At 38.7% G+C, this 144,179-nt stretch overlaps 3 long non-coding RNA genes across 4 annotated transcripts; 2 read left to right on the top strand and 1 right to left on the bottom strand.

The window, feature by feature from the left end:
- The first annotated feature begins 25,308 nt into the window (after nt 1–25,308).
- Nucleotides 25,309–66,344, top strand: LOC119699707. 2 transcript variants are annotated; one of them, XR_005256506.1, is made up of 4 exons: nt 25,327–25,420; nt 25,735–25,913; nt 29,355–29,534; nt 63,900–66,344. It is a non-coding gene; the product is annotated as an uncharacterized LOC119699707 (long non-coding RNA). The 2 variants fall into 2 exon arrangements; XR_005256505.1 differs by lacking the exon at nt 25,735–25,913 and having other exon boundaries at nt 25,309–25,420.
- Nucleotides 44,928–51,943, bottom strand: LOC119699706. Its single transcript, XR_005256504.1, has 3 exons — nt 50,675–51,943; nt 49,284–49,346; nt 44,928–48,011 (listed from the first exon to the last, which is right to left on the bottom strand). It is a non-coding gene; the product is annotated as an uncharacterized LOC119699706 (long non-coding RNA).
- A 15,286-nt stretch (nt 66,345–81,630) lies between the features above and the next one.
- LOC119699708 lies at nt 81,631–87,255 on the top strand. Its single transcript, XR_005256507.1, has 2 exons — nt 81,631–82,613; nt 83,102–87,255. It is a non-coding gene; the product is annotated as an uncharacterized LOC119699708 (long non-coding RNA).
- Nucleotides 87,256–144,179: the final 56,924 nt, after the last annotated feature.

Here is a 144,179-nt window from a genome sequence, read left to right as displayed (position 1 = left end):
CTAGGAATAGCATATTTGGTATGAATAGTTCTTTTTCTTGTTACATTTTGACTATGCTTAAATAAATAAACTATATCATACAGGGATACGGCCTTTAAAAATGTCAGATATTAAAAGTTACTGCAATTTTGTTCACTTAAATTCATAGAAGTGGCATTCAGATGACAGATACCCAAGGTTTTGCTGACCTTGTGAACATTACTGAGTAATCAGTCATTAAGTAATCATGAAGTGTTCATGAACACTTCAGTGTTCAGCACTTAACATACTTTCCCTTGAAAGCAGGAACCTTCTTGCTCCATCTTCTATTCTGGGATCCAAATTTGTCCTAATTTAAAGGGAACACTGTTCTTCATTTTCCTTGTTTGCTTTTTCCTGTCACATCTCTTCTCAATGGGAGTAACAGCCTTCTCTTCAACTTTTGACTTTGTGTGTGTCTCTTAAAAGACCATAATAAAACTTGAGGTTTATGTCTTGACTGTAGAAGGGCTGAGTTCTGCCTTCAGGTAGAAAAGCATAATTCCTCTTGAAATAAATGGAACTCAAAGATATTTTTTGCAAAATTCTGCGAGGAAGGTGAGCAAAGCATTATGATACCGATTTTTGCGGATAATCTGCGACAAAGAGGATTAATGAATTGTTTGGATCCATTTAAAAAATCATTACTTAAAGCCACTACTAGCACTCAGGAGTTTCTGGGCTCCCAGCAATCCATGTGGCTGTAATTCTGAAAGCAAGGCACCTCAGGGTGGTGGATAAATTACTCTTCCAAGAGGTTCCATGGCAGGTTTTTCAGATTCTCCAGCTTAGTGTGCAGACAACCAAACTGGCGCATAGACCCACACACTGCTTTGCAGTTTATGGAAGCAAATCAACAGTGAAGGAAAGGCTCTGGATGCCGTGGCTGAAGGATGAGCTGTAATGTCTGGTGTACAGGGTAGTACTGTTGATGCTCAAGACACAGGAGGCAGGGCAGGGAGAACAGAGGGGACATGGAAGAGGGAACATCATGATGAGAGAGTATAGGTTGTGAGGAGTAGACAGAAAAGAAAATGTGAGGAGTATGAGAGAAAAAGCAGAATGTGAAGGAAAGGAATAATAGAGCTAAATTAGAGAAAAGCATATTAATTGATGTAATTTCTTCTCATTTGAAGAATAACCATTACAGATATCTATATATCTACATCATGACAGTGCTACTATGGAAGGTGTTCCAGGAATTATTGATTGCTTCTGCAACACAAAGAAATAATTGTTAATTTGATTTTTTTCTGGGTTTAACAAAGTTAGTGTTGTAGTTTGTGATGGATTGGAGTCACATTTGCCAAAGCACAATGTATTAAACTGGTTCCTGAAAAAAAAAAAACAGTTTGCACTTGCTCCCCTGATATTAATATTGGATTTCAAAATTACTTATAATAAAGTAGGATTGTGCTTTTACAGGAAAGCCCTGATTTCTTGAGCATTAAATTTTCCATTAGATGCAATGGGCATCCATTTAATGGCTAGGAATGGAAAATATATGCCCATATTTTGTCTCTAAAACTCTAGTGTAAAATCTACCTACAGCCACCTGCCTTTTTATTCTGAACTACTATAAGGGACCCTCCTAAAAATTTCTTGGTTATAAATAACATGTTCTGTTAAAATTCACTTTACTAATATACTCTGTATTATTAAAAATATTATGAAAGGTTTTAATTCACTGGTAAGATGCAGGAGAGCATTGAGGAAGGGAGAAATGAGAGTTTGAACATGGAAAACATGCTTAGGATGGGCACATAATCAAATGTCAGAGATAAAGATATATATTTCTTTGTTGTTTCTTTCAGTTTCAGTAGCCTTAAGTGTTATTTTCACTGTTGTGGATACCACATTTGATAGGCGTAACAAAAATGTGGTTTTCAAGCTGACCCTTTTAAGGCAGAATAGCCTGAAGGAAATGCACCCATTCTGCTTCAAAGAAGATCTGTCTGTAGGAAGGAGGAATAATATGCATGCATAAGTAATTAATAATGATCTGAAGCTTTGATATTTTGTAAGGCCCAGAAAATTACATTTTTTCAGGATGTAATATATTGTTGGGTTAAAAACACATGGCTTAATTCCATATCCTGTGACAAAATTTCTGTTGAGATAAATAGGAACCAAGCTTGAATAAGGACAGAAGTACCAAAAGCACTGTTTTGAGTGCTGTGTGTGTGCTTTTATTACACCAGTGAATACAGTTGTGGTATCACTGCAATCCTTAATAGGATAATATGGATGAGAAAGATCTTCAATACACAGTATAATGAGGTGCTCAGATAGCCTGACTTTTCACTTAATTTAAAGAATTCATTCCCCTGAAAAGCTCAATTTCTACATACCTAATAGTACAACATGAAATTCAGAGGCCAAATCTCATTGACTAGATTTTGTTTGAATATGTTTTAAAACAGCTGCTTTGACTTCATTAGATGTCTTTAATGTATCCATTTGTAAAGTCCTTTTCTTGTATAATAGATTAACTTGCAGAGAGGAACCGGCTGATGCAGCGATGCCTTCTGACAGTCCTATTTTTAGAATCAGAGGGAGGTACAGTCAAATAAAACATGCTGCAATTAATAAGCCAGCTATGAAGCATGGATCATTTTGAGGAAACTCCCTCTGTATTTTAACAGCCTTCTGGGCCTTCCTGCCCATCTTATAACCACAGAGAATACCACAGGCTATTTTTACCCAGTGAGAAAGTACCGGTGCGCTTATCCATCTGTAACAGGTATATACATATATTTAGTTTTTACTTTTTTTTGTTCAGTGACAAAAGATGAGAACCTGATGATCAACTTCCATTCATTTATCTCTCCTCTCACACATTGTTTCAGCAGCACATAAGGACACTGAACTAACAGGTAACCACCCTATTATATGCCATGGCTATGGCAATGCCACTTGGGTACATTACACAGATTGAGGATTGGAAACCTGGGGGAACATGTTGTTTGATGTGTTCTGTGGTGGTTAAACTGCTCAGCACCCAAACTGGTCAGTTAAATAGAAACATAGAAAGATTCAGGAGATTTAACAGTAACCCTCAAAAGTTGTAAAAGAAAAATAACAATTCTGAGATCAAAGGAAATGGACTGAGCGTGGTTTGGCTTTTGGTGAACTATTACCACAGGGAAAAGATCTTTCTGATGGCAGTCTGATAGCAGGTTAGTTCAATTCTGTGCCTGAGATATAAGTGGCAGAGTTTAGGTGTTGCCTTAATTGAAACATTACACATTTAGAAATTTAAGCAGCAAGGTGATGGTGTTTGCAGTTGAAAACATCTGTGTCTTTTGTATGAATAAACTTTCTTTTATGTATAAATTGGTCACTGGTTGATTTGATATTGCCAGATTATGGTTATTGCCCCAGAAAAGCCTTTCACTGAACATCTCTGCCCTATAAAGCTATTAGGAAAGTAAACATTCAAACCTAGGCTTCCCTGACTGGAAGCTTGGATCGGCAAGATGAGGTTAGTTAGCCTAATTTAGGAATTCATTCCCTTTGGTGCATTGACAAGATGTCTGGTGAGAAAGGCTGGGGAAAGGCTGAATCTATAAATGCAACTTTCCTGCAGGTCATCTACACCAGTGTCTCTGTCCTCCCAGTGTAATGTAAAATCCCCTTACCTTTTCCACAGATGCTTGGGCAAATTGCCTGTGCTTTCTCACCGAGCACTGGACAAGAATGTGCAAAGCAGCTAACAGTGAAGGGGATGATCTCCCACAAGTCCTTCTGATGCATTTATTGGTGGCATTACCTCTGTCAATGCAGATGCTTCAATGATCTGTCACATTTGCTAAGTAAATGAGGCATTCCTGTAATTTACAGTTACCACATACTTTTAGCCACATTCATTTCATGGTTATTAATAAGCAACAGAGAGCTAAAAGGCATTCCCAAGGAGCCAAACTTGTTACTTCTGTCTTCTTCAATCCACTGTCAGCACATTGACTTTTTGTTTGCTGCTATTGGAACTGTTTGTTATCTAATTCTGTATACTTACACCCCATAAACAAGTTATCTATTCTAATGCTCTGTCTAGACAAAGACTTAGAGGTGTGATGTTAACATGTGCAACCAACTTTAACCCATGCTAACCTGTTAGAACCTAAGCTCTCCATGATTCTTTAAGACAGTCTATTCAGTAAGTTTCAAAGGTAATGTGTCCTGTCTAAAGCTTAAGAAAAATATAGTTTGACAAAAGCTTTAAGAAGACAGCCATGTGCATCACTAGTCTCTTTGTGTAGCTGCTGTAGTTTCCATCCACCTCCCCCACCTTCAAGTTGGCATAGTATTTTTTTGTAAAACAATGTGTCTTTATTTTATTTATAAACCTGCCTATCACTTTTGCCTTTGTGGAAGACTCCACAGTTTTATCTAGGCTCTCTTCACAATGCATTTTTAACTGATGCATTTGCAGTCGCATGTAATCTTTACTGTGGACTTCCAGTTCTGCACTGAGCCAGGCAGTTAACCCTCGGAGTAAAATGTACCACTGTGCCACCTTTTCCACTAAGGTAGCACAGCTGCTTGGTAGTGTTGCAAGAGTTGTCCTATATAATACAAGTTGTCCTGAATTATATGAGTGGAGTCAAGTGTCTTATGAAATATATGTTGAATTCAATTTTTTCCCAGGGCAGCCGTCACAGTAAAGGAGATTTTCTGAATGTAGAAATTACTTGTCTATAATTTGTCTGATCTCACATTTATTAGAACAGTTGATTGATGTGCAGAGTACTTCATTCTGAATCAAATAAAACATGTGCATAACTTGTTTCTCTAGGACTAGCTGGAATTTTCATATTTAAAATTTGACAGCTGAAACACGAGGGACTTTTATCAGTGTGTAACCACTGCACAACCACGGTAATGCAAAAAAAAAAAAAAAAAAAAAAAGAGAGAGAGAGGAAAAAAAAGATTTTAATGTCTGTTGATAACAGCCAAAGATTCATCTCCCTGTACTGCCTTGAGTTTTTTGGGTTTTTTTTACAGGTAAGGCAAAAATAGGAGTCATACTTTGATAAACACCTTATGTGATAGCATGTGTTTCTTATTTGTGCTAACTTGTTTACTTGGTCACTGAATATTTTCAGGTATCAACCCTTTAAGACCAATAGTACTCCAAGCTCTTATTGATTTAGATGCATTTTTGTCTTTTTTTTGTTGACCATGATGATGGCAGATGTTATACTACCATCTTTCTCTCTTATTCTCCAGTACACTGAAACTATATTTTAGGACAGATTCATTATCTACTTATTTTAATGTTGGCCTTTGTAAAAATCTATTTCAGATCCTCAGACATTCTTATGTCCTCTGTCAAGGTCTCTGCTAGTTCAGTTTTCAGTATTCCTACATCATATTATTTTGCACTGCCATGCCCTTTACACATTTTTTTCTCGGTGATTCTTCTTATACATGCCCTACATAACTCACTGAAATCAGTCTCCATTTCATTCTCTCGCCTCGCTTTCAGTACTCTCCCACTTTTTATAGTGATTTTCTTTTTATAATATAATTTTAACCTCTCTGATAAGCTGATTTGTGTTCCTTCTTGTGTTCTTAACAACCAGGACAAACCTGCTCTGAGTGATACATAGAACCACATTCAGTATGTCCTCTCATAACTTAATTTTCCTACCACTGAAATACTGCACTGCATTTCCAGTTTTGAGCATTTTTAGTATGTAGAATAAGACCTTTGCTTTTAGTTCACATCTGAAGAGTCCTGTCTGGTCTGTTCAGCAGCCAGAGAGCCATTGTATGAGCAGTGCTGAAGCTGCCAGTAGGTCCTCAAACTTCAGCATCCACAGCAGCTCGGCATGATCAGTTATACAGCCCCAGTTCACCTGCTGACCTGCAAGGTAGTTATTTTCTCACAACTCAGTCAACTGGAAACACTGTCTTTTGTAATCCATACTCTGATAAATAGTATTCTTAATTAGCATTGGATTTATTCATGTAGTTGATTTCATTAGGCAGGAGGATGATGAACAATCATTCTGCTTCATAAATGTAAGTTGCACTAGCCTAGTGCCACAATCTGGTGTGAGTTACTTGTTCAGTATTCTTGAAAATGTTCTTGAGAGAGGAAGCTGCATTTCAAACACAGACAAAAGAAATTTGACACCATATTGACTTGATGAGAGAAGCATACAAGTGTCCTGTCATGGACTGGATACTCTACTTTATCTTTTAGCAAAGAGATACCATTTCATCCATAATGCACACAAGCTGTTTCAAATGATAAGGCAGAACAAGAGGCTTGTTAATGGATGCTTTTGCCAAGGTGGGCATGAAGCTCTTGCCTCTGTACTGCCTGTCATCTCCCTGCCAACATAACAGCAACAAGGTTGGAAAAGCATTCCAGAACTTCATGTTATAAGATGGAGAGTTTCAAGTGGCAATTCCTTGGACATTCACTTTCTTTTGTGGCTAAAGTTTTCTCTTTAGGTGGGAAGTAAGTGTGAGCCCATGTACTGGTTTTGTAGGTCTTTGTCCCTTGTCCATAGTATTCTTATAGAACAGGGGGAATGCAGAATGATCTGTGGCACAGAGCTTTATTTTCCCTCATGCTGCAGCCTGAGTAATGGAACATCAAGGAACCATTTTCTTTTAGGAAAACAGATCCATTAAAAAAATTCCTCTTTCTGCACAAAATGTGATGGTGTGATCAGTCCAAGGTTATAGGTGCCGATACCATCTAATTACTCTTGCTGTCTGTAAAGTTCTAAGAACAGCTTTACACTCTTTCATTATTTTGAGACAGGTGGAAACACTGTTCATTAAAAATTTAGCACTCTTCTCATTTATTCAGAATAGATTAACATAGTGGTGCCCTATGATAGGTTGTTGCATATGAAACTGGTGGGGCTGTTACCCTTGAGCCAGACATGTGGCTCTTTCTTAAAAGGATGCTGTAAATGCACACAGTTCTCTATCAATCACAGTAAAGGCACAGGATTTTTCAGAAGTGTCTATTAGTTTCAGGTGCGTCACTTCTGTGGTGCTTATCTTTATACAGCTTAAGAGGAGTCTGATTTTCAAAGAGCAGGTGTCCATCATTTTGTAAAAACCCAGTTATATTAAAGTGTCAGACAACTGGAGGTATCCAGATGCACTAAGCCATTTTTTGAAGTCTTGTTCAAACCAATGTCTTCTGCAAGACTTTGTAGTCTAATTCACCAAATACAATGTATAGAATGAAAACAAGATGAGGCTTGAGAAGAGAGAGACATCAAAGGGAACAGAATGAAAACGCAGAATTTGTCATATTGGAGCAAACCGTTGATCTGAGGAGAGCTGTGTTCTGCTTCCAGCTGTGGCCAGTACCCTGTGATTATAAAAGAAGGGCCAAAAAATATGATTCATAGCTTGCCATACAAAAAACTCCCCCAAGCTTTTTGCTCGTTCACTGCAAATACACTGGTTAAGTAAGAATGAGGTGGAACAAGAAGCCATGCATGCCACTTGATAGTTGATGTGAAGGAAGTGTATCTATGTGTAACATACAGACAAAATGCCACCATTCCTGTAATGATGCCACATTCAGTGCCTATGTGGGTTATGTCTACCTTGAGCAGAAACTGCCAAGTTTGCATGGGGAATTTCTTTGGAATTATTTATCTTGACTTTTTTTCTGATTACTCAGAAAACTTTGTGATGTGTCGTTCATTTCTCCTTTGTGCAGGAACTGTTGCATAAGTTGGAAAACAGCTCATCAGCTAAAGCATTGCTTCCTCAAAATGAGGATGTAAAGTTGGGCACTAAAGGTCATCCTGTGTGTCATATCCTTCTTATTTTTGTATCACTTCAAATTTGCATCTTCCTAAAGGATCATATTATAAGAAAGTCTGTGCAGAGTCATGGAATGGGCTAGGACAGAGGGGATCTTTGGACGATCTGGTCAACCCTCCCCTGCTCAAAGCACTGCTAACGTTTGGTAAAATTGCTTAGGATCGTGTCCAAGAAAACTTTGAATATTACCAAGAATGGAAGTCTCATGACCTCTTTGTGAGCCTGTTCCTTTTTCTACCTATTCTTCTTATGTTTTGGTTTTCTTTTTCCTTTTGCATGTCATTGCAGTCTCCCGTGATGTAAGTTTTGAGGATTGCTTCTTGGCCTTTTGCTGTGCACTGCTGAGAAGAAGCTGTCTCTGACTTCTCTCTGTCTCTTTTACCCTGTTTAGGAAGCTGAAAATAGAAACTAGACTCTCCTTATGCCTTTTATCTAGGTTGAACAAATCCAGTTTCCTCAGCTTCTTGTCCTATGTCATGTGCTTCACCAGAGAGATGGAAGTTTTCTGTTTGTAAGTATCCATTTTGTCCTAGGGAACCCCAAACAACACACAGTGCTCCAGATGGGGTCCCTCAAGCGCTAAATTGTCAGGAATAATTCCTTAATTGTAAAATAGGTCATGATTGCTTCCCCTCTCATCCCTCTACATTAATACTAACGTAAAGACAAAGAAGAAAAACAAGATTTTGGGACTACTAGAAGGGAGAAAAGAGATGCTGTGATGCTATGCTTAATTTTTCCTTCTGGTTCTTTCAGTTTTGCTTTTTTGTTTTTCTGCATAGTGATACAACTTCAAAAGCAGGGGCAGATGGTGCTGCTACTGATCCCAGCTATCAAAGAAACACCCTCCTGGGAGGGAGGCAAGAGATAGGGGTTTCAGATAGTTCCAGCTTGGTCCTATCACTAGTTTGGGAGGAATATGCTATCCATTCAGAGGTGGCTTAGTATCAACTTGAATATTCCCACAGAGATCTTTTTGCATGCAAAAATGTTGTTGTTTTGAATTTTGAGGATTTTCTGCATTTGCAGACATTCTTCTTGCCCCTACAACAAGTAGAATGTGTATGAAACACCTCAGGCTGGATTTTTGTACCTTTAGATGTACCGCATGTATTACTTCGTTGGAGAAATGCAATGCTTTGGTGATTTAGACATAGGAATTGTCTTCCTAGTTTCTAAGTTTCATTGCTGTTTAGACCAGGGGAAAGCTCCATGCTTGAGGAGCGAGGTACTTTCAAGACAAAATGAAAGCTGAGTCTAGCTACTGTCAAGTGGGTTGTCCAGGCACATAAAGTCCCACTTAATTGTCAAAGTCCTCTTGTGGGGGTCTAACCTCAAGTGTAAGTTTTCAGCAGTATTTAGGCAAATAAGTGAACAGATAAGAACATAATGTTGTTTAAGGAAATTTCAGCCCCTGTTTTCTGTTTTTGACATGGACATATTCTCTTCTTGCAAGAGTGTTGTGGAAATGAAATTACATATTCAAGTCTACAGAGTTCTCAGGCACTATATCGTGTGCAGGACATAAAGCTATTTCAATAGGTACTATGATAGAGGGATTTAAAGCTCCTCCTATCTCAGTCCAGTCAATCCTCTGCTTTCCTTCTGCTTGTTTGCCTTTTCCCTCCTGTTTTATTGTGATATACTTCTGTTCCTTGAGAAGCATATGTTGACGAATACTGATGGGTGAGTGAGTGTTGTGGAAGAGGTACTTGTCGATTTCTTTTTATTTCATGGCAGTTCTACAAAAAAAAAAAACAAAAACAAAACAAAAAAAAAAAAAAAACCAAAAAAACCTGCAAAGCCATTCATGAAAAAAACCCGGGCATTCGGTATCACTGTGCAGAGTATAAATCACCAAAGAGGCAGCCTTATGTTTGACTTTATAATATGCAACAGAAGTGCCTTCACATCATCATATGTTGATGCTATGGCTGCCATTCCTAAGTTGTTCCCCCCACACCCCAAGCTGCTGCTAATAAATTACAAACACATTTGCTCTCATTAATCATTCTTTGGAATGGCAGAATAGTCTTTGCTGATTGAAAATAATTATTAGCTTCTCAAAAGGATTAAACAGCCTGTTTGGATTTTAATTTATATCACCATTTTGATGGAGTGATGTGGGAGTATGTACACAGCCTTTGTCTTAAAAGAAGTAATAATAATAATTAATGCCGTGTAACAAAGAGTTTCAGAAGGACTTCAGACAAAGAGAGAAAGAAAAGGCAGGCAAGGTGAGCTGTGGAATAAATGTAGGACACAGAGCTGAACATAAGCTTGTGTTGGGCAAGAAGCCTCCTACTGTAGCAGAGCAGTGATAAACACAAAGGAAACTGCAGCATTCTCTACATAGCAGTGGAGAGACTTGAAATTTCTGGCTAACATTAAATCTGAGCAGTGTAATTAATCTGGAATTGAAAGAATACCACAGATGTTTAAAATTATTTTTCTCTACTGAGTCAGTATCCTGCACATTTACAAATTGTAGGTTGTGGATTAATAGCCTCTGAGGTTCATTACCCGATGGGCCTTGCTCCAAGCTTTGAATTTACACTCAGCAAAGTGTATTTGGATTGAGACAATTTCCTGAAGTCAGGTCCCAAGGCTTTAAAATAATGTGTGTTTGCTCTTAAAGTGTTCCGTGGCCAATGAGATGGGAGTGCTTGCTGGAGTGTCAGGGATATTAAATTTTTTTTTTTTTAAAGTACACCAGGTAAGATTTAGCACATGTACACTTCAGAATGGGATGCAATGTGGAGATTGCCAAATTGTATAACCCTGTTAATGTCTTATACTTACACTGTAACACTGCTAATATGATATTATATTTGTCTGCTGAAGGGCAAGACTTATTAACCAGATCCATGTTCTACATTAATTTGATTGCACTGTCTTGGGACCTGAGTTGCCACATCTGTGCAATACACCTCTCAGGAGGTACTAGCTACTGAGGGTTCTTCATGTGATACAGGCAGGCTTTCTAAGAATCTGAGTGGTACAGAAACACTATGGGTCATTTTTGGATAGGGTGAATTCCATCAAAGTCCCCATGCTTGATATTTCCTGCTGGTTCTCTGTAGCCTTCTCTCTGCCTTGACCTGCATTTTAGTTCTTTTAGTCATTCCTTAGAGTCTGTCATGGAACTTGGATGTAAATGGAGCTGTTAAAATAAATCCCTCTGTGACTGTCATGTTTCATTCATCCTCAGTGTCATGCTTGCAGTGAGAGCCCAAACACTGGGAGGCCAATAATGGATTTTCTTCACCTGGGGGATGGGACATGTGGCATTCCAGTTTCTACTCAGAAATATTTACACAGATTTCACAAAATGAAAAAATCCCATCAAGAGGGGTGGAGATGTGATCTCCTTTTTGGAAATAATGATGGTCATGTAACAGCTGAATTGAACTTGTCAAGCAGAAAGGACTGCCACAGCTATTGAGGAGAGGAGAATCCAGAATGGTTCTTTCATGTGCTGCTGTTTACTGATGTGGATTCCTGAGAGAGAGATGTAAGTACAGTGCCTTTTTCAATTCTTTTATGACCAAGTAATTCATGGTTGGTCACTATTTAGATGGTTGTACATCTACTCCACAGCACCTTACTAACTTTAGCAGTGGAAGAAGGGGTTATTTTAAGCACCGAATGTTCAAATGCTGCTTTAAATGTTTGGTTAAAGAGTCAAGCAGGTATTTTGTGAATCTAATTCTGGTCAGCCCCAGAATTAATTTCCTGATGGTAATCTTTGAATATGACTTTGAAATAAAAGAGATATTGTACACAGATGCACTGAAGTAGTGTATCTTCTGTTCCTTGTCACAATATGTACCAAGAATCACAATACAAAGGCTTATCTGGATTTATGGTTGGATAAATGATTTTGTGACATGGGTCAAGGAATCCTTGACCTAATTATTTAACTAGCCTCTGGAGCATTATTTCTCTGACTGTACAATGGGAATCTGAATTTCTCCTGGACTTTCCTATGCTTAATTAAGTGTACAAGGTCTTCTGGCAGGTGTAATATCTTAAAATGTATGTAAAGACCTGTGCACTGAGATCCCCATTTTCACTGAGTGCTACATTTGAAACAGGTAATGAGAGGGGCTGTGTGACAGAGTGCACAGCACAGGGTGCTCTCAACCATAAAGTTAAAGACAGTGTGTACTCTAGACAGCTTGCAACCTAAATACTGGTGATTTATTTTAGCAGCTGTTTACATAATTCTTATATCAGTGTGAAAAATGTCTGTGAAAATATTTAAAAGTGAATGCAATTTATTCTTCCAAAGTTCAGTATCCAGTTCTTAAATGTGGAGCTCCAGATGGAGGTTTATTTACTAGAACTGTGTCTGTAACATTATGTGTGGCAGTTTATTCTGTCCTTCCCTCTTTACAGGTTAATATTCCTATGTGAAAGTTCCGTTTTGAACCTACTCCATACCAAACATTTTCGTTTTCAGTGACCTAGGAAGACATTTCTGAAAGCTGTTTATACTGGAATGGGTTAACAACTGTCTTGTTTTTCTCACAGATCACCTTAATAAATATTGTATTGATTCTTTACTATATTTGTTGCTACTGTTGTGTCCCTAATTCAGACATTTCCATGTGCAGCTGTTGTTTAAATGCACAGAGATCAAGATGGATAGAATAGGTAAGACCTGTCTGTATTTTGCTTTAATAGATAATTTGATTTTATGAGGGGAAGGAACTCATCTAACCTTATAACTAACAGTTGCTGGTTGATTTGCATAATGAGTTGATGGCAAAGCTTTCCTTGTCAACAATTAAAAGCAATATTGGATTCAAATTTACAAAGTTGCAGAGAATGATAGATGAAAATATACTAGACCTGGGAATTAAAGCAGCAAAATATCTGTCTTCCACATGTTAGCCTAATTTCTACTTTCTCTGGATTCAGATCTCCTTTGCAAGTGACTTCATGCAACCAGATGGGAAAGCATTTTCCTCACCTCCCATGTATGCAGGGAAGATCCTCTCTCCAGTGAAAACCATGATCCCTCGATGGCACAGCCATCTGATGAGTAGGTGGGAGGACGCTTGACTGTGTCTCTTCTGACACAATCAGCATCATGTAGAATGGGAAGGAAGGTGTAGGAGATACAGACTTACAGTGCTACATTCTTCCACTATGGGTCAAGAGCTGTTTGAACTTTAAACTGCAAAACTTTTTGTAAGTTGAATTTGGTTGCATGTCAGCTTGTCTTGGTGTGCTTCTGTATGTTAGCACCCAGTTACACATTTCTACACACTGGTCTTAAAATTAGATAGGGCATATTATATTTTTTAATGACTGAGATCTTTGGTTTTGAAAAATTCTATTACAAAGCAGAAACACACACAAAAAAATAAGGGAATGAAAAACATTAACTGAGAAGAGTAATTTTTTATATAAACATTGGCATGATCTATTAAAATATGGGATCTTATAGAACAAAATACATTTACATCTCCTAGAGACATTGAAAAAGTGGGAATAGTCAAGGTAGCATTAAACATTCATTCTTTTTTTATGTACTTTGTTAAATTGGGTTATCATATCTTATTTTATTATCAGCTGTTTTTTGTTTTTATACAGTTTGGGCCTGATCCAGTGTCTTCTTACCAGTAAGGAGTATTCTTTGCATAGGGAAAATAGGATTTTATTAATTTGTTTGTTGTTTTTGACTGCTCATTAGAGTTCTAGAGTTCTCAAACTTCTGTTTGAGCTGTTAACAATATGTCACTGTATCTTGAGAGTCTCTTTGGAGTATTGCTTGATAATTGGGAGACTGTGTAATATAAAAAAATATTTTCAAAAGGGTATAGGGCATAACAGAAGGCTGCTCCATAATTTGTCGTAATCATTAGTTTGACTCACTTGTCTATCCTAAACAAATTTTACTGTGGTATTGCAATTTCTGTATGTCAAAGAATAGTAAAAGAAAAAATCCCATTGGCTTCTATTTCAAGAGAATTATTAACAGGAGAACCTGAACTTAACTGCAGCATTAAGATATAATATCTGGTTCTGCCTTTTTAAATCCAACAAAAGTCAAATAAATTGTGTGGATGAAACTGAAGTGTATTTAAATTGTTTTGTTTTGCTCGGTGCAAGGATAGAATGTGAAACTGAATATGTTCATCCAAAGATAACTGAAGTTCCTGCTCCTGTTTAGATTTCATCATCTGTTAGAAATCTCCTAGGTGATTAAACTAATGCACTGTAAAAGAATGAATCAGTCCTGCAGTGCTCTTCTCTGTACTGAGAATAACTTGCTCGGTTAAGTACTGTTGGGGTTTTACTAAATTAAAATCTCGGGAATTTTTGGTACATAATATATTTCATCTGCAAAAGCTGAGTAAAATTTTATATCTGACTCTCAAACTAAATTCCTATGGTAATTAATAAAGGAGATTTGAATACATTTCTGGTAGAGTCATCTTATACCAATTTAATAACTTGATTTTCTTAACAGAGGAAAATCCTTATCTCTCAAGGCTTGTGGTAGCATTGGGATACACCATGAAATTGTTAAGAGAATCAGAGAGTCTTTTCTTTGTTGTAAGAAGATGAATTCAGATTGGAAAGTTATCATTTACTGGCTCAGGTGGAATACATTCTTAGTAATTATTTAATATTTATACTTCAGTTCCTCTGTAGATACCAGTAGATTCCTGAAACACTTATCAGGAGCATCATGTAGGCTGCTCGCAAAGCTGACTCATTTCAACTACTCACTTGTTTACAGATAAATACGAATATTGTTTTTTCGCATGTCAGCACAGATAGGTAAAAAATTAGTCAGATGTATATTCTTAAAGCATATACATACATATATATATATATATATATATATATATATACACATACATATACACACACACACACAGACACACACACACACACAGACACACACACATTTTCCTTTTTTTAGTAGATTTATTAAGTGTTACTTATCCCCACCCCCTCTTGGCCTATTTTTTGTGACTCGTATGGCAAGGAGGAATGACAAGAGCTAAAAAAGAGATAAGGAAATGATCTTATCAGTCAGCTCAGAGATGGCATTTCCTGAGTGGCATTTTGCAATTGTTGCATGTAATAAAAGTGCAGATATAGAATAAATTTATGCTTTTCAGTGGGTTTGTCTTTTAACACCTGATCTACAGCTGCAACTTACTCTTGTCCACTTCAATCATTGTAATTGTGGATAAAGACTGCAAGAAATTAATTTAAATGAAACAAAATGTCATATGACGTAGAATTTTTTATGTATTCACTATCTAATTCAAAAACAGTTTGATTTTTGACTGTAGTGAACAGAAATAATTATCTCAGTTTTTAAAAAAAATATGGTATGTCCTTTTCCAGTTTTTAAACTTTTCTTTTAAAATTCCATGTAAAGATCTTACTGTGCTGTACCCAGCAAGTACCTGCATGTGTGCATTTTTCTGTAGATTGCTAAATCAATGATAAATCTGACTAAAGTTGACTGAATTGTGAAAAAAAACCCAAACCCACAACCAAATATATGCAAAAATTTGAATTCCATAGGAAATTTTAATTCAATCATGTTTGCTGCTCTTTTATGCTTTCTCTTTGTGAACACTTAAGAACTTGATTCTTGATGCTGAGAACATTTAAGACTGAAGATTTTATGAAATAAATGTGTATTATGGTAGTAACAGGGTGAGATTCCCTTGGTCCTTTTGTAGTAAAGCTTGTGATGGCATTGTGGAGTAATGCTTGTCTTTATAAAGAGCTGGCTGATGAAGGACTTGGTCTAGAAGAGGGCTTTTCATGGTAAAATTCAGTAGTCTTACACCAGCTAGGGAAGACTCCCATACTTAGGAAGTAAAGCTGTTAGATTTTCATAGGAATGTTACAAAGTCTATTTGATTCACTTGAAATGACCAGTATTTTCAGAAAAGGGTTTCTTGTGCAATAGCACTTGGCAGAAGGCAAGAGGATTGCACAGTCTGGAGAAAGGAGTTGATAGCAGCTCAGCATACAGTGCTTTCCCTTAATTATTTTGGAACAGTACGTTTAGTTGGCTTTTGACCTGGTGTCCTCCTAAATCAACATTAAAGGTTAGTCAGATAAATAAGAGAAATTTGATTCCCTGGTAATTAAGAAGGTGTTCTGATTCAGGGCAGTAACTTAGAGGAAATGAATGCAACCAGGCAGATGCAAACAGAAGGGAGAGCCTTTCCAAAGCTACTCCAACAACCTTTGAGCCCTGCTTCTGCAGAGTACAGTACTTTGCCCGCTGTGGAGGGAAGGCTGGTTTAGTGCTCCCTCCTGTTTTGTTTTCAAAGTAGACTCACTGCATTAATCTCTGTTCCAAAGATGTTGGGGACATGACAGAACTTGCTGCAAGTGAGGAGGATTGGCCACACTATTTTTATGTGGGAGTTCCATTTCCATGTCTGTGTTCTCTTTTCATGACAAACATTGACCCAAACTGGACAGCACTGGTAGCTAATAGATTAAGACAGGGCAGATCCTGAAGGAAAGAGTTCCTTTCAAGAGATGGGGTTGTGACAACTGCCAAATCAGGGAATTTAATCTTCAGTGTAATGGAGACTTGGAAGTTCTTCCTACCCAGCTGGGAAGGTGAAAGTCTTCTGAAATGTCCAAATACAGCAAAACAATGGGTTAAGGACAGCATCAAGCTGAATGGAGCATAAATAGACATGTTAATGAATTTAGGAGTAAAATAGCTGCTAACTGAAGTACACATTCTCTTACTTAAGTCAGCACTTACATTGGAAGATAGCAAATATTATATTTATAAAAAGCCTGCATAATAACCTGGAGAATTACAGAGCAGTAAGACTTACTTCAGTTCCTGGCAACTTAGCTGATAGGATGATTAAAAATACAGAAGCTATAAAAAAAATCTCAGAAACAGAGTTTGATGATATGGTAGGGAAAAAAATGACACAAATTTTGTAAAGGATTATTGCACCTCCTGAGTTCCTTAAATGTATAAATGATACAGTGGATGAATAAAATCAAATTGATAAAGTATATTTCTATACATAATCACTGACACTTTTTGAAGTAACAGCTAAGGAAACAAAAGGATGGAATTTCCCTAGAAAGGTGGTGAGAGGAGATAGAAGTCTGAGATTCAAGTATTCTGAATCAGTGAAGAAGATAGATTTGATCTTACATTCTCTGTATTCAAAATAACTGTTAAAATTAGTGGATTTCTGAGATCCCGAGGAGTGAATTTTTTGTTCCCTTTGTTCTGATAGGATTTACAGTGCCTGGCAGAATGCCTGCTTCAGCTGAATTGATGCCCAAACCCCACCCATTTCCTCTGTTTCACTGCTTAGCGGTGTCACATTCAGCCAGCTTTGGGAATCTCTCTAGCTGCATATTAATTGCATGCAAGTATGCCATTAGGCATCAGGGCATGTCTGAGTGAGGCATGGTAACACTTTAGTATCTTTGATATTCTGAGCAGAGTAATACTCTGAGAAAGTAGCATCCTCTGTGGATAAATGAGCACAAAGCAGAAGAAAAGAAAAAAAATGAGCTAATTTTCCTCAGGGGAAAAAAATAACCTTTGGAGTATGTCAGAATCCAGTCTATGGGTGAAAGTTGGTCTATTTATTAATTTATTGGAAAATGGAAGACCAATGATGTATTAAATTATAGATATGCTCCAAATTCATTTAATTAAGGTTGAAGAAATGTGGACAAACTTCAGGTGGAACTAGCCAAGCTGGCAGCAATATTGCCACAATGGCAGGATAAAATCAGCGTTGGTTTAAAAGTGGTGATCCCTAAATCATTTTATACCAAAGGAACTGTTGTCACACCTTCAATTTTGTCATAGATGGCTTTTGAAAATGTGAGTCCAATGAAGACAGCATCTCAAATGAGTAATGAGGTACAGATGAAAGAATCAGAAAAATTCAGAAGAAATTCAAGAATTAAAAGAATACTAGTAAAGGCACACAATTTTTCTCATCAGATTTTAAATGGAGGAATTACAGTACTGTTTCATATACTTCTATGGACAGTCTACAACCTAGTTTCATGGCTTAGCATGAACTCCATGGAAACCACAAGAATTTGGTTTGGGATCTCTTGGCCTAAGAAAACACTAAATATTGAAAGGTACAATTGTAAATATTTTTACAACTTAATGGTTTTAAAAGGCAGTACCTTGGGAAATTTCTTGTAGAGGTGAAGGCTTTTGTGTAATAAGTGCAAGTGTTCTGATATGAGGCCTGCTTTTTAAATAATTTTTTAATGACCTCTTACAGATCCCATATATATCCAGGAATACACACATGATAGGAACAAAAACAGACACCCACCAGTTCAATAAGGGTTTCTAAAGGATCCTTTAGTTGAAAACACTGATAATTAGGAGTAGAGCAATTGTACCTAAGCTTGTGATAAAGTGTCTTTTGCATTTCATGCCATAGTTATTTTTAGCATCACTACTTAATGTTTTTCAGTTAGAACAGAAGCCTTTTGTTTTCACTGAAGTTGGAAAGGAAGACATTCTGGAGTAATTAGAACACTACTGCTCTTTTCAGCTTTGGTGTTCCCCTTATTCTTACAGTTTAAAAAAAAAGTCAGACTAGTGGACTTCAGAGCCTTGGTGGGTGCTTGGGCTGGGAGAAGCAGCAGGGAAGCAATATACTTAATGTGATAAAAGGTGAGATAGCAAACTTTTATGCACCCTGGGTACCGTGTATTAATCTCCTGATAACTGCTTTCACATTTGAACCTTCTGTCTCTTATGTGAGATCCAGCAATCTTTGCTTTTTTCTGTTCTGGGAGCAATTTTCTGAATCATTAATTTTCAGTGGCCAGGCTTCAATTAGCTTAATCAGGCATTGATTAGATTTCTCAAGTCCCTGGCATTTATTTTCCACCTTGCCTATATGGTTCCTTGACTCCATTACCTGATTGTTCACTTATTGCATATAAGGTTGATTCCTCTCCATTAACATTCCCTGATGAGAGGTCTCCTTAGCCATCCAGCTAGCCACTTTCATTAGTGATGGTGGCAATTCATGGTGAAGGCCAGTTTCTACTGCCCTTGCAAAACAGGATATTTTCTTCTAAGTTACATCACTATATCAGCAATTTACTCTTAGATGAAGGTGCTGCTTATGAAGAGTCCTGACCCAAAGGAAAAATAATGTATTTGGAATACATCTCATATTTTGTTTAGAAAGTTCTGAAATTGTAGAAAATGAGGGAAGTAAACCAGTAATTTTTTCAAAGCATACTTAATGCAAACCTAGGGAGTTTTTTATTCCTGCTTTTCTTAGTGTCTAGCCTGACATATTAAAATACATTTCCATAGCCAGTGCTCCTGATTTCTGAGGGAGCTTGACAAAGTTCTATAATCAAGGCTGGTGTGAGTTGTATGCAGGCTCCAAGTCCCCACAGAGAGACCCATGCCCTGTTCCTAATACCAGTTGCTCAGCAGTGACAGCTTGTGTGCAGACTCATTCCTCAGGATACATATTCAGGGGAAGTGTGAGCATGCAGCAAGATGGGTGAAGAATGGGGCTGGAGATGAGGGATCAGACAGAGCTGGAAAATGGGACTTCAGACTTGGGTGAATTTTTCTAGGTTGAAAAGCATTTTCTTTTCTCTAAATTCTACTGAGGTTCTCACATTGTCTGTGGTCAGCTCTGTTCATTACATTCTGTTTTTGCAAACTATGTCTTCTAAAGGCACAGACCTCTTTTTGAAAGTCTCTTTTTTAGTCATGTATCTACATTATATTGAACTACACAGACCTGAATGTAAATGAGCTTGTGCCAAAATCAATAGCAGGAAAGTTTTAATAGCACAGTTTTAAGAATGTCATGTAATATATGCTAATTAAAAACTCTAATAAAAAGTTTAAAAAACTCTAATAAAAAGTTTTATAACAATAAAACAAAACACATGATCTTGGATCTTCAAGGTTTGTTTTTTTTTTTTATTTGCTATAGGTTCTTTGAGTTGGGAGAGTTCCCAAAATTTCTTTTTCTATGTAACCAAACTGAAGTTGTTTAACTTCAGTTTTGATAAGTCAACATTTCTTTGAAAATGACATTATGCCAGGTAGCCTCTAACCCACTCTAATCTTCACACATTATATAATTAAATATTTGCCTTATCACAGTCCTAGAACATATAGGTGCTTTCTAATTTAAATGATAAAGCATAAAGAGGGATCCTTTCAAGGTTTAACATTTGATTTTTTAGAGATTGTTCTCAGAAATATTTTGAGCATCAGCTTCAGCTTTTGGTCAAAAATGTTGGAAGAAAAAATTTTAAAAAGCAATTAATGATCCCTTTCTTCTTAACAACTAGTTGCAACAGTGATTAGATTCAGTGTGAGACTGTTCTGAAGTTAATTTCCTCTTTTTGTACTCTGTTTTAAAGAGTCATTGTGATTTGCTGGATTTTTAGACAAGGAGAGCAATCTCTGGTTTTTCTTATTCAATTTGTTGTTTATGCTCCATGTCCTTATTATGGCCCCAAAACTGTAGCCATTTATTTAAGAAATATAAAGTGTGGGGGTTTAACATGTTTGCTGTTTTGAAATTATTCTACAATAATATTTTAGGGGATTAAGATCTCATACATATAAGAAATATTCTTTGGCTTTCTTAAAACATCGCCCCTCCCCATTTTGAATTTTCCCCTCCCTTTTTCATCAGAGGTCCCCTTCAGCAAAAAAAAAAAAAAAAAAAAAAAAAAAAAAAAAAAAAAAAAAAAGAAAAAAGAAATTAATGTGTCTAAGGCCGTCTTTCTATAGAAACTATGGTCTTCTGTGATGAAAAAACCCTTTGAAAATATCTGACAGTTCATCTCTGCAATTAGTAATTTTCAATTACTACATTCAGAATGGCAAAGGGAATTAACATATAACTATCTCAGAAATCACATCCAGTATCACCACTCCTTCAGTTTTGGTCATTTGCTATCTCTGAAGTTTCTGGGCTTATTGGGACCATTTTGACCATTTGGTGGGGGCACCATCAGTTTGGACCTTTATCTTTTCTAACTGGTGAAAGCCTCTGCTGATTCACTGCATTACCGGGGCAGTTAATAATGCTCCATGAAAGATTGCTAGGAGGAAGTATTTTGTCAACAGCAGAGGCAATGGTGTGGGGCTCAGGTTGCTGCCGAATCGATGGCACATCTCTGACAGTCTTGCCAGCTGTCCAAGCATGTCTCATTGTCAGTCTGGAGGTTCTTGATGGAGTATGGGTACATGGCGTGTTCAACAGAGATCCTTTCAGGGATCCTTTACATGCTTCCCCCTGCTGAACCACCCTAGCACAATCAAAGCAAGTGTCAAAATGGTCGCCCTGAGGTGCTTTTTCTTCCTTCTTGGATGGCCTTGGAGGACACTGTTGGGTGCTGTAGTTCAGTGCACTTTCCACAGGAGCGTTATAAGCATCAGTTTAGAAATCCCTCAACTTCAACATATGCATAAAATTATGTGCTTGGTGAAGGGAGAAGTGATGGTCCTTGGTGGACAGTGCTTGTTAGACTCCTTGCTTTCTGGCTGGTCAGAAAACTGCTGTGGCACACGTCCCCTCATTTGTGTTTTTCCTGCTGATAAGGCAAATGGGCCTATTTATTTCAGATCTTTACCTTGCAACACCTTTTTACCTTCTGAGTGGTGCACAGAAATGTTCCTCCAACAAGCAATACCTTGAGTTCTCAAAACAGAGCTTATCATGGCTGCTTGATTTATTGAAGTGGGTTCTTAAGGAAGTCCTATGACATCCTGTTGCTGAAAGCACAGAGCTTCTCACTAAAGATGAAGTTATTTGTTTTAATTAGAGCTGATATAGATAAAAGGACCAAAATTATAATAACATTCTCATAAAAGTTAATTTCCATTTTTCATCAAAGGTTTCTTTCCAATGAAATTTTCCTAGAGGCAGAGATTAGATCTATGTAAATTTAGGTGCTCAACTAAGTTGCCAAAGACTGAAGCTTAGTTTTTTTTGGATTCTCTCTGCAGTCAAGGGAGAGAGAGATGGGCAAATCTAGAAGGACTTTAGGTCTGGTTTATGTGGGCTGGGCTGCACATTGAAGCAATTTGTCTTTCTGCATTGACTACAGACAACAGATACAAGAGCTGAGTGATTTGGGAACTTGTGAAAATAAACTTAGATGAAGTGCAGAAATGCAGAGGGAAGAATCTGGACCTAAGCATCTTTACTGCAATGTGAACGGGTTGGCTAGACCTCCAATTGTCCCATATGGTCTGCCTCAGGGAATGGACCTGACTTAGGTTGGGAGGTAATGATGGAACAAGCAAAGTCATATGTTGCAGAAATGACTCAGGAAATATCTATAACTATTAAGCAAATCTGTTCCTGCTAGAGTGACAGCTGTAGCTGAAAGGCTTCATCTGTCTCAAAGGGTTAGGTGTTGAGAATTTTATTCCTTAATACTTTTTTCTTTCAAGAGAAAAAGAACAAAAGCCAAGAGCTGGTCAAAATCCTAATACCTCCTTATCCCTAAGCATTTTGAAGTAGCTTGAACACAAAATTTATTGCTGAAATTCAGTGCTGTGTAAAACGAGAGGTTTATAATGTAAGTGCTTCATATACATTAATTCTTATTTTCTCTTTAAGAAAATAACACACCAATAATGTCTTGTGATAAAAATACATGTGAGTATTGTAACTATGGGCATTAATGCTCTGAAATAGAAATTAATGCATACCTCATTAACTGCTTAAGCCTATGTTATAATTAGAAAAAGAAGCCATATATTCTTGCTAGAAATTAAAATAAGTGTGGTGTCTAAATGGAAAAATTAGACAGTAAAGAGACCAGTTGTAGATTTGTTGTATATGTATGTAAAGAGAATATATTATATCATGATAGGTGTTTTTTCAGTGTGAATTTGGGACAGCCACATTCTTAATGATTAAAATACAGTGAGTCATCTCTTGCTGGTATGAACAGTACCCTATACCTTTCACTTTGTACATGAACTATGATGTGTGTATTGTGCCAACAGAAAAAAATATTTTCAAAGCAGTTAAATGAAAAAATTGGAAAAAAAATTTACTCTTTGCTTGTAAACTCTGGTACTTTCCACCTGTATATCTATCCAAAGCCTTTGAGGCAGCCATAAAAAATAACTTTAAAATATTGTGAGTTTGAAATTTGATATTCAAGAAGTTTTAAGAGCTAAATGCAATCACAAGGATCTCTTGGGAAAGAAAGGGTTTCTCCTTTCAGTTACCTTTACTACTTTACAAGGCTGGAAAAATTTAGGGCTCCAAGGTATGATTTGTATTACTATACAATTTCTCTGGTATATATATATATATATATATATGTGTGTGTGTGTGTGTGTGTGTGTATGTATGTATGTATATATAGTCTACCTTTGTCCTTATAAGTAATTTGTGGATGTAGAAAAATCAAAGATTTTTGGAACTTCTTTTTACCCTAAAATATTAAAATAAGTCCCAGAGAGCAGGATTAATATTCAGAGGTCAAAGATCCTTGATAAAGTTATTTTTTTACACAGTTAATTTCTCATGTGGCTTTTACTGAATGTGCTATTTTGCCATGTCACTCTACAAAGACAGCTGGGTAAATTTATTGGATGGTGAGTGTAGGAATTTCTGCAGATGGAGAAACATTTCTTCTGCCCGATTGATTTAAAAAGAAAATGGTTTGTCAGTGTGCAAATGCATCTGGAGGAAGAAGGGTAAAGGAATGAATTAGAGGTCAGTCAGGATAATCATAAGTGAATCACAGAAATGTGGATGTGTGCACAGGCTGCGTAGAGCTGGCTGAGTATTCATTGTTCTCATGAATATTGTGCTGGACTGGGATTTTACTGAAGAATATTTGGAAAATATTGATTCAGTGAAACCAAATCTTTTTGTAGACACATACATAGTTTCACCTGGATTTGGCTGGGAATATTTTTAGGTATTCTGAGAGAATTAGGGTGGCAGGGGTACACCAGCATTTTCACTGGAATACTGCACTGGCTGAGGCACTGGCACAAATGTGAGCAAAAGAGTGCAGTTTACCCCCTGGGCCCACCTGGCTGGAGAAGGTGAACCTCTCACCTTTGCCTGGGGTAATACCTTTCCCCACCCTGCTGGCTTTAAAAATGGGACCATTTAACATATTCATATTCTGGGGTTTTTTGTTTGTTTGGGGCTTTTGTTTTGTTTTGTTCCTTTTTTTTTTTTTTTTGTTTTTGTCACCTGCAGAGATATTCTTGACTGAAATTTCAGAGAGAGAAAATTTAATTTATTTTTGCAACCTATCCTTGAGTCCCCATATTTGCTTTTAGTCCCACTGCATATTTAAGCTCCTTCACCTAAGAGAGTACTATTTGATAAGTAAATCTCTACCTATATTCCTCTCAGTGTGCTGCTGTTTCCTTCTGATTCCTCCTTTTGTGTTCTCATACTTCTGTATTCTGCCATAGATCCTCTGGACCTGAGGTAGCCTCCTTTTCCAATTCCCCTGTTTTCCCTAAAACTCCTGATCCAAACACTCCTTAACTGTCTTTCTTTCTTTTTTCTTTACCTCAGTTGCAGTTATTCCCTCACACGGCTCTTCTGTGTTATACAGATGAGTTCCAGTTTTGTAGCTGGGTTTTTCCTTTCAGAGGTGTTCTTTTAAGACATCCATAAAGTTTTAAAGGTTTAAAGGCCAAACTTGAGAGGAAGATCTGGTAAGGGTGCAAGGGACTTTGCTTTTCTTTCTTTTACCCCAATTTTTTCTTCTTAAAATGTTTTTTCCATTTGCAGCTTTGCTCCATGAATAGCAGTCAGAAGCCCCTGGGGCCTGATTATCCAGTCACCCCCATTCTTAAATATTTGGGGGTGCAATAAGATGGGCTCCAAATACCATCAGCTCCTGCTGTTGGGTAAAAGTCTGACTAATGTTATTTTGATAAAAACCAAAGACCCCTACCCCTTCCCCCCAAGGGATTCTGCATTTATTTTATGTTTTTAAATTGAACAGAAAGCAGCCATAATTTCATTTAGCATCTCCTCCTTCTAGCTCGTGTTTGGAAGGCTGGGAAAGGTGGGGTGTAGTGTTGGGGCACCCCTTTTTTCACATTAACAATTCCCTGTGCCTCTGTTCCTCCCCAGGCACAGAGAGGCACACGGGCAGACAACAGTCTATCTGCAACCCGCTTACCACTGCAAGCAGCTACAGCTTTTTGTTTAACTGTATAATTGCTCTCTTGGTGGGTTGTGGGTTTTCTTCTCCACATCTCTATTTGTTTTCTTAATAACTAAGACCAGTACATTTAAATAGTCCTTTTCCTTTTTTTTTCTTTTTTTTTTTTCTTTTTGACAAGCATACCGGATGTAACAAGATATGCAGCTAAAAACATTAATCATATTAAAACTAATTAAAAACTGAAAAGTTTCTGTGCATTCCAAGCACTGGGGGTGGGAGGGGGCGGGGAGGCCTTTGGTCTGAGCACTGGCGTTTCCTGAGGCAAGCAAATGCCTGACACATGGACTTCGCCGAATTCCAAAATGTAGCAAAACAGTGCCTGCATATTTGGCAGGAATCACCACCAGTTCAGGTCAGTGTCTGTTTCAGCAAAAGACGAAGCCCTGCATGTTAACAGAGGAAAATAATTCAGAGGAAAAGGGGAGGAACAGCATGTGACATTTTGTAAGAGCAGCACTTGCGTTACCCAAGGCGCACCACTCTCTGTAAACACTTCCCCCGGTGCCAGTGCCTTAGGACGCATTTTTTCGGATTGGGGTGGGGGGGAGGCAGCGGGAGGGGTGAGGGGGAGGTCAGGGCTTTCAAGCTGCTGGGATATGAATGAGCCAGGGTTTCCCCCCTTCCCTTTTTTTTCTGACTTCTTCTTTTTGCCATAAATGTTTTAAGGAGACATCCGTGAATCTGTGGCCGAAAAGATGGGCAAGAAGTGCTACAGGACACCAAACCCTAAAGCAGTGGGAACGTGGGGGAGAGAAGAGACAAGGCTGCAGGGAAGGGGGTGCAAATGATGGGGCTCTGCAGTGCAATCTCACAACACCAGGTGCAGGGAAGGCCGGCTGGCAAGGGTGGGTGATTCTCTGAAGCCCCGGCACCTCACCTTGCTTCCACCTTGGTGCTCCATAAGCCTGTGCTATGGTTCTCGGTCACTGGTTCCCCGATGTGGGGATGGGACAACTCCTGTCTGCTTAGGGACATAGTCTGACTCCCCCAGTCTGCCTCCCCCGATTCATTTAGAAGTAAACCCATTTTTAAGCACTCTCCTAGTAAAAGCAAGAGTAGGTAATTAAGATTGAAAATACTGTTTTGGTCATTGTCTTCTTACTTTCTTGAATTTCGGCACCTTAAGCTGCCTTTGTTGTTGAGGAACTCGCTGTTTCTTGAGAGATAGGGCTGGATCACTTGTTATTGTAACACTTCTTGGTGATAAAGTTCAGTCTAAAAATTAAGCAGCTGCAATGTTGCAGCACAAATTAGTTTAATGTAAGCAGTCAGGAGCAGCTGTTTGGCTCGGGACTCCGCTCTGGCGGTGGGGGAAGGGCGCTGTGATGCTGACAGTGTTTTTTTCTCTACATAAACATTTTCGGCTGTTGCAGCTTTTGTGCCGATCATGTGACAGTGTCCCTAGGCAGATAATTTATTTCTGTAGCTTTCATGAGCAATCATTAACCTTCAGACACTGAGCTTGCTTTCTGCTTTGTGGCATTTGTTGTTTTTTTTTTGTATCCTAACTAGTTTAATTCACAGAGTGTCAAGAGAAAATTACAACCAATTTATAATAGACTGTAATGCATAATACTTATGTTTCTATTAAAACAGACCTTGCTTACAAGACCATTCTTACGGCTTAGCTTGTGTTCATGGATCAGAATAATTATTTTCAGTGATGTAAGTGCAGCTGTCATCATGATACTCCCACAGTGTCTTATTCTGAATGCAAAGCCCTTCAGAGTCCTGATTTGGGACCACCCTTTTGAATTCCCCCTTTGCTGGAGACACTGCGAAGTTTATTGAGATGCAACAGGCTTGGGAGAAAGGGCACAGCATTTATTCTGGTGATTGCTATTCTCCCACCATGACCGGCTGCGGTACAGGTATTGACCACCATAGAAAGTGTGTCTAGGGGAGAGGCGAGGCAGCACTGATAACAATTACAGCTCCAGCCTGTGCTAACTTACTCTCGGGTTTCAGAGCAGGCTCAGACGCAGGGTTGGATCACAAAGCAGTTGTGACAGTCAGAAAAAGACTTCGTTTTCATTCCTGTCCATTTTGTTACAGTAAGGGAAACAATAAATTAGGTGACTTTGTCAAGGTCACTGAAGAAATAAATGTCAGGATAGGAATTTCCCTTTCCCTGATCCTTTTCCCTAAGTCCTGTGCTTTTGTCTAGGGAAGATGACAAAAAAGTGAAAAATACAGAGTCTTGGGCAAAATAAGTAAAAATTAAGCAATGAAAAAAGCGGGAGGTGAGTGGGGGCAGGGAAGAGAAATCATAAAAAGAGCTGAAAGCCAGGGTGACTGCTGACTTACTGTGAATACAATTTTCCTTCAGATCTGAATGTGATTTTTGCTTTTGTTCACTGCCTCTCTGCCTTATCTTAATTCTTTTTTCTAACTGGTCATTCACTAGCCCTGGCAAGTTCATCTTTTTGGTGCCAGAGAGCAAGGTATTATGTTTGTATACGCCTCTGAATAGGTGTAATCTAGACATGTGCATTCCTTCATTTATTTTTTACAGCTTGTGCCATAGTGGAATCAAACATTAGTGATAGAAGTGCTCCCACCATAATGTTGCAGATACAATGGACAAGACACACACAGGGGTAGAAGGGGACAGAGATGGAGAAATAAAAAGATATTTCCAATGCCCCAAGGATAAAAAGGGACTTTACCATAATCTGTCAATGAAAGAGCAGTACCATCCAGATAGTTCAACAATTGCTTTATTTCCTTAGGAGTCAAATGAAACTTTGTGCATCCTATGATTGCCCATGAACTTATGAAAAAGGCGTGTAACTGGAAGAAGACCAAAATACATGATTAGTCTAAGATGTGGCAGTAGGACGTGCTGTATCATCTTGTAAAACATACAAATGGGTGGATGGATTTTTGCTGCCAATGTCAGGAAAAAATATTGCTTCCCCATTAGTTAAAAATAATGTCTGAAATTGGAGTTTTACTTATGCTAGGTTTCTGTGTGGAAAGATGAATGAATGAGTAGCTCACTGTTTGAAACCTCCATCTTTCAAAATGTTTAATGAAAATGAAGGCACAACATATGGTAAATGTGGACTGAAATCAGGGATGAAAAAGCAGAAGCCTCGGATGCCCACTGAAGGGCAAACGGGACTGTGGAGGTGCCTGGTGTTGTGTTACATAGAGAAGTGAGTAACATTTCTGGATGTATTAGAGTGATTTAGGAGTTATCATCCCATTGACTTTTGACTAGAGTCAGGATGTAACTGCCTAAGTCAATTCTGAAAATGGGAATTAGATTTCTAAGTCATTTTAAGGTGCTTTTGAAATTTTTAGCTCTAATCCCAGGTTGATTAATTTGTAACAAGGTGATTCATTCGTATCTTTCTTGTCTTCAGAAGCCTGAATGACACATTTGAGATGCACTCTAAAAGCACAGGTAATAGTCAGAGTGCTACCTCAGCGACTTTAAAAGACAATTGATTAATTTGAATTCATGCTTTTATTCACACTTTTAGAGGATTCTGAAATTAGTACTAGCACTTTGGAGCTGCTTAGTTTGAACTGTCACTTCCATGCCCTTGCCTTCATAAAGGTTTTTATATTTTTTTCTTTTTTTACTTTTTTCCTACAAATTGTCCCTATCCCTCCCCACTGCTAAAAGCAATGCAGCCCCTCTGGTCACAGCAAAAGCAGGAGTTCTAAGACAGTAGCTGCTTTGCTGCATGGAATGGCTGAGTAGCTTTAGACAAAACAGTGTCCAGGAACCTGCTGTGAACTTGTCTCTACTAGTTTGCACTGGGAACTACAGGTACTTTTGCTGGAGCTGCCCTACAGTGAGTGATGCTGGGAGGAAGGCCTGGTTAGAGAATTAGGGAGACAAGACTTTCTTATAGTGAATTCAAGCCACCTAACCTGCTACTTTGTCCAAAGCTAAAAAAAATGTTCTCTTTGGTATTTCCCCAGATTTTGTTAAAATCTTGCTAAGAACATAAAGTAGTATTTCATGAACTTAATTATTTTTGTTATTACTGTTTTAATCTACAGTTGAAAAGCTGACACTATAGTTGTACTGTATAGATTTGGTCAAGACATTGTATAAATCTATATATACTGCTGCCTTACATCAGCAACATTATTGCAAAGGTCAGTTTGCATTGCTCCTATGAGCCTCTGTATTTTAGGGTGTAACTGATGACACAAAATCCTTTCTGGAGTGAAAGGAAGACTGCCAAGCTTATCTGTGGGACTTCTCGAAAACATTAGTGCTTACCAGAAGCAAATCTAAATATTTGACTTGACTGTACTTTCAGAATCGAAGGATCTGATGATCACAACAACTTCACTTTCATCCCTTCGTACGACTGCAACCAAACAGACATCTCAAATTAATTTAGAAGTCAATGGCTGGTATTTGCTGTTTGCAGTAAGGAAACCTGGGTTTGCTTACGTGTCTTCAAGGAGAAAAGTGCAGTGGACGGATTGAATGCAATGTAAGTTTGATTTATGGACTAATATCACCAACTTTTGACTGTGAAAATTATTTTGTGGAATGATTTGTTTCATGCAGTTTCAAAGTAATCTCCCTGAGATCTAGGAAGTCACCTAAGTTTTCTGCGCTGCAGGCTGGAGATAATCAAGGTCCCAGGGAGCCCTCCCACATTTTCCAGTGTCATCAGTCTCAACCACTACACATCTTTTGATGTAAGGATTCCTAAAAGGTCCAAAGGAATACTGAGGACATCCAAATAGCAGGGAAAACATGCCTCTAAAGCTCCCTACTCTCAGTCACACAAGAGAAGGAGAAAGGTAAAACTTCATCACAGTCTGAGCTGCAGCATCTGGGCTCTTTTTTTTTTTTTTTTCCCTGAGTCTCCTGTCTGGAAAAAGTGCTGCACATCATTTGGTCCTTGAGGAATGGAATGCTTTACATTGAGAGCAACCCTTGCAGGCACTTCTGCCTCCTATTGTCATTTAGGACATCAAGCACTAAGTTAATGAGTGACAGAGCTTTCCTTCTCTGTAGCCCAGAACTGTAGAAGGTGGATCTAGGAGATCTAAAGACTACTATAAATTTTACCACTATCAATTCCCTGAACTTGCTTTTTTAAAAATAAACTGACAAAACATGAATGTGTATATAATACTTAAACATATTCTAAAACATATTCCAGGCTGTGCACCATGCTCTCAGGAGAGCATGATAAAGCAGATTGATTTGTGCAGCAATAGACAGAGCTAGGAAATGGTGACAAACACAGGGTGAGAATGTGTATGTGAATGTGTATGTGTATGCTCTTTGAGGGCTGGAACTGGTAAATTTCTTTCCCTTGCATTTTTCATTGCTTAAAGAGGGAAAAAAACAACAAACACCCTCAAAAGGCAAAACCACAAGACAAAACCCTGACCCAAAACCCTGCAGAGGAAATGAAACCACAAGAACATTTTTCACACCAGCTAATTTCAAGGGTCTGCCATGTACACAGCAAGCCTAGGAAATTCACAGGTGCACTGTATCATTCTCCAGAATGCATTGAGCTTTTTCTCTCTTGATATACACACATGTGCTTTAATGTAGTTTTAACCATTTCTTTATTGTCACTTTGATTTTTTACCACCTGTAATCCACACACTCTTTTCACTGCCATGCAGCTGACTAGACCCAGAGGCTTCACAGTGCAGTAATCTGTCATCTCAGAATGTGTATAATGTAGGGAAAGCTGAGCAGAATGAATTTATTTTCACAAGAACAAGGGACAGTCCTTATTTCCACAAGGACTTGTAGTTTACAAATCATCAGGGTTTCATTTTATATGAACTGCAAAACATGAAAGAAGGGAGGAGTTGGCCAGAAACAGAAAGCCAGGATCTAGAAATGTATTTTGACAGTTATCCCCCACCAAAAGTTAGCAACACAGAAAAAAACAATGACTTACTAACCAGAAGCATTGCAGAACTCTCCGGGGAGACCTCACTGCAGCCTTCCAGTACTTAAAGGAGGCTTGTAACATAGAGAATGACTTTTTACACAGGCAGATAATGATAGGACAAGGGGAACAGTTTTCAACTAAAAGAGAAGAAATTTAGATTAGATGTTAAAAAGAAATTCTTCACTTAGAGTGTAGTGAGGCACTGGCACAAGTTGCCCAGAGAAGCTGTGGATGCCCCATCCCTGCAAGTGCTCAAGGCCAGGCTGGATGGGGCTGTGAACAGCCTGATCTGGTGGAAGGTGTCCATGTCCATGGCAGGGAGTTGGAATTAGATGGTCCTTAAGGTTCCTTCCTACCCAAACTATGGATACCTGGTCTTAGGAGTCTGGCTACAGGCATGAATATTTTGTCCTATTTTTTATTTTCCCCTCTTGAGAGTAGTTGTCAGCTTGAAAGACGGTGTCACAGTGAGACTGATATCCTTTTATGGAGAATGTGTTTCAAAGAAAAGGATAAATCTCTCAGAGAAACGGCAGGAAACATCTTATAATTTCATTAGCTCAATTTAAAGTTAATATTAAGCTTCTTAAATGTGTTTATTCATTTGTTTGCTGGCAGTCTGTTAGCACATTCTTCCTGCTTAACACTGGTTTGAAAACTTGTATTTTTATTCATGTATTCTCCTCACTGTTTCCTGAGGTAAAAGAAAAACAATTTTCAATCAAGCTTTAATTTTCTTTACAGGTGACTGAATGTTAAAGGTGTTAGAATGGTGAAAATGGGTGAAAATAAAGAGGGGCAACATGCATATAATTAGTTAATATTATTTAAGTGCCTACACAGTTTTCTCTTGCTCTACACAGTTTTCTCTTGCTACACTGTCTACTTCACATCATCATCAATAATATTTAATTGACTCTTCTACAAATGCCTTCTCCCAGAGACAATGAAATATCCAAAATCTATCTAAATGGAGAAAAATTCCCTGAATCTCCCAATTAGGGAAAATTTCAGAGGGAGGTATAAATAGAGCATAATTGAGAGTTAAGTGGTACATATCCTGTTGTGACCTTTTGCAGAGAACACATTCACCTTTAGCTAACTATTTGAGCAAAGATATGCCTGGTATTGGTCCTGTAGTAAATAAAAGACATTCCTTCCCTTTAAATGTGAACTACTATGTGATTTGCAGCTCCAGCATGTCAGTTCAGTTTTCTTGGAGGGGAAGAATCTGGTGTCTGTAAGCTGCTTTTTAAGTGCTTAAGTGGATTTGAGAAGCAGGCAGCCATATACTTGGGGGGAAAAAAAATGATTCCCTGAAGAAAAAAAATTGATTTTCAGATTTCCCATTCAGAATTTAAAGGCAATTCTCTTTGTGTGCTCAATATGTAGTAAAAATAGGACCTATTATAGCCAATTGCTACTCTGAGTTTACATCCAGTTTCTTCACTAGAGCTCAAATTTAGCCCAGTATCTGCCTTGGGAAAGAAATATGTATGTGAAAAGAAATGATGGAATTTGATGTAATACAGAAATAGTCCAACCAAGTATAACTAGAAATAAGGGGATGAAAGTGAACAAAGAAAGATCCATGCTGATAATGAGGAAAAATTTCATAGCAGTGAGGTCTGTTAGTCTGCTGAATGGTCTCCCAAGGGAATGAGTTGAACCCTCGTTGCTTTAGTTATTTTTAAAATGAACAAAACAGTCAAAATCCTTGCAAGGAGACACTCTTAATTAACAAGAAGACAGGAGAAATGACCGAATGGGTATTTTTTTCCATCTCCACTGTTCATGACTATTATTGTAGGCAAAACCAGGTTTGGCAATAAAATTATGGATTTCCAATTTTCACTGCAATTTTGCAGCGCTCTTATTCCATAATAATAGCAGTACTTGCCCACTTTTTCTTTTCCCTCTATAAACTTTTGTGTCTTACTCTTCCTTCAAAGAGGGCTGTTTTGTAGCCCTCTGACTCAAAATGGCTGTCAGGTAGCCTAGTTTACTTTAAATAATACTGTTTGTAAATATAAGAGAAATAGTTGGACCTTGTGCCTCCTAATTTTCCTCAAGAACTCTTCAGTCAGACCTCAAGTCCAGGGCAACAGTACTGGGCAAAATGTCACTGCCTGTATCTATGGGTCAACCTGTGAAATAAGGAGCTGCCTGTACAGTCAAGTGTTGGGCTTCTGTTGATTTCCACAAACATAAATTAGGAAGGCATGACATGCAACACATCTTTGTGATCAGCATTTAGGGCTCCTTAGGCTCCTTATATAATTTCAAGTATTTTCATCTTTCTCTTGAAGCCAGTCTTTGACCTGGAGTGTTTTCACACTAGCAAGAGGCTCAGGCAAAGGTGATTCCTGCTCCTCTGTCCAGGCATCTCTAGTACCCATCAATGTCCTGCATCCTTTCCCTTGTTCTCAGAAACCCCACATAGACTTGTAGGGTGAACTGGCTCAAAGAAATGGTAACTCAGCAAAAAAAAGCAGCTAAAAAATAGTGCAAGGAGAGCAGAAATTGCACATGGTTCCTTATGGGCTTGCTTCTCAGCAGCTGTTTTTTTAGTCAGTTGATAGTGACATGAATTTTAATGGTTAATACTGATGTCAAAACTGAAGTAACGCTGCAATGAATCAGGCCCTGCTTCTTTGAAATGCTCTGCAAATATTTGCCAGTTACTCTTCCCAGCAGCCAGCAAGCTATGCAACCTTGTTGCTGCTTTATCAGAAGACAGATTGATGAAGGTGAAATCCAGGAAGATCCGATTGTTATGTTACAGTCACAGAGCAAGGATGGGCAAAGGGCATCGAAGCCCATACTTCATTATCAGCCCCAGATAAACCTGGAGTAGCATGACCAAAATGACTAGAGTATAAAATAGAGAGAGACATGGTGCTATTGTGTATTTATTAGTGATTTACTGAGATGAACGTTCATCCCAAGAGTTAATCCAGGAATATCCAAACCACTGTAATTATCCCTGCACAAAGGCTCTCTATTATTTGCCTGTTAAGTAACAAAGCCTTTTCATTACCTGGCACTGACATAACTTTAGCTGCAGTGGTAGGTAGGCAGTGAACTCGCTTCCTCTGTTTGTGGGGGATGGGATGTCATGGGATGAAGCCCTCCCCCCGTCCCTGCAAGCTCTAGCAGAATACAAACGGGATGGCCAAACTTTTCTTTGAATAAAAATGACTACCATTGCTAATATGCCAAATGTTGTGTACCACAAACAGTTGAAATCTTATGAACTGTACAAAAAGAACAAAGGAGCAAATTCCTGTCACACACAAAAATGAAAACGTAGAAGCACTGGCCACAGGAAGGTAACTGTATTAAAATTGGGAAAGGGTCCAAAATCTGTAGTAGCTCTCTAATCTGCAACACAAGAGCAAGGATTTTCATTATGTTTTGCATTCCACATGCGCCTTTGCTTTGGAGCTCTTATGCAATTGTTGATGCAGTAAAACCATTGTATTCATAGAGATTTCAAAGATGTGGATGCTTCCAGGGTTTGACCTATTTTACCACTCATACATTATACACGGGGTAAAGCTATTCTCATAAGGCAGAGTCATTAGTACTTACAATGTATCTGTCTACTGCTGTCCCTTTTCTCTGCAAGGCTGCTGATTTTTTACAATTCTAAATCAATTATTCTTTATTAAATAATTTATGTTTACATGCATCAGTGGAAACTGCCCATGCACATTTAAGGCAGAGCTCAGTGTATTTTTTTAGATAAATTAAGGCAGGGATCAGTGTATAGAGATAACTGTTGTTACCCCATAGCAAATATTTCTGTAAAGTCTAAACAGTCCTTTTCAATTAGGGATATTTTTTACTTTGGAGATATAAAAACATACCTGTGGTCATTACTTTCAGACCAATAATACAACTCTGGTTTTTGGAGGCTCAGATTCAACAAAACTCCTAATCCCATGCCTTGCTTTCAGTGGGATGAAGTCTTCCCTAGTTAAGCATGTTTGAGACCCATTAATATCTACAGATCTCAAACTTTGCTCTGCACAGTCAGGTGCGAACAACTTTTTGAACATGAGTTTAATGCTTCAGGATTTTTCCACGAGCCAGACTGCAAATTTTGTATGCTGTAGTCATCATTGCAAGGACAAACCTTCCTGCTTCTTTTTGAAAAAACAATTAATACCTGATCCCCAAACAGTGTAGTTCAGGGCTTATTTTCTTTAGATCCCCTGAGCCACCCTGTCTGGTACTGCTAGCAAGCTTGAATGATGAAGACAACACTGATTTCTCCAGGCTCTACCATGGATTTCCACAGTAAGAACAGGCCCAGGACAAATGTATTCTCCCACTGCTGATGTGTAAGGCATACAGCATGCATGGGAGATGATCTCCAGAGGTCACTTCCAACCCTAACACTTCTATGATTCTGTGAGATGATGAGTAGGCTCAGACCAAGAGTTTGTTTGCAGCGGCGGGGGAAGCTAGTGAATACCACCCTTCCCCCCTCCTTCCTCCACAGGGATCTTGTTTTCTGTGGGTCAGTCTTCCCCTTTCTCCACAAAAACTGGATTAATCTCTCTGAAGCAGCTGCACAACAATAGCTTAGATGTCTGCCCAGAAAATCCTTCCTCTGTACCAGCTGCACCAGTGGTGTTAGGGCAGAGATCTTCCCTTTACCTGCTGGGCAGAGAGAGACTTCTTCAACATTGTGTCGCTCCTTTTGACTTGTCTGACTTTTTGAAGCCATAGTAAGGGAGATGCCACTGCACTGCTGAAGAGGACCCATCTGCTGGTCACCTCAGCACTAGGCCACAGACCAGAGCTGCTCCCAGGGGTGAATCCAGGGCAGGACCAAGGGTTTTCCCACTTCCCTGTTGTAGTCTTACACCTCGACTCTGGGCTGAGGTGGATGGTGTTTCTCTGCCTTACTCTGGGCTCTTGAGTGCTTTGAGGCTGAAGTGTGGTCTCTACCAAGAAGTTAAATGAAACCTTTGCTGTTTCTGTGACCTCCAAAAATAGGAGCAAAGCGAAAACAGAGGCAAGAGTCAATCACCCAGTGATTACATTAAAGAAAATGGTTCTCTGCAGAAAGCATGAAAGAGAAAACAGACTGAGTGCTGGGATTGAAGTAAGGAAAACAAGACTTGCGGAGTTTTGAGGTCTTTTACTTTACTTTTAATCCTTTCATAGTGTATTTTAAATTCATAAATAATGGAATAAAAAAGACACCAACAAAACTCAGCTAAATGATCTTGAGCCCTTAAGCCTCAATCAAAAAATAAACACTATAATGCTTTTAAAAGGAATTAGTAATCCACAATTATAGTATTCCATGTTTAAAAATAAAGCTGTTGAATAAATGAACAATACCATGGCTGAAAAGTATTTCAGCTGAAGAGTGAAATCCCTGCAGAGAGTGATCTGTGAGATTCTGCAGGAAATCTGCATTACAATACACCATTTCCATTTCCAGGGAGGGACTCACAGAAGGACACACGGAGGAGAAAAAAGAAATGAAAAAGCCCCAGTCCTTTATGCCTAGGTTGTAGGGGGCCTTGGCCCATCATTCTCATGCTAAACAGTTACTTCTTCTACAGGTACCCAACTTAAATGGGAATATTTTTTGAAGAATAGTGAGTGTGAAAAAGGCTAACTGAATTGGTTCTTAGGTTAAAGAAAACTGTCTCCATATCACTTAGACAGCAGACATGAGTTTACTTCTCTGCCTTCCTGAAAATGAAGGAAGGAGTGTGTCTGAAGCACTGGGCTACTCTGCTGCTCTTTGTCTTCTGCCCCTCCGTTCCAAATACTCCACCTCTTGTTACTAATTAAATACCTTTGCAGTGGAGGAAAGGTTTCAAGCTAGATCATCAGCCCTCTGGCCAACCAGCTTATGAGGATGCAGGTCCTTAGGGTCCTAAGGCTGTTCCAGTGACAATCAGAGTCTGGTGTTGCTGTTCTCCAGTACAGGAGACTACCAATAGTGCCCTTTAGGCTCGAGTCTTGTGGCTGTAATCTAGCAGCTGGGGAAATGGCCATCCAGGGACTTGGACACACAAAGTATTCTGTCCTGGCTGACTGCCCCATCTGAAGGCTAGGGCGCAATGGGCCAGCCTCTCTTGAGTGTGGAAAAATTGACACAAGGCTGGTTTCCTTTTGCTGCAGAGTGGGAAAATTTGTGAAATCTTTGTCAAATTTGTGGGATAGGAAAAATGGAAAGGCAGAAAGTGGAAGAAAAAAGGAATAAAGTTCCTGGCTTCTAGTCCCCAGGCTACTAAGCATAGCAGAGTCAGTGACTGGGTCACTGGCATTAGCATGTTCACATGGTTACTTTGGTGGAGAGCAGCAGTAAACACACAGTGCTGACTGCACCATGTGTAGCAGGCAGAGAAAGTGTTTTGGCAGATGGAAAGAATGGGCCCATCAGCTGCATAAATCTGTTTGTTGCAGCCTGTACTATAACTAATACAATGGGCTGCTACTCTGTGGAAGATGACAACCTTGAAGACAAGTAGATGCCATGTTTCTGTCTCCTTAGCATTTCATTACACACAGAGTATCTTCTGCTTGGGTGTGTATTGAAAGGAAGAGAAACTACAAAGCAATCAGCATCTGGTTATTTCTGCCAATCAGAAGTTTGTCGTGCTTCCAAAAAAGACCCAAAATTTGCCCCTGACCTCTACTCCTGGAAAGCACTGACTGTTATCTTTTGCTTATAATTTATTGTGGCTCTACATTACACCAAAATATGATCTAATTACAGATTGAATAATTGGAAATTTCTGAATTTGTCCAAACATGAATACCTGCCTTCATATCTGGATGTAGACATATTTTATCTATGTGCATTATACCCATGGATTTGTGTGTTTATGTTTGTGTGAGTGTGCAAATGAAGGAGTGTTGTACATTTCAAATAGGTGTGTATGTGAGGAGGCAGTTTCAAAAGCATACCTTACATGGTATAAAATATACTGCTACATAAATCACAGGAAGAATTCCATCTCTAAATTAAAGTACACTCCAGAAAGAGCAATTATTGCCTCTAAAATGTTTCAGTTAAATTCATGAGACACCATACAATTTTATTCATGTTATCATCTACGGTTGCCTGAAAGTGTAAAAAAAATAATCTTAGCCACTAGCAGAGAAATGTTCAAAATACTGTCAAAGGAGTGGCAAAGGTCATTCTATTGCCTGCCTTTTTATGTGTTCCATTTTTGTCTCTTTTTTTTTTTTTTTTTCTCATTGCAGTTTGTTTGTGTACATTGCAAAACTTTAATGGAAGAAAATATGAGGGCGGCAAAATAAATATAAAGAAACAGACTGCTGTTCAACAGTGCTGAGCTGGTATTTCCATCAATGATGTTAGACTCGTGTTTAGAATAGAAATTCGAAGGTCCACAAACAGAAGGTTGCAGAAATGCTTTTTCTCCTTTTCTCTCTCTTTTACAGTTGATACATTTTAAAATTAACACATATTTCTGTGTAGTTTGATAAATCAAACTACATTATCATTAAGCACAGCAGTAGTGATTCTGTGAGGCACAGAAAGGAGAAGCCTTGGAACAGCTGGACCATACATTTTCTTTGTTGCTGTAGATGGCCCATTGCTCTGTGCATGGGATTTTGTTTGTGCAGGTTCAAATTCCAAACTCGATTGCTTAACCCCTACAGTAATAGCAACTGATTAGAGTTTAACACAGCAACAACAACATTTCCATATGCAGGTGCCTGACATCAGGCATGAGAGCTCCATTTGAGATCCCTAGGAAAAGGTTCCATTTTCCAGAGATGGCAGCAAGCATTTGCAGTTTTTGTTGAATTCAGTTGTATCAGCATGTCCTTCATTTCTCTGAGAAGGAGAAGCCCTTAACTCTGGTTAATCAGTTGAAATATTATCTTCTCAGTAAAGTGTCTTCAATTCAGATGAGATTTTCTTGTTCAGAATCAGGCTTAGCAAAATGCATAAATAAATGTGGAGGTAAAAGGCCAGAGTGAATATAATCAGATACTTAAGTACTTTGCTGTATAAGGGCACCACAACTTATACATCTATTTCGTTGACTCAGTCTCTAATTGTCTGTTATGCCTGCCTTAAAATAAGATTTACAACTGTTCTGGAAATGTTTAAAGGCAGTGTAGTTTAATTTCTATAGCTACTTCTTTACTTTTTTTTTGCTAGAAGTTTGCTTTCTCCCTTCTTACTGCAAGACTCCTTCTAGCAGTAAAGAAAATTCCATGTGAAGTATGAGCACAGTCCTAGAATGAATACTTTATTCCTTGAGATAAGGAAAAACATTGTAAATAAAATGTGATGGATAAGCTGACCTCTGTAAAAAATCCAAAGAGTTCCTGTTCCCACCTAAAATATTGCTCAGTAGGTGATGGTGCACTTTTTTGCCCCTCACAAGAGTCTGCATAGTTGCAAACCTACAAAAGTGAAAAATGGTGTAGAAAAGCTGACATTGCAGTTAGAGGTTGCATCTCCTGTGCAGATGCAGAAATGGTACCAAGCAGAGTTTGTGCAAAAACCGTGCAAGCCTTTCCCCAGAGGTCGCTGCAGCAGTGGGGTGAAATGGTAGCTGAAACAAGGGTGTTACTGGGCAGTGCTTGAGTGCCAGGCAGTGCCAGCTGTACTGCCAGGACCACAGCCAAGAGAGGTGACAAGGTGTTGTACACAAAACATTTCCATCGAGAAGGCAGAAAGTCCTGAAATCTCCATATGTTGAATAGTCTTAGGAGAGTTCCAGCATAATCTGTGAGATCAGAAGCTTTAAACTTCCAGAGTTTTTAGAGGTTTAGACTAACTGGACACTAGAACCCCTAGGCTCCTTTTATAGGCCAGAACAAAACACTCCAATCCATATATTATTCAACTAATATAAACTGCTTGCTTAGTAGCAACAGTGTATTTCAAGGCATTTTCGTATTTTTTTCACCAATAGAGAAGCTTAGATCTGGGCAGGGAACCTATTCCCAGCCCATTGAAACTGTTTATAGTTGAAATTGTTTTTCCTGTTGGAACAAACCAAACATGCTTTTAGATTTTTTCATGGAGAGAAAGCACATCACTGAACTGTTAAAAACCTGCTCATAGTGAGTTAAATCAGGTACCCTACAGAAATCAGTATGGATTATTTGGGCTGGAATTTGTTTATTTGAGTTCTGGACAATCCATGTATGAACTTGTGGAACTGATGCATTCTTTCTCCAGCATTTTTATGATTAAAAAGACAGTGAGAAAATCATACCACAGAAAAATCACTGTTTACAACTGATGTCCCAAAATGAGTTGAATCCCTGTAGTGGAGACTACCACAAACCACTCAAACTGTTTTGTCTACTGAAATTTCTGGCTTTCCTGCCCACCTACCCAGCCAGCAAATATGACTGGCACATTTCAGCACTGATGTAGAATTAAGGTATCAGAAGCTCCACATTTGCTTTGACCTGGTCCTGGCAGCTCTGATTTCTGACATGAAAAAAGCTCCAGATTCCTTAAATTAGCATTGGCTTCTGACTCAGACACTCCTACCTTTTCCTTGACCTGCAAACACTAGCCTAGGCCAGCCAACTCCCCTTCCTGCCAACACACCTATAAGCATACCTCCAAAAAAATAAATAATAATTTCTCTCTTTGCCCCCCAGTAAAATAGTTTTTTCAGTCTGCATTTCTCAGGCCTTTATGAAAGGGACTTTCTTTTAACTGTGACTTGTGCAAGCAACTACATGCATAATTTCTGTTTGATAAACAGTAAAAACAATGCTAAAATTAAAACATTCTTTTTGTCAGCATATGTAGCTGGAATGCTGAAGGCTGTTCTTCTAGTAGGGAGAGATCTTGCACACATTTATTTATCTGGTTAAACTTTGCGGCTCATTTTTAAAGCCAGCAACTTCTCAACCCCAAGCAGCAGAGCACAAGTAAAGGCAGATGGTCGAATGAAGCAGAAAGACTGACTATAAAAAGCTCAGCCTTTCAATAATGTTGCTGCCTCCCAGTTTTTTTCATACAAATCTCTCCATTTTGCCTTCCAGAGCCTCACAATTAAAATTCTATTCTGCCTGTCTAATCAAGACAGCAAATCTATTGAGTTGCATAATGCTGGGGATAATCAAGGAAGGATGTGACATGAATCCATTTTTCTTTACAGGTAGAAAATGAAATATTTTCTCTCTTCCCCTGAAAACAGATGAGTGGCTGAGGAATTTTTATTTGGCCTGTCTTCTCCCTCTTGTTCCCTTCTACCTTTGGCAGCAGCCATTTACTGCTGAGTAGATCTGCTTATTAGGGACCACTGGCATGGGGGCAAACAGGTTTCAGTGGTGACAGTACCTTACAGGTGTGGGACACAGGCACTGCACGTGGCTCTAGATGCTAGTGGATTTAAGTGGTGGTGCTCATCACCTCACTGCCCACCCCTTTACTTTAATGTTATTTTTCCAGTAGCCTGGAGAACTGAATAAAATGTGTATTTGTTCCCTAGTTGTTGCAGATAAACCCTGCTTATTAATGTACTCTGAAATCCCTTCCGTACCTCCTCTAATTCATGTTTACATCCTTTAGGGCTGGTCTGGACTCTTGAGAAGAAAACAGGGGCTTGCAGGATTTGACCCTGCAGTCTGTGGGCTCTCACAGTTAAGTGACCAAATGTAACTCAGGAGCGAGGGCACGTCACTCCCTCTCAGCTGTTTGAAGAGGAGCTGTGTGAGCTTGTGCAATGACTGAAATTGGCATGTAGCTTCCTATCCACCAGTAAATCCCTGAGCATCGAGGTGAACAGGCAGACTACTTTTTGTTTGAAGTCAGAGAGGGAATCAACCCAACTGAGCTGAATTGGTTTGTAACCCAATCACGCTTAATTTGGTTACAGGAAAAACAAGGCCCATGGAGTTTCAACCTTGCTCCTGTGCAACATCAGGAATCTGATTTGTGCCGATCTCATAATCGGGTGCAGACAACAAGGAAAACAAGTCCTTGCAGTGGTTTCTTTACTGAGCCTAACAAACCACATCTGATAAGCTATATAATTTGCTACAGCAATTTGTGCCAAAAATAAAAGGCACAGCCCTACAGTGCAGCACGTTTCTGAGAAAAACAGAACCCCACCTCTTGCCTTTGCAGCATCTTTCTCTTTCTTTTGCTCTCTCAGTGAGCCTGAGCAGATGCCTTCCATCCTGAATGACTGCCTCTGTGTTGCTGTGCCTGCCCTGCTCCCCAAACTGATTTTGGCTCCCTTCTTCCCGGCAGCATGATCCAAGGTGATGGCACTAGCAGGGTTAGGAAATGATGACAGTGTCTTGATGACTTGAACAGAGAAGGTTGTTTCTTGGCTGAGTGGCCCTGACTAGAGGGGAGGAAGCTGAAGATCTGAATCATTGATTAATAAGCTATACAACGTTTTATAAAAGAAACCAGGCTTTTTTGTTGTTGTTGTTGTTGTTGTTGATTTGACACTAATATTGCAAGAAATGTGCCTCTTTTTAGTTCAGTGACCAGAAGAAGAACTGGCTCTTCATGTGTATTTTATGAATCTGGCTGCTAATGAAGAAAAAAAAGTTCCTGTGCTTTTTTTTTTTTTTTGGGGGGGGGGGGGGGGGGTGTGTTTTTTTCTTTGTCCTGTTGCTTACAGAGAGAGAGAGGGAAAGAAAAAAAGCAAACAATACAAAGTTCTGAAGAATGCAACCTGTCAGCTATGCTGTGGAATAACTTGGAGGTTAAATGGGAATCCCTGCAGTATATTTTCTAATTTGGATTTTGCCAAGGTTACCTTAAAAACCTTAATGCTTTTTGCAGTGTTTACAGCAAAAACTGCAGATGTGCTTCTTGGTTATTAAAGGGAAAGCATATGAGAGGGAGGTGGACTAAGAGGAAAGGAGAATGAAAGGTCAATGATTTTAATTCTACCTCGCTGAATTCCAAAGTTTGAAGGGATATATTTGCTAGAAAGGTCATGCTATGGAAGGTAAGCACCCTGAAAGCAGCGTGTTCGGGGTTGCACAGTGGAAATAAACAACAAGGTAACTTGCCGGGATGTTTGCGTGTCAAAGGTGACAAAAAAACCTGCTTTTTTTCAAAGCCTCTCAGCCCTCTGCAAACTCACTGGGATCAGGACTGGAGTTTAAAGGCAACACACTGGTGTTTGCTTTAACTCCTTACACAAAAGCCCTATCCAGAAGCCAGCAAGATTTCACTCCTTACTGAAAACAACTGAAAGAGAGAGCAGCAGGCTTCGTATCAGGGCAGCCCTTGAAACTTTCAGTGTTTGTGAGTTCAGTGAGTTCACACTGTGTTCCCTTAAATATGAAAATTCTAGAAAAACAAATGCTGGGCACATAGATCTGCAATGCTGACTTCGATTATGAAAATCCCTCTGAAGGCAGTTTTTGAGGCCAAATATATCATACTTTGGTCCTTTGCTTGCACATAACCCAGCACAACAGATTTCAAATTTATGACCATTGCCTCTGAGCATTACTACAACACAACAGTGGATACTGATAATGTTATTTATTCTTCAGTTAAAGTTACCTGGAAGGAGTGAGATCCTTCAAGTCAAGTACCAAGAAAGTTTTCCTTTAACAGCCACCCCTCCTCTCTGCCCCCCTGGCCAATTCTTGCACGGTTCATTAATGGATTTTAACTATATAAGAGTACTGGAAGGAAGGAAAGTTCTTACAGGCAAGGACGATGGAGGCGCACGACAGAATAAGTGACTTATACAAGGTCATGCAGGAAACCTGATGCTGTGCCAAGAACAGAGTGTAAGTTCCTTGAGTTCTAGTTAAGCTCTTTGTCCATTTACCCATCCTCCTGCCTGCTTGCCTGAGCCAAATAAACAACGACAGACACACACACACACAAAAGCGCACGTGCACCTACGTACATGTGCACACATTACAAGACAGTATTCCTGCAAACAAACTCAAATGTTTGGAAGCAGCAGGCAAAGTGTGCTTGTGCACCTTTAGTTCAAGCAGCCCTGTCTGTCTGCACTGTAATGCATGGTGCTTAAACAAACTCAACAGTTTAAAACTGTAGCCCGTTGAGCATATGGCCAGAGCAGTCTTTGAAAGGATTTTCATCTGGCAACATCTTGGTGGAATATGGCTCATCCCAGGAGTAAAGCACACTGGGTTTTAAGTTCTTTCCCCCCAAGTGCATGGGGAACAAGGGTTTTTGAAGGAATTATCACTAGAGTATTTTAACACAAGAAACAGCTGATTTAGCCCTTGCCTCACCGTCAGAAATCTTTACTTGAGGCTGAAAAGTAGCACAAGCATTGTTAGACTGAACCATTATAGTCTGGCAGACACAAGCAATGGTAAACAGGATTGCATAATGGTGTCAGCAGCTTTAGGAGTTAGCTGGTGCTACTCAGTCTATATTTAATTGTTCAGTGAGTTTGACTGTCTGATTAGGCCCTACTCTTGTATCCCAGCAAACAGCTGAAATATTGTCTCCTGCCTTAAATGAGAGGAGGATCAGGCTTTAAAGAAAGGGGCTCTTATTTTTTGCAAAGCTGTACTCAATGAGCATGTTTTGGAAATACATCAGCATGACCTTTCAGCAATGTGCCAAAAAATGGGAAAAAAAAGGGAAAGACTTTGGGAACTGCCAACCAGGAAACATTGTTTTGTTTGTTTAAAAAAGAAAACCAGAAACCCGTCCAAGAATTTTTGTGTAAGTTAGAGGCTAAGTCAGTCTCCTTTATAATCACTCATCTTTTTCTGGATACTGTATTTTCAGTGAGGGTAGATAAAATCTGGCAGCATGCTCATTGGCTCCGTGTTTGGATTCAGTCCCCTTGACACTCATCTGCCTCCATAAACTTTCATCTCTTAAACTCAAAGCAAGTTCACCCAGGAAAGGAAAAAGAGGGAAGGGGGCTGGGGCGAAGGCTGGCGAACTGCACAATAAAAATCCAAACTGCAGCTTTTGCCATTTCTCAATGAAGAAAACATTAGCAATGGCCAAGAAGTGCAATAAAATGCCATAAATCACCCAGCTTTTATTTCCTGTATGTGAGCACTACATAAAGATGAATTTCTGGCAATTTCTAGATACGCACAGGTTTTGCAAGTGGGATTATTTCTTCAGGTTGAGTAATTTCAAAACATGCACAGAGAGTGAATTGAAGAGAGACCAAAAGGTGAAAAGCTATATGTACTACTCCTTCCCCCTGCTCCCTTCCCCCTGTGCTGGCTGTTTTGCAGCGTCAGCCTTCCATGCATCATCAGCTCTCTACAAGCGGTGGAAACCCCCTCCCTAGAAGTCAGAGGCCTTGTGCAAAGCCATAGGGTTTGGCTATCCCAAATGCATTCTGGTGCATTTCTTATTCTCCTCCTCCCCCCTGTTTACATTCCAGCTCATTTCTCATTTTCCATGGGAAAGAAAGAGATAGTAGCAGGTATAACAAGGGGCCCTTTAAATATTTCCTGATTCCTGCTTGTTAATGGGACCCTGAAGCTGTGTTTTACAGAGGTTCTCACACAATGCACTTTTAATAGCAGCAAAACTTTTATTGAAGTTTTGTTAAAGTGGGAAAAAAAGTTTAAAATAAAATATAAATTCTTTTAATACTAATTGCTAATATAAAGTGGAATAACTGCCATTTTATTAAACACAAGCAAGTCTGACAAACCCAGACTTCCAATTTTACTTGGAGCTTGGCAATTTTTCCTAGGTGACTGTTCAAAGGGTTTAGATCCCAATTTAATTCACTTTAAGGCTTATTTTAATTTCATAGGTAATTAGAGGTACTTTTCTTCATGTTAAACATACCTGATGTCACAGAATGACAACAAAATCCCTAACAGCCAGTTGGGACATATTAAATGGGACATATTGAAACACCCCCCAACATTTTGTGCCTCCTCTAGCTTAACCAGTTGGCTAGTAAGCACCGAGCCAAATTCTGCCTCAGCGACACATATGCAGGCCAGCCTCCCCCGACCTTAATGACAGTTCTGTGCCTGCGTCTGAGGGCAGAATTTGACCCATTTTTTTCCCAGGGTGGTAATGGGCTCAGATGCATCTTCCTTCTCCTATTTTGCTCTGCTGATGGATGAGCGCAGCGCACCAGCACAAACAATCGTGGTATAGATCCTAAACATAAATGCGATGTTAATTTCAAGGTCTATTAGCAACACCAAGAAAAAAAAATAAATGTTTGACAGGACAAAATCTGCAGGGGAAAAGAAAACATTATTCTCAAGCTTCAGGGAGGTTATTATTACAAACAATGGAGAATCAATAAATTATATTTAACGCTATTAAAGGCAGTTGACAGTGTTCCTTTGAGCGAGCACACCGAGGTCCCGAACACCGTGTGACTGCTGCCCGAGTGCCCAGAGCTTTCTAACTCACCATCGGGTCACGTTGGGAACACTCTGCACGGCATTTGTGGAAGAGCTGCTGGGAAGTGCCCTGTGCTGAGCACACACACACACACACACACATCAATAAACTGAAACACAGTCTGCCCCCCCGCCCCCCCAGCTTGTTATGCTTAATTTCTGAGTTGGGGAAGTGGGCTGCTGCCCACTCCCAGGGCTGTTTTTTGTTTCGTTTGAAAGCAAGTGGAAAGGCAAAAGCAAACAGGGTTTTGGCTACGAAAGGATGACCTTCCTTGTAAAGAATTTAAGTCTTTTTAACTTCAGAGGGGAATGAGGCAGGAATGCTGTTTGTATCTGAACACTAACATGGTGAAGGGGAGTGGGGGGAGGGAAGCGGCATCTTCCTCCTATCACTTCGGCGCTTTCAAAGATCCCCGTTTCCCAGAAGTACTTCTGTAGCAGGATAATATAATTATTAGCAGCTGTTAAAACAAACAACAAACAAAAACAAAAAGCGCCGGCCAGGACTGGCATGTCTGCACATGCCTGAATGCTCGGAGCGTTGCACGGAGAGCTCCAAAGAGGCCCCTTTCCCCGCGCACCGCTCGGATTCAGGCCTGGTGCAGCCGGAGCAGCAGGGCGAGAGCGGCGGCCAGAGGCATTTATTGTCATCCATTCACGTTATGAATGCCCAACACTCCTCCGTTTGATGAGTGGAGCATTGATCCTTTCGCTTCTCGAGCACGCTCTGCCATAAACAAAGGGCAGAAGAGATGACTTATTTCAGATTTAGAGAAACACTGGGGGGAACAAACGAAACAGCAGAAGGTGCAAACGCAAAAACTTCCACGCTTTTAAAGAGGAGTATGGGGAGAGGGGGAGAGGGCGAGAAAGAGGTCAAATGATGGTTTGCTCCGGTGGCTTTAAAAATCTGACAAGTGGTAGGATTTCTGATCACATCTTTTGTTGTCATGTGGCTCATGTTCCTGGGATTGGGGGGTGGGTGGGGTGTGTGTGGTTTGGGGGGATGCAGATCTTTCTCTTTCCCTTTTTAACAAGAGCCTTCAGGGCCTTAAATTCTAGCTAAAAGTTTATAAACATGATCCTGGGAATCTGTAAAATCCAAAAGCAAATAAAAGCATTCCCATGAGAATTGTTTATTAAAATCACATGATTTTTAAGTAGCTCTCATGATTCTGTGGGCCAGTTTCACGATTCTGAATGCTCAAGGTTGGTAGTATATATTCTACCTGCTCCCCGGGACTACTTTTTCTGATTTGCTGGCTCTAGGCAGCTACTTGGTCTGCAAATTCCTGTTCGGAACCCTCCATTCATTTATTAACAAGGCAGAGGGGCACAGGTAGAGTGTCAGCCCCATGAATATGAATGCCCTGCTTGACTGATCCGAGTGGCAGGCACCAAAGCAGCGACTCACGGCAATTTAAAACGTGACTGGCTCCAGGAGTGCGCACCCTCCCTCCCTCCCTGCTTCGAGCATCCCATGCCCGAACAGCGATGCGGTGTGCTGGTGCAGAGCCGCCCTTTCTTTAAGCTGGGGCCGCAGTGGCTGAGGCACAGGCACAGGTTTGGGTTGTGCTGCCGGAGCTCCAGGGGAAGGCAGGCGACATCTGGCCCAGGGGCAGGGCGGGCAGGAGGGTTTGGAATCGCGGTAGCAGAATGCACCGGCTCTCATCCGCGAGTCGGCAGCTAAAATGAAATGCAAAATGGCACACATCGCATGCATGTCCCCTTTGTCTGGGAGGCAGAGACTTCTCTCTTTAAAGGGGCAGTACGCAAAAGCAGCGAGGTTTCTGACGCTGCTAAGCTTCCTGGTATCTTTCCAGGCTGGATAATAATTGGCAAATGTCAAAGTCTTAAACAATATTTAGCGGTAGTTAAAAATGTGACTAAACCCCGAAGGCTGGTATTAAATCCAGACAAATCCCTTTAATATACTGGGCCAGACCTGCTGTAAGTATTTATGAAACTTTGCAGCTTGGACCCCTCTCCACTGATAATGACGGTCAGTCTTGTTATCATGGACCTCTTCCTTTGTCCTTCCCTTGCCTGCCAGGCAAAGAAGCTCTGCCGCTTACATTTTCTTCTTGACCCTCCTTGTCCTTTTCTCAAGTGCCTCTTATGCTGGTTAGATAAAAGGTAGCAGTGTTCTAAAACGCTGCCTCTGTAGTTTTGCTATGTAAAATGACATTCATTCTGAAGAGTGGTAAGAAAATAATGATCTCATTAGAAGAGAGTTTAGCTGTGTAGTGGTTCCTCTCTGTAGTGGAGATTAAATAGCAGCTAACTACAAACAATAGTCATTTAAACAAAGAGCCAGCATCAAAGTTATTATCTCTCTTTCTGCCCTTCAAGAACATCATCAGAAATTGATCCTCTCACCACTGCACATTTTCATCAAAGGTCCTGAATTTTAAGCTTGAAACACTAATTGTTTTGTGCACGTGTGAGTGTGTCTATGTGTGTTCTAAACTGGCTTCTCAGGTTGGTGATCTTAACTAATTATTGGTGACATTTCACTTTTTTTTGGTCATGAACTTTCTCCATTGTTGCTTTTTTTTTTTCTTCCTCAGAAAGAAAGAATACAAATCCTGTCTCAGAAAAGAGAGGTGAAGTGGCAGAAATAAAAGAAATAATAGTGCAAACATTTTTTTTTCTCTTCTGTGTACGAGGAATGCTAGGAGTGCATGGTCACTGCACATTTGGGAAATGGAATAAAAGAGGTGGCTCAGAATTGCAGATGCTGCCTGGACTGTAATCAGAATAGGAGAAGGATGGGAATGATGAACCTGGGATTTCCAGTTTTGTGCCATATCTAGGAGTATGTTAATGTGGAATTGCAAGACAGGAAGCAAGGAAGCCTTGAAAATAAACAACCTCCCCTCTCTCCTCTGACCCAATACCCTCCACCTCCTCAGGTGATGGTACATCATTTGTTTCCTTTCTGAAACGAGAGCCTACCTTGCTTGGTTGATGCCTGCTCGCAGCAGAACGTCCTCTCTTTACACTCATGCAGCTTTCGAGCTGTGGAAGGGGAGAGGCATGAAAAGCAAACCATTCAGGAACATGCTGCTTAAAACTGGAGTTCTCTGGTTGCTGCTCATGCTGCTGCAATTGCTGCCATGCAACACCACGGAGGGGCCTGTGTTTCAGGAATGGTGAAGGAGTGGTGTGTAATGATGATTATGATGCTGGTTCATATATGCATACATGCAGCAAACCCCAAGTTGTTTGATTTGTGGTTGACTCAAATTTGAGCATGCATTCTACGTCAGTTAGGAAAGAACAGCTTGTGAGAAAATTACTCTCACTGTAGCGCACGAAAATGCTTCATTTTTCTAAACATCTTTGTTCAGTGTGAAGAACCAGATTCATGAAGACCCAAAATACAGAGCTGTCACTGTTTTTTTAAGGGCAGATGTATGCAGTCACCTACGTTTATCGTGACCTCCAAATGCCAATTATATCTCTAGGAAATCTGAAAGAAAAATGTCAGGCTTTTTGTTTGAGATTTCCTGTGAAAAGGGAAAACTGAAGTAATAGCTTGGTTAAAGCCTCAGTCTAGTTGGGGTTGATCTGATCTGAATGGATTTCTTTCTGGAACAATTCTCTTTGCTATGGAAAACATTGTAAAGTATGCATTTTTCTTTCCTTGAAAGTACATTTTTATTCAAAGAGACTTTTTTGTCTTTTAAATGAAAAACGTTTTGACCAAGTCAGCTAGGGGTATAAAAGTGCCCAAATACTAGCGAGTCTAAATTCCTGACCTCTGATCTGGAGCAGTTACTGAATGCATAATGTTGAAGGATAGCAAAAAGGGAAGAAGCGTAATAAAAGATAATAGCAGTGACTTCTACTACCCACATCCAATCGAGAAAGAAGTTATCTAAGGACATTGTAGCACTCACAGAAACAGCTAAAAAGAAAGCAGGAAGAAAGAGAAAACAAATTAAGATTAAATGGCGAAGTTCAAAATGCTGTTTGAGGTAAGCAAGATCCTCTGGAAAATGGAGAGAGAGCAGGAATGAAGCCAAAAGTAAAGAGTGCAAGCTATGATAAGAAAAAAGAAGATGAAAATTCTGAAGAATGGCAATTACTTGATAATAAGGGTTATTTAAATATGTAAGATACCGTAAGCCCATCTGTCCACAGGATTTCAAGGATGCAAGGAAAGCAATTAAGGGGAACAGGGTTCTTCCAGCGAGTTTTGACAACTCCTTTGATTGCCAGCGGGGTAGATGGTACAGAGGAATGCAGTGAATTTGTGGAAGAGTCAAATTAGTTTCACATTGGTGCTGTGCAAAATGCACAAAAGCATTGCCTTGCAATGCCAGGCCATGTGTGTGACCTACCTGGGATTGTGGCTGGAAACACTTCTTCCAGAGCTGGTGACAACCCACAGGATGGGGACTTGCGTGGATGGGCTGAATCCGTGGGAGCTGCCTCTGCTATTTCCGAAGGCTTTTTTCATGCTGTTACAAGGCTCTGGTTGTTCAGCTCTGCTGCTCGCCCTGCCTCTCTGGGGAGCAAAGCAGTCAGGACAGCACTGGCTAATGAACGGAGCACAGCAGCAGGAGGTCTTCCACCCTGGTTTATTCATTGTGGCCCCAGGTTTTACTTAGCAAAACTCCTTCACTCACAAAACAAGTTTAATGCTGTCTCTGATACAGTGTATGGCTACTGTACCTTGACTTTCAATTACATTAAATCCTATTATAATCACTTTCTTTATAACAAATCCTCTTTAACACCTGAAAAGCTCAGTTCCCATGGGTGCAGTGCTGTGTTCTTGAAATAAAAAACAGTGGAATTCTAATGGAAATGCATTAACTGGGAGAATACTTTGAAAATGTGCCTGGCATGAAAGGCCTTCAGCACGCAGCTTACATTCAAATAGCAGAGGAGAAAAAAAATTTCCAGAGCCAAGCACTTGTACATCAGCTGCCTTAAGATAGAGTGTCTGAATCACTGTGTTATCACAGTAAAACATCTTGTATGGAAAATCATCACTATCCAAAGACAGGTCAAGTACAGGTTATCTAAGTACTGTTATTATAGAACTGAATGTTTTCCATCAAAACAGGAGCAAGAATTTGAAGAGATTTACGGTGATGGCCAAGAGGCTCAGTGGTATAGTTGATAAACCACGGAGGTTCTTTGTGATTCTTGTATTTGTTGTTGCTGCTTTTTTTTTTTTTTTTTTTTTTTCTGGCTGGCAGAAGAGCACCAAAAGTAGTGTGCCACTATTTGTTAACAATTCTTTTCAGGGTTCTACCCTTCCTGGAAAAATAAAAAGATTTTGTGCATGATTCACATGATGTTTGGTTTTTCTTATATAAAAATTACCCTGCTGTTTTCTATTAAACTGAGAAATAATGACTCAGTTCCCTTCATTGGGGGAGATAGAGAGAGGGGGGAAGAATATTTCTGACACAGATGCAAATCTGGGACCTCCATCCACACAACTGGGTCTTTCTCAATGCATTTTACATACGGCTTGAAAAGGAAATGTTCACTCAGGGGTTCTAGGAGGTAGCAGGTAAAATGAATGACATGAATAATTCATGCCTTTAGGGTACCGTACACATCATGGTCTGTTTTCCATGCTAGTTGGGTTTTCTGAGGGAACCTGAAAGCCTGAGCTACACCTTTATGCTTACAAACTACCTGTGGGGTTCTCTCACACACTGGCCAAACATTGAAGAATAGATTTTTTTGCATACAGTTTTTAGCAGTAGAAAAATCCTCAACTCTGTTCTTATCCTGAGTACTGGTTCATGCCTTTGCATTCTTGGCACTACCCCTAAGTGGGGAATATGCTGCAGACACAGTTTGTAGTAAATGCTTGTGAAATAATTTAACTTAGGCTTTAACTTACATGACCTCTCTTGGTACATACATACCTTCTTTAAATGTCACCAGATTTGGTCGCATTTCAACCAAATTTGTGGCAGTGGTGCTGGTAAATGCTGTGCCAAGCTGGCAGGACTACTCACATGTCCTTCTGGACCTCATCAGCAATGAAAAATTGAAATAATGGAAATAATTTTCCAGCGTAGGCAACTACCTTCTGACCTAGAGCTCTGTTTTGGTGATGGTGGGGCCCCACATCAGCTGATGGTGACTGGGAACCTGCACCCTGAGGGGCTGGAGTCTGTCATGAAGCATATGCGCACATTTCTCCTTGGTTTTCAAGCTAGGGACACAATAGTGTATGCAGACATGTTCTGCTGCTAGAATATGGCAAAATGTGATGGCTTTGTTGAATGGTGAATGTGCACTGACATAAGGCAATACTCTCTTCCAAAGGGAAAAAAAAAACCCATTATTTTTTTCTGTATAGAAACCTTTTTATAGATTATTGTGTGTATAATTCTGCGGAAGTAGCATACTTCTTCTTGCAAAGTGGAGCTAAAAAATTGTCTGAATTTTGTGGAAAGGTTATGTAACTGTACTCTTTCTTTAAATAGTACTTTTTATTCATACTGCTTACTTTCTCATCAGTAGGAAAAAAAATATTTTCCTAGCACAAAAGGTAATTTCCAAAGGACTGTAATTAGTTTGTGAAAACTCTGCCTTTTGTCATATCTCCTCAGTTGAAATGGAAAAAAGGATGGACCTTTTTCTTTGTTAAAACAAAAACATAGCATATGAGGTAAGGGAGCCTGAAGGAATCATATGACAATTTGTGTCTTAGGTCTACAGAAAATGATATTGCAGCAGTACTGTACATTCATGACTTCTCACTTTGATTGCCAACTTTTGGAAAACCTAGAAGTGGTAACTGTCATCTATTTCTTTGCTCATCTCTCCTGAGAGAGAGCCTGGAGTCTTATGAAAAAGAGGTATAGTTCAAGTACTAATGAGGAGATAAGAAGGAAGCTATAAAAACCCTAATACTGCTAGGTGACTCTACCACAGTCACACACACTTTTGATCTCTGAGGATCACCTGAGTTCACCACTGTTTTTTGGTCCCAAACAGGAGGGAAGGGGTACAAACAGAAAGAAAAAGACTGCTAGAGATTTGGGTAAAGCGAAAGGAAAGAGATGAGGAAAGAAGAAAAAAGGAAAGGCAAACATTGGTGGCAGTGGATAATAAAGAATGGCACCTAAAAGGATATTCTGTCAGAAAGAATATTTTTTAAAAATGTAATAATTTCATTTTGGGTGATGTTTTTAAAACTGTGTAAAAAGATAATACATTTTATCAATAGTCAAAAAGAAGAAGACAAGAAAGAAATTATGGGAACAAGAGGAACTAAAATCTTCTCACTCTCTCATGTTCATCTTTCTTCTATGTTCTTATTGCGAAGCACTGCCAATAAGTGATTTATTTTTTAATAATAAACACATGATGCAACCATTTCTGCTGTATCCCCTAGATTATGGTCATGGATGAAGAAGGGAGAAATATCTTCTGAACAAAGGTTCTTATTTACATAAAGATATAGCTAATCCTAAAATCATAAAAAATGATACTGTAAATAAATTTGGGGGCCTATAAATAGAACTCAATTTTAAAGGGCTTACTTAAATAGGCTCAAACCACAAAATAGAAGTTTATTGAAATATGGTTTTAAATAGAAGTTTGTTTGAGTAGGCACAAGCCATAAATTTCAAATCCAGGTTTAGAAACCCCCAAATTTTAGGAGTGTTTGGAGCTATGGTTTTTGTTTCATCCCATTATAGTGGAGGTTACTTTTCATTTAGATTAGGGTTCATATTTCATATGCATTTGAAATGTGCTCTGCTTAAAAACTATAACTAAAGAATGAACCAAAACATCTTTATTTTTGCCAGTTGTATTCCAATCAATGATTTTCTTTTGTAGTTCTGTTGTTCTGTAACAACCATTTTTAACCTGAGGTTTTTCAGTAAGCATTAAGACATTGACCATTAAGTTAATGAAATTAGTGAAGGTAGGAAAACTATAAAAACATTATAAGGTATTACTAAACATGCATCTAAGGAGATTGGGAATACTATATGGTTTATTACTTGAGGAGCAACGTGGGATACTGTAACTAAAATCTGTTTCATAATTCATATACACAAGAGGATAGACTTAGGGTTTCAAATGGTGTAACTCAGCATAAATTTAATGGAACTATGCCAGTTTATAACAGGAGGCTCTCTGCATCTCAGAGGGGTTGACTTTTGCTTCTGAAAAAAATTATCAGTGCAGTGGCAGCATCTTGCACTGCAGCTGGCATGGAGGGGCTAGGTGGCAAAAAACTGGTGTTGCCCTTAATGGGAGCTGGCTGTGACAGCAAGCAATGGCCATGCTTTGACTAAAGGGTTGTTCCTGCAGGGCTAGAGAAGAAGAGATGGGGTTTGATGTTCTCTGAAGTAGAAAGGCAAGAAAGACGCTGCTGGATAAGAGCGCTGCCAAAGCTGCAGCACCCCAGCATTGGTCTGCCAGGGTTTCTCTGCTGGGAAGATGGGCACAGGAAAAACATTCCTGTAAGGAGGGCAAGGTAAATACATCAGTAAATGGCAAAGCGATATGTGACTGACTGAAGCTTTTTGATAGGGCTCCTGGCTAAATCTGATGAATCATTATGCTTTGGGGAAGCAGAACAACCCGTGTGAAATACAGGATCACGTCACAGGGAACTGCATCTTTCCTGCTGTGAAACAGGCTGCTATTGCGGCAGGTAAAGAGATGCCTCTTAAGAAATGACACCACATTGCTTGACATATCTGCTCTTTGGACTCAGTTCTGGTTTGCAGCAGCAAAGCAAGATACAGGGTCCTTAAGTGAAAGCCTGACTGTGGTGAAGCCCATGAGTTTTTTGTTATGACCTGTAGTGTTGCAGGGATTTTAGCCTTAGGTCAAATCTGCTCTGAAAAAGTAATGTAAAAAAAAAAAAAGTCCAGGTCCTCTGAGACGGGAAGTGCTTAAAATTCCCTTACTAAGATTACACTATTCTGCCCTTTGAATACTTTGCTTACACCTTTGTAGGTGGCCTGACTACACATAAGAGTTGGAAATTAGAGTGGAGGGCAGTCAGTGTTAGCAGGTATTTGTTGATTATAACAAAATAAACTCAGGGAAATACAGAAAAATGTCTTAATTGGTCTCAAATTACATGGCCATCCTTACTGGACTTCTCATAGACTCCTTGAAATTTTACTTGTGTGATTCAGTATTTAGCCATGTCTGCCTTCCAGTCAAAAGGAGTAAAGACATATTTTGCTTACCATTCCATTAATTCTTTAACACCTGCTCAAATGCATGATTCTCTAGGCTCTAGCATCCTCAGAGATGAGAGCCTGCAGGATAAATACTAGCTAATACACTAGAAATAATGCAGTATCCCTGTGGAAGCAAAATTAAGTACTTGATTTTGGCTGGGTGTGTGGTGAGGCTGTTAGGAAGAAAAAAAAAAGAAGAAAAAAAAAAGAGATTGCAGAACTGTGATGCAGTGTTTTTGAAATTTTATATACCTTCTTGTGTAGCTCCTGTAGGGCTGCTGGAGACCTAAAGGAGGCTCAGTTCGATTAATGCAAGGCAGCCAAACCTTTTCAAACAGCAGATAGCCTTTGAGTTTCAGAAATGTATCTTATGCTTTTGGCAAAGGTTGATGAGTCATATATATTCCTTGTATGTTCAACATGAGGATCAGGCTAAAATTAACCCCATTCTGAGGCAGAAGGTAGGCAACTTGACACTGTGATCCATTATGCTAAAGAGAAATGTTTCTGTCTAAACCCAGAGGTAAACTGCACAGACAAGGAGTCATTGAAATGAATTATGTGGCCAATCTTGTTAGGCCTAGGTCAGAAGCAGAGATATCTCTCTATTTCTGTTCCTCCACCTCCTAAGTACATTTAGCCTTTACACTATTAGACTTCCCTGGGCCCTTTTTTAAAATGTCACCTGCTCCACAGATTCCAGCATTTTGTATTTTTAGATGCTGGGGTCAGGATGAGTGCAAAAATAATGACATTTCTGCCCTTACAAGTAATTCCTTCATTTTATTGCTTGTAGGAATGAGCCATAATACAGAGTGAAGGAAAACTGCTTAACCATTTTAACCTCTCACAGTCTGAGAGAGAAATTACAAAGGAAAGGAGCCTCTTCCTAACCCAGTAACCTTCCTTGTACCTACCACCATCATGAAGAAGTCCCTTCCTGGTGTGCTTTTGAAGCTACTTGCGTGGTGGACAATGGGGGAGTGTATTGTAAGGCATTTTGTCCCTCTAACCATTCTGGAAAGCAGCTTTGCCAGAGACCCAGCTCATCTGATACTCTCATTTCTCCAATCACAATTTTTTTTTAAAATTTCATTTAGCACTTACTGTTTTTTTCTCTTCAGAGCAAGGTCAAATGGTTGTTCTAGGCTCTCTTTCTGTCTTTGAATTAAGATCCTTCTCTCCCCCTCTGCCCCCCTTAATGTGCAAGGCTATGTCACTGCTCCTGAACAAGAAGTGAAGCTGTTTTATGTGGAATCAATTATTACTGGCAGACCCCAACATGCCATTTTCAAATGGGAAGATCCGGCTTAATTTTTTTTTCTTCCAAGACAAGTCTGGCTGCTGAGTCCACAGTAATTCCCATTTTATGTGGGGGGGATATTTTCCTCACATGAACATCAACTTTCAAATCATAAAGAAACCCTTACCAAACCATTTTTCACTTTTTAACTAGAAGGTCCATTATATTTGAGAACTGGCCATAAATGTGATAAGAGCTTCTTCTCAGTGTCACCCTATTTTAAGGTTCGGACCAGTAATTCTGGTCTTCAGTGTTTAATTGTCTCAAAATGGGGTTTTCTGTTCCTGCCTTTAACCAGCTGAGATTGCTTCGAAATACGAAGAGCAAGACTATCAAAGGGAAAAGACAATCTTGCAGAGGTATTCTCAGAAACAGTGTATTAAACTGAGTCTTCTGGGAATACATTTTAAAAAAGGATCCGATTTACCATAAGGCTGCCTTGCAGTGGTTAGCCTGGTGTAGTTTTCCCCAGGGGAATACATTCAAGTGTGGTGGTGGAGTAAAGAAAAGCATGTGTTTTTTATTAAGAACTTTTAGCCCTTTACCATTTCTGTAAGGAAACACCACCACAGATGATAACTGAGCAAAGGAAAGATCGTATTTTAAGTGAATTCCTATGCAATCAGTGATGATTTTTCATGCCTTTTCATCACTTTTATTAGTATTTTAAAGGAGCAATAAAGAATACATAGCTATTAAACCCATGAAACCCTCCACAAACCCTCTGATGCAAAAAAGAAAGAAAAACAATCTAAACCATTCATTAAAATTTCAACATTTGTCGAAAACTTGATTTAAAAATAGAAAGGAAGGAGAAATTACGTGTTGATCTATATTTAGTGTAATCAGGCTTTTGAATGAAGTTTTGAGGCCCATATTTTCATAATTGTGTGTGTGCAACTGATTGGAATTTTATGGCAGGCGAGCTTTCCTTGAGGGAGGGAGATAGATTACTGAGTCAATATTTGAGGGCTCTTTTGTTTTGCTTTGTTTTAATGTTATTGGAAAGTCTGGGTGGCAGCCATGATAAGTGCTTTACAGCTCACAGATTATTAAAAAAAAAAAAAGAACTAATTATTAAAAAAAAAGCAATCAATTGGTTGCACATGGCCAGTACAGGAGAGCAGTGGTTTAAAATATTTGTTGTGTGTGCTTTACATCCATGGAAATACCATATGAAGCTGTATTAATGATCAGGATAATTTATTTGAGAAGACACTTCTGGATCAAGTTAGTTTGTATTAGAAATTCAGACCTCATTTGAATGCTACCTGTGAGGCCTTTAGTGAAATGAAGAGGCAGGGGAAGAAGGGTGTTGTGCTGTATGCTAAATATTAATAAACAACCAAGTAGAAAGTTTTGCTCAACACCAAAGCTTTTAAAGTATACTTCTCCTGTGATAAAAACATCCTTGGTATCTCAACAGCTTTGAGTAAGTCTTAAGAATCTATTGAAAAAAAAATAGTATATCTTTATATATCATTACCCACTTCTATCCATGGATAGGTAAGTTTATTCCAGCAGGATGCAGGTGACCCTTAGACCACTACTGCCTACATACAATATTTTCAGAATTCTGGGAAACACATTAAGAAGGTACACTTCTGGAAACAATACTCCTCTGTCAAATCTCATAAAGCAATACAAACCAGAGAGATTCCATAAACTTTGCAAGTCTTGTACAGCCATGTTTCTTGAAAAAAGCAACTCCCCTGTTGCCCTTGGCTCCAAGTAAGCTTTTTGACTTGTCTTTTGCCATGAACTTGGAATAAAATGAATCCTTCATCTTAATGAGATATTGTCAATTAAAGAAGTGGAGAGACCAGATTTTGTTCTTTTTTATTGCTTCTAAAATGCTTTACAGAACCAAACATTAATTAAAGTATATAGGTGCACATGTGTGCCCACATATGTGCCCATATATACACACAGATGTAGTCCTAAATGGAGCAGCATTTTATCTCCTAAAATTTTAACTAAATATTTTTAAATAGACATAAAATGGAATCACCTGCTATTTGAAAAACTTGACTTCAAATGTTGTGTTTCATTCTTTTGGAGTTTCCCGGAGTGGAGTTGTGTAATCTCACTGGAGAAAACATGAAAGACATACAAACTGGACTTCATAAATATGAAGGAACCTAAATCAATTGCTGCTTTAAGAAAAGTAGCCATGGTAATCCTTGTTGTTTCTCTGTCCTCTTATACAAAACAATTTTGTGCCAGACTGAACGCTGTATAATTTGTGTGAAAAAAAGTTGTAGAGTCATAATTTCAGATTTATTCTCATGTTAGTTTAGGCTATTCATAATAATAATAATATCAACACTATCTAGCTCTTTTCTGAATCCTTAATTGAGGGGTCTGAGAGATCATAGAAAAGAAGGAAATAAAGAAAAAAAAAGAGAAAAAATGCTAAGTTTATATTTTCCTGATTTTAAAGTTGGGAAGCAGAGACAAAGTAGAGAAAAGTGATTTTCTCAGTGTCACCAATGAGGCCAGTGGCAGGAAGGGGGACAAAATCCAGTTTCGCTGAGAACCATTCTGACATGGTATCCACTTTCTGCCCTATCATGGGTGATATCACACACACTCTTCCTCAGGCTACTTGTCTGCCAAGCAAGCACAAGAATGATTTTTCTCTTGTTTATTATCACTCAATCTATTTTTTCCCCTGAAACTATGCACAAGAGACCCATGCTAAATTTCACATCTCAGAATCAGACATTTTTGCAGGAGCTATGTTACCACCTTTTTTTTATTTTTACTATGAGACCATATCCTTCGTTCTTCCATTCCTCATAAAACTGACAAAATCATTTCCATCAGAATTTCTTTTTAGGAATCACCTCAGGCACAAAATAATAATGTAAAATTGAAAATAGCCGTAAGACTGAATGTTTGGAGAAATCATATCCATGACACTGGTGTCTTAAATGCAACATATTTGGTTTTGGGGTCCACTTAGGAAGGCAGTCATATTCATGGTCATGAGCAGTGTTTGGGACACCCCGCAATACTCCCGACAGCCTCTGTGCGAGGTGTGGCTGCCTGAGTTTTGCCCTCCAAGAACAGAATGTTTCTTCTGGACTTATTTCTTGATAGCTGCCCAGCATGTCATGGTTTAAGGACTCACATGTATTAAAAAATGAAAATATATTGGTGGATACCACTTTAATTTCAGTGAGGCTGGTGGCAGATCACTTGAGAATTAGGCTGAGATGGCAACTGCTACCATTAAACCAGACTTTTGGAGGTAATAATGAACCAGCAATAAAGTGCTGACAGTAATAAAAAAAAAAACAAAACAACAAGAACAACAACAACAAAACCAAAAAACCCCAAACCAAAAAAGACCAAAACCCAAACAAGTAAAAAACTCAGTGTCTCTTACATCTTTCAAAGGTCATGTGATTTTCTTTGTCAGATGTCTGTGAAACAGAGCAGATATGGCATGACATCTTTGCAGCAAGTTTTGGTTTATTCCAGGGAAAGATAGAACTGGAATTTTGGCATCAAAGATGTTTTGCCTGTATAGTGGAAGAGCTTGCTTTCTCCTTTTCAGCTGTTCAAGATGACTAGAAGAGTGAGAAGGTTACAAACACTTGACCTGGGTTTCTCTTGCTGTGGAGCAACAGCAGGGGGATCTGGACTTGGTGTCTTGTATCTTCGTGTTTTTCTTATTTTTTTTCAGAGGAAATTCAGCTCCAGTGGTGTCATCACCTGGCTTAGTGATGACTTTGCAGTCCTCTGACTTGTTACTTTAGGGTAAAATTCACTGCCTTTACAGCCATATCCTGCCATGGAGCTGCATGCTCCTGACTTCAATGGGAATTCTGTGTATGAAACAATGACTGGAAATGCCTGTAGAATTGCATACAGTGACACTATATCCCATGAAAGCAGCAAAGAACAATAGCCAAAGTTCTTCCTAGGCAATAAAATTATGTCTGGTTTCTTTATTTTTTTCTTCTCCCCCCCATCCTGGGAAGCTTCCATAGCATGAGATGTAAATTTTGGGGCTGTTAATTTCTAACATCCCTTTCCATTGAATTAGATCTTAAAAATATGCCACAACTTAACAATTCTATTGACAAAGTATCCAGTGAAGAAGCTTTCCATAAAAAATAGGCACAACTGACATTTGGTCTTGCAATTTTTTTTTATTCTAAAAAAGGAAATTAAAGAGTTTTCTTTTGCTAAAATTAAACAATGAGCCCTAACAACAGGAATGATACTAGCCTTGATCCAAAACCCTCTGAAGTTAATGCGGAAGCTTGCATCAATTCTAGTGGGCTTTGGATCAGACCAATTTTGAATTAAAGACAAAATATATTACCTTTGTTACAGAAATGTATGTGTCCTCATTTGCTTGGTGTCCCACACCTGCTGTTCACATAGTGCACATATTTTAACCTGTTTAATCTTCTTCAGGTGTGACACAATTTGATTTAAAAGAAACAGCTGAACCTCCACACATAGCACATGTGAATACTATGCTGGAGAACAAAGAATCAACAAAATTAATGCTTCCTTAGAGGTTTCTTATCTATATGAAGATACTATTTTTCTTGTTCTGCGTAGCGAATTTTTTCCCTTCTGCAAGTACCTGGGCAGGAATTTCTCCTTAAAAGATCTTCTGGGATTAAGAGTGTCTCCCTCTAATTGCCCCCTTTTTCTCCCACATAGTCTCAAGCCCAAGCCCTTATTTGGGGAACCAGAGTTTTCTTTGCCATTTTCTTCCGAAGCTGTCCACGACAAACAGGATTCCTAAGAGTGGTATATTGCTCACAAATGTGTCACCAAACTGCTCATTTACACAGACCAGAATTTTTTCATTAATATGCCCACTTATTTGAGAAGAGTTTTCAAAATATTTGTTCCCTTTACCATGAGTGTGGCATTGTGAAATGACATTTTCCTCCACATAGGTTGAGATTAAATTACCCCACCCAGATAAACCGATAGCAAATATGACTCCAACAGCCAAAACAGGTTTTCCTCTCTCATAGGGGAAAGCATCCATATTTTAAGTTTGCATTGCATCCTATCAGATAATGTTAGACCTTATAATCTAATGCAGTATTTACAATACCCATAAATCACTCAATCTGACATAAATGCAGAGAATATTAATTCTTTTCTTTGAGCAGAATGCAATCATGCCTTCATACTGCCTTAAAACCAGTGAGGAGTCATATCCAATAACTATCCCAATTATCTCTCAGCACAATGTTTTCCACCTGCAAGGAATGATTATGTGTCAGTAATGATGATAAAGTCCTTAAAGAGATGTTGATGCCTCATGGAAAAATTTGAAAGACATATTGTTTAGAGAGAGTTCTGCTTACAGACTGCATCACATATATCTGATGTATTTCTTTTCCCTATTTTTTATTACTAAGGACATATGCATAAAGAGATACTGTGTGTCAGGGAAATAATCATTATACAGCTAAAGTAGAAACTGGCAATCATGTGTGTTCTATTCTTGTTTTGACAGAGACTTCACAATGACCTTGGGGAAGTTTTGTAACTGTTCTGTGTCCTACTCCCATGTGAGGTGGAGGCAATGTCTGTATGAGGCTGAGTGTCAATCCATGGCAAGGTGTTCCATACTGTAGGATGGAATGTGCCAAGAAAGGGTTAGAGCATGTTCTTGCCATTTATACCACAAGTTGTAGCTCTCTTCCTAATGAGCCTAAATGCAGAGATGAACATCTGTCTGTTACTGTTTTGGTACCATAATAGAAGATGCACTGAAAAAAATTGCAATTTAAGTAGTAAAAATCAAGGAAAAAAGGGGCAGAGAAGACAGTGATGTTGAGAGGGGACAGTCTTTTATCAAAGTTACAGTAGTTTTATATGTCAAAATATGGAAAAGAATCTCTATTTCATGTCTTGGTTGTTACTTCTACATGGGGAGATAGAAATAGGGCTGTCCTAGTCCCACTGAAGCTCCACCCTGCCAGAGATGTTAGATAATTTTATTAGTTGGAGCCTGGTGTTACATGAGCGTGGCTGGATGGCTTTTAGACAGGAGCTGTCAGAGGAGCTTTGGTCTCTCTGTGTGAGCATCTCTGGGTCTCACAGCAAAAAAATGTTTGCTAAACCACAGCCCCTCTGACTGCAGGAGGTAGTGAATGTGCTTACGTTACAGAATTCAACTGATTTGCAGACCTCACCAACATTCACTCAAAATCTGCTTTCCTAGCAGCACCATTCTGAGTGTGTTTTAATGAGCTGCACCTCCTGCAAAACAAGCTGAGTACCGAAAACATATTGCTTCCACTTCCCTCCCTCTTTTCTTCCCTTTGTTTTTTCCTCTCACTCTTTTTCCTAGAAATCTTTGAAGAGACTCTTATCTTGTTATTTCCAAAGCATAGGCTCCAAATTTCAGGGTTCTCTTCACCTGTTTCTATCTTTAAAGCAACATCTTTATACTAAGTATCGGTTTTCATGATGACCAAATGCTAATATCGACAAAATTTTCAGAGGTCAGACTCTTACATACAAAAGTTTTAATCACTTGCAGCTCCCAGTAACTTTTGCAGGATTAGCACTGACTCCATTTCTACACAGAAAGTCACCTCTCTGCACAGTTCTGTGTTTGAGTTTGCAGGACCTGCTGTGGCAGCAAGGAGGAAAGTTATGGTTCTTTGCAGGGTCCCTTCAGCTTGTTACCATGTGACTGACAGTCCAACAAGAGAACCACAAAGGTTTACATGATCACCTGGACTTTTAATTGCATCCCTGTACTGAATTATTTCCCCTAATTTCTGAATTTATCTATCTCTCTCTCTTTTTTTTTTTTTTTTTTTTTTTTTTTTTTTTTTAATTGACAGCGCTTCTTGATCTGGCTGTCCTCATGCAAACTGTATTGTTAAATAGTTTTAATAACTTCCTGCATGTGCAGCAAGTAGTATCTAGCATATGCTAAGGGACATATGTCAGTCATAATTGACTTACACTTAGATTTCATTTCTTTTGTGGGTTTAAATCAGATCCTTAATGCTACTTGAATTTTTTTTTTTGTGGTTACATTTTAATACTTTTTTTTGTTAAACCTTCCAGAACAATGTCCATTCCTGGCGGGTGATACATCAAAACCACAAGTGCCAGAGGGAAAAGACCTGCCATTGAAAAGCATGAAGATATGAATGACAGATTGTTCACTTGACTTGCACGTTCAAAACTATCTATTTTGTCCTTACCAGAGTGAAATGGCTGCTTTGACATAATTTTGGTCTCTTGTACAATGTTATTTCATAGTGTTGAAGCCATTATAATTCTAGTTCAGATGTGTGTATGTTTTAAAAATAATTATTAAAGAAGGTAATTTAAAATACTCAGGCACTAACATTTTTATGTTAATAATATTGGTTTTAATTTCTAAAAAAAAAAAAATAAAAGTATGTCACTATAGGGAAGTTTTGGATTTAGTAAATCTGCTAGCTACAAAGTTCCTTTTTAAAGAATTAAATTTCTTTGTAATCCAACTCTAGCAAATGTTATTTTCCAGAGGATGTTAGCATTCATGAGATGTATTGGATTTACAATTCTAGAACATCTGTTTGCTCAAAGAAAGCATTAGTGTAAACAGTAAAGGGATATTCATATTGCTTTGCTAATATTTTGGCCTCAGTTTGAAGCAACTGTCTAGTTTCAATTTGCTCATGTCCACTGACTGCTTAAACTCTCAGATGCAATTACTTGTTCATTTTATTATTTGGGATCTTTATACCTGTTCTTTAGGAGTTGTAGGGAGTTACAATCAAATTTATTTTGTTCAGTCGTTCTTTTAGAGCAACAAAGAGCAGCAACCCAGTTTCATCCACTGCCAAAGCATTTCCTGTCTGTTAACCCTATTTTATTATCAATCCCTTTTTGCACAGCATCATGTGTCTATTCTCAAGGCCTTCTTAGCACTAGGATGAAATATAAATATCTAATACCAATTTTCAACTAATGTGAAGATGTTAGAATGGCTATTAAAAATGTTGGGTATAATATTTGAAGAAATTGATCCTCTGTTTTTTCCAGTGTCCAACTTCTTGATATCATACTGCCTAATTTTTTCCTCTCCTGTTAGAAACTATTGAAAAGATATAGCTCACTGTAAATGTTATCACCAAGAAAATCAGAATTTTTAACACTTTACAGGGGAAGCAGAGATCAGCAGTTTAAATGTGAATGTGTTATCATGGTAATGATAAAACTCCATAGGTTTGAACTGAGAAAACTTTTAGGATTGTTCCAGCTTCAATGAGCAGAGAAACTGAAAACATCTTTCCAAAACATGTTGAACAAATGCCAGAGGAAGGAGGTTCCACACCATGCTGGGAAAGCACTCAAATGTTTATCTTCAGGACATCAAAACTCTTGGCCTAAGTGTTTTCTGTTAGAAATTGAGATGAAGTTTGCATTGCTCAATAATATTGGAGGAAATCAGAAAAACTTTTAAACCTTAAAAATGGGCAAACTGTGAGGGAAGGGTGCTTTAATTTTACATTATCTTGGTCAGAATCTGAAAGATGCAATACATTAACATCTGATTGTGGAAATAGTCAAAAGTGAAGAGAAATATTACTTGTCCTACATTTGATTTAGTCTCAGAAATGGGGTGGAAAAGTTGCCAACATTATTTTATGTTATACAACTTGATGTATACCAGAGAAGCTGCCTGTCAGGCAGTGCACAATCTAAATAAAAACAAGGACAACAGGTATATTCAGAAAGATGAAGTAAAGGAAGACAAGAAAGGAATGAAATACCTTCTATTGCAAAAACAGAGAAGATGCTACTGAAAAGATATAAAAAAGAAATTAGTATTTGGCAGAATCAGTTGATTAGGGTGGTTCATGTGTACACACAAAGGATCATGTGTGTAGAGAAGAGATCTACATAGGAAATGTTACTTTGGAGCTGTGGATTGGGATATCCAGAGAAAGGTTCATGACATGGATGTTCCTTAGCATAAACTGGAATGAAAAATTGTGGTATTTGAGATTGGAAAGAAGGATACATATCAAAGGTGATATAAAGCTAAGTAAGGAGCACATTAAAATGTAGAAAAGGGAGGCTGTTCTGACTTGAGTCAAGCAGACTGTTATGGTGGAAGGCTCCGCTCTTTGCTTTCAGCCTCAGGAGTGATAGACTCCTCTCTTCTTGCACATTAGATAGGAGCCTGGCTACACTTTAGAACAGTGTTTTCTTTTAGGTCAGTTCCTAGCTTGCTTTCTTGGTAAATACTTTGCTAGCAACAGTCCAAGTTGGATCTGAGAATTGGATCCTGCACATATAGTATGTAAGGTTAATACCTGTTTTGAGATTTCTACTGTAGCAAAAAATATTAATAATAACAATAATAATAATAATAAAACCCAAATGCCACCAAACTAAGCACTATGATAACCTTTACTCTAAAATAGCTTCATATTGTGGCCTTAGGCAAAATGCTGAAATTTAGATTCTGCTACTTTTATATGTCAAACATGAATTCAGATAAAATACACTTCATACATATTTAAGGTATTAGAATAATAAACTCACCATGAAACGAACAAGTTTCAGTACCTTAGAAATATCCTGACTGACAGGATATAATCAAAATATAAATTTAACTCTGTGTGCTTTAATTGTTACTGTAAACTTATGTCATTAATGTATGAAGACACTGTGTACTGCATTTCCCATGCTACATATGCAACTATGTAACTTAGGTATGGGATTCTCATGTGTCTTCTGAAATCATGGAAAAAATTATAAATGAATCATATATTTTCTCTTAAACTGAACCAGTACCATTCCAAATTTTGGGAAAATGGTGTGGTGACTTGTAAATGACTCCCATTCTTATTTTTTTTGAAATAAAGCAATAACACTAATTCCTCAAGGAAGCTAGCAATCAAGTATGTTGCAGAAAGAATGCCCTAAAGTCTGAGATGTTTCTGTCTGCTCAGAATTTGCACCACAGAATTTATGCTACTGCAGAAAAGTTTGTGTTTATGGTAGCTTGAAAACAAATTTCTGATGTGTGAAACTGCAGCTGTGACCTGGGATCTTGACTTAAGTAAAGCCCATTACAAGTCTCAGCTTCAAACATGGAACATATCTTAGAGTAGATTCTGGAGGGATTTCTGGAAATTCAGAACTTAGCCTATAGAACTAGAAAATGGAACAGATGGATCTGTGCTCTAAGTCAGTCTTCAGGAAAATACAGCAGCAGGAGGTAGGACAGAGGACACTATAGGATCACTGGTCACCTCAAGTTTATAAGTGCTATATCCATAAAGAATATAGATTTATTTTTTTTCTCAATGATTCCTTTACCTGCAACATACCTGCAAAAAAAGGTAGAGTGAGGTTTTTTTAGGTGAGAAAATAATTCAGTGGGTGCATTTGTATGAGCAGCATGATTTTCAATCAATTAATTAGCAGTTAATTAGAGGTAGGAAAAGATACAAAGGAAAGGAATGATCAAAAGGAGGAGGGACGTCAGTATAGCCAAAGGGAGCCAGTATGGAAGAATTTTGAGCATCACTAAACTAGCATCACTAGGACCACTGGCCCCTGGTTGTTTTATTTACCCACTGACAACTTATTTTATTAAAGTTTCGAGTGTCTTCTTCAGATTGAAGAAAAATTGATCATAGTTGTGCCTGTCATGCCTATCTCAGAACTAGCTCACATCCGTTTATGCAGACTGAGTTAAATTACTTTTTTAATTGTATTTCAATGAGAACCTTTTCTTTCAAGTCAGTGCTCAACAGTGATTGATGGAAGGATGTAGGGAAACATTGGCTTTTCTCAGGATATACTGTAGGTGACCTTATGTCCTATGTCCTTGTTTCATTTGAAAAGAATAATTACTAATCAATAGTGAAGGGTTAGGTGACACAGTAGGTTAATTTACTAGCCTTTTGCCTCTGGAGAGCTGGATTCTGGCTTAGGTCACTTGTAAAATGGGTTTGGTGGTTTCAGCCTTGTCCCTGGTGGATGTCTGGCCACATCACAGAAAACAGGCTTGAATGTGATATGTGTTAGATGCCTGGCAGCTTCTGCTTAGGGAAATCTCAGGGTTCAAGCTGTGGGGAGCCAGGCATGGGCAGGACGGGCACACGCTGACATCTGCAAGAAGAAACGCGGCCCCACGCCGCAGCCTGCCTTACGCAGGGCACCCGACCAAAACTGCAGAGCTTGGGACGTGGCTTCCACTGCAGCCAGGTGCATGCACACTTTTAAAGGCATGAACTTCTCATTCTCCCTGTAGCTGCTGAAATCTTACAGGGAGATGTCCTTTCAGGACATGCCTTCATGAAAGCAGGGTCACAGTTACTGTTTTCTAAGAATTATGCATGCAGGAGGCTGCTTTCAGTTTGTGCTTCAGTTCATTATGAGAGTTTTATGAGTAAAAATATCTTATCTGTTTATAAATTGGGAAAATAATACAGTTCAGCCATTTTGTAAAAATTATTGCTTGTCTTTGCTCAGCAGCTCCAGATGTTTTATGCTTTGAATGAGCATACTGACATTATGCAGGAGGTAACCCTGGTTGCTTATGTGATATAAACCTACATAGAAGGACACCAAATATGAGGTTTAGTATCGGGACTGCTTTAACTTTGATAGTCTGTTGTAACTTTCATAGTCTGTTGTAACTTTCATTTGTTTTTAAAGTGCAACTTTGATTGCAGTTGTTAGTATAATTTTGGTTTTTAATGTTCATTGTTGGTCTGTCACTGAAGTGTCTGACTTCACTGAGGGTGCAGAAGAGGATTTGAGAAATTCAAATTTGATTTATGCTTTTTTGCTGTACTCAGAGTAGTCCCCTTTTTTTAGTAATCTGTCTCATTGAACTGCAGAAGGTGGGAAAGGAAGAGTGAACAAGGTTAGGAACTGCAGGCAGAGAAGAGGCCTCTTTTTCAGTACTCACAGCTGCATTTCAAGTTGAGTAGAACTATAATTTGAGTATATAAAGAACTGTAAAATACATGATGTATTGATGTTTCATTTTGGGCACAGAAAACTAATGGATAATTTTGACAATTTTGGACCTACTCTCCTTTCTTTTCTGCTGTAAGATGGACTCTTAATGCTCATTCTTCCCTTCGGGACATTGTGAAGATTGGTGCTTGAGAAGGATTTAGACATGACTGTGAGTAACCTAATGAGGAATTGGAAGGGATGAATAATTTTATAATCACTGCAGGTTTTGATAGGCATTAAATAAGTTCAAATAACCAATAAGGAAGATGAAATGAAAATTTGAATAATCACCCATTTAGAGTCTGTGCCAGTGGAAGTCTCATGGGGAGGAAAGTGTGTGAACATGAGTGAAGACAGTCATACTAAAGAGGATACATATACAAAAGACGATAATAAAGGCTGGATAGACAATCTTAATTCTGGCACTTCCTAATCCTTGTATGAGTAAATTTGGTGTCCTTCTATGTAGCTTTTTTTTTGTTTAATAATTAAGGCATGTTGCATGGTAGTTCACACATGGCTGCTGCTGTGTGTCTCGGCTGAATTGCCAATTGTCAACTGAATTTTCTTCTTATCTCCCCACAGAAACAGGCTGACTGTAGCACACAGTAGTGTTATCACTGCTTAGATCTGCCCTGGTGGGAGCTGCTTGTGTAGGCACAATGCCCTGTACACTGAATTAGTCTTTCCATGAGAATGAGGAGGCAACTTGTAAAATAATTTTTAAAGGGCTAAATGCCTCTGGCTTCATGGAGATGTTCCAAAGGGACTTCCCCATTGACACCATTTTGATTTGACCCTATGGTTCATTTTCTCAGTTATGAAGGCATTTTAAAAAGCAAATTTCTAACACATATTTCTAATTTGTAATATACACTTATTAGGTTTACCATGTCATGCATTATAATTGTGAGTTCTAACTGACTGGTTTAACGATACTTCGTAAAGTAAACTCAACATGTAGGTCATAAGTTCAGAATGAATGAATCCCTGGATGTTTACCAAACACCAAAATGAAATTACATTCTTAATTGTTTTGCAAATACTTTGGCCTAACTAATTAAACAGGAATGACTTTCTGGATTGCTATAGTGCAAGGAATATTAAAGTCTTTAGGACTCGTTTCAAATTAGCAAACTCAACTACTTTCATTGTACACTATGTGGTCAACTAGCAGTTCAAAAATAGCAACTCCCATATCCTCCCAAAACAGACAAACTAAAAAACTAATAATACCTTACAACTTCAGTTGTAAGAAATACCTCTTGAGGGCAATAATTAGACTGAGCATATTGAAATTTCCACCTGCCTTCCCTGAGGCTCTTAGGGAGTCTTCCAGAGTATCCTAATGAGTTCCTAGACTGGAAAGAATATGTGTTAAGAAGTATTTTCTCTATGTCTTATTCCCTGATTCTTTACCAAAGCAGTGAGACATAGACTTCAGAGTACACAGGTGGGAAGGTAATTCAAAGCTTAAGTTTAGCTGTTTGCACTGGAACAGCTGAGATTGAATTGTGTCTTTGATCTCTTGTAGACATGAACTTCAGCTTCATGTACTAGTTCCCTGTGTTCAAGAAATGTGTTTCTCTCCCAAAGCTAACAGCTTCTTTGCTCTGGAGTAATAAGGACAGGGCTGTGGATGCCATGGGACAGAGAGAGAGAGAAACGGCAAGCGTTTCTCAGTGGCTTGTGAGAATTTTGAGGGAGCTGCAAGGACATGATAATTTGTTAAATATAAATAATTAGCAGGTGGTGTTTCTCTACTTATTTTTCTCCTTCTCAAGGACAGCGCATGAGGAAGATGTTTTTGTTAGTTAGCCAATCAAATAGAATCTATCATAACATTCTATAAAAACCGCACGGTTCCTTTGAATAAAAGCTTCTTGTTCTTTTGTACAAGATTACCTCTGTCTGTTTCTATGTTCTTCATTTTGCGAGAGTGACACAGGGCTGTGAACAGGGACACTCATGTAGGTGAGTATCTACAAAGGTTTCTGAAACCTTGGATTAGACTGTGCTCATCGGAGAGCAAGAACAACATGAGCTGTGTATTGTCTGTGATATGTGATGCTGAGCAAGTGGACTGTTCCTCTCAACTGTGCATAGCCTTTTGGTTGAAGACTCTTTCATATAGTGTCATGCTGCAAAGGATTGCAATAAGCCAAGGAATTAGGAAAATTTGGGTTACACAGCAGCTGTGGATAGAAAGGACAGATCAAGATTTGGATGTCTTAACCTTATGTATATCCTTGTATTTGCCATAAATCCAATGTATGTAACCCAATACATATCCAATGTATTCTTGCAAGAGGGTGATATAGAGACATCAAGGATTTTAAGAGTCTCTGGCTCTTCAATAGAATAATTTTCCACTCCAGGAGCCATCTTTATCCATTTGCTGTTTTCTTCCAAGCCCTTGCAGTTAGTGCTGTTGGTATCTAACAAGACTGTCTGACAAATGTAACCTCTTTTCTGGAACTGGAGGAGAAAACTCTAACTGAGATTGTTTGCATATACTTTGCTACTGGGATAAACATGGCCTCTGTAGGTCAGGATAATACCCTTGAGTCCTGCCTGGGTCATTTACTGACTTATTCTGCAAAGCAAATTAAAAATGCAGAAGATAAGGAAAAAATATATAGTGTTTTGCATTGTTCTCAGAGATAACCATTATTAAAATGTTAGTCCTGAACAGCCGTTAAGCTGTGCTGGGAAAAAGAAAACTTGTGACCCTTTTGACCTATCCGCTAGTATTCAGAAGAAGTGGTTGTGTGTAAAGCATCTGATGACATCAACCATTAAAGTAGAAAATGGTTCTTCTGCAGATGTCTGAACCAGAAAAACACCCCAGTGTGCTAAAACTTCTCACAAGTTTTAAGGGATTCTGCACTAGTTGGTTAGCTGATGTTCCAGAGAGTGGCTGGAATGTTGATACAGGAAGCTGGACCCATATGTAATGGTTTCTAGTTTTTTAATATTTTTTTTTTCTGTTTATAGGACCTGGTTGAACACTTACAGGAAACTACATTAAATTCTTACATTATGACAAAGGCCTAGCTAGTTCAGCAAGCAAGCAAGCAGCTAGGACATATATTCCAAGTATGAATGTCTGAATAAAAGGATTTTAAGGAACATGTTCAGCATCTGAAATTCCACCACAAGTGTAGATTTAGGAGGTTTTCTCTAGTAGTGTGATTTTACCTTTACCTTACAATAGAACTGAACAATCTTCAAAATAACGTTGTCTTTCCAGAAGGGCAAAAATTCCCCCCAGATCAAATGAGGACAACTAGTGTCTTTCAAAGTAAATTTTTAAAACTCTGTAAGAACAACAGTTTTTCTAAGGAATGAAGTATTTGTGCAGTCATACATGCTTCAGAGGTAATTGTGCTTGAAAGAATGTTTGTGCATGCTGCAACACTCTGGCAAGTGCATCTTCAATATCCTAAATTGGGATGGGCTGCAGAAAATTTAAGCTCAAAGCTACCATTTTTGAAATTGTGTGTAAAATAATGGATTTTGCTGTTATTAAATTCTTTGAAGATCAGTGAAACGAATCTCTCAGGAGAGAAACATAGCAATGAAAACAAACAAAAATGTACACAAGATAATAGAGTTTTGAAATGGAAGTAGAGCTTAAGCAACTTTGTATTTCGAAGGAAGGAAAACAGGGCCCTTTTCAGAGAAATTATGCCTCTCAACTGATTTTCCTTATAAAATGAAGAAGTGTTTATTTGTTGGGTAGATTTCTTCTCATTGAAGAGAATGTATTTTCAGTTTGTGTTGATGATTTTGAAGAATCATTTCCTGTTTCTACTAGCAGCTCTCAAACAAAGAGATTCCTTGAGTGATAGCTAGAGAAATGCCATATTCAGCCTTGCTGAGAATGTTCACAGTAAACAAAACTTTGAGGTTTATTGGTGTCAGTTGGGAAAGGGGCTCTTTGCTCCTTGTGTTGATCACTGTATTTCTATTGCTTACCACAGCTCTTGGTTTTATTGTGTTAATTGTTCAGTGAGAGGCTACATTCTGTATATGGGAAACAACAGTTTCAATGCTTGATATAATTTTTATTTTTGGTGGCAGAGCCCCACCTTGTTTTTCACTCACCATAGTATGGCATGAACTTTTCTGTCCAAAGGTTCTTTGTAGAGAGGCTGGGATCAAACACCTTGAAAAATATAATATGCTTTAAGTAAATGCACTATTATAAGAAAAGTTTATCTATTTTTATATCAGATATCTTTTGGAAAAGTTTTTTGCCTGTATTGTCTCTACTTCTGTCCAGAATTAAACCTGATACAACCTTGAAGAGAGTTCATATTTCAAAGCTTGTAATAAAAAGATTTATTTTTGTTAATAAAGGCCACAAAAATGATAGAGTTCATTAAAAAGATACAAGAGTAAATATGATTTCAAAGTTCAGTCATATTATAGGTGAAAATAAATGAAACAGAGTCCTAATTTGCATATGACTGCCCTGTAATCTACAACACCTTTAAAGACTGTCAACACTGAGAATTCAGATCACATTTGCAAATTACAACCTTTTTTCCTCTAGGGGCTGTTTATCTCTAAATTTCCCTTTATTGACAAAGTAAACATATATAGTACTTAGAAGTGAGCAATATACAGTACTTAGAAATAAATTTCTGGTTTCTTTATTTGAATAACCTCAGAGTTTCAAGGCTTACAGAAGAAGAAACTCAGAGGAATAATATTTTTAATGATTTTTTTCTTCCAAGGACAGAGTATTCCGTGAGGCATACAATGACAGGAATTACTATGCAGAGCTTTTTGAGAAGGGTAGTGATTTAAAATACTAAAATGGCTAACCATTTTTAATAGTGTATTCTAATTGCAGTAGCCTCTTTCTCTGAGCAGGCTCTACTAAGAGATAATTGACCTCTGCGTCTGTTAAGCACTCTTACATTTGGCTTGGGAAGCATAATTCACATCACAGCCAATTACCCTGTGATATAGCCTACAAAAAACTCCTCAACTATTGGCATAGCCCTGCCATTTCTTTCCCCTTCTGTCTTCCTTTCGTCTTTCCTTCCTGGCCATAATATTTGGGTTGTCATATTTGTCAGATGCCCTCTTTGTTCTCTTCCATCTATTCTTTACTGTAGGAATCCAAACAGAAGAAAATAACAGACTCAGAACAGCTCCACAGTTTCAGTGCATAAAATTGAGCAATGATTTACAGGGACATAGAAAATAACTCTCTGTTAAATATTGCTTTTGGTTAGTTTTGTATGTAAAGCCTTTCAAACTAGATGCTGAACTGTGTGTGATAAGGAAATCTGATAAAAGAGATTCTGTGTTGCTTGCTGCTATAAAATTGTCTGTTATTGTGCCAGGTATTTTTTTAAAAAGATTTAAGCAAGGCCATTCAATTACTCATAGCACCTTAATTGTTTCTTTCAGATCTGCTATACTGACCATCCTGTTGGCACCTGGACAACTTACATAAATTAAAACAGTGTATAAGAAAATATGACTCCTTTGGGAATAAAAGTCTTGCTAACTAGACCTATGCCTGTTACTAAAAATGGCCCAGAGGTCAACTGAAAATCAGAGTGATTAATAGATCTAGCAGAGTCTTGCAGACTGCCAGAGTCTGGTTCTCTACTGGAAATCCTTAACTATTGGACCAGGCTGACCATAAGCCAAGAAATTACAGCAAAAGATGATCTGACTGGTAAATGGGTCTCAGTCCTACCTCAATCACTCATAATCAAAACCTTAAGCTGCTTTGCCATAAGTGGCTGTACTTGCTCAAGCAGGCAGAAAAGTTCTACTTTCACAGCCACTACAAACATGTTTGGAAAGCACCAGCTGGATTTCTGCTGACATTATCTTATCTAGGCTGATTCTAGTTGCTGCTGTCCCTGTCCCTGCAGCTTTTAGAAACTGGTAAACCACAGAAATACCAATGCTGCATAATTCTGGATTCTCAATTTTCTGGATGCTGAAAGCGTTGTGACTCATGACCCTATGAAAATACAGATTGCCAAAAGCATTGAAATTTAGATAATAAGATTTTCAAAGATTCATCTGACACTGAAGAATCAGTACTGCATATCAGGGACCTGTCAGAACCTCAGTCAAAATCTCCAAAAGTAAAATACCTGTCATATTTCTGGAAAATAGTAACTTTCTATGAGCCAGATTTTTCTGTGCCTTAACACCTCCTTGAAAATAGGAACTTAATGAATAACTTGGACTGGATGATAGGTTTATGAAGCAATCTTCTATACTCTGGTGTGTCAGGTTAAAAGCATAAGATGCAGTCGTATTTTGTAGAGCAGAATTTCTGAAGTTCTTTCCAGGAATGCATTGATAATATTCTGTGACTGAATACACTTGCTAAGTCTTTAATTTGCTTAATATCTGTGGCAAGATAGTTAATAGAGGCTTGAATTTAAAAGGTGGTGTAATATATATTGTATATACTGTATTTATATTATACTAATCCCATGCTTCAGGGGTTCCAGTGATTACTTTTAGGGCTAGAAAGAATTTTCCTTCTTTGATCCATAATGGGAGTTCTTATTTTCACCTGCCTCTGGGCCATGGAGGTAGAGATGTATAAAGTATTTTTAGCAGCATTAAATTCATACATGTCTGATTGGTATATATTGCTCACACACTCAGGATTAAACCAGTGACCAGATTTGGGGTCAGGAAGTGTTTTTCCTGTGGCTGAGATTGACTACCTAAGTGGTATTTTTTAAACCTTTTCTCATACCATGAAACATCATGTGCTTCCCAGCATTTTGTTGAAATTCTATTTTAAAAGTTCCTTTCTGCCAGATCCTGGGTAAAAACCTCTTTACTTTGTGGCACAGTATATTTATGTTCCTTGCCTTTTTATGAAATAACTGAGGTTTGTTGCAGAGTACAGCACAGTTTTGGTAGCTGCCATAGGTGTGGCAAAAAACAGAAATATTTTATGGAGTAGTCTAGATGATAGGCAAAAAAGACATTTCTAATAGAGTAGCCCATGACTGCAGTTCTGGACACACTGTTGCATGTATATTTTCTTGTGTTCCAATAGTCACAGCAAAGATGGACTGGAAGTGGTTTTGATGTCTGGCACCAGGTTGTCAGCTCCAATCTTTCCTTTAGTTTTGTAGAGAGAAAATCAGACAAAGAATGATAAGATGTGGATTATGGGGCTGGAAATCCAGTGTTTGACTGCCTGTGTGCAGAAGTGTTTGGAAAAGACACTGAGTACAGCTTGTTGTATGGAGAGCAAATTGGCTGGAGAGGTATAGAAGGTTTTGTTTGTTTCCGTTTCTGTTTTGTTTTGAAGAAAATGGCCTCAGTTGCTTCTAGGTTACACACAGGGCTTGCAGTCTCAAGCCTGATGCCTCATCTGTTTTTTCCTTTCTTCTACTAAAGCTAATAGTAGTGTAAATGTGGGAAATTGTAGATATGTTTCTGATTTAAATAGAGAATACAATGTGAACCTATTAGATTAATAGTTATAATGAAACCTGCATGCATTTTTCTTGGCAGTCATTTCAATCACTTCATTGTAAGCAATCCAACTTTCCTGTGTTTCCTCAGTGAAGCATATTTCTAGAGAATTCAGTCTTTCCAAGTGCATTGTCAAGTGCTGATAAATTTTTATGAGCTTCAGCTAGTGGGTGACAGCCACCATGGATATCAGAAATTATAGGAGAGCACTTAATGTGTTCTGGTCCTCCTCTGGAGTACATCTGCTTCAAGTGTCAAATCATGACTGGTATAATCTTTACTTTTTTCCCCTTGGTTGTTGGAATAATAACTAAAACTCTCCCTAGAAAACCCAAACAAGGTTTCATTAGGATAGTAGATATTTCATGCTAATATAATAAAATCCAGCAAAAGCTGGGATGGTCTGGGGTGACAGACCACTGCATCTTTGCTTACCTGTTCCTTCGTCAGGGCATAAAGTGAAACAAGCCAGGACCTAAACAATTCTTAAGTGACTGTCTCTTGTACTGAGCTGGGACATGTTACAAAGATTACACCTGTCACTATAGAATTGGCTATCCACAGAGACCAAAATTAATTTTATCTCCCTTTAGACAACTGAGGTTCATAACCGGGAAACAGAGAGGCCTTGCTATACATGAAGTGAAGGAGAAAAGGGATTTCAACCCCTAAGAGATCAATATTTACTCTAATATGCTTTTAAATGAGAAAAAAATCTACGCATTTCTAATGTAGATATTGAAAGGCTAATGTAGGTTTTGAAAGCAAGGGACATGAGAAAAGCAGAATATAATGACAGACTCTGGCTTGATTATTTTTTGCATACTAAGCATGAACTGGTAAGCACCACAAAGGAAATTAGCTATCTTATAATGTTTACCATCCCGAGAACTCCAAGTATTTCGTCAAAATGATGAATTTAAAGTGGAGATAAAATGGCCTGCCTAAATGTCATACAATAGAGACAGAAGTGTCCTGGTCTATAGTCTAGTAAACCAGAAGAAGTGCCCCAGATATGCTAGTTATAACTTCTGGAGCTATTGCTCCAAAGTTTTGATATTGACATGCTTCAACACTCAGTAGGGTAGTCCAGCAGTAATGAGTTAATACAGGTAATGGGAGGGGAGGAGAGGGACAGGAATGCCAGTAGAGAGCTTTAACAGAGGGTGCTGTGGTATTCAGTCAATGCACACCCCTGTGTTCACAGAACAGAAAGGAAGCTCCTTCAATTAAATATAGAAAAGGTCTACTGAGTTGGCAAGGAGGAAGAGATTCTAGTGGAGCATGGCAAGAGGACATAGAGAAGGGGTGATAAACAGAGATGGTGAACTGGAATATATAATCAAGAATTATGGATGGAGTGGGGGAAAATGTGGTAATTAATTAATAGTGGCAGAAGGAGTTTCTCTATATAAACATTTGACTTATTTCTGTCGCAGAATAATAATTCACAGTAGAGTTGAAATATCCACTGACACTTAAGTATTTTGACTTCCATGAAGTGAATTCTGTACCATCTAAGGGTTTTGTAACATCATTTGATATAATCCTTGCAGATTTGAGCACTGTTCACTTAATTTTTGACATATTTTGTTAGAGTATAATGTGCATGTAAAGAAAATAAAACATCATTGTATGTAACACAGATGTACCAGATTTTATTTTTTACATTTTTCTGAGTTATAACACTTACATTGCAGTACCATCTGTAATCCCTGGCAGAGCTGAGGCATTCTACAGATACATAAGAAATGACAGGTACCCTATGACAAACAGCTTACTGCCTAGCACACTGAGCAAGCTGATGAAAGAAAGAAGGTACAGAATATGAGTGAACAGGCTGAGCGAGCTAGCGAGGGAGGCAACAAAAAATAGAAAATTAAATTTACATAGGCATGGAAGTCATCTAGGAACCTAACTCAGAAGTCAGTGGGTTTCAAAACTGGATTGTGCATCATTGTTTTTCAGCAGATGTTAGTTTATGGAACACCATGCTATCTTCAAAATGACATGTTAGTTCTCATACCAATCACCCTTTTGTGGTCTATGGGGCACACCAAAGAAGGTGCAAGAGATGCTGGGAAAGCATGGGAAGACATGAGAAATAACAAGTCCAACTTTATGTCCATACATTACTTACATCACTGAGTTTTAAAACCCACTACCTGCAAAGTCATTTGGTAGACTTATACTTTCAGTGTCTCAAAGTATATTTTAATAAAGCATTAATTAAGTAAAATATTAGGCTGCTTAAGTAACATGGGCTGCTAATTTGAATTAATTTAAAGGGACATTCTCAGGTTCTTATGGCTATTTATGTGCTCTGCACTTTGATTTACATTGCAAGAAAAGTCCAGGTCATGGCTCATTGTGCTTATTCGTAAGAGAGATATTAGAGTCCACAGTATTTTTGGACTAATTAAATTTAATTAATTAAAACAATTAATTGAATGCATAACACTACAGTGAAGGCATTGCAAGATCACTTGCTTCTGTGGGAGTACCAACAATACAAGAGGTGACCAAATATTTCCAGGACACTGCACTCAATAGCTTTTGTTCAGTTTAAGAGGACTTCCACTTTGCTTTGATTATGGTATTTCATTACTGTCCATTTACTGAAAGAAGTTTATTGATGATATAAGCTTGATGCATGATATATGCAATCAAAAACCATCAATGAATCACCATGAAATAAAGGCCATGAACATAGAAAAGGCACCAGTCAAATGATACTTCTGTGCTATTAAGTAATGTGTTTGCATCAGCATCCAGCCCTCCCTGAGGGGATTACTGAGTCTACCTTAATTTTTTTCTTCAAGATGTCTAAAACCAAAGAATTACTTGGTCATATTTATATACATTTAAATAGAACCACCAGCTCTAGAAATGTAGGCATTTACTGCTGGTAGAAAACCTAGAGGATTTATGTGCTTTTTGGCATTCTTCCTACAGAGACAAATTGTCCTTTATTCAGGGATTCATCATTCCAGGTGATGAACTCCTGCCAAAATTTTCTAGCTTAAGTAACTAAAACTAGATACCCAGAGAAAAGGTTCCTAAATTGTTCACATAGAGTTCCAATTCCTGACAACAAATGAGATAAATTAAGGAGTGTTGCACATGTGAAGCAATTTTGAAAATAATTTTGTTAAGTCATTTAGATGACAGAATGTGGTTGCTTAAGTGTGGAAATGCCTGCAGATTTTACCTGAAAAAGCAAAATCCATAAAAGATACACACAGGGAGGACAGGTGAATAAATTAAATGTTTTAATAAGCTGGAGAGTGATACAGCAAGGGAAAATAAGTAAGTAAGTAAGTGGTAAATGATTTATCATTTTCTAGGTAGCACATTTTTTTATGGTTCATTTCCTCTACAATGTGAAATCTATAAAAAGAATCTTCAAGGAAGTTGTGCAGAGTGTGGGGTTTCATTAACATATTACAATTACCCTGTGGCCATTCCTTGCTGTTAATCACAAGACCACAACAACTTCTAAAAATACAAACCCACAAAAGGGTAGCTGTTATGAACAGATTTCTCCTCTCACAAAAAAAAAAAACCTGGAGCTTAAGAAAAGAACCCAGACTCTTTATCATAAGTAGGCTTTAATTTCTGTCTACACTGTGTGCTTCTCACTCCTATAGCCTCAGAATTACTGACTGTGCAGCACTGTTTGGGCAGCCTGTTGCCTCCTTGAAGATGTCAGGAGCAATTGCTTTCACAGATTTAAGATTTTATCATACAACCGTGGACAACAAAAGTGAGGCCATTTGTTAAGCATTTAATCATATTTTATCACTTGTCCAGTTTACATCTCACCATAGATTATATCTCACTTTGAATGTAAAGAACAAATGGAGGAGAACCTTAACTAAATGAAGTTTTCTCTGGTATTTGAATGGCTTTCTTGAAAACTGACTGCTTGCCTGAGGCAGGGAAGGCAGAGAGATGAGGGTGGGACCTGCGACGTTGAGCAGTGATTAAAACATTAATAGCACACACAGCTCCTTCAGTGGGAAAGACTTCAAACGAGCCACAGAAAAACGGAGCTGGTGAAGTGTCTGGAGCACAAGTCTTGTGAGGAGCAGCTGAGGGAACTGGGGTGTTTAGCCTGGAGAAAAGGAGGCTTCTCTTCAACTCCCTGAAAGGAGGTTGTAGCCAGGTGGAGGTTGGCCTCTTCTCCCAGGTAGCAAGTGATAAGACAAGGAAATGGCCTCCACTTGCACAAGGGGAGGCTTAGATTGGATATTAGGAAAAACTTTCTCCTTGACAGGGTTGTCAGGGGACAGGCTGCCCAAGGGAATGGTTGAGTCACCATCCTTGGAGGTATTTAAAAGGCAAGTACATATGGTGCTGGGGGACATGGTTTAGTGGTGGACTTGGCAATGCTGGGTTAGTGGTTGGACTTGGGTGCCCAATGCACTTGGTCTGATCTTACAGGACTTTTCCAGCTAAAATAGTTCTGATTCTAAGTACCTGAGATGAATTATGGCCAGCTTTTCATACAAAGAACTGCAGTGGGATTTGTTTCGTATGCAAATGTTGGGTAGCACTGTTTGTAGGTTTTTAGGTAGTGGATTCAGAAGAGCTGACAAAGGAGAACTGGTCTCAACAATATCTTCAACAGAAACTGATGTTGTTAAGATTTTAATTTAGATGAGAAGATTGCTAAAAGGATTACTAAAAAATTGGTGGAAGTTTACTCATGCCATCTCATTCTACGTCACTTTTAATTCCCTCTATCTCTCTAGGAAAGTGTTTGTGATTGTTGCAGTTATACTGGTGGCACTGGTACTAGTCCAGGAGCTGCTTCTCTTCCATCTTTACTTCTCTGTGTTAATTTCAAAGCAAACACCGAATAATCTCTATCAGGGCCAGCAAGCTCATTATGTGTGAGCTAATTTGTTAAAGTCAATGTTTTCCTTAAAGACTGAAGACATGTTTTTAAAACTAATTTGTGTTAATAATTCTTAACAGTGCATCATGATATTATTGTAGAAGCAATATTTTTTTGCCATGAAATTATTTTGTATTATTATTTTTTAATATCTTTGAACAGTAGGATGGACATTGTGGCTTATTAAGATTTCCTCCTATTTCTTCATAAAAATTTCTGTTTCTATAAATAATTATATTGCATTTCTTATTTACCTTTAGGTCTGGATAATTATAATTCATTAAATATTAAAGTACTTGGTTAGCAACCCATTTTAGCATATTTATTTCCTCCAATTATAATACAATTTTTCAATTTTGGTCTGTTAGTAATATCACACATTTACATGTATTCAGAAGGCATCTTGTTCACATATTGTCCATGAACAGAGGTATTTTATAATATATTTTTCTTTTCTAAGGTGTTCTATAAGAACAAGTTTCAGCCTTAGACTGAAAGAATGGGTTTATAGTAACAGTAGATGTACATTTTTGATTTTTCTTGCTCTTGCTATTCTATTTTTTGTCTGAGGGCCTAATTCCTGACTTAAACTGCAATAAGTTTTGTTTAAGTACGGCTAACAAATGGGTGGTTAATTATTAATTAGGAATCCCATTGCCTGAAAGCCTTGTACTTGGCACCCCAAGTATTGGTTTTGTTAATTTTATTCTTATCTGATAAATCCGACCTGATGTCTTCATACTTAAGAAAACACTGAAAGACCCGAAGCTAAAAGCAAGCCTCTGCTTGGACAAAAACATACTTATGCTAAAGCCATTTGTTTAAAAAACATTTAAACTTATGAGTTCAAACATAATAAACTGAAGTCCTTCAGAAAGTCATTGAAGTTCTCCATGGTTATACAAACAGAGTAGACTCTGATTCTCCAATCAGATATACATCTGCTTAAAGGAACATTGACTTTAAGCAGTGTTTATGGGGCTTTCTCAAATACTTGCCAGTGGTTTTACTGACCTTCTCCTCCAGATGTAAATTATGATATCACATCAGATAATACAGGTAATTTCACCATTTGATAGCACCCCCCTGGAATTTATTCTATCCCTCCTCAACACCTCTTTGTCCACCTCACTTTAAAAGTGGAAACATCAATCTCATCACCTCAAACCTTGCTACTTTTTTGCTACAGAAATTCTATTTTTCTGCGTGGATCTGTATATATATATATACACATATATCTATATCTTTCTATCTATCTATATATATATATATTTTTTTAGGTCTGATGAATCCAGTCTGGGTGTGTGGAGATGGCCTCTACCCAGACTAAAGGCAGAGCAACATGTACAGCCCTGACTCAGCAACATGTACAGCCCAACCAAAGGCAATTTCTCCTAAATATGTTGTGGGTAATCAGATAATCTCTCTGTTTTGTTTTTGGTTGTTTGGTTTGGTTTTTTTTTTAAGCTGCTGAAAGTATTAGGAGTAAGTGTTAACATGGAAGGGGAGGAAGGGAAAAAGAAAGACTTGGCTCTTGCAATGGAGAGCAGGTGAGGCTGCTACTCAGGATAGCAGGGCAGACACCTGGGAGCATAACCCTGCCTCTGCACATATTGGAGAGTGTTCCAAGGCTATGGCCAGGGAGGAAATGCTAGTGCTTAGCTTACAGATCATGTCCTTGTAAATCTTTTCTCTAAAAGTTCCTACACAGACAACATTGGTTCAGTTTGCCTGATATGTATTAGGTTTGGTGGATTTCTTTATTCCTTTTAGTTTATGGTGTCATGTGAAGCAACACGTTAGGTGTAAATGGGTAGAAGGAAAGGTAATCACTACTGTTCTTAAAAAGGATAATTATGAGTAAAACAGGTCCTTTTGGGGCATTCCAACCACCCAGGTATCTGTTGGAGGGACAACACTGCAGAGCAAAAGCAATCCTGGAAATTCTTGGAATGTGTCAATGACAATTTCCTTGCATAAGTGATTGAGAAGCAAACAAGAAGAGGTGCCATACTGGACCTTGCGCTCACCAACAGGGAGGAGATGGTAAGGAATGCAGTGACCAAGGCAGCCTTGGCTGCAGTGACCACGAGATGGTGGAGTTTGAGATCCTCAGGGCCGTGAGGAGGGCAAGCAGCAAGCTCTCTGCTCTGGACTTCAGGAGAGCAGAATTTGACCGCTTCAAATACCTACTTGGTAGAGGATGATGGGATAGAGCCCCATAGGGCAGAGAGACCCAAGGATGATGGCTGATATTCAAGGATGACCTTCTCAAAAATTACCAATAATCCATCCCAACAGGTTGCCCAGGAAAGCTGCGGATGCCCCCAACTCTGGCAGTGTTCAAAGCCAGGCTGGATAAGGCCCTAAGCAACCTGTTCCAATGAGAGGTATTCCTGCCCATAGCAGGCAGATTGAGACTAGGTTGTCTTTAAAGTCCATTCCAACCCCTTAACTGTTTATGATACCATGGCTCTCTGTATGTACAAATTTATTTGCTAGCCAAAAGCACAAACAGAATTCTTGCCCTAAATTGTCATGCTAAATTCAGCTTTTTGATTTTTCTGTTTTCTCTCATACCTAACATTTACCAGAAAGAACCACCAATGGGTAGTTCACTGTTGCATCTTTAAAGACAAGAATTACTCATCATCATCCACCCTAAAGAATTGAAGTAATTCTTTTCTATTCTCCCTATTAGATTTGCATATGCTGCAGAGCTAACCAACTTTAAGAGCAGGGAATAATAATAAATAATTCCCTTTCCTTCAGCAAAACAACTTAATTTAATTTGACCAGCCACAGGGAAAAAGAAAACCAACCCAAAGAAATAATCCCTTCAAGAAAAACATCATTCTTCTGCCAACTGTGTTTCCCAAAGTGTCACAGACTGAAAGCCAAAGTTAACACTGCCTTCTCAGTCATATAATGGCAAAGCAGGGAGTCCAGGTTGCATACAGGTCATCCAGTGTAAGAAACAGCTTCTCATCTCACTTGCCCACACTGCTGCATGAAAAACATGCAATATTTAAATGGCAAATGCAATATTTAAATGGCAAGCCAGATAAGGCATCCCTCTTGTTATGATTACATTTTGACCTTTTCTGAGTTGCATAATATTAGACTAATTGTATAATCGGTCTCATTTCTTCTGTGCTCTCCCTTGAAAGTACCCAACCAGCAGTGATTCTCACCCTCCTGTAGGCAAAAGCTATTTCAAACCACCCACCTATCAGTTTTATCGCCTTCTCTCACTCTCAACTGGTTCATGCCCTTATTGGATATAATATACCTTCCTCCTCTATGGTAAACTAATGTTACTTAAATTGATTTTTTTCTGAATGCTACTAATATAGCATGCAGTAGCTGTGAAATAGTTGAAAGATTTGGATCACTAAATTTTAAAAAATTATTCCAGATTAGCAGGTAACATGCTTCAGACTAACTGTCTTTCTATAGCTGCTCCACTTCCTTCAATAGTTGCATTTTTTGGCAAGTTATGATGTAATGACTATCCATATCATGATTTGAACTAGTGGTTAATCAAATTCTCTGTAATGAAACAGCAGGGCTTTTTGTTTGCTTCCTGTAATGCTGTTTGCTTTGAATTCTGTGCTTTTAACATTTGTGCTGTAGCTTGGCTATTACTCTGTTATAATTATTTCAGATGTTGAGTTAGCCATTTGAGAGATAGGCTGTTACCAACAGGAATATTGTCAAGGACACGTCTAAAGCAAATAACTAAACAGGACTTCTTAGGTGCTTTGATGTCCTTTGTTTTTCAAACATTTGCTCTGACATATTTTCCTATATAATTATCACAATCACAAACGAGATCTGATCAAAGCATTCTGCTGCTTATGAAGGTTGCAACTTTTACCTTTTCATTTTTGGTTTTAGAGATCTGCTTATGGTTTTAAAAGCATCTGGGGAAGCCCTAGTTGGCAGGCTTATATAGATTTGGGTCTCTGATACAGTTTTTTTTTTGTGATTTTATGTGCAGAGCAGGTACTGGATCTACCTTCCAAGTCAATGGTACTGCACTGCAGTGTAAATGCTACAAAACCAAAGCATTGTATTACATGAAATCACTAAGAAGGAAAGTTGTATGACGGCTGAGTGCAGTGATAATTTCTTCTGCCTTACTCTACACTAAAAGTAAATATCATACATGGTTGACATAGATCTACTGGCATGCAGAAGTAAGAAAACACAGGACATGAAAGTGGTTTCCATCCCCACGGTCAGGTAGCCCATGTACTTTGTTCCTGTAGTGGGGAAGGTAGGCTGTCACACCACCTCAGTAGGCTTCAGATACCTCACAGACCATGAGCTGAACACATCCCCATGGGACTTCAGGAAGCAGTCTTCCTGCCAGCCTGCCCACAGCTTTCCCTCATCAGCTGGTTGACTGTGTTACCTGCATCGAGAGCTATTGCAATCTGTGAAACAGTCCTGCAACTGCATGAGTTGCGAGCACTTGGGCTGTGCTGCAGCAGGGGGAACAGGATGGTGCTCTCATCATGTGGCCTGTCCTTGTCAAACCAGTTGTGTTATTGGCATTGCTACCACTCTTCCTGTATTCATGACTGTTTTGTAACTTTCTCCACTCTTCAAATTGTAACCCTTTGTTGATCTTCATTGAATCTTCCCATCTTTCTTCTGCTTCCAGCTTTGCTTTTAATGTCTTTTATAACAAACACAGAAGGAGAAACAAACCTGTCATTTGTTTTTGTGCCCATGTACGTTGTTGCCTATCCTCTTAAGCGCATTCTTTCAATGAAATTTAATTTAGCTGCTGCAGCTGAACTCATTGCTTAAAATAAATATTAAGAGGTGTAGAAAATGGTCAGGTATTCAAGGAAAGTGCTTGCACTTATGCTTGTTGCTGACATTTGTAGGGCTCTTTAAGAGGCCTGAGCTGTTGCAATATGTTTCTGCAGGATAAAATGAAATAAGATTCTATTTCAGTCTCTAATTTCTATCATTGAATGAATATCTCTGCTAACACTGAGATGGAACTTCAAGTTTCCAATGCATTTTCCAAAAGGAATAGGAGATAACTCAACTGTCTTAAGCAATGTTAGAGTCACAACATCCGGATTGGCAATGAGCCAACAGTAAGGTCTGTGTGGCAGCTGTCTCTACCTAAGCAAGTTGACTAAATGCTCAGTGGGCTGAAGTTTAAGAAAACAGATTTAAAAGGACATCTTTCCATGTGACTTTCATGGAACTATTGAGATGTTTTAAGAAAGGCACATGGGTAGAAGTTTGCAAGCTTTTTTTTTTTTATTTTAATTTGTACCTTTTGAGTTGTGCTGGACATTTGGCTCCACATTGTATTTTCTTGCTTTCTAGATGCAGCACCCTGCATACTTCCAGGGTTAAAATAAATGGCTGTTTTTCAGTGGTGGATAAAAAGCAGATTAAAAAAATGTGGGGAAAGAAGTGATTTGCTCTGGATAGACATCCAAATGATACACATGGAGAATTATTATGTTTGAAGCTTAGGATGACAAAGTAGAGAAAGATATTTCATGCTGCCCGATTGTATGTGGGGAAGTGTAATCCATCAACTACTTTGATAAGCTTTACCATTTTTTGGAGATTGGTGTGAAATGATCTCATGAGCTGAATCAATTTAGACATTCCAAACAAATGTCTTTTAAAATGCCCAAATGATGTATATGAAGAAAGGATTGCCGTGTTTGTGTCTAGAGATCGATGCGTTTTTCTTCATTTGCATTATGCTCTGACACTGCTGTAGCTTCTGGAGTTGCATTTCAGTAGGGCTTGCTGTTGATTTATTTTTAATTTGATCTTAATCAGCTCTATGTTTTTATCCCCTTTCTTTTTGTCATTTTATTTACTTAAGTATCAGCACAGTTCCTCAATAAGAGGCTTGGAAAGAGAAAGCTCACATTGTCTGGCTTCAGTAACCATCAGCTGTATTACCACATACACATCTATCAAGATTAGTTACTTTTCCAGTACATAAAATCCATTTATGTAACAAGAAAATCAAATAAACACTGCTGTGTTTTCTTAAAATCTCTAGTGTCCTTGTCTTTCTTTGGCCACATAAAAATGATTTCTGGGAATTTAACAGCATAAGGTTTAGTTGTTATGTTAAAGTCTCAAGTGAACAGAACAGAAAACTGGACCTGTCAATATCCTATCTGAAAAGGGAAAATAGGTGAGGTTGTGTTTTGTTTGAACAATGTGAATTTAAGTAAATGCTTTGTTATTTCAATATCATTTTACATCTGATACATAGACACTTGCCCGGCTCTCTCACCAACGAAAACACATTAGTCTCCAATTGTTCTGGGGCAGACACATGGAGCAGTCTCCCATTTATACATGCCTCCAAAAATACTGGTCATCCAAGAGATCCTCAGGAGGCGAGTCAGTGATCTATCACAGTCCAAAAGCATGAACTTAGGAGACAATATAGCTAAATTCAGAGTGAGGGGCAAACCTGGCTGCAGGGAGTCTGGGAGATATGTCAGACCTGTGGCTGGATTCCCACCTGACTTGTGGTGGACACCTCATCTTGGGGAGGGCTGTGGAGCTGAATGGAGGTGAGCACAGAGGGGCCAATGTTGTGGCTGAGATCACAGCACAGGTAAGATAATGTAATGGGGGTCTCTCTTTCAAGGATGAGTTTTGGCAGGAGTGTCCTGCCTGCCTCCTTCTCTGAGACCTTGCACTGGGTAGGGGGAGTGCAGGGCAAGGCACTGCAGATACCACAAAGCAGAGCAGCCTATTTCTTCCTTGGACCATGGCAAATATGGACAGAAATGCATTAAGTTAAAGATCTCACTAGGCAGCTCTACAGAGGGACGCCTTCCTTTCCCTGCCCCAAATCTTCTTCCTCCTCCTTTCCGTTAACCTTTCCTGTGCCCAGGATCCTGACACTTTGTGCTTCAAGTGGAGCAGCTGACTAGGCTCCTGGAGTCCCTCACACCATACAAGTGTCTATGCCAGTGGGAACTTTTCTGTTCCCCTCAGTTTTCAGAGAAGGACAGTTGCAGGGAAGGTTGCAGCAGCTCCCTGAAAAATAAAGATTATTACCTCTTTTGTTTTCTTTATTTCAGGAATGTTCATACCCACATGAGAAAAGTTCCTAGTAAAGTATGAAGAGGGACATTTCACAGAGTCAAACTGGTGCCAAGACAGGCTTTTAAGGATAAAGAATACTGTGCAGGATTTATTTTAGGTAGGTTTCTGATTAGCTGGTCATCACTATTATGTCTGGATCACAGCATTGGCAGTTTTATATAGTCAGCTGTTTGGATAGCATGCTCATTATCCAAAGGTAGAGAAAATATGGGAAGAAATTGCTCTAAGAATTTCTTTTTTTGGACCTTTTTTCTCTGTCTATGTTCCTTTATTGCATATACCTTCTTTCTAAAATTAAGAAGGGTTTCTAAATGGATTCCCTGTCAGCAGCAGTAGAAATAGACCAAATTTTAAAATTTTTCCTTATATTTATGGGTATCTGGAACTCAAGGAAACATAGCATGAATACATGGAATTTTTTTAATGCCGGTCTTTTCATATTTGATCCATAAATAAATAGCATTTGATTCTCTAGTCCTCATTTCCCTATCCACCAGTATCCATCTTCATTTCCCAGTGGAAGCCAATGCCATTCACTTCGGCGTGTTCTTTTTTGGGGTGGTATTTCTACATGGGAACCAGGATATGTGAGTCTGAGTGGGGAGGGGAATGATGGTGACCAAAACTGAGAAATGCTCCTGGAGTCCACAGAGCAGACATAGGTTATGTCAATATCACACTATGGGGCACAGTTTAAGGCATTTCCCAGAAAATAGTCTGAAATTATTCTACTCAGGTCAGCTCCAGTTCTGGGGAAGCATGAGAGGGGATTGTTTGGTATTTTTAGGGCAAGCCCTTTACATGTTCCCTAACATTAATTTCATTTTTGGAATCTCTTCCTTGAGAAAGCAAATGAACAAATATACGTGTCTGTGTGAAAGGTGATCTATGGGGCACACCTTAATTCAGAAGATATGTTTAAAAAGAAAGGTAGTTCCTTGTTCACTGAGCAGTCACCAAATATAAGCAAAGCATGACTGTGTTGTGAGCACTATTTTCATTATTTTCAAGCCAATAATGCTAATTGGAGGAAGGATCAGGCTTTTAGGGTGTTTCAAGTTGGAGCTGAAGAGCTTGTGCTGACTTCTGTGCATGTAAATTTCTCCAGTGTACTGTGTTTGGCTCTGGTTAGGCTTATAAATCTTTCATTTTCACAAGCACTTAATTCACTGACAAATTTTTAAAAGTACCTTTCATTTTTTTCTAAATGTTGTGTCACAGAAGAAAGTTGAAGACATGAGAAATGCTTGGGCTAAATGCCTCCTTTGGAGGAGCTGATTTGGGTGAAATATCTAAGGAATGTTAATCCTTTTAGTTTTAGGCTGTTTACAACCAGCCATTTTAAAGTGATGCGATGTGAAAATTCAGCTATCACTAAGCATGTTAGTTATATCTGCAGAGGATGGAGAATGATTTGTCAAATCATTAGCCAGTATCCTCTTAAGCTCTCATCATTGTGTGATGTTGCCAGGCTTGCAATAATTCACAAATGCAGTGGGTTCTTTCAGAGAGCCTTGCAAACCACCACTCACAGGTAGTGTAATCTGACACGATCCTTGTAGGCTTTTGTTTACTCTCCACATGCTCTAATAAATCCTCAGCAAGCTCTTGTTTACAGTTTGAGGAAAGGTGGTTTTTGAAGATAGCAGGGTCACACAATCCATGGTACTGCTGCCCCTTTTAACTTCAGGCTGGAGCGATCCATGTCAAGCCTCCCTGAAGGATACTGCACTACAAAATGCAGCAGTAAAAAGACAATACTTGGACATTTAAGAAGTCAAGGATTTAAAGAAGCAACCGAAATCAATTGGACCTTGATCTAATGAGTCTGAAAACAGACACAGAGAAGCTTCGGGCACTTTGACTTGAAAAGTACATTGTGCAGTGTAGCTGGTGTCTTTTATGTTTGGCAGGTGGAAAGCTCTTTAATGTGTCTAGAAAGCAATGTTCATATGTACACTCAGCTTCATGGCCTCCCCTTGTACTGCTGCCTGGAAGGACATACATAGTCCTTGAAAAAGAATGATGAATTACCTCTTTCCTCATTTCTGGGCCTGCACTGATATGGAAACCCTGATGGCTCGAGTGAATTACTTTACTTCAAGTAATTACTCTGATTTCACCAGTTATTAGGCCACTTGTGGGGGGTGCCTGGCATCCAGACACCCTTCAAACGTGCTCTATCACTCCCCTCCACAAGTGGACATGGGAGAGAAAATATAATAAGGGGTTCATGAGTTCAAATAAGGTCCAAGAGATATCACTTACTGGATACCATCACAGGAAAAAAAGACTCAGCTTAGGGATATTATTTGAATTTATTACTGACAAAATCAGAGCAGGATAATGAGAAGTAAAATTAATCTTAAAAACACCTTCCTCTTGACCCTTCCCTGCTTCCCAGCTCTACCTCCTTCCCCTCAGCAGTGCAGGGTGACAGGGAATGGGGTTACAGTCAGCACATCACATGTTGCTCCTGCCTCTGCCCAGGGAGAAGAGTCCTTCCTGTGGGAAAGGCTTTGCTAAGGTTGTGTTCAATTTGAAATACTTTCTTTGTACTTTGCTGAAGTTCAAATGCAGGTATGAACCAAATGTGTGATGCTGCCTGGTTCAGAAACTGTGGTCTCCTGAAGAAGCCACATTATTGGACATTTTAAAATATTCATGACACTGTGATTCTTTCTGTCTATTTTTTTGCATTATTTCTCACCATGTCTTAGATTGTCCATCTTGATTTCCTGTTTAGGTTAAACTGCTAGACAGAAGCTCAAAATATGTGGATACACATTTTTCTTGAAGATTTTTGGTTTTTTGTTGGTTTTTTTTTTAATTAAAAATGAAATCCAGTCAGTAGTATTCATTACAGACTTTTGCAATGCAGACACCCTGACTCTCTTGAAGTTTGTGGAGAAAAACAGATATTCCCAGAAGGCAATTCACTTGGCTCGTGTGGATGCTTACTCTGGGAGGTGATTGGTGCTTTAAAAGTACCTTTTTTTCAATGGATTGTAAAAGGCTCTATATGATTAACTTAGACTGGTACTTCATACTTCTAAGTCATAGATGTCTAAAGTCTTATCAATCTTAACCTAAAGCCACCCTATATGCAAGGAAAATAGTACATGATTGGAGTAAAGTATTGGAATTAAAGTGGGGTTTTTTTGTTGTTGTTGTTGTTTTGTTTTGGTTTTTTTTTTTTAGGTTTTGGGGGTTTTTTTCATTTTTTTTTTTTTAGTTCCAGCATTATTTTTCTGAATTTGATTAAGTTTTGGCATGTCTGTCTTAAGGACAATATAATAACAATGAAATAGGTGCATTGTGTGTTAGGTCCTCTGTACCTACGAGGTGTAGTTCCTAGTAATAGAAATTTTCTTTTGCAAAATTGTAGACAAAACTTAAATGTAATTATGTATGAAATATCTAAAAAAATAAAACATAGGGAAAAACTACAGGTGTAGCCTAGATTAACCTGCAGAAATAGCAGTTTGAAAATTGAAAAGTCATTAATGGAATCAAAAATTTCCTCAATGGTGATATGTTTGTAATGATTTTTGCACTCAGTTCAGTGTAAAGGGGAGCTGGACTCTAGTCTGAGGTCCCTCCTCTAGGTGGTCTCTGAAATAATCAGTGATTTTTTTTTTCCCCAGAAGTTCAGTCCACTGTTTCTTGTGCATGCCAACTCTCCAGTAACTCCCTGCAAAATTCAGAGTTCACTCTGAGGTGAAGTAACTTTATAAATTGCAACCTGGCACTTTGTATTTCCAGACTGATTTTACTGGCATAACACTACAAAATCATAGAAATTTGCTCTTGCTTACCTGTAAAACATCAGCCAGAAAGGGTGACTGATATTTTGCCAGCATAAATACTCCCTTAGTTTTTAATCTATTAATAAGAATTAGGAAGCAGGATACCCATATGATTATTGGGAACCCTTCTTCAAGGCTGTTCTTCAAGAGGCTAAATGCATGCAGCCTGCCTTTCAACCACTCTACAATTGCATTGATTATGTCTCAAGGAGGAGATGCTTGGCACTTAATTTGTGAAAAGCTTTTTGTCTGAGTTATGTTTATTATAACAGTATTATAGCATTCTTTAGTCCTGCAGATTTACAGTGTAATTTGATGGAGGAACTTCTGGCAGCAACCCACACCCATTGTTCCTCCTCTTTTCTGGGTGTTCCTCACGTTGCCGGGATAAAAGAAAGGTTGTGAAAGTTGCTGTGTGGAGCTGCCCTGCTTTTAGCAGGGAAAGGATATTCCTTCACCGCATGTTCCATAATTTCCTAAGTATGCACAAAACATGAGTATGTACTGGGCTTAGTGGCATGTTAGAGGGCTGTTCATATGTAATATTAATTGATGTGTGAGACTGGACTGTATTAATTGAACTGATTACATAATTAACTGCAACAAAAGTAAATTGTTTGCATTACCTGTATTTGGAATTTGTAAATTTGCTGTGGGTATTTTGGATGGATAGTTTTGAAGCTATGTGCTGTTTGTAGACTGTCAATTTTAACTACTCATTTTTTAGGGCTTACATTAATCATGAGATTCAGTTTCTGTTCTTTAATTGGATGACTGAAGCCTTTTAACAAATGAATTTTTTTTTCTGGAGGATGCACTTCAGGTATGCAGTTTTTAACATTCAGAAACTTTTAAAGTGGAATTGTCATTTCAATATTAGTGCATAATGCATATTATAAGCACAAATCTAGTGTATTGAATTCAAGCTGTGAGCTAGATAAAGCACTTTGGGGATCTTTTCCCATCATTCAGCTTTAATTAATATACCTACATCTTGATAATGATTGTGTATGTCAAAGATCTATTAGAGATAAAGATCATCCACTGTGCAAGAAATATGTTTGTGAAGCTCTTCTTTTCATGTTAGAGAGTATCTGGAAAATGGATTCTAAACCCTTAAACACTGACATCCAATAACCATCTCAATATGGCTCTGGAAAATGTGTCAGATGGAACAAGTAATTAGTAAGTGGCATGAACAAAGAGAAATCACTCCTAGTTAAGTAGAATATTGTAAATAATGGATTTTATTCAAACAAACAAGGTTCTGAATTACTATAAAGTAAATATCAATTATTCATTTAGTTTAATATTTTATTGCATCCCTCATAAACATTTACATTAGAACAGCAGTGAGCGTACCCTAGAGATTCAGGCTGAGCAAACAAGCTCCCTTCCTGCTTCCCAGGCTTACAGCTTGACTGTCCATCACCATGCAAACCCTGGATGAAACAAGTTGAAAATGGTACCACTTGCTAAAATTCCAAGTAGTGCCAAGCTGCTCCATCATGCAGGGAGCCAAAGGAGTATCTGGAACTCTAGCACCTTGCTTAGCATGAGATGCCTGGTATAATAATCTCATTTAGATAGTGTGTTTTTCTAGAAGTGAAGCAGCATTAACAGAAGTCTTATAAGCACCTCTATATGATATTTTTGAAGAATCAGACCGAGAGATTACTGACTTACAAGAGTCTTTCTGTAAGAGAAAAGAGTGACTGAGAATGAAGGACACTGATATATTCTTGTTTAGGGCAAAAGGGTCTAGAGTTAGATGAAACCCTTGCACAGGGTCTCTGTGTCTGGGTGAAATGTCCCTGGAAAGCTGCCAAGGGAAAGCTCCAGGAACTTTATACTTACTTTCCTACCATTGTTTGAGCCCTGCTTGGAGAGGATTGACTCTGAGAAAATGCAAGTGGTTCAGGTTTTGTGGCTTCATTTTGCCAGCATTTTCATTGCTATTCCTGTATTTCAGGTTGCAGCTTAATATAACCTCACTTAGTGCTGGAAACATCTAGCCATTACTGAATTGACTTCCACAAAGCCTGCTTTATTTTGCTGCTTTATTTTGCTTCTTAATTAAGGCTAGTTAGAGTATGTCCGAGCAATAATTCAGTCAGCTGACTGTGTAGATGTGCCACAACCAGGGTATTAAGTCGTGGCTATTGTCTTAGCCACGTTTTGCAACACCTACAAATATGCTGTAAGAAATTGACTTAGGCAATATATTCACTTCTCATGGGTCATTACACAGGCATGGCATAGCAAGCTTCCATCAGTATCAAGTAGGACCAGCAGTTAGGTAATGCTGAATACCATGTTCAACTTTACTTAAACTATCACTTGATTCATTTGGAACACTTTGTGGGGATGCAATTCCTTAGTACAGTAAATTTTAATTTTAAATTTTAATATCACCTTATTTAGCAGCCTTTCCCCCCAAGTTTTCAGGCTTCTAATCTCAGTTTTAATACATGTGATATAGTGCAGAATAAAAATAAATGAGATTGAAGGAGCAGCTGGTTTGAGTGGACAAAACATCCTGAGAATAAGAGAAAGCATCCTTCTGGCAATCTTGCAGAGTGACGTTATCATAAAGTATGTATTCCAGAAGAAGTAGCTAAGTAATCTGGACTAGATACTTGGTGCTTCACTGCTTGACTTCTGTGACTGAGGGCCAGAGTTGCACAGGGTGTGTGACCCTAAAGTTGAAGGAAGGTATTTCGGAGGTTCTGCCAGGGTTTGCAAATAAATATTTTATGCAACTAACTTTCATGGAAAACCACAATCTGAAGATTCTTGGAAAAAAAAAGAGTGTCTTCTTAAGATCTTCGTGCCCTTTGGATTGCTCTCCCAGCAACATAGTCAGAGGGAGGTTTAATTTTCTGTCAGAATTATAGGTTGATATGGTAGCATAGTAATCTTTCTTTAAAAAGCCCTTTACCCCGAGTGCAAGCTGCACTGTTTGATGGAACTCTAGACTGACACCAACCAGACAGCCAAGAGATCTGGGCTCTGAACCTAACCCACTCCCTGCTTCTCTGGGTAAACATGAAGGAGCCAACTCGACCGACACTATGGTAAAAAGCCAAATTATTTTGACTGTCTTATTTTCCAGTCTTTTGGATTTATCCAATTAACTTATTCCATCTAGTTCTGAAGCTTTTATGAGTGAATTTTTCAGATCTTAACCTCCATGGCACGTGTAATGATCATGACAACATGTTTAGCTATCATTACTTGGCAATGATTTAACATGACACAGAAAGTTCTCCACCATAACTGTAGGAAAAGTGAATCTATTCTGAGGAATCGGCTTTCACTCAATTCACTAAAGACTGGGTGTCAACTGGACAAATAAAATTAAATTCACTGTAAAAGCTCTTGTCTGAGATGTATTTTCCCCCTGGGATTAATTTTGTTATTATTCCATTTGAATGAGACAAAATGCCCTTTGGGTAGCACTTTATAATTCAGTTGTTTTAAAACACTCTTGTGGAACATTGCAGTGCCAGTATTTTATTGAAACAATGATATTTGGACAGCTGAAAATGGTGAAGATTTCACGGAAATAAAAACGGCATGAAAATTCTGAATTTTTGAAAACTGGAGCAAGTGGGCACTGACAGTTTTCCGTGGGTGCCTGAGGATGCAGAGATACACTTTCTGGGCTATTTTCTGTATTAAATCCTAAGAAGTGGTGAATAAAGAATAAAGGGCTGTTTCTCTTTTCAAGACAACACCAGGGTCATGAGGATGCCATACAAAAATTTGCATCAGCCATCAGGTCTAAAGAAGTCTTTAATACTGGAATTCTCACCTGCAGTTATTTTATTATCTTTTGTAAGCTCCCTCCAAAGCTAAAATCTATACAGGAGGCAAGTGTCCCTCCTGTCTGGAGGTGCACTGGCAGGCATGGTTTTATCCCTGCAGCACAATGAAGTGTGTTTTACACCCTTGAAGAAATATTGCCTGTCCATAGCACTATGTTATGCTTGAAGAGGGTGAATGAAAGAGCCAGACAATTTGACTGTGATAGGGAGAAAGAAAAAGGAAGGAAAGGCACCTCACTTCAAAATGGGAGGTGGCAGGAAGATGGATGAACTGAGGAAGATGCATTTGGGAAGGGAAATGAGTTCTTTCAAGATGAGTGACCATGCTCTCCCTTTCATCTTGCTCACTGATTTCCTTAGGCTCACACTTCCTGAGCTCAGGTGACAGATGAAGTAGCCCATCCATGCACTTCCAGCTGGAGGAGCAAGGAAGAGGATTCACAAGGGCAAAAGCCTGGGGAGATGCACCTTTGTGTGCCTCGCAGTGGCCAGCAAGGGGTGAAGTCTCGCTTTCACCAAAGGTGGGGTACATCAGCCCTTGATCACCAAAAGTTGTGCTGTAGGTGCTACTGGAAGGTGTGAGTGTGCTGGTCAAAGGTGTTCTACAGCCTCCACTAGACCTTTGTGTGGGGAGAGTTCTGCCATGGCTGTGTCGAGCTGAGAGGGCAGAAAAGACAGCATGGATGTGGCAGTCAGGATATGATTTCTGCAGGGCACTGAGATATTTATCTGAACTCAGGCATTTAACAATGTGCAAAGAGTGGACCCATTACTGAAGTGCCCCTGAGAGTTGGGTCTGCCTTTCCAATTCTGTTTCTTCTTGGGTGAAAGTGGGAGAGCAACCTTCCTTTTTTTTTTTTTTTTAATGTTCACTTAGTAAATACTTCAGAGAGGGATCATTCCTATTTTGTTTGTGGGGTTGTTCAGTAAGTTTAGTTGTTTGCTAGGCAAGCTGAAATTCTTCCATGGTGAAAGACCTTCTGCCAAGTATTAATATTTTGAAAATATAAGCTCTATTTTGTATAATACAAGACTTTTGTGCATAATTGTATTAATTTTGGCACTGCAAGTTCAAGGACAAGCTTGCCAACTCAGTATTCCTGGAATAATAAAAATAAAATATGTGATTTCTTAAGATTCTGTTTTCAATATATATTTTGAGGACCTCATCTTAAACTAACAAGATGATGTAACCTGTTTTTGTCTCTTCCTCAGCAGATGTGCCTCAGGGCAAAGGTTGGTGTTCAAAGAAAGATTTCATTTTTTAAGAACAAATTTGATTGCAACATGAACTGCCTAATCTTAAGAAGCCTTAACAGGATGTTTGGTGAATGTAAAAAATGTTGATTTACAACCAATGCCTGTGATATCCCAAAGAGTCTCAGTCAAGAGCATATTCTTACTAGCTTTACAACTCCTATATTTGCTTAAATTAATATTAAGATCAACTGAAGTTTGAAATTCCTGAAGCTGGCTAATGCTATTCTTTCTAAAGACTGTGTGCTACTGGCATTATGCTTTTAATGTTAAAGCTCTTTTACCTGGAATGTAAGCACATGAGAATGAGAAAAGGGCCTTCTGAGTAAAAGAAGTGAAAGATTACTGGTCTTTCACTCACAAAAAAAAAAAAAATCCCATTAAATCTGTGAAGGAGTGACTTAATGCTGGTCTCAGAAAACAACTAGGAGCTGCCATGCTGCAATGAACAATAGCATTTGGTATAATGGTGGATGTGTCACCAGTTTGGTGTGTTCCACCCTCAATGCAGCTAGTCTGGCTGAAAGGTTTCATCAGCACTGTCAGGCATCTTGGTCCATTTCTGATGTTTGTCACACTGTTCTACTGGCCACAGTTGCTTTCCCTCTTTCTCTGTAGTTTTTACAGAAATATTATTAAACTTTTATTTTTCAGAGAAAAAACAGGTAACTGAAAGAAACTGAATTGGTCTGGAGATTCTTCAAAAATTTTTTTTAAACCAGAGGGGTGCATATATATATAAATGTAGATATATATTTGTATATATATGTATATATGTGTATATATATATATATATGTATGTATGTATGTAGTACAGTCCAAGATGGCATGGTAGTCAGGTTTTGTGAGGCATTTTTAAAATGACTCATGCAACTCATTCAGCACATGCAGATAACTCCTTGATATCCCATTACAAACATTGTGTAATCTCTGGTAGGCCCCTCCAAGTCCCCCACTTACCATGTGTGCACACACACCCCACCTCCACTGAAGCAGGTGCGCCACAAATAATTCAGCCAACAGCTCCTCTTCCCCCATTCTGCCACTTATACCTGTCGACCTGGTAATTTGCTAAATCCTATGTGAGCAGCTCAGAAGCTTTAGCATTTCTTTTCCCCTTCATGGTAGCAGAGTGCTACAAGTGATCATATGTCCATAACATCAGGATAAAATATTCTATCTCTGTTCCAACATCTTAACAGCTCTGCTTTCCCTAAGATTAGGGGGTGAAAGTGGCAACAATGATGAAACTGACATTTATGATAATGCCACATGCTGTCACTTAGAATCAGACATACTACGGGATTGGTAGTAAATGTTGTAAAAATGCCAGCACTTTCCTATGTAGTGGGCCTGATTCCTTATTTTCTTCTGCCAGTGTTAATTTGTTGACTTTCTTTATATGCCCAGCATTCAGGGATTTGTCATAGTCTGAAGGAAGTTTAGGCAACTATAGCTCGTGTCACTTCCCACTAATTCTTGTCTGATGTGTTATTTTGGTTACAAGTTCTGGTATCTCTTTAGAATGATTTTTTGGGTCTGTTTTACTTTGTTGTCTGAAAATTGATTAAATCAGTTCGGGGTACCAGCAGGCTTTCTGCCATCCATGTGTCTACCAGAAAATAAAGCTTGCAGATGTTCAGTCTCTTCAGCTGGAACTTCATATAGAAAGGCATTTGTAAGTTCTCATGTTGAAGTCTAAGCCTGAAAAAAATTCTCAGTGATGTGAAGGGAGTTATTTGAAGGTTATCAGAATTTTCTTCTCTTTGTATTCTCTGTAAGGGTTCTGAAAGGCACTGTATTATGCTTTGGCACTGTAGAAACCTTCTATCACTCTGAAGCACTTAGACTGAATCTGGAGGAATTAGATTTAGCAATGACCAGCTCAATCTCTATTCTCTGTCTGATTTGGCTAAGTAAAGGCAACTTTTTCCAGGACCCCTTAGGACTTTCCAGATGAAGTAGGATGCAGTAGGGAAAACAGCACTATTTTTTTGCTTTCAATAAGGCCAGCAAAATCATAAGTCACATCAGGTAGCTCTTTAAATTACATGCAGAGTGTGAAAATTGGTCTGGAAAGTAACAGCTTTTTTCATTCAACAAACCTTGTCCTTTAGTGTGATGTGAGGGAGAAAGAGGAAATTAATCTATTTCTTCATGTGCATTGTGCATTGTCAACAGTCTAATACATTCCAATCAACTTCACCAATAATAAGGCACTGGAATTTGCGTTATATGTGGGTATCAGAAAGAATAATTTGAAGCCAACAGGGCTGCACAGGTATAAATGAGGAGTTACCTTGGTCTGCAACTCCCTTTGTTGAGGATGTTCAGTGAAATGAAGGAAGTTCAGCTCCATTCTCAGAATCCAGCATGGTCTTTACAAATTGATGGAAAAGGCGCAATTAGAGTGAATGCATTTGATATGGAATTGGAAAGATGATAAAAAATATTGCAATTTTTGGAGAGCGGCACTACAGTTTAATAATTGTGAGCAAGCTGTAAAAGACTGGGAATTTTGGTTCGAGTAAGGGAAGTAATTGATTGCAGATGGAGAGATCTGGGCAAAATACATATGTTGGCAGTAGCAGTTTTTAGATTCAGGGGTGCACTGTTTGGGACTGTGCAGTGTGGTTATTCAAGTTTATAAGCACACTTTTATTAGAATGTAAATTTGAATGCCAAAGGCGTAAGCCACACTGCTTTTAACCAAACAAAACTTCATTTGCCAAGAAGATTTGAAAGAAGGCTTTAAAAACATTCCCCACTATAGTATGTGCTTTTCTTACTTTCTTGAAATATTTTTTCTCAAAAAATAAAGTTTCCTTCTCTTTTATTTTTCAGGCTTCGGTCTGTGCCCTGGAGTGGCACAGTTCAAGTCCTTTGGTTTCAACTGGTGCTATTTCTTGCAACTCCTGACATGTAAATACATTGTCAAAATACTTCTATCCCTCTTCTACTCCTCTGTTCCTTTATTTCTCCCTCATGTTCAGAATGGTATCTCATCAATTAGACTTCACTCCAGATTATTAAATCCTCACTGAAAATGCGGGTTTACTTCTTTTTTTTTTTAAATTTGGAAAGAATACAAGCTTGATCTCTTTTACTGCTAATGACTATGACAAAAGCATGAGAAATTAAGACAGGAATGAGAAAATGTCATCTTTGCAAAAAGGAATGGAGGACAACTGGGTGTAATTACTCTTGGTGCCTTGCTGGCAATATTTAATAAATAGTTTCATCAGTTATTCTCACATAAACTGGCTATCATTTCTTCCTGCATGTTTCAGCTGAAAACATTTTACATATTTCTCTGTACTAATGAAAAAGATTGCACAAGGAGAAAGGCAGATTTTGGCAATGCCTAGTGTTGAGTGAATAGAACGTTAAAAATAAAAATATTGCGTTCAACATCTGGATTGGCCTCAGCAGAGTTGAAAGGAGTCCAAAATGTTTCCAGTTTTGTGTGCTGAGTACAAATGACATAGAAGTCATACTGGAAGGGAATATTTTAAGGAGAAAGCATTTTTTTGGCATTCATATATCTTTATTTCTTCAGCAGAGTGTTACTTTGAGGTTCTGGGAGATAAGAATTTTTTAGAATTTGCCCTCATCTTATTCTGAATGATTAATATGTCTAAACACCACTATAGGAGGCAAATAAAATGCTAAAGAATATTAAAGAGCTCTTAAAATAAATTATTCAGAAGACGTACCATGAATTATCCATTGATAGAAATAGAAATAAATAGCTTCATATCAGTTGTGTAAGTCGTCTGAAACAGCTTGACCAGCTACACAGCATGAGATTTGCCATCAGGTACCTAATCTGCCATGAAGTATATTGCCTTCCCTAAATCCAGCTTTGTGCTTACCTTATTGTGCTGTCCTCTTTCTCAGGTGTTGTGTCAGTATTTGTTATGCCATGACAGTGCAAAATAGGATGTCAGATAAGCAATGTAAGTTTCTCAAGGTGTGTGTTTTAGAACAAAAGACTTCTTTCAATCTGCACCCTTTTTCATCAGTAAGCAGTAATTTGCAAAATTAAAATGCTCTCATCTGGAATATGAGATCCATAAAGCTTGGCAGGACTCTTGGAAGAGCAGATTGTTAGGAAGGAGCTGCTCCTACCTGTGTGTTGGAGTCTGGTTCTGACTGACTGGCAACACAAAAAAACCAATAGTTTTCCTTAATTGAGGCTTTCTTGGGGTCAGGAAGTATGGACACCTGATAACTTACTAAACTGTGTGTCTGGACACCACCACCAATGCCAACAAATTAAGCACAGCCCACAGCCAGCAGTAAATCTCAATTTGTTCCCCTTGCCTAGGTGACCATGAATTAAAATTGTGTGAAACTGGTGTGCCTGAGGATGAAGTATGTGGAGCATGTCAGCATGAATGTTTTCCCACATTTTCCCAACAGAAGAATTTTCAAGCTTCAGTGCTATTTGGGATTTCTGTGTGGAACAAACTTTGAATTCATATAAAACTTCACAAGTCCTAGGTTTCAGGACTGTTGCAGCGAAATCTGTGTTTTCTCTAACTTGGAGATACTTGAGAGTCTCAAGGAATATCATAATCTCTTTTCTGGGATTAGGAGAAAGAGAGAAATGAGGTTAACTGAGGTCAAACAAGAGGATTAGACAATATACGAAGCCCCAAATTCAGGTATTTGGCGATTTGTGGAGAGTCTGATAATAACAATAATCAACACACACCCAGCCTCACAAAATAAAGTTGGATTTGGCACAGAAACCTAGCAATGATCAGAATTTGACTGCCCTCCTCCTGGTCTGCTGCAATTGCTGAAATCTCAGGTGTTGCTTGTGTTTTCTATGGCCAGGAGAGATTGTCCTCTGCCCTTGGTGCCTCTGTAGGAATGTAGGTGTTGGTTTCAAATACGATCCATGCAGGCCATTTCTGGGTGGTGCACACAGATGAAGCCAAGTTTATTCTGTCCATGACTTCTATAGAAGTTGGAGATTTCTAGAGCTGTGACATCACTTTTTGGTGAGAAGGGACATGCGTGGGGGATTTTCTTCATGTTGATTTCTGATGTGTCCCCTGCTGCTGCAGCTTAGCCAGTGATAGCCCTGCAAAGCCTCACTATTGATTTCCCTCTCTCTGATGGTTCTCACAAACAGTCATTAGATTAATAGTCTGCAGAGGGTTAAATAGAGGGTTAAACTTAAATATCATATCTATTTCACTGTTTGATTGTTATGTTTTGAGGAGACTTGCCCATTTTATTTTTCTGGCCAAATAAGTCCATTACAATATTTTTTTTAAATTTGGGTCCAGATACTTAAAAGAACAGGCAAAAACAGAGACAGTGTGATTGTCAGGAGGGACATGGTAATAAAAATAAACGGTATTTACTTTTTCAGATTTTTGTTCTTTAAAACCAGATTTTTTTTTCAGATTTTTGTTCTTTTTGTGTGTGTGTGTGTAAATGGTGAAAAAGGGGAATGAATATGTATTTCCATATTTACAGTAGCACAGTTAACTATCCAAAATTTTTTATGTGCATATGTATGCATGTGTATAAATATATTTATATACCCATATTTACTGCATACTGACTTGTGAACTTTTAATAGTATTGGTTCAGGCTATGTTGAAGTGTGTGAGGGTATGTGTATGTGTGCCCATACTGGGACATATTGAGGAACTAGGAATGTGTTAGTTGTTTTACTTGCCTGAAGCATGACTGACAGCACTGTTGTTTTTCTCACTGGTAGCAAGGTCAGCGGGCTGCATGACCAAATTAAATATACTTTGTGGGAACTGCAGCAGTTCACTTTGCAGTGAGCTGTGAGCAGAACAGGCTTTGCCCAGAATATCCAGGGCCAGAATATTACCCTTTGTCATCAAGTGCTACTAGCTGTGTCTTCCTCTCCTCCGGCCCTGAAAATGAGAAATAGCAAATACACAGTTTGTCTGTTCTGCCTTTCACTTTCCTTCTGTGTATTAAGTAATAAATTGGTGACACAAAGCTGCAGAGCCTGGCTCCCACTGGGATTGCCTATCAGAACATGCTATCACACCAGAAGCTTGCTAGAACTTTTGTGGAGAACACCTTCAGTAATGGTAAAGCTGCTGCACTATCTGCAGGTACGCCTGGAGCAGTATCTGGTGTTACCAGGTGTCTTGCTCTGTCCATTCACAAACCTTCAGGGATCTTGACTAATCAATACACTGAAATATCCACAGATTTTTATATGGTGCACTCAATGATTTTCAGTAGAGGTCAGGTTTTAAGTACAGGCATCGAGGACAGGGAAAGGAGCTTTTGGAGCTACGTTTGAAACTTGCAAACTTTGTCTTGGGAAAAGAGCTAATTCAATAAGGGCCCAATGCAAACTCTCTGAAATTCAGTTGAAAGGATCCCACACAATTCAGTATGCTTTGGATCTCTGCCTAGTTGCAATGTTTCTTAAATAGCTCCAAACTTACTACAGGGACTATTTACAATTTATAAATACTGTGATTAAGTTAGTTATCTAAGGCAGCTGGCAAAATTTTAAAGGGTGACTGTACATATGGTTCTATTTATAAATAAGAAGCAATTTATTGAATTATATTACTTTTTTTTTCTTTTAAGAATATCTACTTTATAAAACTCTTTAAAGGAAAAAATGTCAAGACATTTGTCTTTTTAACTAAATGAACAACAGAGAATTTACTTACATCAGATTTTTAGAATTCTAAAGCACTCTAAATGCAATTATTTGGAATTGCCAAAGAAGGTGGACCTGAGTAGCAAGCAATAACACTTAATTCCATCTGTTGCACATACATGTTGGACATTCGTTTTCTAGAATGCCTTTTTGTAAAGAAGCTCTGATTGTAATTACTTCAAAAATAGGTTTTAACTTGAAGCTTTAAATGAATGTTTAAATAACCAATAAAGTGAAAGCATGATGAGTATTTTGTTTTCTAATACGGAAACAGATCTTCTACAAAGACTTCTTCAGTAATAGGCTTAGGGCTGGCTACTACCAGTGGCTGTACAGTATAGCAACAAATTTTGGGCAAACATGGGGAGAAAGCTTGCTGAAATCTCTTCTTTGCATGGATTTCTTTTCCAGTGTAATGGCTGCTGTCCCTCTTGCAGTTCTTTTTTGTGTTGAAATCTTGGATGCACACTTTTGACAAGAACTCAGTCATTTCCTTTCCAGAAACAACTTCTCTGAATTTCCTTGTTATGGGAGCACTGAGCTAACAGCATCAGTAATTGCCATCAATCATTTCAGACACAGACCATCACCAGAAAGAATTGTCCATCAGTGTTGCTTGCATGAATTGATTTTCTTCTTCCTTTGAGATTCTTCTTTTTAGGAGAGTTGTGAAGTTTAGCATGTACTTGTGAAATGCCTTACAATTAATAGGTTAAAAGGGTTCTTTGAAATTGCACAGACATAAAGTGTTTTTTCTACTAAACATTCTGTCATTATGCTCCAGAAGTCCTGAGACTGCTATATGTGTATTAACTGAATGAAGTGAATATAACAGGCAGATGCCTTGGGACAACCAGTTTTGCTTTTACACAGATAAATATTTTCAAACAATTTATTTAAAACTTGGAAGCCTTAACCAATCAAATTTATAAATATTCCTGAGCTAATTGCAAATATTTTATTTCTTCATATTTTGGGATGATGGGTGTAATATTCACATCTTAGTTTAGGTTACAGTTGACTGCATTTTGAAACCAGTCAATAACAGGTAGTACTGAGCAATCTCTGTAGAACACAGGGCTTGCTGAGAAAGCTATCACGTATTTGCCATGGTGCTCAGAGCCCTAGCATAACCAAATGAAAAGGAAATGTAGGCAGGCCCATAAAACTAAATAGGGACTCAGTGCATTGCCACTTAAAAGCCTGGTAGCCACTGACTTCAATAAAAGGTTAATTTTAAATTTTTTTTTTTTGCCAAATTAGGTTTGTGAATGAATGAATGTGAAACTCCATGGAAGTTGTGTATTCATCCCTTAGCTGCACATGCAAACTGTCTCTTGGACATGCCTCTATTTGGTTAGATCACCAACATGGTTGAGCTTACCAATGAGCTTGGAGATGAGACAAATTGGCATGGAGTGTCAGGAAAGTTTCCACAGCTGCAGTACCACCCCTTTAAACAGGGAACATTGTTTTTTTGCACTTCTGCTTTGGCACCTTTTACTAAGTTTGCTTGCATACAGAAATGATTCATAAAAATACGGTTTTGGGTGGAATTTATAAAGCTTCGTCTCCACTGCTTTTGAGTGGCAATTTCTAACTCATTATGAATAGTGCAGTTTTCCAATAATCTGTTTGCCAGTCTGGTTAGATGTATCACTGCATATGGAGGGTTCCCCCCACAAAATACACGTAAAAGCCTTGTTAAAAAAATAAAAGTGATTTCATGAATATGTGGTTACCATAGTTATGAAAACAAATTGGGTTTTTGCAGGTGCAACCAGTCTATTAGTGACCTAACTGATCACTTCTTCATGCAGTTGTTTCCACACGAATTTGTGGCAATTGCCTGGAAAAAATTATGTTCAGTGGTGCCCACATCTTGGTGATTCCAAACTTGAGGCATCAGGAGAAGCCAAAAGTTCAGTGGGTTTCAGAAAAGCCTTAGACATTGTTATGTTTAATGAGCTTATTCCCAGTGACATAAAGAAATATGAAAACAACTTGTTACAATGTCTGTGAAAGTCCTTTCCCCCAGTGGGAGCAATATAACTGTGTCACTGTGATGGTGAAGAAGAAAATTTTTTGTGAGCAAGCTACCCCATGACTGACCAGTAGAGGTTTAGCCAGATCATCCTGGGTCCATTCTTAGAGAATAAAATACAAAATAAATGGGTTTGTGGCTCAAAACTCTTAGCTCTTGCACTTCCTGAGAGAAATTATCATAGTTTGTGTCTAATTAAACTGATGCTGATATTGTTTGACCTTTTAAAAGTAACACACAGTTTTCTTCCTTTTTTTTTTAATTTGTGGTATGGATACGTTTGAAATGTTATTTGTAAACCATGGTTATGAAACATCTTTCAGTAAATGTTTCCTGTTTAATAGGTATATTTTAACTTTTCTATGGCAAATCATTAGTATATAAAGTTCATATAAAGGAACGACTTTGCCATTTCCTGTTGTGTAAGTCTTGACTTCAAGCTGTGCATGGGATCCCCAATAAGAGTGAATTAACCAAGATAAGTATGTTTTTTAGAAATGATCCATAAATAGTCTCTGGTTAACTCTTGAAATGTGGAAAGACTAGATTTCTTAATTTTTGGTGAACAAGTCTGCATTTTAATTTAGACTTTTAGGCCAAATCCTACCCCTTTATGTGCCTGCCTAATCCCTGATACATATCTGTGGTAGTTTATGGCTTATCATTTTTGATGATATTGGCAGTAGATCCCAAGGAGAAGTTCACAAAGAACAGTGAAAACCTTATACTTGATTCCACCTGATTTTGCTCTGCTTTCTGTGCCCATTCCTTGTGGACAACTGATGGCAAACAGACAGACTTTGGCACTGATGCTCTCTCCAGAAATAAATGGATTCCCTTTTCCCCAGAAGGGAAAAGTCTTGGTTAGGAATAATAAGCTGCTCAAATATAAAGTGGGAATAACTGGTTGGGTGGAAGTTTCCTGTGAAAGGCTATGAGGAGTTTTGTATCTGAATATGAGCCTACATGCCCTACTGTTACCAACCAAGGCAATCCTTGCATTGCTCTCATTAAACAGATCTATGGAGTGAAATGATCCTCCTTGGTGTTGGTGACGATTCAAATAGAGCATGGTTTCCTCACATGAACTTAAAAAAAGGCATGGATTAGCCAGAGAGTCTGGAAGAGGGCAAATACCATGATCAGAGAGCTACAGAACATGACTGTGAAGAGGTTTTAGTAAATTGGCTTTTTTCAGTCTATTAAGAAATTTTTGAGGATTCAGGAGCACATAGCATAGTAATTTGCAAATAAATGACAGATGTGGAGAAAAATATATGGAAAGCAGCCATGAAAACCTTGTGATAGTAAGGACAGCAAAGAGCTCAAATGGGTAACTCACAGAGGTTTATGGCATTGCAGTTGGTGTATCTATTACATAGACCTTTTAAAGAAATGACACAGATATAGCTGGTTGTCTTTGAGGTGCAGCAAAATGAGCTTCAATGCTCATTTCCACTCCTGTAATTTTTTATTTACCAATAGGTTGGTATTTATTGTTGTATCAACTTAAGACAGTAGTGTTTTCGGGATGGATTGAATCATACTTTCAGTAAGAATGTTAATTAGACACGTCTGGTAGTTTTACCATATGAAAATGCACCTCAACTACCTTGATAAATGTAACAAAGATGGCAATAGGAAAGCTGATTTGTTTGTTTGTTTCTTTTTCTCATTTTTTTATATAATGCTGATGAATTTATTGGCTGATTACGACTGGAAACATCTTGTTTGCATTTTAACCTTTCATGAGAGCATTGAAACAGCATGGTTATGCCCCTGCCGGTGTGCAAGTCAGATTGACCATCAACATCTTGGAAAATTGAATGACTACTTCGAACGAATTTTAAAGCCACAGATGATGTTTTTAGCTGCATTTTATTCCTCTGCCTATTCCCAGTGTAAAGCCAGCATCACAGGACTTGATCAGTCTCAGTGATTTCTCCTTCAGTCTGAGCCCCTCATCTTCAGCTGTCAAGATCCAGCCCATTCACCACTTAAGCTGTCAGAGCTATTGTCTGTATCTGGAGGAGGAAGGATGGTGCATATGGGAGACTCTGGTTGTCTCCAAGTCTACCTTTAATAGTGTCAGTTTGTTTTATACTTGTAGCATTTGGGCTTCCTCAGTAGTGTTTCCAGCAGTGAGAAAAGTCTGAATAAAACCCACAGAGCTGAAGGAAGAAGGCTTGGCTCTTTGTGCTACTGCTACAGACAGACTCCCTTTAGTGTTTCTTTATAGCAAGATGTGAAGATGCCTTCTACTCTACATGCATTCTTTTGTCTTGTTAACAGGCCAAGGAGCTATGGGAATAACTGGACTTTTGGGCTATTTTTTTATACTCTGTGGTGATGACAATGATTTCAATCAACTGCTTAGAAAGTAGTGTTCTCTTCACATAAATAATTCTCTGCAAATGAAGAGCACTGATTCACACCTTTCCTTGACATGTATAAGTGAACATTCCAGAGAGAGTAGCATCACATAATTTCCTCTTACTGTTGAAGGATGATCAAGTGGAGGGGTGAGTGATCGTTCCTAAACAGCAAAAAACCCCAGGACCTATAATAATTAACACAGCCTTTGTGTTTATATCATTTCACTCTACTAGCTTCTGCAAGAGGCAGACAGGATTCAATGCTAGTGCCTTCCTGCTTCATATGCTGCAAGTCTTCTGTGTGACAAGTAAAGTCCTTCTGGGGCAAATGAGTCAGATGGTCAGTTTTTTCCAAAGAGACAGACTTGGCAGGTTTTTACTTGGTGCCTCAAGGCAGGAAGCTAGAGGAAGATACTCAGCATTGTGAGTGCACACAGTGGGATCAGTTTTTTTAAGCACAAGCTACTCTCTGATGCCTCACAATTTTACAATAAGGGTCTTTATTTCAGATTTCTTAATTTTAGTGTACTTGGGTTGTCAAAAGAGCATTTTAAAAACACGAGTAACTGGACTAATTCCAGAATGAGTTCTTATTCTGCTGGGTGTCTGGAGCTTTCTCTAATTGGTCTTAGCACTCTGACAGGGGGAGCACACAGGTCTGCCTTTGATTTGAATTGGAACTGAACACTTGTATCAGTGAAAATATTTGACAAGTACAGCTGTCCTATTTGGGATTAGAAAACTGTGATGTGACAACAATAAAAATATCATTCAGAGAGTTTTGGTGTTTGTTTTTTTCTGACAGTGTATGATTAGACTTCATAGAAGAATAAAAACAATATCTTGAACCTTAAAGTTAGCCTATTCACTTCAGTGAAGAGCTTATTTTTTTTACATGTCTGCTGTCTGCCAATTAAAAACTCAAGCAAACCATACAGGACTTGTATATTATTTTCTTGATCACACAGTTTTCTTGCTGACAGGTACGAATTTATGGCAGCAAACCTTAAGCAAAAACATGAAGGAATTGGAGGCAATGTGAGTTCAAAAACTGTTCTGATATCTCTGCAACATTTTGACAGTTTAGAAATGGTGTGTTTTCAGATATTAATAGTTGAAGTTTGGGAATTTAAGTACTGAATTAGTAAAGTAGCAAGACATGATGTCTGACTGTCTAGGGATTAATGGTCATATCAAAACCAAATTACTTCTGTACAGTAAAATAAATGGTATCATTACCATTTCTTTCACTTGTGTCTTGTTGCCATGATCTGGCTGTCCCCCTATGTTTAATTTTGCTGATTTACAAAGAAAGAAATCATTTGGGTATATTTAATGGTGTAGCTGGAAAAACTTCTGAGTTAACCTCTGATTCACACCTGGGAATTGATTGGGAGAGTTTTGGGTTATCTGAGCAAAAAGCATGCCAGGGACTGTTTTCACCACTTGGAACAAGGAATGAGCTCAGGGAATCTGAGCTCTGAAAAGTACTTCCTGCTATAGAGACAGCTTGAGACTTGGATTGGTCTAAACTAAGTTTGGTGGGGAAACAGTGGGGAAAAGAGGTTCCAGCCACCTGAATGAACAGGTAGTTATTCACTCCAGTCTACTTCAAGGCTTTCATATTCTGGTTATTCTCACTGCAGCAGCTACTTGACTGTGGTCCTTCTGGGCTTCACTTTTCCTAGCAGACTCAGTATTTGATGTGGTTACTTGCTAGAGTGGTATGGTAGAGTGCAGTGGGTGTGCTAAGGTAGAGGAGAGGTAATATCAAGGTTTTGTCAAAGGTAAGGTATTGTCAGAATGTTTCAGAGATGTCAAAATAGTTTTTGAACTTATGTTTTCTCCATGTCTTCCCTATTACAGCACAACACTAGTGCTGTGAAGAGCTCTCACTGAGACTTGGTTGCATAGACAATGAGAAGCAATGTCCTGTCTCATCTCATCTTGTCTGAAGTCACAAAAATTACCCTATCTTTGGGCATATAAAGTGGTACCCACAAAATTTTCCTTTTGGGGATCTTTTTAATTTTGAAAGTGTGGCCAGTCCCTAATGAATGACATGACATGAGTTGGTCTCAGGATGACCTCAAAGACAGGCTGACTCAGCAAACGCAACAAACTAAGGACCCCAATAAAAGCTTAAATACTGGAGAATGACCAGGTGCCCATGGTGTCCTGTACCCCACTAACACAATGCACTCCCTCTCTGTTTTCCTGGGGAAACATCATGAAACAGGTTAGTTTCCTCCTAGCACATTCCCAGCTCATGCATAACTGTGTCTGCCACAAGTTTTCTGTGTGACACTGAGTTTGTCACATGTGGCACACCTGCACTCATCCTGACCTGGGTGCTCTGTCACAATGATGAAGTAGTATAATTTCTGAGGTCAGTTGCTATCTCTTCAGGGAGCTGTGCTTTGTGGGCTTTCTGGGCAAACCAGATCATCTGGAACGAGTCTGGAATTTTTATTGTACATTGTAATGTACAGTATTAGCATATCCTTGATTGCTGTGTCTCGTTTATCTATTTTAAAATATGACTAATAATACTTAATTTCTTTCATTCATTGATTGTATTATCTATTTGGATATTAAGCTTTTCAGGAGAACGTGGCCTTATTTTTTGTATCTGTATAGAAACACAGTTTCTAGCACTATGTAAGCCAATAATAGAAAACAATTATTAATACCATTACGATGACTGACTGGCTTTAAGGGATGGTGGGTCATTATTAGGAAGCTGTGAATTGTCTCAGATAGGTAAATGATTTTGCAGCAAAATTTCACTTCCTGCAAATATTAGGTTATTCTATTTTTCTTTCAGGCAAAATTTAAAGTGCTTACTGTCCCTCAACTTTCCTTCCCTAATCCCTTCCTTCCTCCCTCCCCTCTTGCCTCCCTTTCTTATCCTTCCCTCTTTCCCTCCAGGGTGGGATTAGATTAGCTTTTTTTGACTTGTGGATTTCCAAAATCTCCAGGGAGGTGAGGACTAAAGAGGAAGCTTCTTGTACATATGCAAAAATACACTTCTTGGGCACACTTATGGACCCCTTTGGAGTATGATGTTGAATCCCTAGGAGCCCATGGATCAAAAGTTGAAAAGTGTTCACTTAGACAATTATCACAAACACTGATGATTGGAATGTCTATTTTTTGGTGAAAACACCTCTCAAACTTTGTGAAGGTTTATCTGTGTGCATGGATCTGTAAGTGTATTTCTGGGACTCGTAAACTCATAATTTTCCTTCACAAAAATTGCAGGATCTTTATTTTATTGTTGGCTCCCTCACCAGCTGTGTCAGGAAGTTATCTTCCACACTCCAGGAACCTCCTAGACTGTATCCTCTCCACTGTGTTGTGTTTGCAGTAGACATGCAGTAAGTTGATGTCCTCCACAGGATCAAGAGCTAGCTTGATCTCCCACCTACTCATAGAATATTTCATCTGCCTCTTCATCTGGGCTGGGTGGTCTGTAACAGACTCCCACCAGGATATCTGCCTTTTTGGGCTTCCTCTTGATTCTTTACCTGTAGATACATACCCTATTGTCACCGTCGCTAAGTCTAGAAAGTCAAAACTCTCCCTAATATACAGGGCTATTCCAAGAGCTCCCCTTCCTTGCCTACACTTCTGAAGAGTTTAAACATCCACTGCAGCACTCCAGTCATGCAAGTGAATCCACCATGTTTCCACGATGGCAGCTATGTCATTCCTGTCCTGGTGTGCAATGACTTCCAGCTCCTGTTTGTTGCCCATGCTGTGTACTCTTGTAGATGCCTTTCAGTTGGGCTGTTCCTTCCAGTGCATTTTTAGAGGGAGAAACCCTAATTCCTACATGGCCATTCCCAGGGACTTCTCTGGTTCTTAACACATCAATAACTCTTGTGTCTTTGCAGTGCTTGTGCCTCCATCCCTTACCTCCACTGAGGTCAGACTGTAGGGCCATGCTACCACACTGTCCCTCAAACACTGGTGTGCTGACCCCAGGCTTATCTCTATTGAGCCTGGTTTTATCTTTCTCCCCCTTCAAATCTAGTTTCAAGCCCTTTCAATGAGTCTTGCTAACTCCTGAATGAGAAGCATTGTTTAATATATTTAATTTCTCTCTCTTTTGTTAGGACAGGAGAGTCAGGGGGATGGCTGCTTTGTCTGACCTCCTCTCCATGGGAATAGTAACTATAATGGGTTTAATTAACTATGTGGTATTGACGTAATTAGTTATCCCAATGATTATACTTCTTTCATAAAAGCACTTCATTTGGGATGCATTTCTCTTCTGCATGTGAAGAGCCCTACACCTATATTTCATAACTGTCTAGACATCAGAACTCTGTGCATATTTTAGCATCTGCCCTTGAAAGAGAAGTTATCTTGCATGGCTTAAGATAATTGGGAAGAAATTATTTTGCCCCCTGGTTTCAGACTCACTTACCTACTGAGAGTAATAGAGATGGGCAGAGGGACAGCAGGTCAGTGTGGGGAAACCAGAATTGGGAGAAGGGAAGGGCTGGGTTTGAAAACTGCATGCCAGGCACTGGCTTTTTCTAACTTTTCAAGTCCAGAGTCTGTAACACTAAAGGGAATGTAGAAAGTTTAACTTGTAGGCAAAGTAAATGCTGTATATCTGGTTTATTTATATGTATTTCTGTACATAGAACTATTACTGTAGGTGTTTATGTCATAAGCCTACATCCATTGTGCTAAATTTACATAGACCAAGCCTCAGTAACTCTGTTATTGCTATCACACAGCCAAACTGACAATAAGGAATGAATTTTAGTTTTCAGTTTGGTTTTGGCTTTTTTTGTTTGTTTGTTTTCCTGGGAAGTCACTGTTCTTTGTGTTTCATCCCTCTAGCAATGCTACAAGAGAAGAGATTACCATATGAAAATGTCATTTTGTATCACATGAATACCAAAAGAAAAAAACCCCACAACTCAAAGGTAAAAGGTCTAAGGGAGGAGATTAATTCACTGTTCTTGAATCAATCTACCACAAAACACTATAAGAGAACTCCTTTAGCTTACATCTCAGTTCATAGCTGGGGGGAGGGATTCCTATCTGATAAAATATACTCGAAGATTAATGCATTCTGCACACAGCCTACTTCATAGGTAGGAGGTGTTATTCCTGTTGCTGTTGCTGTGTTTTAGCTAACATTTTAAAAGTTTTTTTTCCTCTCTCTCGCTATCTGCTCTTCATCTCTTTAGTTTACAGAACCATACTGCAGTCCCTTCAGTCTTTCTTCCTTTCCCTGTTGAGAGAGACAGACTGAAATCTCTGCAGGCATTTGAAGACTCATGCAGCAAAGGAGTGAACTCTGTGGGTCATTTTAACATCCAAATACACAAACAAGTTTTCAAGAAATGGGGAAAGCCAAGCAAATGGGGAAGAACTGGTTGTGAGACCTGCAAACATGGCTTGTTCGCTAATCATAAGGAATGCTCCACTGAAGCCTCCATCCCTCATTAAATCAATAAAATCATGTGTCCTTTATTTTAATCCTGTATTCAAGAACCAAGGATAGAGACTGAGGCTTTTCATTTCATTGTTTCTAAAAAATCACTGAGATGATATTGACAAAAGTTGATTCTTTTACCTTGGTGTTTCAGAAAAATGTCAGTATGGAGGCAGGTGCTGGGCATTCAGCCACTTCTTTCAAAAGCAGAAAAGGGGTTCTGTGACAGGCTCATTGCAAATACTGTAGCTTTCTGAGACATTTTGTTTGGTTTGATGTTGTGCTGCACTGACGAGAGAGGAAGGATCTGTTATGTACAGCTGCATGAATCTCTGGATTGAAGTTTTTACAACCTCAGATCCTCTTTTATACAGTAAAGGGGAGATGAAAGCAAATAATTCACATGCCATGAAACAGGTACTATGGGATTCTGAAAGGCTTAGCATTCCTGGTAAGTATTTGATCAAAATTCAGACAAGGAAACTTTGCACTGTCATTTGGTGGAGTGACAAAAACGGTAAAAATACCTCCAAAATCTTCATTATTTTGTCAGCTCCATCTTGATTGAATTAGCAAAGAATGAGTCACAGTTAAAAAAAGAGCCATTCTCTCCTGAAATGTATTAAAGTTTGGGTGGTAAAGAAACACATGTTTATTTCCTAAATGAAATGCAGGCAGAATATGTATCAATCCATGGAAACAGTAGTGCTAGTTTCCTATGCAAGGCATAGGAAAATTATCTTTTTCTGAGATCATAAAATGGCTCCAAATCTCACTGTAAATGGGGTTTCTGTTCCCCACAGTTATTTATCCAATGTCATATCTTGTATATCTTACATGAAAAAATGCTTGGGTGAAAATGGTGAATAATGTAAATACAGGCTGGTTGTTTACCAAAGATTGTTCATCTTCAGGGAGAGTTGGTTTTTATGTTTTGTTTTGTTATGTTTTTTTCCTCTCTGAAAACTGTTCTGTATGTATTTACTCTTTGAAAGATGCCACCAACACTATTTCCCTGGTCAGATTAGGCAGAGCTTAACCAATGTATATGTTAGTCACAAATCCGATATGACATGTGCTGTTACTTGTGGTAACTTCAGACACTATGGTTATTGACCTGATCTGCTGTTTACTTAATTTTTAAGAATGTTACATGGTAATAGGCTAACCAAGAAAAAAACCCAACAAAACAGGTTCAGGGAATGGACCTACTGATTTTCAGATAATGCTGGGTAATAATAATGAAAGCAAAACAAATAAACACACAAAAAGCACAAAAGAAGAGCCCCTTGGAATAATGTGGATCGTTCTCACCTTCAAATAAGATATGTCACCACACAGCCTTTCACTTGATGGATGAGTAATTGTAGTTTAAAGTCAGTAAGACCCCAGTGAAAATCCTTGAAATGTTCTACATGTACCATGTTCACAACTGCAGACCTATCAGGCACTTAAATAAACTAAAGTAACATGAGTCAGCAGAGTGCTTTGCCCACAGATTAGCTTTAACTGGTAATTTGCTTCCACGAAAAGTACTTATAGTGCATTTGTTAAGTTAGAAGGTAACTCACACAGTCGGAAGTGAACCGATTGCTGTAGCACTAATGTGTAAAACAAAAGCACAGTTTTGCCAGTTGTAGAAGCAGTGAAGACCCACAAAGATGACTATGGGCCTGGAGCTTCTATTGAATAAAGAGTGTCTGAGAAAGCTGGGGCTGTTCAGCCCCTTCTCTCAGGAGAAGAGGAAGCTGAAGGGGACCTTACCAAAGTATATAAATATCTCATGGGAAGGACTGAAGGTGAGGATCTGGGCCCTTTTCAGCAATGCTCATGGCAAGAGGCCATGTGCACAAATTAAAACATGCAATTCCATCTGAACACAACTGAACACAATGCTTTTACTGTGAAGGTGATCAAACACAGGAATTGGTTGTCCAGAGAGGCTGTGGAGTCTCCATCTGTGGAGATACTCAAAATTCAACTGTGTGTGGTCCTAGGCAACCTGCTCTAAGTGACCCTGCTTGAGAAGAGGGGTTGGGTGAGTACAGCCTCAGGAGGTCCCTGTTTACCTGTTGAGTTTTTGAAGTAGGATTTCAAGTGCTTAGCACAAAATTTAAAAAAAACCAAACATTGAACTGCAGCAGCTGCTATGCAATGCTCTTGAGCAAACTAGACCAATATGATACTATCAAGAGATAGCTGTCTCTATTGGCAGACCCTAACATATTGCTAGATCACCTTTCAATCAGTCTTTAAATCAATACAATATGGTACTCAGGAATATTTTTTTCTGCTTGTGATAAACCCATTTAGTATGTTATACCTCATGATAAGTCACTAATTGTCTTCCTGTTCTGTTGGCTCCTTTGTGAGGATATTAACTAGGGATGGCTCTGATAAACTCTGGAAGAGCTCTGGCTGAATAACCAGAAAATGTCAACCACATACCCCAACACAGGGTTTTTTTTGAAAATTTTTGAAATTCCATTTTGAAGAATAAGGAAACAGCAAAGTTGTGATGGACTCAAACCATCTTGTTTTTAATAGTGTCAAAATGTAGTCCAATGTCTTCACTCTTAAATATTTCACATGTGCATTATATATATTATTAAACCAAATTGAAATTACTGAATTAAAACAGTGTTTATTTTATTTTCAGTAGTTTAAATTCTGATTTGTCTGAAAGGTATGGAATATCTAGAGAATCCCAGTGAATTATCTGAATTCACTGAAAACAAATTCAAAATTCTCTAAGGACTGGAAATCCCCATCTTCAGAGAGCTCAGAGAATGCCTTCTATATGTGTGAATCAAACACCCCAGCAAATCAGTTTAATAATGCTAAGCTGCATGTTGGCTGTGGAAAATATACAGGACTCTGGTGCATTTCAGATTGTACACGATGTGAATATGAATAGTGTGAAACATGTCACATAACAGCAATGATGATACAAGTAACAAAAGACTGTGGATACTGTTATGCAATGCAGTCTAAAGCATAAGTGAAATAGATATCTACTGTGCCAGACTCTACCTATTGATAGTCATAGATTTGCATGAGTTAACTATAATCTATATTCCATTAAAGATTATGGGAGGAAAATATTATAAAAGTTAACACTGCTTAAACGATGTAATTACAGGCTTCAGTCATGCAACTCCTTTACTAGCATCGCTATCACTGATGTGAAAGTCCTCACTGCAGAAGGATAGAAGTGGGAAACCATATTATTATCAACCTCATTACTTCTGTATTTTTGGTTAAGAATCATAGGAACATTATATTCTGGATAATTTCAAGAGCTGTTTTACAATTTAAATGGTATTTTCTTATTCAACCCATTTGAACCTTGAATTTAGTCCATTCTATTTATTCACATTGCTGGCATAGAAATAAATCTGCACCCCCATCTCCTCCCTCTAGCCTTGAAGAGTCACTACAACTGTTACTGAGAGACCCAAAATTTTCCTATGGCTAACCTGGATTTGCTTTGGCTTTTGGCTCTGCCAAGGAAGGAATAGCCTTGCACAGGTGTAGGACACTAACATTTGGCTGCAAACTCTTACAGTGGACTATGAGTCAAGAGTCCCCAAAAGACCCATTGGACAGTCAGAACCAAGGTTAAGTTGGAAGAGCTGCCTGTTTAAAAATGTGTCTTTTTGGAACAAGAGACAACAAATGTGACTTGGAAGTTCAGAGGGTTTGGTGACACAGCACCAGAATACGTACAGTCATCTGGTTAGAACAGCATGCAGAATTGATTAATATACTTTATTTTTTTTAGAAACTGAGTTAGAATCACCTGAAATACAGGAAAAAGACTGATCCTATGCTGTGCAGCTGTAACCATAAGTACTGAAAAGTGCAGCAAAACCCCTCTTCTAAGTTTTCTAAACTAGCACTGGTACTATAGTCAAATTTTTACTGTTATCTGCATTGTGGGTGAGTAGTAACAGGAATCTTTTGATGTGCACTGCTTGGTCCATGGAAATCCCTGGCTGTGCATTTTAGTACAGGTACTAAATTGATATCTAAAATAATGTTTTGCAAAGCAAATGCCCAAGTTTGGTGAGTTTTACAGTTTGTCAAATCCTGTCATGAATGATTTGTCAAATACTTTAAGGCACAAACCCAAACAAATAATCAAATAAATCATAGAAATATTATCCAATGAACTCTGCCTTTGTGAATTAGTGTCATTCTGTTATGCTTCAAAACAGCAAGCTTCACGAACTATTTAAAGAGACTGGAAGAAAGACAAGTTCAGTGGGAACACAGAATGGTGATCTGCCCAGTCTAAGGGTACATCTCAACTGGGCACAGTTCTAAAAGAAGAACAAGGATCCTATAACCAATACAATCCCAGTCAAATGTAACACAAAACTCTCTGGATCCATCTATACAGTAAAAAGAAAGAAAAATTCTTCAGTAGCCTGAGCAATGATGATGCACAATTAAAGATGAAGGGAAAATGAACTTGGGAGACCTTTTGCTGTGTCAGCTTTGGCTGCATGAACATCTTCCAACTGCTTTTAATATGCCCTCAATGCTAAGTTGCACTAAAGAGCATTAGGAATGCAAAAGTTGTATGCTAAGAGTTGTAGCCACTAATTCAAATATGTTATATTAAACAGGAAAGATATATCAACAAATACTCAGAGAACTCACAGACTCACTAAAGGACTAAAAGACTGAGATAATGAATGTTTCTAGTCAGATCACGGGCCTCTGAATTGCACCTCTTACTCCCTGTACCGAGCCTATAAAACTCAATGTTATCTTTCTCTGACTTGAGCAGTTAGCCAGAAATCCGGATTCCATTGAGTAGTTTAAGTCAGAAGGAAAGACAAGTTGATGCTAAAATCCTATTTATTAAAAAAAAAAAAATTAAAAAAATTATATACACAAAAGCTTCTTTTCTTCAGTACAACAAATATCAAATGTGGTGAGATGCTATCTTTCTTTGAAGCTCTGAGCTCTTTTCTAATCAGCACTTATCCCATACAGCTCTCTCCTGGCTCGGCAGTGGGCTGTGTTCCCAGTTTGTATTCTGGCTTTGTCTGCTGCTCTTTTAGTCTGTTTTTTTTTTTTTTTTCCCTACCAACATTTCAGGCACATACTAATTCACAGATGTCATAAGCCAGTTACACCAAACTATATAGTTAGCTAATTTGTTCTAATATTTTTTTAAAAAAATTGTATCTTTCACAGAGATAGCTACATTTTCCAGAAGGTATCACGTTATGAAGACCTCAGGAGATTGAGTCTTTTTATTCCCTTGGCAGGTTGTTCATATGGTTAATCACATTCACTAGCAAATATATGTGCTTGATTCATCACCTGATTTTTCTTGAGAACAGTTTTCAGCTTCTGGTGTTTTTATTCTTTCTTTACTACATTTAAAGGCCTTCAGTAACTGCTGAGTCCTTCTTATAAAATTACTTATATACTATGATTAATTAATTAATCTCTTGGCATACTTTTTGATGAACTAAATAGAATGAGCTCTTTAACTCTCACTGTAAAACATTTCCCTCAGTACTCAGTTTCTGTGAATCTTCCTTGTACCTTTGCCAGTTCATCAGTGCTGCAAAATGTGGACACCAGAATTGAAAAATAAGTATTATTTCCAATGGTATCCAATATTGAGCTTAGCTACCTATCTCTGCCCTGCTTTTCTGCATTAGTCTTTGGGTTACACATGTAACAGCTGAATTAACTTCTTTGCAGGAGCTCTGGGATTCATGCTGAGTTACTTATCCAGTGTAGGCTTCCTTTAGGAAGGCCTCTGCTTTCAGTGATGTCATGACACTTCTAGAGTAATGAAGTTCTAAAGCTTGAATGGTTGGGAGGAAAAATGTAAAGAACAGTCTGCTGGGTTGCCTGAATTGCGACTGGTAACTGGTGTAAAGGAGCAAATGCACAGCTCTGAGCTCACCAGTAACTATTTGCAATGAGCTGCTGTGTACTGAAATGGCTGTGGTCCGTGTTGCATGTAAAACTGGGAAGCTTAGATGTCCTACAGAAGGCCTTGACACAAATATCCAGGGCTGTGAATTGTGGTCTAAGCAAAAACTTATTCTATTGCAAAGGCTTTAAAGAAATCATACTGAATAATCAGCCTGCTCAATCACCAGCTAGAGAAATTTCTTGACTTCAGGGTCATGACCTAATTTACATTATTTTTTGAAGTTCAATTAAGAGAAAAGGGAACAGATCTCTCACTAGCACCAAGGAAAATATATAGCACTACACAATGAAGTGGCCAAAGGATAATATAAATTTGAAAACCAGAAGCTTACTCCCCAGGGACATAATGTTTTTCTGTAGGTTATTGCAGCAAGAAAAGCTGGTTTGTTTCTTTTAAGTATCTTTTAAACATCTGGAGAAATCATGTGCCAGGTGTGACCTAAATGGAAACTAAAAAGTTGGGGGAAGGCCCCAACTTTATATACAACTTCCCAAAGTTTGTACCACCAAATCCATTGAGCTAAATGGGAGGTCCACTATTTTCACCTCCATTCTGGAAATGTAAGCCCACAAATCTGAGTAATATCCTTTATGCTGAGGTCTTCCACTTATCTATAGGAGCTTTCAGTTTTTCACTCTGTATTCCGGAATACCTCATGCAAAATAGGGCTAAGTAAAAAAGATAATCTACACAAAGACTTGATGTCAGGATGAGATCATTTGGGTAATTTCTATTTTGTCACATTCTTCCACATGTTATTCAGGGTATGCAACTGGTCCTCTCCACAGAACTTTCAGGCTAACTCCATTATATTAATTTGAATAGGAAATCCTCATAAGCATTGCAATTACCATTCAGCTGTACCTATATTTTAACAGAAGTAATAATTCTGTTACTGATTGTATGATGAAATACACACAGGACCTTTTTTTTTTCACAGGGAGAGATCAGAGATACATATAAAGCTAAGTTAAAGATATAAAGCTAAAAATGAAGCTAAGTATATGGCCCTTCATCTGAAAGCCGCTTTATCCACATTCTCAATCCCCATTTTATTTCTGACAAAGCCTCTCTGAAATCCATGGCTTTGACAGAATTGAAGGAATCCAGGTTAAACTCAGTTTGAGGTATGTATTTAACATTTTTTTAACAGAGCTGGTTCTTGAGGTATTGCCTTTTTGTAGAACGTACATTGGAAAACAAAATTATTTACAACAATTTAAAGTGGAAGTTCATGAGGTTTACAGACTGTATACACTGATTAGTATTTGAGCTTATTTAAAAGGGATTCCATGGCTTTGCCAGGATCATATATTTTGAAAAATCCATATGAAAGTACTGATATTAATACCTTGGATTTTAAAAAAAAAGTATATTACACTTTAGAATTAAAAATAGAGTCAATTTCTACTCTGGAACAGGCAAATTTATTTGGCAATATCAGAATCAGGGTTGAAAAGGGTAAGATACATAAAGTTAGTTTCAAGCATGTAATAGATAAAAAACACTTCCTCAATCTACTTTGTATAGATGAGTGATATTTTTTGGCATATAGTACAGATATGGTTGACAAACATTCATGTGTTTTGCTAAATTTGTAAAGTTACTTTGTCTGAAAAGAAAAGTATAAAAAAGAAAAAGTATTAAAATGAAGAATTTTTACTTCTGCAGTACTGTCTGACCCTGGTTTCCAGCAGTGGACATGATCCTGACCCTCACCCAAATGTTCATGTCCCATCTGAGCTTCATGCCATCCTTTTCCCCAGGGAGGTGTCTGGTGCAAGGGGCTGAGGCTGCCCTGGTGCCCCCCAGGTTATCCTCCTCCTGACTGGGATGCTGGGACAGGGCCCTGGCTGTCAGGGCTGGAGAACAACGGTGGCAAGAAAATTACAGAAGGAACAAGCTGCTTCTGACCAAACTCAGCCCTAGAAAGGAAGGGTATCCGAGGAGGGAGCAGGGCAGGTTACCCAGGAGAAATATAAAGACACTGTCCAAGGACTCAGAGGTGGGCTTAGGGAAACCAAAGCCCATCTGAAGCTGAATCTGGCAGGCAATGTGAAGGGCCACAAGAGGGGCTGTCACAAGTAAAGCAGCAGGTCTTTACTGGTAAGGTTTGTGTTCAGTAGTTCCAAGTCCAAATAGTGCCCATTGACAGGGCTGTCAATTGGCATAAACTGAAATTCCAAGAAATAAGGAAATATTTTTACTGTGGGGGTTGTCAAACAGTGGAAGGAACCGAGGAAGAGTGGCTATCCTTTGAGATATTCAAAATCCAGCTTGACATGGAACAGGGCAACCTGTTCTTGTTGGCCTTACTCTGAGCAGGAGTCATGCAGTAGGTGATCTCCAGAGTTCCCTTCCCAGCTCAGTGACCCTCTAAATCAGAGAAGCCACTTATGCTCAGAACACCTGAAGATTAGGCCTTTTGTTTAGAAGCCTCTTCTGGAATTTGTTCACTTCCTGAAGTCATAGAAGAAAGTTAAGCCTTTTAGGCTCTGTACTAGGAATTAGCTTTCTTAATTATCTGACCAATTATTTTATTAGACACAAAAAAGAGACTGAATTTTAAAGCTGATATCAAGGTCTTAAAACTAACTTAGAGGTAGTCTGTCATCTCTTCTGTGACTTCAACTTCTCAAATGGCCTCCCATCAAAGCCCTTCACCATCTTTGTAGCCCTCCTTTGAACACTCTCTAAGAGTTTAATGTCTTTCCTACATTGTAGTGTCCAAAACCAAGCACAGGACTTAAGGTGAGGCTGCACAGTGCAGAGCAGTGCACAATCCCCTCCCTTGAGCAGGCCTGATAGACCCCAGGACATGGCTGGCATTCATTACAGCTACTAAATGAATGGTTTACCTTATCTCCTTTTACATTTCAGCAAACTGCAGCAATGGTCTGCTGGAGATAAAATCTCCTTGGTTCTAGAATGTGAAAATGGACCCCATTTCCTCTAATAGAATGGCAAATAATGCTTTTTTTTTTTTTTTTTTTTTTCCCAAAGTTTGCCAGTAAAGCCATTATTCTGGTTGGGTAAGTGAATTAATTAAAATAATTTTAATAGATGGTTTTACAAGAAAGGCTATTTCTTTTTTCAGACAGAAAAAAAGATAGAAAAAGTAGAGAAATGCTTCTTATAACATATCTTTAAACTATACTATGGCTTATGAGACAGGTAAAATAGAGTTTAATGCACCTTTCTAGATTATGCTATAACAAAACTAGCCCTGGCTGGCAGACATTCAAATAGAAATATTTGAAGTTATTTCCAAATTGCTAGAATTATGTTATTCCTTAAAATGATATGGTATACACAGGCAATTTTTGGGTATGATGCTATATAGGATACATTATTCCAACCAGTTGAGATAATTTAAACAAGAAGTTACAATGAGATCTCTTGCAGAGATTCCACCCTGTTTGTGTAAAAGAATAAACCTTACACAAAAAGCCGCATCTGACAAGTGTACATAAAACAGGGAAGTCTTAGGAAAACAATGTTATCATTAAGGAAGTATTCCAAATGCCAACTTTATTTTTTTTTTTGCTGTAGTTTCCTTAGCTTTTGATTTTTGATGAGTGATTCATGTACAATGTTCTTGTTTAGGCCTGTAAAACTGTTTGTAGCATAAGAAATTATATCTATCTAGTCTAGAATTCAGATGGACATGGCAATAACAAAAGTTTTTTTTTTAAAAAAATATGTTGCTCTTTTTCTCTTTTTCTCTTAGGAAAAAAAAATGCAGGTATTTTTCACAGACATGATGTAAAATCTTGCTTAGATTTATGGCATGCATATTGAAGTTATTTTTATTTGAAGAATTTTCTTGCTGCGGCTCCTGGAGTAACTGAAGTGCATGTTTTCATTGCAACACATACTATGCATTCCTTTCTTGGTGAGTTAACAGTGAATGGCATTATCTGTGACTGTCCAAAACATGTTTATTCCAAAAGAGTGGGTTTTTATAAGAGAATAGTTAGTTTGTGCCATGCTCAAAGGAAAAATGTTTCATCATGCTTGCATGGAACTACAAGAGTGTGTGAAATACTGCTTGGGTACACAGGTCTTTATTAAAAGAGTGATTCTGCATTGGAATATACAGATACAGTGGCTGTGATTCAAACAATTCTCTTTATTTAGAAAATAATAATAATAATAATTATTATTATTTTCCAGAAGCTGTAGCAGTTGCCTTACAGTGTGCCTAAGACTCTAAGGGAAGATCTGTAAAGGGCTTACACTATAAGTAAGTGAAAGTCAATTGCTAGAGGAATCTACAGAAGCAGTAAGGCAGACCCATACCACAGCTTCATCTTACTGGTACCTAAACCCTGGACAATTCTTCCTGGAAACTGACTGGCAAGAGAGATTATTAAGAAAGAATTAAAACTGCATAATGAAATGTATTTTTTAGCCAGAAACTTCTCACAAACAGAAAGAAAACCATGGGAGAAAACATGAAGATTTTATTGAATTAATAAGGTCAATATTATTGGAATGGGAAAGAGTAAAATATATTACAGGAGTACTGTCTTTAGACAGTGTAATACTGTCTAAATTCCTATGCTGCTTTCAGTACAGAAATACTGCCATGGAATCTCATGCACTTGCTTTATCTGTGTAAGCAGATATCTGCAATGTAAGACTGGCCCTGGAGATGCTTGAATCTGAAAAATTTAAATGTACCCTGCAAATGAAGACCTAGGGAGTGATGTGAGTCGTAGATACCTTACACAGGCAAAATGGTGGTCCAGTATGCATGAAGGAAACTGTGCTTGAGTGAACAGACAATCAACCTGTGACTTATGTTTGATCTAAAGAAGATAGACATATAGCAAAAAGACAGCTCTGTGAGGTGCTTGCTCAGAGACAGCAACTGAAAGAATGTTTGCTTAAGTGATTACCCAGGCTATAGGTGGTAGCTGAGTTAATGTTTGCAGAGGAGATTACCCTGAAATATGGTAGGTGTAGTAGGATGGCCATTTTCTAGTTTAAGATTTTAATTTTGGAAAATGTTACCTTGTAAGAAGTGCAACATTTTGTAGAGGAAATTATTTTTCAGTGTCAAGAATATGACTGGTAGAGATTACAGGAATTTTGACTTATGAAAACAGAATTTCTGTTGATTTACCAAGATTGTATTTTGAGAATATCTGGCAAGAAATAGACTTTTTTTTTTTGCTATTCTATTTCTGAGTGGAAAAAAGATTAAGATCTCAGGGAAGTAGAAATCTCGGTTCTTATCTAGGCTAGACTCTGTGGACCCTGTAGTGGCATGAAGCTGTTTCCAGTGTTGAAAATGTCAGTCCATACATGGAAAATATGGAAGAAGAATATGGAAGTTCTTCACCTTATGGAAGAACCACAAGGTGGTTGTTGGACAAGGAAGAGATTATTGAGATTTTACTGAGTGATTATTGTTGGACAAGGAAGAGATTTTTGAGATTTTACTGAGTGATTTCCACTGAATGGATTCTCTGTTGAGTGGCAGTGCTAGGAAGAGATGAGTGGATTAAAAACAAGATCATCTCTCTTGGACAAAATCAGTAGGACTCTGTGAATCCATACAGATAATGCTACTGCTTCAATCCCTATGAGTACTGCTTTCAGCTGCCCCTTGCAAAACTAAATATGGTCCCTTGGAGTCATGTTTGGGTGTGTGACTTCATGAAACCTATGCCAACCACTATTTAATCTCAGCCGGCAAGGGTGTTTGGATACAAAGAGGGCAGAACCCTTTCACGGTGGGTTCTACCTGTTCTTTGCTAACCAGGATATGTGTAGGAGCTTTTCTTGACTCCATGCAGGTTTCTGGTAACTCTGCTGAACTTTAGAGCAGAGCTGGAACTGGGTGTCACCACTTTCCCCCTGATAATTTCCCTGCCCAGAAGAAGAAATGGAATAAACACGGTCAATACACAGACATACAGCAGCTTTCTAAAATATACAATTTTCTTGCATTGGTGGCTTTTTCCATTCTACTTGACTATTATTTCATTTTAGCTAATTCTTGGTGTTTTCATCATTATATAAAGTTGTACAGCAGATGTGATGGGAAAAGACATGTCAAATCATATGCTGAGTAAATACTGGAGGAATCTCATATGCTCTCTGTTTTGTGCTCACTAGAAGCATGCAAATTTCTCCTAACTCAGCTCTTGCTAGCAAACTTCCGAAGTGAAAATCATAATCATATGAGCTGCTCATGGTACAATCATGAGAAAACTGTTTGTGTGTGAACCAGCTGAGTGTGCTCACAGGGGGAAGAATTCAACCCAGCAATGCTATGCATTTAATAGCTTTATCCATTCAGCTTTATAGCTTGCCATTGGGTGCAGATGTTTTATGACTTGTAACAGTTTAATGTGTCCTGGTGGATTACCCTCCAAGTTTCTCTTCATCAAAGCACTTGCTCCAGGTAACTGGAATGTCAGATTTAAATTAAGTGCGATGCGAGAATGGGGATTGTCAGATTTTAAATGAAGTACACAGTGGTGCTAACTAAGGTTTTAAGCATGGTATGACATTTCCATGTCCTGTCTTACAGGCTCTTTCTACACCTCTTCTTCTTTCAGAGTGCAAATTATTGTAGAGAAAGAGGTAAAACAGTCATATACTGCATTCTAGTACAGCAAACTGCCAACTTAAAAATTATCTGAAAAGAGATAATGTTTCTCATGAATTCAAAGTCAGACAAAAGGTGTAACAGACAGGGCAGCACCATTTCATTCCCCAAAGATAACCAGGCCCCTGGTGGGCACACTATTCTTCACAGTGAGCAGGCTCACTCCTCCTTTGCTCCTCCTCCTGTTACCCATGTCCCTTGGGGCCATGAATATGCCCAGCCCTGCCTTCCTTGTCTTTCCAGACATTTCTTCCATCTTGATCTTCCAAATAGGCATCCTCTTCCTTCCCATCTGACCCCACCCCCTTCATTGCTCATTCCAGTTGTTCTGCTTTAGCATTAGTGAAAAAACGGAAGCCTCTGGAATGCTTTTGTTGCTACACAGAACTGAGCGGTCAGGGGATCCATGCTGGTAGTCCCTAGGGTCTTTGAGTGCCTTCTTTTTCTCCTTTTGCAGAAATTTACTGAAGCAATAAATCTAGCGCAATGATGGAGAAAAACTAAGGCGGGGAACTCTGGAGACAGGGAGAGGAGAAAAGAACAGTAACGGGTTACAGCAATAGGGGTTGTGCTGCTTTTGCCTGCCTCATGTCTTACTCTCATGTTTTTCTATAAAGCTTATTTACTATGAAAGGGGAAGGGAAAACAAAAATCCTTTCTGACAGAGGATGAATTGCCACGAAGGTTCCACATGGCAGTGGAGTCCAAATTTCTCAACATATGGAGAGCCAGCATAAAATAGACTATCTGAAACCTAAAGAATCACAAAGGTGGCACCGTAAATGGTATCTTTTCCTGAGGCAGAGAATGAGGTAAAGACAATCACTGTGCCAAAAAGACAATGCATGTCATGCTGAAACAGATAGAGTACAAACCTCCAAGACCTCAGAGTGTGTCAGAGAAGAGATCTTTAGGTCTTTCTGACAGGTTTTGCATGTTTAACTATTATTAGCAGGACAAAAGGCTGCACATGGTTATTACTGAGGTGCCAACCTCCCCTGGTTCAGTCTTTTTGTTTGTTGTATTTAGGCTGTGACAGCTGGGGGAAAAAGTTTTCAGATTAAAAGTCAAGATAAAGAGTCAGAAAACACTCACTCACCTGAAAGGAAACAAATTACTTTTATTTTCAAAAAATGAGGGATCTTTGGAAGTCCTCAAAGTGTTACTCTATACATACCACTGAGAAAATAATTTGCATGGGTAGTATCCTTTGGTTTTCATTAACAAAATACCTGACAGCAATATTTGTCACCCTCCTGGCTATCACTGTTGTTTGTATTTTGTGGATAGTGAGACATTGTTAGGATCCCAACTAAAATTATTGTTCTGCTGCGCTAAGTACTCTTTGAAATTTATGGGTCTGCTGGCCTCAAACAACTCAAACTATATTTTAATATAATAATATTTTAAGATTATAATAATTTAACCATATTTTGAGGTCTATGAATTGTGTTGTGTTTCATTTGGATGTGTCAACTGTACTTCCTTATATATGTGGTATTGTTTCAATTTTCTAGTTTGGATGGAGAGAACTCACAACAATGTTATTCCTATAACTGCAGCAGGCAGCAAAATTAAGATCGGAGAGATTTTCAATGTATAACCTCCAATTCTGTTTCCCATGAGTATTTCATGCAGGTTACATTGAAACTGAAGAAAGAAGGACAGGGTGAATGTGACTTTATGTAAATCTGTTGAGAATGTGGCATGAGAATTCACAAAAAGGCTTTTTATGCATTACTTATTCCTCCTTAGTTAAATATATGACACTCATCAACTATGGCAGGTAAATGTGCACCTGAAGAAAGAAATCTGGTGAGAATATGACAAAGGTCTTGCTTGGCTGAAGCACAAATTTCCAGGAGACTTGCATAAGTTAATCTTGTGATGGTGATGATGATGATGATGGTGATGATTCACTTGGGGGAACTGTGAGGGGTTTGTAATATGACTTATATCAATTTGTAGTTATTGCATAAATGCAAATATTTAGATGGAGTGTTCACAGTAGTTTGCCACAATAGGAAAAAGCAGTCATAGAGGAAGGGGTTTTTTTCCATCTCACTTATGTACGTAACTGTTGTCCAAGACACTCTGTACACTCCATGGAGAGATACAGACACTTTAAGGAAGTGATTCATCTCAGTTTTAGACATCTAAAATAAGGCAGATGGAACAGTCTATCTCTCTTCACAGAAGAACTTTTAGTCTGAATTGCATTCTAGCAAACAGGCCCACTGGTTGAAGAATATGACCACGTGCAGGCAAACACAGTTCAAGTCTCAGCACCCTGCCACCAGTATGGTCAAATACAAAGTGATAGTGTCTGTCCATATAACAAATTCTTTTTCAGCTGCAGCAGAAATATCTGATGAATCAATCACAATTGTGCTTAAATGTGTGGTCAAATTTACAAAGCGCAGAACACAGTATTCCAGTCTATCAGGAATTAACCCCCACCATGCAGAAAAGTTTCAGTTTGCATTTGTGATGTTTTTATTAAGGAAGAGCAATGCTGGTGTGGCTGTAAATTCAGATATTTTTCCCTAGAATAATTGAGTTGGATTTGAATTTGATTTTGCAAAGATGCAGAGCATTTTCTCAATACACATTTCCCTGACTTCTTGGAAGAGGTGCCTCATGAGATCAAGTCCTCTCACCATGCAGAATGCCTGTATCTGAACTGCTGTGCTCCTTAGATGTGTCACATTTTGAAATGCCCTGCAAAACTATCACTTACCTTCCACTACTGCTTCCAGATGCTAGACAAAATGAGTCAGGTGTCTAAGATTGGCTGATTGGCCAAGCTCTATCTATAATTTATGGAGACAAGCACTTTGGAAGGGAGATTCATCTGGTCTATGGAGATTGTGAATCATATTCCCTCTCTCTTGCCCCTGGTTATTTCTTGGCACCCCTGATGCACTTTGTGGCACCTTTCAGTTGCACTAATACTGCTCTTTGTGTCTGTGGCATTTATCAAGTAGCTTAAAATGTCTGGGGTAAAAAAACAAAACAAAACAAAACAAAAACTAAAAACCAAGCACTGCTCCCCATACTACCAGTTAAAAAGAAATATTTTCCTTGCTTGTACCTTATTGTGTGTTCGCGTAGAATTTTATGAAAATCAAATATTTTTAAAACAGCAAAGGCAATCTATCCAGGGAACTAATTTAAATAAAAAATGTGCTTTTGTTGGGTCTTATATGCTTTTTTCCAGGCATTAAAGAATAAAATAAAAGGATGCGTGTTAATCAAAATTGCCTGCTTTGTAGCTCTTTTTCTAAACTCTCCAGTTCTTTCCTTGCCTGGTTCAGTCCTTCTCAAGTCCTGCAGATCCTGGGGGAGAGAGTATGTACTAAATTCCTTTCACCCTTGGTAAACATACTTTGCACAATCTAAACCAGGGTAGTGTTACACTGCTTTGCTGGACCTTTTGAGAGCCCTAAAAGGGAAAAAAAAAAAAATAGGGATAGTTGACATCTGCATTTTACTGGAGTAACTACAAGCACTGTCTGTTGTGGAAGAGAGGGAGTGGGACAATATTCAGGATTTTGTACTGAAAGGAGCTAGCCTGGATTTTTGGGCCTCCTGTCTCCCTTCCTTCCTTGCCTGAAGGGCAGTAAGCCCACCCTGCTTCTCACTGGAGGGGAGCAGATACTCCATGACAGGCATGCTGCAGGAGGAACATTTTACTGCAGATGAGAGGCAACCTTTATTTCACATTCTAAATGCAATTTTCTTACAAAAAGATTCAGCCTTTTGCATTTTAATAATATATAGGTCTTTTTGTTGCTGGTCTTATTTTCACAGCCTTTCCTTTCTCTCTGAAGTAAATGCTGCTCCACAGTTTCTTAGGATCTGCAATAGCACTACTAATTACAATGAAATACTTCATGTTCAAATAAATAAATAAATAAGTAGTAGTAGATTTACAGTTAGGGCCATGTATTCTGCTTGTGGACATCTGAGTCCCTGTAATTGTAATTTTTGTTTTACATCCGCTTTAGAGAGAATGGGATTTCCCCAACTAACGTTAAATGTTTTTTGAGATGGTCTTTGATTACTAGTACAGAGAACTTGGTTATTTGCTTTATGCCCTGCTCTCTGTGTGAGAGCAGGCTCTCCTGTTTAGTTATTTTGGTCCTCCAAATGCATTCATTATTAAAATTATCTAGCACAGTCTCCTCTCATACCCTTTTTGCAAGCAGCTTGCTGCGAGGGCTTGATATTTGGAACTCAAGCTGTTGGTTGAGCCACAGAATTGACTCCGTATCTATTCCTTCAGTGGCTGAACATAGCTAACATACAGGAGAGGGCTTTGAGAATCCACTGAGGATTTGCTTTTCCCTGAGAGAGATAGCAGATAAACAGGATTAGAGTATTTACACAGTCTTGAAATCTGGGTCGGCTGGGTCTCGCTCAAGGCATCCTTTTTATTTAGCAGAAAGATTTGATTGACTGAGTGCAGTGTCAACATTTAGCTTTCTATCCTCACTTCACACAAGCTAATCATTTGAATACAGGTGCCTCCAAATGCAAAAGGTGTGGTCAGGTTTTTACCTGGTTTGTGAACTGGCTCAGCCCAAGGCTGTGGTGGATGGTTTGGGAAGCACCATCCACATCCTTTATTTAATGGTATCCATCTGTATCCCAGCTCTGCTGAAGTTCAAGCCCTAGTTTTGCTATTGATCTTGTCTTAATATAGATGGGAATTGAATTCAGCAGTAGATTTGCCTGTGTGAAGGGTCTTTGTTAGGGTTTATCTTGCCTGAGCAGTCACATGGTAGTGTTGAACTTCAGGGTGAGCACAGCGCCTGCAGCTGAATTTGTGTGTGCAAAAGCACACATTGGGCCTAAAGCTGCTCAAGAAGCTTCCACCAGTGACAGCTCTTCCTCCCACCCAGTCCCCAGTGTCCTGCTTGCTTTCCTTTGCCACTGTTAGCAGATACTCTTTGCACTGGTGTAGCTGCACTCAACCAGGCCTCCCAAATCATCTACTTAAAAAAAACCCCTTGCCTTCTTTCCAGGAAAAACAAAACAAAAAACCTTTTAATAAAGATCTTGTCTCAGATGCAGCTTATGGTACAAAAAAATTAAGGTGGCATAAAAATGAAGGGTTGTAGTTGTTTGTGGAAGGAAGCACATTGTGTAGCATGAAAGTATTTAACACAGCATCAAAAAATCTGAAAATGTAGCATGAGACCATGATTTGGTGATATAAAATAAGTAAATAAGTAGTGGCAGTTCTGACCTCAGTCTCTCTGTTCTCTGTTGTTTTATTGTTAGGTTTCTGGTTTATGTGTTTTTGTGGTGTTTTTTGTTTTTATTTTTTAATTTTTTTTTTATTTTTTTTTTAATTGAATCATTTTCCTGATTTGATGGAACCCTGAAAATGGTTGTGGTGATGGAAACAGGAACAAGCAGCTGGGAGCAGGGAGGAGGGACAGCTTAAGCTGACATTAGGTGTCATTGACCACAGCCACAGCATTTCCCTGGGTAAACAGTAGCACGGTATCTTCTCATCTAGTGACATTTCACAGATTATCTTAATTCTAGTTAGATACACTTGTCTCTATTTTCTTCTCTATTGAAACTGTGCTATGAGCAAGTTAAAATAAAGATATCAGACTCAAATGTTTTATGGTATTACCATCAGCTCAAGGAGAACAGTCTTTTTTAGCTTTTCTGGGCAATTTCTTTGAGCTAATACCCAGAAAACTAGAACTGCAAGGAAGCAAGCAAGACACTTAGCTTCGAATGACCTGGGTGGACTGCTCGCTTGGGAATAAGAATGAAAAAAATAAACCAGAGTTTATCACAAAAGATCTTTGCCTTACTGCAGCAGTAAAAGTGATACAGAAAAACATATTGATTCTCTGGATGACTGGTAAAGCTACAGCACTGAAAGGATTCTTTGCAGTAAATCCGAGTTTAATTTTTCCATTCAAATGCCTTGAATAATGCAGCCTTCATCTGCTGGTCACCTGCCTGCAGTGCTTTTTAAGATGATGATATCAGTGTTTATCCAGGATCTAATCCTGAATTGTCCTGCACTATCACAATTCCCAGGAGCTTTCTTGTGTGAAGAGTGTTGCATCACATCTAGAGTGATTATTGGAGAACCATTGCACAGCAATAGAAAGGCTCTTCATTGTTTTTTTGGCTGTTTCTCTCAGACTGGCGAAACTATTGCTGAATTTTCATTCAACCAGCACGCTTGCATGCGCACACGACACATACACACGCACTTTAGGCTGCCTGGCAATCCGAACTCGTTGTACATTCATCATGTTTTCCTTGTGGCAGAGCCTTCTGAACCAAGAGAGCTCCAAAATGCGTTACACCGGAAGGTTCCTCCCGTGTGCGTGTAAGGATACAGGATGCAAAGGGCTCGCTGCTCTGAGCGGCTCTATCTCGGCGCATCTCTGCCTGAATGGTATCATGTCCACAGCCTCCCTCCCTCCCCCCCGTGCCGGATAATAACGTGCTGGAAACCTTGTGTCTGTGGGGGGAAGGGTTTAAAAGCATCATACTGAGGCTGGGCATCCTGCCAGGGGGAAGGGACAAAAGTGAAGTGCGCCTGGAGGTTTTCTTTTTTTAGACAGTGATTACTGAAGAGGAAAGAAGGCCAGTCTTCACAGGACTACAAAAAGACAAAAAAGTATTTACTGTGGGTTATTGGCAAATACTTAAGTCTCACTTTAAACAAGAATTCCTCGCAGGAGATAAAAAAAAAGAAAAAAAAAAAAAGGCACAAAATGATTGTGCTTGAATGAGAGAGCCCAGGCTCAGCAGCTGTTTCAAAATTAGTGATTAAAATGAATGATATCTCTACGATTTCCCTTTTTCACTCCCAAACATACACAGATGTATTCATGCTCATAAAATACGTGTCCTTAAGGTCCTAGGGACTTGAAGAAAAGGAAGGTGCAGAGGGGATGTCTTTGAAAATGAGTGACTTAGTTTTACTTAAAAACTGAAAATTCAGTGTGTGCAAGTCCCTTTGAAGTGATAAAATAACAGAGTTATAGAAATAGCAGGTCAGTAAGTCTCATTTGCCCTGAGCTCTCTACAGAGTCATTCAGCTTCTTGTTGCAGTGAAATGCAGAATATTTATACAACTCAGAACCTCTGGCATCAGCAACAAAAGCCTCATGTCTTGTTAGCAAGGCAGAATTGACAAAAAGACCTCTTATATCTGGTGTTTTGATTTTTTTTAGGAGCAAGGAGGGGGAAAAAGTCTCCACCAGCCATGTGAGCCCTCTCATTGTATTAGCACTTGTGGACAAGAATATCTACAAGATTGCACTGTCTTTTCTGCACCTAAAGAAAATCGTAATTATAAGCTTTGAATTCACATTCCTTGTTAGATGACAGCATGTTTAGGAAGCTTATGTCCCTGTTAAGCTTCTGACTTTTGAAATTAAATTAGACATGGCAGAGGGAGGGCTTGGGGGATGAGGGAATATTTTTTGGCAAGTAAATGCAAAACTGAAAAGCCAGATTTGCCAAGCATTTTTCCAGGGATGTGTGCATGATTTACATGTCCCCACTCAGTCTCATAACACATCCTCAGTGTGAAACTGATGGGGAGTGGTTAGGGAAACGGCAGTGGTGGCTGAGAAATTAAGGGCAACATAAAAAATATTTGGTTTTTTGATGCAAACGAATCGATCCTGGTGAATCAGTGGATTTGTTCCCTCTCCCCCCAAGGAAAGTCTTCTTTTTCTTTTTGAGTAAATGCTTAAAAATGAAACTGTGATCATTGCATTAGCACTGGTTGGTGAAACCTCAGAAGAAGGTATCAAAATCTTTTGTAGCTAATCCAAAATCACAACAATGCATTTGTTTTAGAAATCAGAGTAAAAATCTTTCAAGATCAAATTCCCCTGTGAGATTTCCACTTTTATATATGCAGAAAATATCATGAGACTGTTCTTGCATATCACATCATTGCAGTAATTCTCACTGCAGGAATTACAGTTATGTGTGAATATTAAAGTAAATAAATAGCCAAGTTAAAAAGTTTTGAGTTCATTTCAGGTTATAGGCAATGACTTTCTATTGCTGATGCACTTTCTAAACTGTTTCCTTTGTCCTTAGGCTTTAATTTAGCAAACCACTTTAAAGCATACTCAAATATAAGCATCTGGGTTTTCCCATCAAAGTCACTACTCTATTCACATATTTAAAGCCAAGCAGGTGTTCGAGAATTATTTCTAGGTAGATGATGCAGAGAAAGATTTTCAAAAAAGAGTCACAGCTGTCTGCTGGAGGAAGCAGGAGATTCTGCTCCAGTCTCCCTCCATTTACTGAAAACTAGAGAGTCCTACTTAATGCTCTGCCCAAAAACTCAGTGTGCTCAGTGAGGAGGTGGCTCAGTTTCTAGCAAGACTGTGGTGATTTTGTGAAGATTTACCCCTAATTACTAAGCTGTCCTTATAACTGCAGGAGGGTTGGTAGTATCAGGAGAGAAGGTATTAAATCAAACAGTTGGGAAACAAGTCAGGGCAATGCATGAAGCTCATAAGTCTCATAAATTATTAGATTGGATTGAAATATTTTTTATATGATGGAAACATGAAACAGTTGAAATTTTGACTTCTGGAGGAGAAGTAGTGCACTGTTGAAAAGCAGTGTTCTTTGGTGGTGTTAAGCTTTATTTAGATCTTTTTTTAAACTTTTGGCATGGAAAAGGGCCATGGAATCATGCACTGTTTTCTGAAAACCTCATAACATCAGTGAAAATGCAGATAAATCAAAGGTGGAACATCATGAAAAGACAAGAAGATTTGGTTTAGGGCAAAAGATTAAAAGAATCAAATTTATCTAGCTTGTCCAATCAAATATCAAATCATGATGAATAAACACTAACTATGAACAGCAAGGACAGACATATTATTCAGGGGTTTTTAGAGACTTGTTACTGGAAAAATCAGGATGAAAGTAAGCAGTAGACAATACTGACTGGGTATGAGTAGAAATGATCTATAATGATAGAGAAGGACAGGCTCACAAAAGTAAAAGTAAGTCAATAATTAAAAGTGTATTGGACAAAACATTGGAAAACTATCAAATCTCTGTCTTAATATCTCATTCATCACTATGATGATACTCCTTTTAGAGAACACAATTTCACTTACACAGAAATGTGATAGTGGTCCATCTTTTTCTTATTTCACAAACTCTAATTTCTATTTCCTTTTCTGCCTCTACTGTCCATTTTGTGCTGAGAAATGTGCATTGCTTTGATGCCCAAGATTGAGTTCATAATCAGTGGTGTCTCAGTTGTTACTTTTTTCTCCCTTCCCAAAGAGATTTCTGAGGGCCCTGTGGTACATTATTTTTGTCAGTATTATTTTGCTTCATCCTGTCTGGTGCACCTAATAGGAATGCTCAGGAATGTCAGGATGATTGGTCAGACTCCTTCTCCTGAGCCCCAGAACTGGGGCTATGCTGCTTTTCTGTAGTCTCACAAGACTTCTCCAGCACCCACCTTTCACAAGCAAGAAGTCCACGTGGTTGATTTTGCTGTTCTAATCACTGTTGGAAACACATCAGATTTCTTCACTGAGTTGGTTAAAAAAATACCCAATTTGAGGTGAAAATAGAAGCCATCAGCGTATGCGCCGAGTTTAAATTTTTCCTGCACTGGCACACTCTACTTCTGTTGGACTAGATCCTCCATCATGCTTCCCAGTTGCTAAATTTTATTACTCTTTTTTTTTTTTTTTAAATTTTTAACTAATTTTATTACTCTTTTTTTTAAAATTTTTAACTAATTTTTTTTTTAATTCCCTAAGAAGAAGAAACTTCCCTGTGAAATGCAAAACAATTGCATTTACCTTCATACCCATTTCAGTGTGCTCTCACAGGTACCTATTTCCTAGTGCAGCACTTCCATTTCACTGGATAAAAGGACCTTGCAGAAGCATCTGTTCACTTGCCCCAACTGTCTTAAATGCTATGGTGGAGGCATCCAAAGCAGCAGGACTTCAGGGAGGGCAGCCAAACTTCAGTGATGATCCTGGCAGCCACAGGCAAACACTGAATCAACTCCATGTGCAGGGAGAAAAGGCTGAACATGCTGGTGAGGTGCTTTAGCTGTGTGCATATTTAAGTTTGTGTATGCAGGGGAGTTGCAGAAAGAAAATAAATGGCTGTCCTTGTGAGTGGTAAGTGGGACTGCTGTTGGAAGAACATTTGTGGCTCATCTTGCAACTGTGGCAATGTGATTCCTACAACATGCCTGTGTTTGTACCACATGGAGCCATTACATGGTGTCCAAGCTTGACTGAAGTTCCACTCTTTTGCCCCAGGCTCCTTAAACTCGATGGATTTGAGTGATTTGGTGTTCTTAGCGCATTTGGCAAATGCAAGCCTCTTTCCTGTCCTCAGGTGCATCAACTCCTCATGTCTTCTTTCCCCATCCTTCCTTGAGGGGCATATTTGGCAGACCCTGTGGTAAAACTGAGCTGCATTGAGTCCTGCAGGACCCAGCTGGACAGAGAAGTCTCATGGCACTGAGCTCAGTGCAAAACCATGGCTTTTTACAGGACTTCTGTAATATCTGTATAAGAATGATAAAACAAGTTTCACAGCAATTCCTGTGGTACTCTCAACATGAATCTGCCCCTTATACCTCTGCTTACGTCTGGGAATTAGGGTAAGGCTCTAACACTGGCGTGGTAGCTGGTACCTGCCATGACCAACTGGTGCAAATTCAGTAAGAACAGGGTGGGAGGCAAATTTTCAAATAAGAGTATGAAGCATGCTCTGGCCATTGTAACATGAAAATAAAATTTCTTTCTGCCCCTGTTTTTATGGTCTGTTAAGAATGAGGATTAGTTTATTACTGAGAAACTCTTATTCTGGAAATTATGGAATGTAACAGAGAAACCCCAAATCTGCCTTTGTTATTCCAGAAAAATACCTTTAGTGTTTTCTGAGTACATATGGCAAGCAAATGCATACAGCTATTTTTGCTGGTATCTGAAGTTCGGAAATCACAGGCTTTGTGGAAGAAAAGTTTTTTTCATTACATAGAGTGTGGCTGGCCAGTAACTATCTGCAGCTCACTTTACTTTATCTGAAGCCAGCAACAGATCTCTTACACTGAAAAGCTGTTGCTGTTTTAGTTATTGGTTGTAGCACATTTGAAACAAATGGTTTAACTGCAATTTATCCAAGTCTATAATTATTCAAATTGCTCAAGGGGCTCTGTAGGTTCCATCCCAGCTGGAATTCTTCTTCTTACTTTTCTTTAAATAACACAGAATGTGTTAAACAAAATACACATTGTTTTTAATTTCAGAACACTCTCATGCACTGGTTCAGCTGTCCCCATTAGTCTTTCTGTGCCATACTACTGCAGCACCCTGTACTAGAGGGGTTTTTGAAGTTTATATATCTCTTCTTTTTATTTTTCTTTCCATTTTTATTTTCCACCTCCACTTTTTTTTCCCCCTCTCTCCCCCTTCCCACCACCCCTTCCCAACAATTGGCCTCCAGAAACCCACTCAAAGCTGTAAACTAAAAAACTGTGAATTTGGGAAGTTGGCTGCATTTCTGTAAGAGATAGTGGTTTAGGATTTATAATTTTCCTGAGATTTTGTCTTGGCATTTGGAAAAGAAATAAACAGACAGTCGTTAAAAAAAAATTGAAAAACTGAGGATCCTTTCGATCTCATAATAGCAACTTATTTTCCTATCTTTCTTAATCAGAGTATCATTAATTCTTTTGGTGCAGAGTAACAAAATGTGACACGCAATAAGGGATGGTTATTAAGTAGCTCCAAAGCAAATTCTGACTAGTATTTTGTGGCATATGAAATGTATCCTAGTCTCCTTGATGTGGGGATTGCATTTTTGACTTGTGTATTTAACTAGTGGCCACCTATATTATCATACCTTGAAAATTACCAGAAATAAAAACTTGTGCTATGATTCATGGGTAAGACTGGGGGGGTTGGTTAGTAATGTATGGCATTGTTTGGCCCACTGCCTTTGGTGCTTCATCAGGCATTTAATCAGGAATGGTGCCATCACAGCTACTATTTTTCTTTTTGTACTCACATCTGCTTATTGTAGCCTCTTTTGGTCCCACTGTGAGTGGGAGATATCAGGGCTAGGATCAGGATCAGGATCAGGATCCCACAGTATTAGATCAGGAGCTTGTTTGGAAAGTCACAGTGTACAAAGTGTTTGGCTTACCTGTAAGAATATTGCCTGTAAAACCCATTCTGCACTGCAAGCGAATGTAGAAAAAAATGATCAGTTCAGTTTTGTTTTGTGCCTCAGATATCATCTAACTCATCAAATCAGAAGAAAGTTTGACCTTTGTGACTACTTACAATGAGGACATAACAACTGCCATATGAATCTAGCCTGAGGTCTCTGTGCACTATTGTATGTTTTTTGACAAAGACCCATAGGTAGAGAGACGCTGACAGGTGTACTTGTGGGAAAACACATTTCTGCAGTGATTAGAGTCATAGCTCCTGGGCTGATACTGGAGCATCCAGTTTTCACAAGGTGGTATGAAATGAGTCCCTTCAGTTCCTCAGGCTCATTTACAAACAAATCCAGGAAAATTATTTTGCCAAATATTCTTGGAAAAGAAGGTATTAGGAATGAAAAAGTTAGAATTGCTTATCCTTTCTTTTTTTTTTTTCTTTCTATTTCTGTCTGTAAAAATATTGCTTTCAAAGCTAGGATTCAGTCGTCACTGACGCCTGATGTAGTCTGGTGGCTTAACTAACACTTGACACTTGATGTTTGCAGTGGACTGGGAACAGACTGTGCCAGTCACCATGTCCCTTCCAAGTGGTGCTGAACTGAGCAGCTTCCACCTTAGAGGGAAAGGCTTCTTAACAGAATCAGCTGTGATCAATGAAGTGTAGCCTCTAGCTGAATCTACACCATGCAGTGTTCCTGGAACAGTTAGGGTAGTAAGGAGGGTAGAAATGCATTTGGGGGTATATTGCAAAATATAAATCAAAAACATTTCCTGCACACAGGTAGATGCAATTAATTTTCCCCTAGTTTCTGCATAATTATGACAAAGTGTTAAAAGATCTGCTGCTTTGGCTTCTCATACAGCTTCAGAAATTATTTTATGGCCTTATTTTCAAACTCAGGCTTGTGCATCCTCCAGGTTGCTCTTCCCAAGGGACAATACTGAAATACAGAAATTAAAACATTCATGGCCTTTGTGTAAGCCTTGAAACTAGCTAAAGTTTAAAACAAAAAAGCTCCATAAACAGGTCCTCAGATAAAAAGGTGATGTAACTTAGCTGAGAGTGGGATCAGAAAAATTCCTGTTATCCATTTTAATTACATAGAAAGATGTAAGGACTGATTTCAATTAAGTTTCATATACAGTAAGCTGTGTTCAATACAATTGCTTCCATTTACACTAGTACAAGCAAAAGGAAGGCTGGGACCATTTTTACTACTCTGTATATTTTAAATAGTTTAGTAAAACCAACACATCTAAATCTCTTATTATCACTTCACTGTTTTATAAGCAGGAATGAAATTCTTTCAGCAATGTCCCTCCTGGAAAGACTGTTCCATTTCACAGCCAGGGAGCTGAGACATGTAGGTCAACAACCTAACCTAAAGCCTAACTTTTAGCACTCTTATGAAAGACACTTGGCTTATTTAATTCTGAATTGAAGGTAAATTTGTTTACATCTAAGCCAGATTATAATTCTGTAATTTGTTCGTAAGGCAGCTGTGCCCAAGAACTTTACTTAAGGATAAGGCAGAAAAGCCTTGGCCATAAATCTCAGTTTTGCAGAACTTTTTTGTTGCACCCCTGTGACTCTTCCAGCCTATTCACAGTCTGGGGCACTGAAACCAGTAGCATCATGGAGGTCAATTTCTAAAAACACCAGTAGGGCTAGCACAGAGCTGGTTTTGGGGCTGTGCCATCTGGAAAGAGACATTGGTGGCTCCCACCTTCTGGCTCATTCTGAGAGCAGCAGGAGCTTCTGCCTTGTACAGATGCAATTTAATGATGATAGAAAATGGTAGCATATTGTTTCTGTAAGAGGCAGTCTCTCATGGATCCCACAGCGTTCTTACCAGCATGTTTAACCTCTAATCTGGGAAAGAAAAATACCATCTGGTACACACCATCCTTGAAAGTTTGCTGTCCCCTGCCTTGATGTGTACCTGGAGAGCTCCTCTAAGTGCTGCACGGAGTTATCTGTGCTGCATAAACCTGTCCCAGGCCCCAGAAGATGTGAAGCAGCATTAGTGTGATGTGCTGAGTCAGTACAGCTGACTTTGCAGCAGGGCTTAATGATGTGTTGCAGAATGCCACGTTTGTCTGGCTAGGCTGCTTCCAGTTAGGGAGCTGGCTTATGTGGTGTTCTTTTAGGTGTCTGACCAGAACTGCACCAGGCCATGTTGGCAGATGCATAAACTTCTAATGTTTAATGAAGAATATTTTGCTTCTTGATTTTATTTATCTTGTCAGGGAAACATCATGCTTTCTGCCCTTGTTTGCCTATTGATGCAGTGTTAATCTTTTCTTCACTATTGAGGTGAGAAGGATTCTGGCAGGAATAAGAACTTTTAGTGGTTAAGCCCTGACAACCCTGGCTCACTGCAGTCTATGCCTTACCTCTGCATTGTCTCTGTAGAAGAGATCATAGGAGGGGCTGTGTGTGCACTCTTATTAAAAATCTACTGTCAATTGGCCTATGGATTTAAATCACCACACTCTCAGTACATGTCCTTGGGGATACTGGACTGTGCTGCCAGAAACTGAGATGCTCTGTGTCTGGTCTAGGTGGGTTCTCCCTTCCTTAGGCAACCTGCTGACCTGAGCTCAGGCATCATGAGACTGATGCCAAATGTGATGTGCAAAACTGGCACACTGAAGCCCCAGGCTCATGGGCACCCACTCACCTCTGGAGAAGCTAGGATGACAAGCATGGCTCACCACATCCACATTTCTCCTTAGAGGTGGTTAAAAAATTGCCAATGCTGACTGCATTTCTGGTCATGAGGGAAGGGTATTGGAACAGTTTTCAGTGAGTAGATACCATGCCTTGGATTGACCTTGCTGGTGAAGACACCACTGCTGTGTGAACACACAGGTTGTTCCATTACCCCTGTGGAAGAAATGAGGTGAGACTTACAGGTGTGACCTCATGAGTTCCTGCTGAGCCTATGAATCAGAACCCCAACCCAGTGGTGGCATATGTCCCTTGTAAAGAAGTAATTATTTCTCATCCCAGTTCTGCAGTTCTTTAGTAATTAAGTGTCCTTTCACAGGCAAAATGAAAGTGTGAGATAGAAGTTTTAAGAAGGATACTGGGTTACAGTCTTATGTGTGCATAGGAGCAGATCTTTGGAAATCTCAGTCCTGTTACTGCTTTCATTCCTTCAGCAGGTTGAAAATAGAGCTGTTTTGACTTTAAAAGATTCCTCATGTACGTGCTAAAATGTGCATATTACATTTTTTAAAGTCGTCTGCAAAGTACCATGGAAATAATTGGTCCTGATGTTTAATTAGGTAGTGTTTGAAAAGCACTTTGAAAATGAAAAATTGAGTCGAAGTGCTAAATATTCTTGCCTAAGGTTGATTAATTACGGACAGTAAATCTTACATTAGCCCATGTGATAAATGTGAGCAAGTAGACTGCATAATCTATTAAATAAACCCAGGCATATACACTTTTTCTTCTGCATATGGACCTGGGGATGATTATCTGGAGGTTGGAGAATTGTGTCTGCTTTATAGCTTCTCATCCCCCTTTTCATCCATGTTGAAGACTTTAGCAGAGCATTCAGGATCTGGCCTTTCAGAGCTAGCAGAGGGGCAATCCAGGGCATGGGGACCCGCTGGGCTCCTTCAGAATCGTCCACTTTCAACTTCACAGGAAATTGTTAGACAGTGAGGCTGCATCTCTATTAGTATATCAAACATGTCCATCTCTTTGCCACTGCAGTCACCTGGCACTGGTTTGCCTGCATCCACACAATTAAACACTTTCACCCTTTGGAAGCAAGGTTCTCTAGTGAGGAGAATCCCTGGTCTGTGCTAGCTCGAGAAGTCTTCCTGCAGATTGCTTGGGTGAGTGCAAGTCAGCCCCAAGTCAAAATCATTCTAGAAATTTAACAGTGGAGATGATTGGAGGCTTAGTGCCAAAGCTGGTCCAGAACTGTTTATTTTACCAGTACAGATGTAGCTTGAGGGGCTGTAGCCTCACGTAGGGCACTTACCTTTGTTGTGTTCAGGGCACCTCCCACTGATGGAAGAGTACAAAGCTGCTTTCCTACAGATCATGTCATATTTAGATCGCGGCACACAACATATTCATCTTGCCAGCCTCTCTGAGCTGTGGCTGTTTTAAGGCAGCAATAGTGATATCTGGTCTTAAAGGGCTGATGAAGCCAACCACCCAGCTGCACTTGCACTGCAGAGTAGATGATATATTGCAGGACCACTTGGTGTCTTTGACAGATTTTAAGTGGGGCTAATGTATAAAGAGCAAATGTTCTTATCACACCTAGCCCAAATATGTGAGAGGTCTGTGCTAGTTCTTGCAAATATGGTAAATGCCTTGAATAAACTGACAATCACTTACCTCAGATAAAAAATCTGGAGAACCCTGTAGAATGAAAATGGAAAAGGAAGGAGACGAGTCCAGAGACACTGCATGAGAATCTGCAGAAAATACAGAGAACATATATGCCTTTTAATTTTTTCCTATACAATTTGCTTATATGCTATAGAACAGTGAACTTTTAAGACTGGAGGGGCAAGTTTTCTACTTGAAATCAGGAATTAGGTCAGTTGGCACATTGGCACATTGGAGTCAGCAGTGAACAATTCATGTGAAATTGTTGCTTTAAGAGGGTATTTGAGATATAAGGATAACCAATGACTAGTCATTAATGTGGTTGACTTACAAAAAGAGGCAGGAGATATGAATCACAGAATCAATTAGGTAGGAAAAGACATCCTAGATGATTGAGTCCAACCTATGACCAAACACCACCCTGTCAACTAGACCATGGCACTCAGTGCCACATCCAGTCATTCTAAACACCTCAAGGCTTAAATACCTCAAGGAACAGTGACACCACCACCTCTCTCAGCAGTCCATTCTCATATTTAATCACTCTTTTTGTGAAGAAATTCCTCCTAAATATTCAGCTTGAACATCCCCTGGTGCAGCCTAAGTCCTTTCATCCTGTTGCTAGTTCCCTGTGAGAAGACGACAACTCCCACCAGGCTACACCCTCCTTCAGGCAGCTCTAGAGAGTGATAAGGTGTCCCCTGAGCCTCCTTTTCTCCAGGCCAAACCTCTCAGCTCACTTAGATGCTGTTCATAGGACTTGTGTTCCAGACCCTTCCCCAGCTCTGTTGCTCTTCTCTGGACTCATTTCAGCACCTCATTGTCCTTCTTGAAGTGAGTGGTTCAGAGCTGCATCCAGAATCCAAGGTGTGGCTTCACCGGTGCCAAGTGCAGGGGGATAACACTGCAGAACTGCCACTGAGTCTCTGATGTAGAGTATGGTAGGAGAGTTTGACTCATGGTAGTTTGGTCAGAAAAGCAGAGAAGCTTTGCTTCTCAAATTCAGGTGACAGATCTTAAAATATTAAATTATGATCTGTTTGGAAAAGATTGTCACATATCTATGAAAATGAGTCCTGACTACACACATAAAGACTTCAGCAAAGGCTCTGGCTCTTTTCACCAGGCTTCAGTGAACAAACTATAGCATGAAGAGGTAGAAAAGGTCAGATTTAGGCATTGGGAAGTTGAG

The sequence above is a fragment of the Motacilla alba genome, chromosome 3, assembly GCF_015832195.1.
Source record: "Motacilla alba alba isolate MOTALB_02 chromosome 3, Motacilla_alba_V1.0_pri, whole genome shotgun sequence".
NCBI lineage: Eukaryota > Metazoa > Chordata > Aves > Passeriformes > Motacillidae > Motacilla > Motacilla alba.
This window is presented reverse-complemented; position numbering and strand designations above follow the sequence as displayed.